The sequence below is a fragment of the Amblyomma maculatum genome, chromosome 6 (genome assembly GCF_055883805.1).
Source record: "Amblyomma maculatum isolate TAMU_Amacu chromosome 6, ASM5588380v1, whole genome shotgun sequence".
Lineage (NCBI taxonomy): Eukaryota > Metazoa > Arthropoda > Arachnida > Ixodida > Ixodidae > Amblyomma > Amblyomma maculatum.
In genome coordinates this window covers 155,822,360-155,966,538 of record NC_139349.1, presented here as the reverse complement: position 1 = coordinate 155,966,538, position 144,179 = coordinate 155,822,360, and the positions used below count along the sequence as shown (strand labels likewise).

General features: G+C 45.7%; 2 protein-coding genes, 1 long non-coding RNA gene, 2 other non-coding genes and 2 pseudogenes across 5 annotated transcripts; 3 read left to right on the top strand and 4 right to left on the bottom strand.

Moving 5' to 3' along the window:
• Positions 1–27,950: 27,950 nt before the first annotated feature.
• Positions 27,951–68,502, bottom strand: LOC146187118 (uncharacterized). The gene is made up of 2 exons (XR_014707907.1): positions 68,442–68,502; positions 27,951–28,202 (listed from the first exon to the last, which is right to left on the bottom strand). It is a non-coding gene; the product is annotated as an uncharacterized LOC146187118 (long non-coding RNA).
• Positions 49,748–53,137, bottom strand: LOC146187120 (uncharacterized). The gene is made up of 4 exons (XM_084605833.1): positions 52,958–53,137; positions 50,515–50,643; positions 49,974–50,015; positions 49,748–49,883 (listed from the first exon to the last, which is right to left on the bottom strand). The coding sequence occupies exons 1-4, from the start codon at positions 53,135–53,137 to the stop codon at positions 49,812–49,814; spliced, it is 423 nt and encodes a 140-aa protein (XP_084461959.1). The 3' UTR covers positions 49,748–49,811.
• TRNAL-CAA (transfer RNA leucine (anticodon CAA)) lies at positions 50,934–51,006 on the bottom strand. The gene has a single exon. It is a non-coding gene; the product is annotated as a tRNA-Leu (tRNA).
• Positions 51,061–51,133, top strand: TRNAS-UGA (transfer RNA serine (anticodon UGA)). Its single transcript has one exon. It is a non-coding gene; the product is annotated as a tRNA-Ser (tRNA).
• On the top strand, positions 56,664–61,735 carry LOC146187119 (uncharacterized). The gene is made up of 4 exons (XM_084607574.1): positions 56,664–57,383; positions 57,965–58,225; positions 58,625–58,885; positions 60,820–61,735. Exons 1-4 carry the CDS (start codon positions 56,846–56,848, stop codon positions 61,614–61,616), a joined length of 1,857 nt encoding a protein of 618 aa, XP_084463700.1. The 5' UTR covers positions 56,664–56,845; the 3' UTR covers positions 61,617–61,735.
• Positions 68,503–96,248: 27,746 nt separating the features above from the next.
• On the bottom strand, positions 96,249–125,416 carry LOC146187117 (protein brain tumor-like; annotated as a pseudogene).
• A 9,750-nt stretch (positions 125,417–135,166) lies between these two features.
• Positions 135,167–135,970, top strand: LOC146187116 (uncharacterized; annotated as a pseudogene).
• Positions 135,971–144,179: the final 8,209 nt, after the last annotated feature.

Below are 144,179 nucleotides of genomic sequence, written 5' to 3'. Positions count from 1 at the left end.
GGGTCACTACCGCTCCTCCTACATCGTTTCTGACCGATTTGCAAAGCCACCTGTCAATATAAGTTCAATAATTGTTGTCCGAGTGTATTATGTTGCTTTTTTTTTTGAAATTTTTTTTCAAAGTTGATTATGCCCAAAGCTTTTTAAGCAGTGCTGTATTTTAAAATATAGCTTTTTTGTGTGTGCGTGTGTGTGTGTGTTTAGGGTATGTTTGCCTTTCTACAATGGTTTTTATTTTTTGTTTGTTTGTTTCTGCTTCCACAGTGCATGGGTTTTCTGTATTTTCTGTGTAGACCGCATCATTTGCCTAATTTATTGTGTAATAGATGTTTGTTCTTATTTATGATGTTTCCCCCCTACAATAATGCCCCTGTGAGGGCGCTGTAGGTACTGTGTATAAATAAATAAATATAAATAAATAACAACCTTTCATGAACAAAACACATAGAGGCGGTTGTAGCTAATTCACTGCGCAAACTTTTTTTCTTGAGGCGCTCACTGAAGTCATCTCCGCCCAGTGTCCGCCTATTAGCTTACAACTCCCTCATCCGTCCACTGTTAGAATATGCTGTAATTATATGGGACCCTTTCACCTTAACTAACATTCATAAACTTGAGCGCATACAGCATAAGGTCGTTAGGTTTGTATTTAATTCATATGGCCGTGCGTCTGTCAGCGAGCTTGTGAAGTGTAGTGGATTACCTTCTGTGACTGAGCGCAATCATATCTGCCGATTAAAGTTTCTTTTCCAGCTCGTAAAAGGTCATTATAATATTAACACTTCCAATTATATTACTTACTCTTCAGGTTATAATACGAGACAAAGGCATGCACTAACAATAACCCCTGTGAACGCGCGAAATAACTGTTTTAAATATTCTTTCTTTCCGAGGACAATTACGGAATGGAATAAACTTAATAGCGAGACTGTAACTCAAAGTTCTTTACTAATGTTTGAAAAGTGCCTGCAAATATTATGAATTTGAGTGCGTTTATATGCTTGTATTTCTTTTTGTTTTTCCCACCCTGCTATGATCTGTACCAGATCGCAGTACCTATAAATAAATAAACTGGAAAGATCATAGCACGAGTTATACGGATCTTGGTTGGCACACTAATGTCTCTGCTCTTTACTAGGTGGTCAAGGCTAACTATTGCTCTCTTTCCCAGAAGCAGGCGTCTCCTAATTTCATGGCTGCAGTCTCCTTCCGAGGTAATCTTGGAGCCCAAGAAGAGAAAATCTGTCACAGCTTCCACTTCTTGTCCATTGACGCTCCAGGACGTGATAGGGCAAGACGCCATGATCTTTGTCTTTTTAATGTTCAGTTTAAGCCCAAACTTCTCACTCTCTTCTTGTACGCGCATCAGAAGTCTCTTGAGTTCCACTTCACTTTCTGCCATTAAAGTGGTATCATCCGCATATCTAAGGTTTTGATACGTTTTCCAGCAATCTTCACTCCAGCTGAAGACTCGTCCAGACCGGCCTTCTTCATGATGCACTCAGCATATAGGTTAAATAGGCAGGGCGACAGTATGCAGCCTTGCCTCACTCCTTTCTCGATCGGAAACCAATCAGTAAGACCATGCCCAGTTCTGACTGTGGCCTCTTGCCCTTCATACAGGTTCCTGAGGAGACAGATCAGGTGAATTGGAACTCCCATCTCTTGGAGAGCCTGCCACAATCTGCTGTGATCTACGCACTCAAACGCTTTTACATAATCAATAAAGCAGAAGTAGATGGGTTTCTGGAACTCTCTTGCTTTTTCCATGATCCAGCGAAGGTTGGCAATTTGGTCTCTAGTTCCTCTGCCCTTGCGAAACCCAGCTTGCACGTCCGGAAGCTCCCGATCCACATACTGCTGCAGCCTACCTTGGAGGATTTTCAACATCACCTTGCTAGCATGCGAAATAAGCGCGATCGTGCGGTCAGACCGCATATAGAAACATACACAGTACAGCAGGCATCAGCGACCTTTCAAATTTGTTTACAGGAAAGAAAAGGCGCAGTATCTGTCACTGCTCTTCGGACAACTTAATCGAGCCGTAAGGAAAAGGAAGCTGGTGGGGGTGAAAAAAGAGAAAAAGAGGTGTCGTAGTGGAGTGCTTCGGACGACTGCAATACAGATGCTTTCGCCTCATTGCACTTAAGTGTTCCAAAGTGCCCCCTAGAATGGTTTCTAAAGTCCATGGCTTTAGATTCATGGAAGAGTACACCTGTCTCCTTATGAGGTCTGCATTTCTCCCCGAAATGGTATGGTTGGCAGACACCGCATTTTCTCACGAATTTTTGATGTCAGCCTATACACTGGCAAAATAAAGTTTGATGAGAACCTTATGAATGGTTTTTCGAATGCTCGGATGGCTGGAGAGGCACTATCATGCGCAAGTGTAAAAACTTGATTCCACAGGCTTTTTGGTACCGCTGCCTGCTGTACGGATTCTCCTAGACACGACGGGAGTAATCGGAAGAGAATTCTATCTTCGACGTAAAAATATTAGGCGATGTTCCGCTTGCCGTGATAAGTCTCACCGACTGTCTCGGCAGGCATCAAGTATTGCGTCGTCCCTTTGCGTCTTTTGAAATGTGGCTGTAGGTAAAGCATTGAGGGTTGTGTTCATGCCCATCGGAAATTTCGTCGTCCCCAACGTGACAACGCGATCCATCTCTTTCGGGCCCGCCGGGACAACTAGATGTATCGATGACATCGCCTGGAACATAGTTTCCGATTATAACGTCGTATACAGTGGCGTCGTCACACGCCTAGCCCGTGAAAAATGGCGACGAAATTACCGCCGCCGCCTCTGGGACTTTCACACTACTGATATCCGCCAGAATCAGAGTGCTCTTTCTCCCGTAAAAGCGCCTTCGGGGACCAAACCCTTTCGAACAACAACACACTTGCTATCGGAATCTCATAGAACAGAAACTGGCTGTCCAAACAGCTATACTTGCTCACAGGCATGCTAATACTGCTCTCGACCAGCCTTTAACCCGTATCTGCCCTGAGGAAATCTGGCCGCACTTGAAAAGATGGGTCCATACAGCACGCTGCCATATCATGGTTTTCGCAGGTTTTGCGCGTGCAAGGCTGCGCGTCATGTCACTGCTTCCGGTATAACGTGCAATAGGGTTGTTTTGGCCGGCTACGGCAGTTTGACGCCTTATGTCCAACCTTGTCCCAAAGAAAACATCGAACTTGAAGTTTTGATTCGGGGGTATTGCTTCCTTTTGGGACATTCTGTTTCTTGTCCATAAAATTTAACAAGTTTGTTTACCGCGGGTCCTCGTGAAAATTATCTGTGGCAACCGCGATCTCCTCGACTGTTTTGCAGTTGCGCTCACGAAAGAATGTTGCTAGCCGTGCATGACAGCGAAGCTCATCGGCGATAAACATGTCGCTAGCCTTTTGGAACGTTTGCCCACGTCCCGTCATTTTAACCCACCGATCAAAGAAACTGAAGAGCGGTCTGCTTTCTGGTCGCGCCGTCATGGGGCTTACTGAGGCGATAGCTTTCCTTGTACCCCTCTGCACTGAATCGCAACCATTGCAGTAGCGTTAGTTCAGCCTTTTAATATTCTAGGCAGTCTTCGGGCTATAAAATTCTGAAACCCGAAGGGCCTCTCCTCAAAATTACAGGATCCACGCCTTGGCTCACTTCTTTGTTGTCCAATTTTGATCAGTGCCCACATGCTTAAATGGCTTACGGCACGCGTCCAAATGATCGCCACCTTGATCGAAAACGGGAATGAGCCCATGAGAGTTTATGAACCGAGACTGCCCGGCCTTGGGAACACCTGGGTTTGCTTCTGCATTGCACCCGTCGCCCTCCATAAGCTTCACTTGTAGCTGTAAATTTACTATTTCTCTAAATTCTCCGCCTGCTTCTTCAAACGTTCACGCTCAGCGGCTCGCTCAGCGGCCCTCTCAACTCGCGCTCTCTAAAGCTCTTCCTCCACCCAATCACGCAACTCTGCATCTTGAAGCCTCATGCGCTCTCCTGCCGCTGTCAGTTCGGACGCCGCCAATCGTGGCTACGGAAACCGGTACCTAAAATACAAATAATAGACAGTTTGACTAAGTTAATCAAGCAATATCGTGCAGCAGCAGGACATTTGAACAGAATTGTGTTTGCTGTGTCTAAATTATTAAACGTTATTTTTCTGTACTAATCAGGTAGCCATGCTTCGATACCACTCACTGCATATGCTTTAGCGAGATGGTCTCCTTAAAGTAATGCTTTTATTGGCGATGGCGTTGGATACGAATCTCGCTTCGTAACCTAGTTTGGCAAACGCATTATCGTGGTCAGTGAAGCAGGCCAACCGGAGGTGGATGCGTTTACGACTTAATAATTGGGTATCTAGAAAGGGAAGGCGCAGTATCTGTCACAATTTTGTGACACCTAAAACCGTCTTCAGACATCGGAAGTTTGGCAGAATCCGTGTAGTAGTGCTGCAGAACTAAAACAGCCAGCCTCATCCATCGTAGCGGACACCAAATTTTTGAGGTGTTAGGGCCTGCAGGTAACATATTCGCACACGAGGCGGTGGCATGTAACTAAAAGCAAAATAACAGCTTGAGGGGCTAGTTGTGCGTGGAGATGTACGTGAGTGTAGAATTGGAGACTGTCAGGCTTGGACGATGTTTATGTTCTGTGGGGAAGAAAGTGCTACTATCTCCTTGGCAAACAAGTGGATGACGAGAGCATGTACTTGGGTGTAGAAGAAGAGGAGTGGTGAAGAGGAAGTGTGTGTTCAGATCCATATTACAGTTGGTAGTGTGCGCGTGTGTTGTGTCTCTTCGAATGTGTTTGTGTTTGTTGCGCCACATTTCTGGGTACTAAAAAACAAGAACTGTAGTTTAACACAGACAGAGTGAAGGAAACCTACAAGCGACGAAAGGGGAAAAAACGTCGAACATACAAATGGTCCACTCAGATTTACTCAGATTGTTTTGTCTTGGATGGTGTGCGTCTGGCGGAGATGTGTGGAAGGGTGTCGGTGGAGTCGGTGGTTCTCGCTGCGTCCCGGATCTAGGTGCTGGGTGTACGGAAGCGTCTGCAGCAGGCATCTGCACTCCAGCCTGGACCCGCCAGTTACGCGACTCGTTCGCGTACCTCAGATAGCCGGTGCAGCATCTGGTAGAGACGCTGGCAGCCTGCATTCAGTCCACAGAGTGAGGGCCACGTCATCACAGCTGCAATCCACAGGAGGCACCAGAGAACAGCGGCGCCTGAGTCTTTTGGCTCAGGCCAATGAGTCTGGATGTTGGTCGATCCGGATCTGGAAGACCGGATGTCTCCGGCAGAGCCCCAAGCCTGGTAACTGGGTCGCCACCAGGCACCCTCCGAAGATATTCTGTCACCGACCGCTCTCTTTCTGTTCTCCCTCTGCAACGCTCTCCACACGCTATATTTTCCACGTGACACGTGAAGAATGTGTCACGTGGAGAACGTGTCTCTCTTCTTTTGTGCTGCTTCTCTTCGTACTCTTCCTGCGTGCTCCTTGTGAGGCACTGGCTCCTCACACGTTGTATCATAGACTGTACCACAGGCGTTGCTGAACATGACCTTCTCTCGTTCTCACCTGTCTTTTCCATTGTGCACCTCTTTTGTAGCGTCGACATTGTCCACCTTCCACCTGAAGCCGCAAATTACGTTTCTTTCTACTTGTATCCCCCATTCTCGATGGGTAATATATCATTACCCCAACCGTTGATGCGCCCCTCATAAGCTGTTTTGCTCTTGCTCATACCGTCGTCACTCTATTCGCGAACCAAGAATGCCCACCTGGTTTGAACCAGCCCCTCACTCAAGACATTTTGCTCGCCACTCTGTGCCCTGTGAATAAATGTGATCTCTCTTCTGTGACCACCTGTTTACCGTCCTCTTCTCACTGCTCTCTTATCTGACGTTTCCAGCTTTCAAAACTATGCCAAAATGATCGCTTCGGATCTTTGGATCGCTTCGAATCACGCCATTTGCCGTCTTTTGGCCTCTTTCATAGACATTGTTTACTTTCACCAGCGCCCTTTGACTCACACCATGCTTGTTCAGCATCACATATGCACCAGTGACGCCGCTCTTATCCGCAGCCATCCTTATCGCTTGTCCGGTGCTGAACTCCAGGTAATCCAAAAGGAGGTTGAAGAGATCCACTCTCAAGATTTCGTCGAACCTTGGATGAGCCCGCGGGCGTCAGTCGTGTTGGTTAAAACGAAAGACGGCAAGTGGCGCATCTGCATCGATTATCGCCACCTCAATAGCCTTACTAAAAAGACGTACACCCACTTCTTACAAGCGATGATAATCTAGATTGTCTTGACGGAGCTAAATTAATTTTCTCCATCGGTCTAAGGTCACGAATTTTATTGGCAGATCGCTGTTGACAAGCAGGACCGTGAGAAGAGTGCCCCACCTGGCAGTTTGTACCAGCTTAAAGCCATGCCGTTCGGTCTGTGCAATGCACAGGGTACCATTAAGCGAGTGATGGGCTCCATTTACTCGTATTTGAATGGACGAAGTGTCTGTGCTACTCCGACGACGCTGCCGTTTTTTGACGACATATTCTTCACTCTCTGAAGCCTCACCCGTATGCTCACTGTGTGGCGTACAGACGGCCACCAGCTTCATGAAATGCTAGTTTTGTCGCCACCAACGGACCATTCTTCGACAGATGGTTGACGCAAAACGCGCCTGCTTTCGCTCGAACATTTTCTTCGCTCCTTGAACGCCTAACCAGTATCCTCACTGAGTTCCGTGCAGCCGGCATCCAGCTTCATTGAAATGCTAGTTTTGTCACTGCCACCTGACCATCCTAATCCGGCAAAAATTGAAGCCGTTAAGCACTTCCCGCGTCCCCAGTCTTGAAGGAAGTGCAAAGCTTTGTTGGCCTCTGCTCTTATGTTCGCGGTTTTATCTAAGATTTCGCCCGTATCGCTCGTGTGCTCACCGACCATGCTTAGGAACCTAACCACTTTCACGTAGACTCCTGCCCAGTAAGGTGAGCTTTCGGCCCTTGTACGCTTACTGACATGTCACCCCCCCCCCCCTCCTCATTTGGCTCATTTTGATCCCTAAGCTTCTACTCAAGCTCGAACAGACGCCTGCGGATATGGGATGGGTGTAGTTGGGTGTAGTGCTGACTCAGCGCTGCCGCGGTTAAGACCGCATTATCGCCTATGATAGCCGCCTTCTCTCAACGCCGAACGCAATTATTGAATTAGTGAGCGTGAGTGTCGTACCATTTTGGGCTGTAGCTAAATGTCGACTTTATTCGGCCGTTCGTTCTGAGGCGTAGCCGACACTCACGCGATTTGTCGATTGTCAGTGCTGAGGGATCCCTCCGGCCGTCTCGGTCACTGGACACTGCGCCTTCAAGAACACTTGTATATCGTAGTACACAAACTTTCAAGACGGCCACTGTTTGGCTCGCTACACAGTAAAGCATTCTGATCGCGGCGACGGAGGGGCCATCTCCTGAGGGTAGCGTAGTCCTCATTCTCGTCATCATACTCGACGCACATCGCAACGACCCATCTTTACGACCTATCATTGAAGGCCTGATATCCAGAAAATCGGATTCTTCTATGCACTCATTTGTTGCATAGGATATTGTCCTCTACCGCCATAAACTTCATAATGACGCCCCCTCTCCCCTTCGGTTGGTAATTGCCAAGCAGCTAGGCTGATTTCTTATTGAAGAACTCCACGACCTGCTGACAGCTCCAGGCCACCTCGGTGTGTCTGGCCCTTACGACTAGGTATGGCGCCATGTCTTTTATTGTCGACTTTACACTAGATGCGACACTACCTCGCCGCTCCGATATATGTTACCATAGGAAGGAGTCGTCGAGGTCGTCCACTGTTCTTCATCCTACTTACATGCCCCTGAAACCATGTTATCGTGTTAGGCTCAACCGTTTTGGTCCGCTCCCAACATCTGAAATAGATTGCTTTGGCAACCGATATATATTTCAATCTATTTCCTCTTATTTTTGCTTTTATGGTTACTTGGTCTAACCTCTACGGGAGACGGAAGATTTTTCAAGGCGCCTGTGGTGAGTTTGGTATTTTTTCTAAGCCATATTACGCAGGACTTGGATAAATTGAATTGAAATGAATATGTAAAGAGCAGGAAATCAGGATCATATATTGCGCAGCAGCATTGAACGTGGCAGTAGCAGCTGCGACGAGTGTGTGACAGAAAATCATCTATATTGACGCATAGAAGACGACGCAAAAGATGACATCTGAGACGACAAGCGCGAGCCTGGAAAAGAAAGACGCTTGAACGCAAGGCTCGTTCTGGTCGACCATTCAAACAATCTACCGCTAGGCCCTCCTTGGCGTTCTACCGAGACGTGACACTGGTGGAGGTGCTGGGTGTGCATAAGACTCCTTCCGGCAGTCCACAATGGATCCCAAACATCGACACGCTTGTCTATCGGGCTAGCCGCCGCCTTCTAGGCCTAGCGCCGGAGTACAGCCATCTGCCGAACAACTCCTCAAACACCCAAGTTCCTCAGACCTCCCAAGCCATGGCACATCCCAGCCCTACGCCGGTGACTCTACAGAACATCAAGGTGCCAGAGTGCTTTCGCGGGGAAGCGATTGAAGATGTGGAGGACTAGCTGGACAAGTTCGAGCGAGTGGCCAAAATCAACCAGTGGAGCGCCGACCAGAAGCTTTGTAATGTTTATTTTGCCCTTCAGGATAATGTTAGAACGTGGTATGAAAACCACGAGGCCAGCTTATCCACATGTAATGACTTCCGCTGCCAGCTGGTCGACACTTTCGCGAGAACTGACCGACGAGACAATGCGCTGCGCCTGCTTGAAGTGCGCATTCAGAAGCCGAATGAGAGCGTGGCTATATTTGCGGAAGACATTGGTCGCCTTTTTCGCCGTGCCGACACTTATATGAGTGAGCCAAGGAAGCTACGGCATCTCATGCATGGTGTCAAAGAACAGGTGTTTGCCGGCTTGGTACGCAACCCACCTAAAACTTTGAGAGAGTTCGTTAAGAACGCTACGGCTATAGAGCGAGCCCTACAAGACCGGTGCGGCCAGTACAACCGACCCGTTACCTGTGCTTCGACGACTGCGGTGGCGCTGAATGCAATCGATAGGACCACTCTTCGAGCCCTCAATAGAGAAGTTGTCCTTGAGGAGCTCCAGCGAATTACTGCTACGAAGGCTCAGTCATCACAGGCCCTCGTGGAAGCCGTCAGGAATGAAATTCTGTGTGCCTTATCACCGTCCGCCCCATGTAACCAGTCTCACCCCGTCGACAACGCGGCAGATATTTCGGAGCCATACCACGCTCCACAACTGGTCAGCTTCACGGCCGAGGTTCCTGCACCTTACCACGAGCCGCAACACGAGAGCTATGCCGCAGTCCTTCGTCGCCCGTCTCCAGACTACACCCCACCGAGCTCACCGAGCAGTGAGGAGACGCGATTCTTCCATAGACCTCAGTGGGCGCCTTCCAGGCGCTTTCAACCACGCCGAACTGGCACGTGGCGCAGTTATGATAGCCGACCACTCTGTTTCTACTGCGGACAACCTGGCCACGTGTATCGGTACTGCCGCTACCGTGAAGAGGGGCAAGCCTTTCCGCCTGCTTCTGCTCGCCAACACTTCAACGCCGACTCTGCCCAAATCGAGGACGACCCTCCGGTCAGCAGGCAAACCAAATCCCCGGGCTTCCGCCGCCGCTCCTCCCGATCACCACAGCGTTATTCTTCGCCGATGCGTCGTAGCATTGCTGACCTTAGCGGACAGCGGTCCCCGAGCCCTTACAGGGAGAACTAGTAGCCGCAACCTCGCGAGGGGAGGTTGCAACCAGTCGAAAAGTGCCAAACCCCTCACCACCGCCGCAACCGCCGACAACCTGTGCTTCTGACGCCGCTGTTAACATTAACATTGACTTTGCCGCACTACCGCCGAAAATGCCGCCCCAGATGAGCAGCCCCGACGACGAAGCTGACAGCGCCGACCTTGCCGCTCTTCCGCCGCAAATGCCGAAAGAGACCAGCAACCCGGATGAAGTCCTTAGTGCTGACCTCGCCGTTTCTATTGACGGGTTGGAGGTACATGCTCTAGTGGGTACCGGAGGGGATTTTTCAATTATTAGCCAGAAACTGGCTGATACGCTCCGTAAAGTAAGAACCGAATGGACTGGGCCAGTAATTAGAAGTGCTGGAGGTCAGCTACTGGCACCGACAGGGAAGTGCACTGCCCGGGTAGGAATAGGAAACGCGGTGTTAGTTGGCAGCTTCGTTATTCTCCCTGACTGTTGCAAAAACCTCATCTTGGGCATGGACTTTCTTCGCCTTCATGGGGCTGTAATCAGCATTCGGGACAGCGTCGTTGCCTTCACCAAGAATCATGGAGACCTTGGTTATGCGGAAGTACCACTGATGCCCTTACGCGTAGCCAAGGAGACGGTGACATTATCTCCGCGATCATGTTCTCTTGTTCAAGTGAAGTGCGACGTGGCGCATACCGGCGATGGAATCGCCGAAAGGGCAGTCACCCTGGTACTAAGCCGAGGTGTTTCTATAGCTCGGGGGCTAGTCAACTTGACCGATGGACAGACCGAAGTGCTGCTGACAAACTTCAGCGACGGGCGTCAGCAAATTCCGAAAGGCACTACTGTGGCCTTTTTCGACAGCCTCCCAAATGCGCAGCACTGCTTCTCACTGCAACAGGAAGGGCCAATGTGCAAGGCGCCCGTAACCATCGTCGTTGTGAGTCTAAATTTGTCTTCTTCAGAACGGGACCGCCTTTTGGATCTCATAGAACAATTTCGAGACTGCTTTGCTTCCGAATCGTGGGTCGGCCAAACGCCCTTGAAAAAACGTCGAATCTTTACGGATGACTCGATTCGCCCGATTCGAGAAAATTCTTACCGTGTGGCTCCGTAAGAACGTGAAGCCATTCAGTGCCAGGTGGCCGAAATGCTTAGAGACGACGTTATCCAGCCGTCACAGAGCCCCCGGGCCTCCCCCGTGGTACTTGTTAAGAAGGACGGCAGCTTACGATTTTGCATAGACTACCGCAAGCTCAACCAAGTGACTAAAAAAGACGCGTACCTTCTTCCTCGCGTCAACGATTACCTTGATCGCCTACGAAATGCACGTTACTTCTCATCAATGGACTTGAAAATTGGATATTGGCAGATAGAAGTAGATGAGAGGGATAGGGAGAAGACAGCATTCGGCACTCCCGGCGGATTGTACGAGTGTAAGGTGCTTCCGTTCGGTTTATGCTCGGCACCAGCAACATTTCAGAGGCTGATGGACACTGTGCTCTCGGAACCTAAGTGGCCAACATGCCTGCTGTATCTTGACGACGTGATTGTGTTTTCGGACACATTTGAAGAGCATCTACGCCGTTTCCTAGGTGTGTTTCAGGCCATACGATCGGCGGGCCTCACCCTAAAACCCGAGAAGTGCCACTTCGGTTACGAGGAGTTTCAGTTCTTAGGCCACGTTGTTAGCCAAGAAGGTGTCCGGCCTGATCCTGAAAAGCTCTTCGCAGTCGCCAAGTTCCCAACACCTACGGACAAAAAGACATTGCGGCGCTTCCTGGGTCTTTGCGCCTATTACCGTCGGTTTATTGCTGGCTTTTCACGAATCGCCTGGCCATTAACTTCATTGACGCGTGACAACGCTGTCTTTAGCTAGGGTGAAGAACAGCAACAAGCTTTTAATGAGCTGCGGAGGCGTTTACAGACACCACCTGTCCTGGCACATTGATGACGACGCCCCTACACAGCTTCATACGGATGCCAGCAACGTGGGCTTAGGTGCTGTGCTGGTGCAGCGACAGGATGGTGTGAGAAAAATAATTGCTTACGCCAGCAGGACCCTATCTAAAGCAGAAGCGAACTACTCCACAAACCAAAAAGAATGTCCTGCAGTGGTATGGGCGGTTATGAAGTTCCGCCCTTATTTGTACGCTCGCCCCTTTGAAGTCGTTAGCGACCATCACTCTCTCTGTTGGCTGACGAACCTAAAGGACCCTTCAGGGAGACTCCCGCGTTGGAGCCTTCTATTACAAGAATTTGACATGGCCATTATTTACAAATCTGGAAGGAAGCACACGGATGCTGACTGCCTTTCCCGAGCGCCGGTCGAACCTTCCACTATGACCTATGAAGGCACTGCGTTTTTAGGTGTCATAGATGACGCAACGCTTTCCCAACAGCAGCGAGAGGACCAGCAATTGCTCCCACTTATTGATTTCTTGGAAAAGCGAGCTACGGTTGTGCCTAAGATTTTCGCCCGAGTAATCTCTTCATTCTTTATTCGCAACAACGTACTTTACAAGAAGAACTTCCGCCCTAGGGGAAGAGTCATTTACTCGTCGTCCCATCAGCTCTCCGCAGTGAAGTTTTGCAAGCGTGTCACGACGAGCCAACCGCCGGTCACCTAGGCTACATCCGCACTTTGGCTAGAGTACAGCATGGATACTACTGGCCAAAACTGCCGGCGACAGTGAAACACTATGTACGTACGTGCATAGACTGCCAGCGCCGTAAATCACCCCCTGTAAAACCAGCTGGCCTACTCCACCCTCTTCAAGTGACAACGACACCTTTTAAACAAATCGGCATGGACCTCCTAGGACCATTTCCGACGTCCACAGACGGAAATAAATGGATAATTGTCGCCACCGATTATCTAACACGCTACGCGGAGACAAAGGCTCTGCCAAGGGGTACTCCCGCTGAAGCAGCTCGGTTCTTCGTTGAGAACATTGTCCTGAGGCATGGCGCTCCGGCACTCATTGTAACTGACCGAGGAACTGCATTTACGGCCGAACTTTTGGAGACCGTTCTCTGCCTTAGTGGCACCAGTCATCGTAAAACTACAGCCTATCACCTACAAACCAATGGGTTGACGGAACGCTTTAATAAGACCATCGCAGACATGCTTTGCATGTACGTTGACGTGAACCACAAGAATTGGGACGAAATTCTACTTCAAGTTCGCCTACAATACGGCACGCCAAGACACCACTCGTATGACACCATTCAGCCTCCTTCACGGGCGACCAGTAACAACTATGCTGGATGCAATGTTGTTCCCGAATGCCGACACCGATGATCTCTATCAGGACGCCGAGGAATTCGCTCAGCCTGCAGAGGAAGCTCGACAACTAGCGCGTGTGCGGATCAAAAATCAGCAAGAGCATGATGCACGACGCTACAATCATAGACACCGACAGGTCATGTTCGAACGTGGCGCCAAAGTGTGGGTCTGGACGCCTATTCGCCGCCGGGGACTGTCCGAAAAACTATTGCGGCAATACTTCGGGCCCTATGTTGATCAGCGACGTTTAACCGACGTCACTTATCAGGTAGTGCCAGACGAGGTGTCGACATCAAAGCGACACCAGCAACAAGCAGACGTCGGCCACGTATGAAGCCGTATAACTCGGACTGACCTCATCGAGACGATGCTTCCTGAGGAGGGTGGCAAATGACGCATAGAAGACGACGCAAAAGACATCTGAGACGACAAGCGCGAGCCTGGAAAAGAAAGAAGCTTGAACGAAAGGCACGTTCTGGCCGACCATTCAAACGATCTATCGCTAGGCCCTTCTTGGCGTTCTACCGAGACGTGACAATATAATATCGGTCAGGTGATGGTGTCCGCTACTTCATCCTTCGAATACGGTTTTGTGCAATCAACAGGCTGGTTAGCCCAGTGGGCAAAACAACCCTGATAACACCATCGACGAATTTTCTTGGGCGTCAACAATGACGTGCAGAGATGTGCGCAAATTTGCTCGACGCTTGCGTTTACGTGTACAAAAAGTAATCTCAGTTCATAGCAAAGAGGCAGCCTCCCAGAGCATGAAAGCTATAAATGATGAACTATCATATCGCAGCATTGCGGAATAAAATGAAATGTATAATTGTTTATATCCAGACTATAAGCGAACAGAGTTAGAAATTTCTTACTTATACGAAGGGAGCCAGCACCATCTGAAACACATCGGGAATAAATATTAGAAGGAGCCTTAGGTCACTTAATAGTTTAAAGAACGTTGCTTTTGAATACTGACTAGTTTGCAGAAACCACTTATATATTTAAAACATTTTAGCCATCAAAACGAACCTTTTTTTTTTTTTTTTCACCTGTTCCGTACCTATTGGCGCGTCCTAGCAATACTGGTCACACGAAGATTCACAAGGCTGGAACCACGTTATGACACATAGTTTAACGTCCGCGACAAGCTTATCAACTCAGGAAGCTACCTTAACATTTTTATGAAGTTGGAAAAAATATACCGCGAGTTTACAGCTGTTTTCAATACATCCAGACAAGCACCTAGACGCATTATAAAATTCAGCAATGCATTGAACTCAGAAATGTATAACCAGCCGAATCATATCAACTATCAATGAAACAGTCTTATTGTGGACGGTATACCTAAGCGCGCCAAACTTTAATCAGTTGAGTTTATTATATAAGCGCGCTTTTAACAAGGTGAATGCAATGATTAAATTTTCAAAATGCCCTTACTTCTGAAAAAAAACTTCAATATTCTAGATCTGACATGAAAACTTGGTCGATTATCAATATCCATAAAGGACGAAACATTTCAGGTCCTAAACAAAGCATATCATCATATTTTTCTGCAGATATCCAAAAAGTGGCAAGACTATAAACCGATCTTTTTCAGGTACTCGTGTATTAAAAATACCACACCCATTTTTGTGTATTTTTGAAATAATTTCTCACATTCACCGCATTTTCCTTTACTCTCGCTTGAGGAATCGAAATTCTGTATTTACAACGTTAACAAGAACAAATCGCCTGGCTTCGATAAAATCTTGTTGAGGGAACTGCAAAGTACCTTTTGGACAATTAAGCATGCTTTGTTAGCTCATGTAAACGGTATTTTAGCTGCCAGTGAGGTTCTGGTCAAAACGAAAATTGCAATCGTAATTCCTCTTCATGAGCAAGCTGCGCGCAATAAAGTTGAAAAGTACAGACTAAATTATTTCGATAATTCCAGTTATAGCGCAAATAATAGAAAAGCACGTGACACTTACGATAACACATTTTATAGATAGTTATAGTGTAATATCTTCAAATTAGTACGGATTTCTACAGAAGAAGGACACAACAAATACTGTTAGAAGATTTTTCTGATCTGTTAAATTCTTGAATACTTCGCAATCGTGTAGCATGTACTCTTTTTATGGATGCCTCTAAAGATCGTGACAGGTTTTGTCATGCCATTCTGTTACAGAAACTGTCTCGACGAGGATTTCGAACCTTTTCTAAATCTAACTTTCTTCATGGCAGGCGACTGGGCGTAAGCGTGGGATAAAGATTAAGTCTTGTCTTCTATTCAATCAAGAGCTCCACCGAGCTAAATATTAATCCCTTTGCTTTTTAACATCTACGTCAAAGATCTAGCCGACGCTATGAGAAGTTATTTACGCCAATATGTCCGTGATACGGCTTATTGTATCTTTTACAAACAGTTATTATGTTGAAATCAGCTGCTTGTAAATCAGGGAAACTAAACCTCTAGAGTGGTTCGCTGTTACCTTAATCCGCATCAACCCTGATAAAAAATGCCTAGTGTGTTACGTGTTTCCATAACCCTATGAAAAAATTCTCCCATTGAAACCATTTTTCCTTTACAGATCAAACTGCGACACATACACTTGTCATCCAATTAAATACGCATAATCAGTGAAATACCTTGGGCATGCTTTTTGATAGTGATCTTCTGTGGAACTCGCATTTGTCTTACGTGTGTAAAACAATGCGCGCAGTTTTTTGTGTGTGGTACAATATGTGATATTTCATGCCAATCTCCGTGCGAACAAAATACTTTCCCCGCTTAAGCTTACAGTGTGCTGTACTATAGGTTCAGTGTTTTGACCATTATACGGTTAAGTAAAATTCTAGAATTTATCCAGTTTTCAATTCCTTATTGTCAGCAACGGCATATGACTTGTTTTGGTGTGTGCGTAATAAGCACTTTTTTTTCTTGCGCTGCCACATTACTGTTGTATTCTGTTCAGCGCTTTCGTTCCTCGATGTTAACCCTTTGTAATGCCTCTGGGGCTTTTAGGGTAAATAAAAAAAATATATAGAGAGAGATATTGTTAAGCTGATAAATTTACCGAAATTCAGCTCCCATATGGTGGAAACTATATATAGTAATCAGGCACTTTTGGAATGACAACTATAATATACGGTATACACAAGCCCGCTGCTATAAACAACCTAAATAATCATACAAGAGCGATGAACCTCCTGCCAAATACAGAGGAAAAACGCGTCAATATTAGTTCTGTCATAGTTAACAAACTACAGGCGTCCTTATTAGCCTGCGAACACAAGATATTAAACTGAATGAGCAACCAGTGGTTAGAAAGTTTAAAGTGCTTTTGTTTTACTATTTTTGTGCACTTTTCTGTACCTTGACTGCCAAGCACTGCCAGTCAAGCCTTATGAGGCTCTGACAGGCCTGTTATCTGTATTTTGTATTGGTTATTGCACAATAAAGATTGTATTGTAATGTATTGCATTATATTGTATTGTAAGCGGTGCGCCCGTGAGCACACAAACGTTCTGTCGTGGCATCGCATGTGAGCCGGGCAGTCGGCACGGGTTCCGACGAGCACAGCCGCAATCAGGAACGTAGTAATAATAATGAATAGGGGTTTATTGGGATATCCGGAGGACTGGAGAAGGTGACCATTGGCGCAAAGCGATCGTGTTTCGAAGCACAATACCGGGTTCTATCAAGGCAGCTCGAGCTTCAAGTGGGCGCGACAGCTGATTGGCGAAGAACCCAGAAGCCTTCATCGCTGTTTGTGTCTGTGCAGTGTCATTTTAGAACTGCCCCGGAGGAAAGAGAGAGCCATCCTAGCTACTTAAGGCGAGGGGAGCACAAAGGGATCGTACTAAGGTTTTAGACGACGTACGTACCCACGGCGACGGTGGTTATAGGCAGCCTGTTTGTAATAGGAACCAGTTGCCGGCACCGCAATGTAGTTGACTGAAGATGTACGCTCTCAGACACGGTACAGGCCATAATACTTTGCCGAACATTTCTTATCAGTCAGAAAATGCGGCCAAACGAGGGTGTTGGTTGGGAATTCAGAATTGGGATTGCCGTGATCGCTCTTATGTCGGCAAACATCTTGAATGTCGGGCATGAAGGAGCGAGACACCTTGCCAAACTGCTCAGCCTTACAGGCAACTTCAGAAAGAGACCTGTACTCTGAGTTGTCTGGATGATAGGCAAGTATGGTGTCAAGCAGATAGGACGGTTCGCTACCGTATAACAGAAATAAAGGGAGAAATCCAGTCTTTGCCTGAGAGCCAGTGTTGTAGGCATAGGGGAAGTACGGAGGCACCTTATCCTAATTAGAGGCGTCAGAGGAAACGTACAGCTTTCATCAAAAGTTTACAGCCCAGAGGTCTACTTCTGAGCGATACAATGTTTCTCGTAATGCATTCCCAGGTTTCAATACTTGCTGAAGGCAAGACGATTTTTCGTCCTAGCCTCTCCAATGGCTAGGACTTCCACGATTATTACAGAAGTCGTATTATATGGCTTAAAAGCAAACCCACTGGGCTGCAAACTTTTGATAAAGGCTGTACATGGCGAGCCTGTCGCCAAGAGGCCGATTAAATATTTTGAGAGGCCGTTGGTTATAGGCTAGTAAGCAGTGGTTGTTCGATTTATTGTGTGGCGAGCATCAAGTACCTCGCGGACCTCTTGAGATAAGAAAGCGAAGCCATGGTAGCTAAGAAGTGCGCGAGGAGACCCATTACGCCGGACGAAGTGATGTAGGATGAAGGAGGCGACGTCAAGAGCACAGGTCGTAGCCAGGGCTGCCGTCTGTACGTAGCGAGCCAGGTGGTCTACGGCGATAATTATCCAGCGATTTCCTGCGTTCGAAGATGGAAGGGGCTCATACAGGTCGATGCCGATACGATCGAAAGGTCGAGCTGGGCAAGGCAATGGCTGTAACGGGCCGAGGAAGGGGCACTGATACGACTTCCGCTGTTGACAGGCAGTGTAGCAGCGTATAGAGCGGCGGACAAATTTGTACATCCTCTGACAGTAGTACCGCTGGCGGAGACGCTTTTATGTCTTCAGCAAGCCAGCATGTGCGCTTTGTGGGTCAGCATGGTTATGGGCACAAACATTTGAGTGAAGAAGGCGAGAAATGACGAAGATCCACCCTAGCGATAGCTTCTGCGATGCACAAGATGAAGGACACATGACAACAAGGACGTATAGGACGTGTTTAGGATGTCGACAACCGAATATATCCAGGGATCACAGCGTTGTTCAAAAGGCAGTTAAAGGGGAATAAGGGCTGCTACTGGTGCTTCTGATATTGGCTCTGAGGGTGCAGGAGAGAGCAGCGGCGAGTGCAACAGGCATCAGCGCCGGAGTCTTTGCGTCACCACCAGTAAATGGCACCCAGGACGAAGTCTAGAAGATGAAAGGCCAAGCGGCCAAGGCGTCCAGAAGGGTTTTTCAAGTAAGCAAAGGGCATGGTGGTCAGTGACGACGTTAGAGCGGGGGCCATATAAGTAGGGGCGAAACTTTGTTGAGGCCAATACGATTGCCAGACACTTCTTTTTCATGACCGTGTAGTTACATTCAGCTGTGGTTAGCACCCGGCTAGTGTAAGCAACTACATATTAGGAAAAACTCGGTTTGCGCTGAGTGAGGACAGCACCGAGGCCAAAGATGCCGGCGTCAGTGCGCATATCAGTAGTGGTGAAGGGGTCGTTATAGCGGAAAATTCGCTGTAAAGTGAGTAGACGTCGCACCGTAGTGAAAGTATCTTCGCACGTTGGGGTCCAGTTAGACAAGTCGGCGGTATCAATCAGTAATTTCATAAGTGGTTCAATGATGGTTGCAAAATGCGACCAGAACTATGAAGATATGAGCACAGGCCTACGAAGCTGCGTAGCTCTTTAAAAGAAGTTGGTTTGGGAAAGTCAGTTACCTCCCTAGCTTGTCCGGAGCGGACAGGACGCGGTCTTTGGACACATGGCCCAGTATCGTCAGCTTGTGGGCGCCAAAGCGACATGTCTTGAGGTTAACTTGGCGACCAGCATCCTTGAGACAGCTCTTTATCTGGTGTAAGCGCTCGAACTGCGTCACGAAATCGGGTAAGTAAACGACGATATTGTCCAAACAACAAAGGCAATGTTATCTTCAAATGTTAAACTGCATAAAATGATTCAATAATTCGCTCAAGCGTAGCAGGAGCATTGCAATTCACTTATACTGTCCACCAGGGATGCCAAAGGCTGTCTTGGGGTGGTCCGATTCAGCCATAGGGACTTGCCACTAGCCGAAAGCAGATCCAGAGACGAAATCTCGGCTCCTTCTAAATAATCGATGGTGTTATGAATGCGAGGTAGTGGGTATACGTACTTATGTTTAATTCTATTAGGGCGATGGTAGTCAGCACTAAATCAGGACGAAGCCATCCTTCTTTTTCACGAGCACCACGAGGGATGACCACGAACTAGAAGAAGGCTGAATTATGCATCATGTCGTCGACCTGCTCAGTCATGATAAGGTGCTCTGAAGGGGACACACGTTAAGGGCGCTGGTGAAGAGGCAAGTAATTACCGGTGTCGATGCAGTGAACTACAGCAGTCGCAAGGCCCAATGAAGACCTCTGAATGTCAAACGAAGAACGGAAGTGGTTGAAGAGAGCGAGAAGCTTCTAGCAGTGCCAGGTAGAGGTCACTGTCCATGGAAGATTGAAAAGGTCTAAACACGCTATTTCGGAAGGAGCCTTAATTGGCGTGAGGCAGGCTACGTGGGCACGTTGTGGGGAATAGGCATCAACTAAAAAGGTAAGAGGACGTTAACATGGCCAAGGCAGTCGCCAAGAAGTAATTGGGCCACAGCGGATGGAACATTTGAAACATGCCGGCGGCACCGCGGTACACGTTGACGACAGCAAAGGGACGAAGAAGGTGACGGCGAGAAGCGAACATTAGATAAGGCGCGAAGAGAACAGCCGCGTCGATAGAAAATGTCGCACCCATAGAAACAATCCCACCATATCTCGGGGTATGTCGATGTCGGTGACGATACGTTTGGCGCAGGTGGTCAGCTCGAAACCCGCCGCCGCACACCCACCGGTAAAAATGGGTACAAGCTTCCCCGGTCCGGCGCCCTGCTCTCTCAGGGGCGTGCGCTTGGAAGAGGCTCTGCTAACCCTGCTGCGCCCCTACGATTGGCTGTAAGTTTCGAACAAACCCTTCGGTCGAACAAACCCTTCGGAGAAGGAAAAAGGAACCTTGAAAATAAAAAGCAGAAAAATCCCCGTAGTCAAGGACAGGTCGGATTTCCTGCTGTTGGGCTGCACAAAAAAAGGGCCACATAATGGACTTTAGCCGCGCGAAACGGACTTCTTTTCTGATGGCGGAACGGATCAGTGTACAATCGGCGAAACTATTGGGACATATGACCCCTTTCCCAAGATTTCACCCTAAAGAGCCGAGCACCAGGCCGGGTGGAAAGGTTCAGCCATTGAAAAGCGGTGGGTAACCGGCGGCACCCACCGATATTGTCGACCATAAACCCTGACTGCTCATTGGAGGGTCAAATTCTAAAGTTAAAGCTCAGCTACTTTGGTCATCTGATGAAAAGAGAGGAGTTGCTGGAGAAAGATTTGATGTTGGGAAAGGTTGAGGGTCACCGGAGAAGGGGTAGGCAGCGAACGCGATGGTTTGATGGCATCCTCGAGGCGCTGCAGGTGAAGTTATGTGATGTTCGGAAGATAGCGAGAGACCAGAAAGCGTGGCGTGGTATGGTCCATAGGGTCACGAAGAGTCGGACACGACTGAACGTCTGAACTGAACAGAACTGAACCGGCGGCACTGGGGATCGAACCTGGTACCTCCCGAATACAAGGCGGATGCTCTACCACAAGGCCACCACATCGTCGAGAACCGCATCATAGACAGCAGTCAAGACGACTTGGCCCGAGTGCAGTGAATACCAGCATGGTGGCGGAAAAGAAAATCCCAGCCAAGAATGAGGTTATGCGAGAATGAGTCAAGAACTAAGAACTCAACAATATATAAGACGTGCGCGATGACGACTAGCTCTGTGCAAGCAGCAGACGAATGAACTGGATCGGGGCTTACGGTACGAAGTGAGAGCCGAGAAGCCACGGTGGTCCATTTATGAAGCGACCGATAGAAATTTTCACTAATGACGGAAAGGGTAGCACCAGTATCCACAAGCGCAAGTGCATGAAAATTGTCAACGAAAACCTCGAGGCAAAGAGAGAACTTGTAGAAGAAATATACTCAGTTCTTGATTCTAGTGTTCCGAGTAGTGGGTCACGCTGCAATGCCGAATTGGCGACAAGGAATGAAGGTGAGGGAATGACAAGCGGTGCAACGGAATTTGCTGGCGGCCTGACCAGTTGTGGAGGGGCCCTGGATATGTCCTCGAAGGTGGGCACAAGGTGTACGGGTAGCAGTAGTCAGGTGTAGTGCATGCAGAAGCAGGGCGCAGAGCACGGTGACACAAACGGGCGACGTGGCCTGGAATATTGCAGGACAGCAGATAGGCCGGTTGCCATTCGTGCGCCAAAAATGGTAGGGAGCTGGCGCTGGCGTTGATAGGAGCTGTGGAGCGTCAGACCGTTGATTCCACAGTCGCCACATATGCAAATGTATTCTGCAGCGATGGTCAATTGGTAACTTTGGCATACGTGAGAGGCATATGCACCGGCACAGGAAGAGGCGGCATGACAGCAGGGGTGCCGTAGCAAAGGTGCAGTAGAGTGGAGAGTTGGGAAAGTTGGTACATATTGGTAAGGATTAAAGCCAGCTGAAAGACGCAGACAAAGAGAGAAGCACACTTCTCTCTTTGTCTGCGTCTTTCCGCTGGTTTTAATCATTATTAAAGGTGCCGCAACAGGTGTGGGCTGCCGAAGAACGGGGTCGACATGAGGTTCCGCAGGCGCTGACTACCCAAAACTAACAAGTGCATCGGCGACCTCCTGCTGGATAAGAAACTAATCTGGATACGATGGGCGTGTGCCAGACAGGAGCCCAGGCTATCGGGCGACCTTGTCCTGTACGAATAATTTGACATGAACCAGAAGATCACTGCGCACAGCCAGGCCAGAGATGGGCGGGGCAGGGGCGGGAGGGCAACAATTTCAGACGCTTTGCTTGCGCAACTCGTCCAAGCTCTGACATATGTAGACTGAGGCTGCTGGGATGGGGCTATTTGCCAACAGCATGTGGAATGTATCATCGTCAATGTCCTTCATGATGTTCTTCATCTCTACAGCCTAATTCATAGACGGGTTGACATGCCTGTACAATTCATCATTTTCAATGTTACTAGCAAAATTCTTGCCTTCATGCTGAGCTCAAACTCGTAAAGAGTGTTTATCACACAGTTCTGCACTATGGGACGATCAAAAACATGCGCAAGCGTTGTCTTCAAGGTAGTCCAAGATGGTATGCCGGCCACATGATTACGAAACCACAGGTTAGCAACATCGCTGAGGTCGAAGATGACGTTATTGATTTTCATGCGGTCATCCCAGTTGTTATTACGAATAGCTCGCTCGAACGAGGCCAATACATTTTCAACGTCCTGGTGGCTCTGCCCGCTGAAAATGGGGGTGGACGGTCTCGCTGCCGAACGGCATTGGAGCATGCGATGGACTGCAACGACTTTGCTACTGGCCGTTAGCCTAACTGATTGGTCGCCATGGGTATCGTATACAGCTGCGGAGCTCCACGGTGATCCTGTACCTGCAGCTCCAACAAATTTTGACGGGTTAGTGTGATGTCCCGAGGACTGGAAAAGGTGACCGATAGCGTAAGGCAATAGTGTTGCGATACCCCAAATTGGGTCCGACCAAGGCAGCTCGAGCTTCACGTGCGCGCGATAGCCGATTGGCGAATAATCCAGAAGCCTTCATTGTCGTTTGTGTCGGCGCAGCGTCATCGTCTTGACAATGTTAATATTAATATTTATTTTCACTTAACAAGATTCAAATTCAGGTCTGTCAAAGCTAAGGAAAGCTTGAAGGGCAGTGGCTGGCAGTTGACGAACGCCAATACTGTTTTAAAAGAAGAATCCAGAAGTTCCAAGAGAGCAAGAAAAAAATTACAACACAAGGAGTGGAGGGGGGAGCCCCGGGGGTACAACTAAACTGCAGGCTATCACCCCAAAATATATTGTTCCATAAGTTCCTGGATTGTTAAAGTAAAAGGCTCGTCAGGCAGCCTATTAAATACTAAAGTTCTCTTACTTGTGTATACTAAGTGCAAAATTCTCAGTTTGAAAACTCCAATAACAAAAAAGGACTTAAAAAGAAGGGATAGCCAAAACTATCCATGTAAAGTGCGCTGGTGTTTCAGCTAGGCAAGCATTCATAGGCAGAGACCACATTAAATGCTACAACGTCACCCTGACCAATATACCCGGCGGTATATTGGTCAGCCGTATATTCGTATATTCCAGGCACAAGCAAAGCCCAGGCACAGGTCGTCAAGAAGCAAAATGTGCTTATTTTTCACATGCCGACTAGTGAATCAGGCATAAATTTTTTAAATGTGAAAAATGCTCGGCTGCCTTCAAAGTTTTCGGCTATAATATTTAATATACCTTCTTATGATTGAAACTCCGTCTACATAGGAGAAACAGGAAATCCGTCAAGGCGGCTGCAGGAGCATCGCAATCCAGGCAAGAAAAGGGCAGCGTCAAACGCTCTGCTAGAACACGTGCAAAACTAAGGGCCTGGAATAGCTATGGATGACGTGTAAACCATTGCTAGCGAAAGAAATCTGTCAGCCTGGCTGCGCCTGCAATTTCTGATAATACAATCAGTACCGATACCTATCAACAGAACAAAGGATAATCTTCACCTGTGTTGAGAGAAATTAATTCGTAGAGTAGTTAGAGCTACGTACACGTCATCTTACACGGCCGGTTTATCAGTGCGAACAAGCAACCGGTAGAGGTTCTGAAAGATTAGCGAACGTGTTTAAATGTTGATTATTGACTCAAGGCTCGTTCCATCGTGCCACTACATGAGCAGGCGGCATTCCATGTAGATCTAGATGACAGGGACAGGAAATATGAATAGGAGACCAACAATATTCTTTAGAGAAACTTTACTAAATATGTAAAAAAATGCATAAAATTTCCGGGTTTCTAGAAACGTATAAACAATGAACCCAGCCAAAATAACAAAACCAAATGATAATAATCCAACTTGGTGGTGTGTGGATATCTGGCCTAATTCTAGCAAATATATAAAATAAATTGCTCTTTACTGTTACTCGAAGTGTTTTCTTGATTCTAGGAGATCAAACCTTTTAATCTAAGAACATTCCAAGTCCCACTTGGGTTAGTTAGATCAGAGAAACTCTGCAATATTTAAGAAATAGTCATAGCTGATAAAGTAGGTCGGAAACATAATGGCATATATGAAAAAACCTGTTTTCCTCCGGCACCTTTGAAGCTGATTTTAAGCAACTATAATATTTATAATAAGTAGAAGAAGAGATAGCCTCTGCTTATTAGTTCAGGTTAGTTTATGTGGTTTAACGTACCAGAACAATAAAACACAGCAGCAGAGCTGATGGAAGCCGAACGGACCGGACAGCTCACGCGCCTTTGACCCACGAGAGGGAGCGGGGCCGTTTTGCACGGACTAGATCACCCGGAGCCGACTACTCCTTTGCAGGAGTGGTACCACGTCGTCTTGCCTAAACTAGCTGCTAATATCAGAGTTGCGCCAGTTCCTGAAATGATGCACACTTAATTACACGCTGGCTGTAGAATAGCCAGAGTCAAGCCACTTGTGCGCCAATATAGCCTTGGCTAAAGCGTCCTATATGTTGACGCGGCGAGGTATCCATCTGGTAGCGGAGCTGGGGTACTGGCTGTTAAGGGACGCCAACGGTTCATTTAGAATTACGGCCTCCTTTTGGGGTTACCAGCTCGAGCACGATGGCTCAGGAGACCACCATAGCGATTGCACTCACTTTCATACACCACATGGACGCACGTAATTAATGCTACACCAGTCCGGCATACACGATAATCATAGATTCGCAAGCTACATGTCGAGACTTCGTGCAGAATGCGTTATGTGCAGGCTGCGTGCATGATCCTACCAATACATGCCGATACACTCCCTCCAAGTAGAATTCTTTTGAGCCCTGGATACGTCCTCCACCCAGCAATGAGAGTGCAAACGCGCTCGCCCGAGCAGCCACCTTCCGGGCGTTATTGCTGCCAGGGGAAGAGGAAGCACACTTAGCGGCCACCTACGCAGCTCTGCAATCTTGCGCGAACAGCACACAATACTACCACACACAGAGAAGAATGGTGCCCCTCCCCCTCCTGCACCTAACAATCACCAAGACCGAAGCCATGGCACGGCATCAGCTTCAGACACACGCGTATAATAACGTGTACCACAAACATCTGTTCCTCCCCCATCGCTACAAGGAAATATGTTCTACTTGCAAACAACGATATATACTTTATCATTCGGTTTGGGCCTGCCAGCCAGCCGATGGCCAAAACCCGCTGAGCTGGAGGGGCCAAAAACCACCCATAACTCTGCCCCCTCCCTCCTCTTGGGAAGACACCTTATCCCGCACAGAGCCGAATGATCAAAGCCGTCTGATCGAGCGGATCGAGCGAATAGCTGTGGGTAATGGGGCTATGACCGAAGTGTTCATAGTTGTTCCCGAGAACGCTCTGACCAGCAACACCCCGCAAGACCAGGCTACTCCGGTAGGTTTGCAGGTGGCGCATAGAACCCACTACTTCCTAGCCTTCCTGAAAGTTTTACTCCTCCTCCTCTTCCTCCCAGGTGTTCAAAAATTTCCTGTGCTCTTCACTACGGTGTCTCATATAGCCTGAGTCTCTTTGGGGCGTTAAAACCTTATAAAACAAAACCTAAATTTAGAAATTGTCAAATGAAAGCCATTAACAAAGATAATAAATACAATAGGCGATAAGATATACCCCTCTGGAAAACTCGCACTTAGCAGCAACTTCGAACAGAAAATGCCCTTTTTATCCATAGCAGCCACTCGAAAACAATTCCTCAAAATGTTCTCGAGAATGCTGCAAAAAAGCCCGGGGAATCCAAAGATATGCTGTTTGCAAGATGTAATGGTTTCTAGTGTCAAGCGATTTTGATACATCCCAGAAAACCGCACACGCGTAAAGATTCTGATAGATGGCTGCCACCCGTTCGCCTGAAAATTCTACAAGTGACACTTCGCGACGCCCAACATGCATCGCTCCCTGCTCGTCATAGTAGCCACTTAACTGCATTCTGCAAGGCGACAAGACATGTCGGCATTTGCTGCAGCGGTTGCTGTAGGATTTGGATAAATGCTTTGGTATTGCTAAGGTGATGGGGCAGTAACTTTTGTGTTTAGCCTATATGGCTAAAACACTTCATAGTCTGGCGCGTGAAGCAACGGCAGATTCGGATTCATTTTGCATCTAGATGGAAGGTTCCGCGCTCGGAGCTGGTACCATCACGATAAAAGCAAACTCTATCGCGCCTTGTACATCCTCCCTTCAAATGTTTTGTCTTCACTAGTGTGCTGCTGCTAACATCAAGGCACAAGCGTAACTACAAGGAAATCAAAGGACACGACAAGAACGCCCTGTTTCATATGCATCTATTTTAACACAACTGTACGCCAGTCACAACTTCACATCCATGCCGGTGTGACACTCTGTGCTGTATCAGCATTGATTATTTGGAGTTTGTCAGCCCGAAATGGCAACGTTTTGGTGAAAAATAGCACTGGCATCCAAACGAGCACACTCGTGAAACACTTCCTTAGAACTGCCGCCGCACAAACGTCCAACCCACGTTGGCGGCGTTTTGAATATCTGCAGCGGATTGCCTTTGCCGGCAATAAACCACTTCAAGGAAAGCCTGTCGCCTTCTCAAATTTGCAACTCGTAAACTGAAAATATCGTTACATATATGCCCTGCGCGTCGCTGGATGTTGAAGAAGAGGACGATAAACAGTAGTGACGCGAAAGGAAGACGAAGCTGAACAAACCGTTGGGACTTGCCTGAACACTTGCTGTGTTCTGCTCTACTGTGCTGTGAACGCTTGCCCATCACCTGCTGTGGGTTCCTGTGCTAGCCTTCTGCCACGTATCATCTTGGTGGAGGTGACCAACGATCCCCGTGCGCACAGATTACCCCTTGCGCTGCCAAAACCTGGATTCGCGCAGTGGCCGTCATCTACCTGGGCTTTCAACGACGTCAACAACTACCACTATGACCTCCGAGGCAGCCCCTACCACCGCGGCAACTTCGGCTCAGCCAGTCGTGCACTCTAAGAACAGGAGTACTAGAACTCCATTTGGAAGAGTTTTCGCTTGTCCCATATCCGACTCCTTTTTCCAGAGTAAAAGAACTCTCTCTAGCCATAGAGTAATCGGACTCCACTGATGGAGTACTGCGCTACTCCTGTGAATAGAGTAAAGGCACTCCTCCGAAAGGAGTAAAACTACACACTGTAGTAGCGTCCTACAACTCTTCCAGGAGGAGTTCAAGGACTCCACTGATAGGAGTGCCTGTACTCCTTGAAGGAGAGTTTTGTTTTACTCCTTCTGATGAAATTTCATGGCCTGTATTACGTATCCTACCATTTTTTAAACCAGCTCCAGCCATGTTTTGTAGGACTCACTTTGGCCGTACCTTCCTCTGCAAAATGGTGCACAGTATTTCCACTACACACTGTTCAATGGTGAATGAACAAATTTTGCTTCACTGTACAAACTTCAATATTTGTGACCAAATTTTTTCCACACTTCTTGCACCATACACACAAGTCTGTGATGTGAAATCGGTGCTTCAATAAATAGGGACGCAAAAGCACGCTGATGACAGCTTTTATTTTCTCACAATTGCTGTGCATGCCAGCAATACATTTGGGATGTGCTCTGTGAGGTCTAGGCCCATCCGTGTTTTCGACACCAGTCTACTTGGCATTAGATGCCCAGAACACTGCTACAAGCCAAGTGATCCTGTGAGCAAAGTTTTAATCAAGTGATCCTGCCGCTCGACCACATCGCAGCTTGCCGAGCCGAGTGAAGCCGCTCAAGATATCCTTGCATTTTCCAGGTGCCTGCATATAGAACAAAAAAAAAATGCAAGGAAGGTTAAAGAAAACTATTATAAGCAACTTAACATACTCCTAATCTCAAGTTTTCATTTTAACCTACAGCTAATGCAACAAAACAAAACTTGGTGTGAAGGCCTGGGGTCGCCACCTAGGTATGCCCTAGCAGTGGCACATCATGATAAAGTGTAGACTTTTCATTCCAAATCATTAAACGAAGCTAGTGATCTAGAAATCCGCATACTTCGTTTATTCTAACTGCCAATTTGCTATACCTCAAGTGGGAATATCACTATGCTAGTCCCTCAGAGGCTAAACACAAGCCTGGCCTGCACAGGACCGTTTGTTGCTCAAGAATTGGCTTTGGATGTAGAACACATGCAGCTGTACTGGTGAACCTCCACTCCCTCTGGAGTTTACTGAGGCCGCTTCTGCAGAGTGGCATCCATCTATAACTAAAAAGAGCGCTGCAGAATCTGAATTGGAGTAATGCAAAAGCACGGAATCTGCTGTTGGTTGCTTCTGGTTGCTTAATTCACTTATTGTTTACCCATTTTATTTGGCACTTTCAAATTGTGCACCAATCCCTTCCTATGCCCTTCTTCAGCTAGACTTCCGGTTGGTTGTGTGACGTCACAGCCTCTAGCTCACATTATCCACTTCTTGTTTATTCATTTTAGTCTTTGGTACTTTCAAATTGCACAATCCCTTCCTATGTCCCTTTTTCAGCTCTATTTCCAGTTGCGTGACGTCACACCTTTTACGCCACTCTAATTGACTGCCTTAACTACTTTAGTCTGTGGTACTTTGAAATTACATGCTAATCCCTTGATATGCCCTTTTTTAGCTCGGCTTCAGGTTGCGTGATGTCACATCCTTGAAGTCACCTTAATTCCCTGGTTTAATTATTTTAGTATTTGATACATTCGAATGTGGCGCCAAGCCATTAGCTAATGAGACCATTTTTGCTTTTACTGTTTCATTTTTTGCCTCTAATTAATTACAAAATTATCTTAATGGTCTAATATTTTTTTCAACACATTACATCACCTTCTATCAATTAACACCACTCATTAACCTCTAAGATTTCTCAATCACTCACAACTGCTACGGATATAATTTTGCATGTTCTGCCTCTAACTAATTACCTAATTACCTTATTGGCCTAATTATTATTTCGGACAACACTACGTCACCCTCTATCAATTGGACCACTCATTAACCTCTACCACTTCTCAATTACTCACAACTGCTGCAGAGAACTTTTACATTTTTTGCCTGTAATTATGTACCTAACTAGCTTATTGGCCTATTTTTCGGCAGCAACATTATGTCAGCCTCTATCGATTGACACCACTCATTAACCTCTCACGTTTCTTAATTACTCGCAACTGCTGCGAACACGATTTTGCGGGTATGGTCTACGGACAGAAATCTGTGAACATAGCGAAGTAACGCTTTCGTGTTAATAACTTGAATGAATCCTTGAATTTAGTTATATTCAGAATCCAGGTGAAGAAGGCTTTTGTGTCAAATATCAGGAATGTCATAAAGGCACGTTCGGTGTGATGACTGCTCCTGAACCAGGCTAGCTTCAGCAATATAGTGAATAAAATCATGAAGCAGATATTGCAGTTTCTTGTTTTTCATGCCTTCCATGACCTATAATGACTTCTGACACAGCCATTGCTATGGCGTTGAAATTGAAACAGATGATGGGAGAGATTGTATTATTTAGCAGCCATAAGCAAATAATATGTGGTAATCCATGTATAGTCATGCACACTGTTACAAAGATAGCAAACAAAAAAATCGGGAGCACTTTAAACTCTTCCTTAAGTGTATGATGGAGCACATTGTGGCTTCCGTGTGGATTCTCATTCATGTACAGACGCTTCACTACAGGGTAAATGAGTAGCCCCACAATTTATTCTATTAGGTTGTGCATACTCATTAACACAGTTGTAAGCCATCACATTATGTTAGATCACATAAAGATATAGAGACCTGCTTTAACCAAGCCATCTGAACCTGCCTGAGTCACCTGGGGATGCCTGGTTGACTGGATCCAAAGAGCCTTGGATCCAGACAGACATGCTACCCCTAGGTCACTCGGGCACATTTAATGGCTTGGTTAAAGCCAGAATTCCTATTTGCCAACTTGCCGTGTCATGTAGACTCGTGACGTGCACAACCACTGAGCAGTGTCCAGCCATGTCACCAGCCAACCACCACCTGATAGAGATATGCCCATAATTTTTGCTCAAAATGCCTATATCAAACTATATCCAGAATAAAGCCATGAATGCTGTGGCATTATTATGGCGTCTATACAATTTTAAGTTAATACTGCCACTAAGGCAAGACCATGAAAACGTAAATTTTGAAGTGACGATGCTTTTGTAGTAATGAAATCTATCAAATGACAAATTACATAAGGGAAGCCAGCAGCCAGCGAAACTAGAGAAAGCATAAAGCACGTTTCCAATTTTTATTCATATTTGTCTTGGTTGTACCTACTGGCAGCCAGACATGCCAGGATTATTTTATGCTGGATGCAGCCCTCCAACTAGCAGACAATGGAGAGGTGATATGGAAGTGAGAAATTTATGCACTATTTTTAAACTGACTAGAAGGACAGGGGAGTATCATGCGACATTTCTTTTATCCGAGGGCATCATAGGTGCTCTTAGCTGATCCATGGTGCCCACCTATGGTATCTTTTTCAGCTGTCGCTGCTTATATACGTATAATATGCATGTGGCACTCTTTCCCACCAGGCAATACGTATAATATGCATGTGGCACTCTTTCCCACCAGGCAACTGAGAATTTCAGATTTCTATTTCATAATGAGCTCACTGAACTCGGATTCCCTGTATATCTTTCATCTGTCAAGTGCATAGCCTCGGCTTATTTTATGGTACCATTTAATGACCTTCTCGAGTGTGACAGCAGATCATCGCCCTTAGTACGTGCTCAGGCATGCGCATTCATGCAAGCATAACGTCAGTGTGTGAAGCCCAATCTGAGTGTATGGTATTTTATTTTTCAATGCAGAGGAAATGAGGACATGCTCTGGTAATAGCTCAGATATATTTGAGATGTACCACATGCATGCACTATCATGTTTCACTTCAGTCATCAAAACGCAATGTTTCTCAAATGGGAGGCACGATTTTAGAGTCCACAAAACATACGTTAAAAAAAATTGAAGGGTCATGCAATAGCTTTGACCCAGCTAGACACAGCTTTAAATGGCTAAAAGGGCACAGGTTTAAAGCTGATTTTAGTTTCTCAAAACAACATAAAAGGAGTGCGGAAACAGGGAGCATGAGAGAGAGAGATCATCAATGGGATTTGTCGATGCCAGCATCGGTGATGCTCGAACTTTGGCTCCATTGCTGGATGGGAATGCAGTGCAGTCTTAGGAATCTATCTGGGGAAAAGAGGACACTATGTGGTAGAATGACACGAAAGTGTGACTGTTGCATGCCGTCATCCATGTATAACGTCGATAAGAATGTTTGTAATATGCAAGCGCCTCTACCATAAATAAAAGTTAAGCTGCACACCGCAGGTTTGAATTCTTTATGCAATTGGGGCTGATAAAAAAGCAGCCAATGGTGTGTGCTGTGCCGTCACTGTGGAGAAACCGCTAGCATGACCAACGTGACAGTCCTTGCATGTTGGTGTCCATGCATGATGGCTCACATGGGGAAGATTGGGAACGAATATGTGATAGATAGGGCATGCATTGCTCATTTTTCAAATATTTGAGTTTTTTCCAAAACACGTCCTTTTTCCACTTTGCAGAAAAATGAAATGAAGATGTGAAAAATGAGTGCACTCATGATACTGATGTACATGTACGAATAATGTGCCTCCTGACTAAGCTCGGGGAGCTGCAATCCGCGCTAATGCTCTAGAAAGCCCTCAAATAGCAAGCTATGTAAAATAAACCGAGTATGGACTTGAGAGATGAAACGCATTTTACAAATCAATCGGCTTAATGCGCATAGTATGACGCAAACATCTGCACTTTTAAATGGTGAGAAGAGATATGTTGCCCCACATACACAAAATAAGTAAACAATGGCAATGGAAAGACACATGATGTCCACCACGAGTGGCAGAAATAAGCACTATCCTTGAGATTGTACGATATGTCGTGTTCAATGAAGTACAGCACATGCTCCCCACTTCCATATCACCTCTGTCCTCTGCTAGCTACCCAAGCGCAGCCCGCACTAAATCGTCCTTGTGAGAGTCTGGCATCCAGCAGCATATCGTCGAGAAAAAATGAACGCATTCTAGCGCAACCAAAAGTAGCCCCCCCCCCCCCCCCTTTACACAGAAAAATGCAAGAGCTGGCTCCACGCTCGGGCGCCCCTTAGGCTAATGAGATAACTTAAGTGCAGTGAAAAGGCAGCACGTATGCGGAAACTAACAATAAAAAAGAAGAGTAAGTGTGACAAATGTCTCTTCAACGTAATTTAAATTCATTATTTTACCTGTTTTTGCTGTGCTTTTGGTCATTTATTTTTAATGTGACAGTATTGAAGGCCCCATTCTCCCTAAAATCTTGCATTATTGTTGACAACGTCTTGAGCAGATAGTCATAAGCAGGTTTCTAGCATTAGGTAATAAGCAGGTGACATTTTTGTGGGTCAGGCATTGATTTTTGGTGTTAGTTTGTGTGGCACCATGAGGCCGCATGAGATGCCGAATTGCTAGGAGCTCCTTACGATTGAAGGGTGAGATGGCAATCAAGCCCCTCCGAGTCGTACTTTTGTACACTGTTGTTAAAGCAAGTATATATATCTATGTCAGGTTGTCTTTCAGATAATGTGGTAGCTTATCACTGTATGCTAATAAATGTTTGAAATAAATGGATCAGTGACGAAGCAACTAGCAGCATACCCTTAAAGGCAGACTTTAGGTATCCCTGCAGGTTTTAAATTAGGTTTAATTTATTTTTCCGAGATTTATTAACACCTGCTTTCCTTCCGGACTTGGTTTCCATTTGTAGCACTGCGTCGATTTAAGGTGGTCTCTGTTCCTGCAAGGGTGGAAGAATGAGCTAGCTGGTAGTTCATCTCGGGGGAAAAAAACAGCACACTCTCGAGACAAGGACAAAGAGCTGTGTTGTCATTTCTTTGTCGATGTCTTAGGAGTGCGGTTTATTTTTTTCCCAAGCTCTCTGTTCTTACTGAGTTTTTTCATTCCACCGCAGATGCATTACCTACAGCAATGAAGAAGATGAATTTGTTTATGCATTATCGCCCACTGTCGTTTTAATTTTTTTTAAACCTAATTTAACAGCTGCCACATGTGTGTGTATTAGATATGTCAGACTAAAGAGAAAATCCTCGACAGCTTGGTACCAGTGAGTACTTATGGAACTTGTTAATACTGGTTTCATTACTTTTTTGTAGCTCTGAAGTAGAGCCCACCTATACTGGCCTCAGCTATAAAAAATGCTTATTGTGAACGAGGGTGGAGCTACTGTCAAAATATGTGTTTATAGCCTTTAGTTTGAGACAAAAAGAACTACTGAGGTCACCCTGCTTTGTAATAACGAACAACAATGCACCATAAAGTCACCCTACTGTCAAAACATGCATGAAGATCAGAGTACATCCTAACTCCCATTGTAATCCTCAAAGAAAGTGTCGAGCATGTAAAAAACAGAGCAAGAAAGAAACTATAAATCAGAAGCACTAGTAAAGTTAACCACTGCCCGAGCACATGCTTACAGGCTACAAGGTCAATCAGTCGGTCCGTCAGTGTGCCGGCTAGGCAAAACTTCTGAAGTGTGAGCAGAATCAGGGTAGCAGCAGCTTCACTCATGCTATTCTACACTGGCAGTGATCAACCACTAACAGGGCTTTGAGAAGTTTGAATACAAGCCACGAAGTATGCTTTGTTAGCCGAACTGGTCATATGACAATGTCTCACCTGCCCAACTGGATCTGCACCTTCTCCATTACTGGAGCGTGCAGATAGCACACAGAGCAAATAATCTGAACCTCTCCTTTGTAGGTAGAGCAGTGCACACTCATCAATTGAAACTAGACAGCAGCCGATAGTGTTATGCTAAAGAGCCACTTTCTACCAGGCTTGTTGGTATGTGCAGATCTACTTGTGCAGAAAGGGGGCTTCAAACGTAGAGCAACAACGACTGGGTATCAGTTTATTTAAAGCTCGATGTGCAGCTAGAATGCTTTAAACAAAAACTGTGCGTACAATTGATGTTCTGCATGCACATGTGCGTGATTAGCCTTTAACTGTTGAGGGTTCATGACAAAAACGCCGACCCACCTTTCCACCAGCTGTCGTGAACACCTCAACTGCTTTATTATTGCATTCCTAAAGCGGCACACCCACAACCAATGACTGCGTCAGGCGCCTGAATGCTTGGATATCTGACTTTAGCCTGTCTGTTTGCGTATTTTCAAATCTTTGCATGTGATGTCCCAAGATGCTGTTGTTGTTCAAAGGTTCAAATATATGTGTAATTGGGTTGCAGAGCCTGTAATTGATTACTTCATGTACCAGGGAGATGAGGAGCCAGGTTTTAGTACTGCAGACAACAATAGCAAGAAACAAGAATAAGAGCTGGGGCGGCCCTTACCCCATCGGTAACATGCCGATGGGAATCTCAAGAAGACATTGGACCCGCCACATGCCCGAAGTTTTCCACACCAGCTGCAGAAGTGGATGTTCGCCACCTGCTGTGCATTTGTGCAGGGACCATCAAGGAAAAATTCTGCAGGAAGTAGGACTAACTGCAACAAGGAAAGAGGACTTCTCCAAATGGCGCACCGACAACGATAAGAGCAAGAGCCTTCTTCGGTTACTTATGGAAAACAATTTAGATGGGTTTTTATAATATGCCTTATGGCGAGCTTGCGGAATAAAAAAAAAACCTAAATGTATGTGCAACCAGCCACATATAGCATCATACTGTATTGCACAGCTGATTCCACCGAATATATTTTCAAAATTGACTGATAATTGCTACTTTCGTGCAAGATCCACACACTGCCAAAATGATGAAAAAAAAGTTATATCTAGCAGAGTGTAAAAGTTTTAGGACTGCCACCACTTCTTTTTTTGCACGGTGCTTGCCATACCAAATTCAGTAAGCATCCTGACCCTGTCAAGCTAACGTCTAAGCTCTCTGGAGTGCTTATGTTCTTTTGACCGAGCCATTGGTTGTGGATAAGCCGCTGTAGCAACGCAATAATATAGTAATCGAGGTGTTCACAACAGCTGGTGATAGGTAGGCTGGCATTCTTGTCATCGATCCTGAATAGTGAAAGATACTGCGGCAATGCTACCAAGCACATGTGCATGCAGAACATACATTATACATGTAATCTTTGTGTAATGCACCCCACCAGCCCAAGGTGATATCGGATCGCGTGTTGCTTGAACCACAAAGCAACCTTTCCGCTCGATTACGTCTGCACAGACTAATAACACACTGCTCTACCTACATAAGAAAGGTGCAGACTATTTGCTATGTACTACCTACACTCTGCAGTAGTGGAGAAGGCAGAGATCCAACTAAGAAGGTGATGCATTGCAATGTGACCAATTGGACCAACACAGCATGATGTGTGACAAGTATTCAAACTAATTAAAACCCTGTCAGTGGTTCATTTCCAGGCAGTGTAGAGAAGCTGCTGCTACCCTAATTCTGCTCACACATCAGCCCTTACACACATACACACTGAGTGGCTGACCTCGTAGCCTGTGGGCATGTGGTCGGGCGGCAGTTAACTTCACTAGCAATGCCTACCGCCTTATTGTTTCTGCATACTAGACACTTTCTTTGAGAGCGATAACGGAAGGTAGGATATGCTCTGATGTCCATGCATGTTTTGACAGCGGGATGAATTTACGGTGCATTGTTGTTCAATATAACAAAGCAGGGCAACCTCGGTCGTTCTTTTTATCTAAAAAACAGGGCTATAGACATAAGAAAAAAAATATAATACCACAACATTAAGTGATAAGGCATAAACAAAGAGGCATGTCCTTCACTACTGTAGGTCTTGCATCTGAGGTGGAATGAAAAAGCTCAGTAAGAACAGAGAGCTTGTTAAAAAATAACAGCGCATTTTTGAGACATGAACAAAAAAATGACAACACAGCACTTTGTCGAGTGTGCCATCATTTTTTCCTTTCCCAATATGAACCAGCAACTAGCCCGTTCTTCCACCCTTGTGAGAAATGAGACTACCTTAAATCCACACGATTATAAATGAAAACCAAATCCGGAAGGAAAACAGGTGCTAAAAACAGCTCTCGGATAAATAAATTAAAATAAAGACCTGGAGGGATACTTAAAGTCTGCTTTTAAGGGTATAATGTGGTAGGCATATATATATATATATATATATATATATACCTGCTTTAGCAACATTGTACAAAAGTGCGACTCGGAAGGGCTTGATTGCCATCTCACCCTTCAATCGTAAGGAGCTCCAGGCAATTCGGCATCTCATGCGGCCTCATGATGCCACACAAACTAACACCAAAAATCAATGCCTGACCCACAAAGATGTCACCTGCTTATTACCAAATGCTAGAACCCTGCTCATGACTATTTGCTCACGACGTTGCCAACAACAATGCAAGATTTTGGGGAAACTGGGCCTTCAATACTGTCACATTAAAAATAAGTGACCAAAAACACAGCAAAAACAGGTAAAATAATGAACATAAGTTACGTTTAAGAGAAATTTATCACGCTTACTCTTTTTTATCGTTAGTTTCCGTATACGCGCCGCCTCGTCACTGGGCTTAAGTTATTAGCCTAAGGGGCGCCCGAGCGTGGAGCCAGCTCTTACATTTTTCTGTGTGTATGGGGGGGAGGGGGATTCATTTTTTCTCTGATGATATGCCGCTGGATGCCACACTCTCACAAGGACGATTTAGTGTGGGTTGCACTTGGGCAGCTAGCAGACGACAGAGGTTATATAGAGGTGGTGAGCATGTGCGGTACTTCAGTGAACACGACATTTCATACAATCTCAAGGATAGTGCTTATTTCTGCCAGTCGTGGTGGACATCTTGTGTGTCTTTCCATTGCCATTGCTTACTTATTTTGTGTATGTGGGGCAACATATCTCTTCTCACCATTTACAAGTGCAGATGTTTGCATCATACTATGCTCTATAAATCGATTTATTTGCAAGATTTGTTTCATCTCTCAAGTCTGTATTCAGCTTATTTTACTTGACCTGCTGTTTGAGGACCTTCTCGAGCATTGCCGTGGGTTGCAGCTCCCAGTACGTACTCGAGAAGGCACATTAATAAGTGCATGTACCGTGTTTGCCAAAAGTAACCAGGCTGCATGTTTTGCTTCTTGCTTGTATTCTGAAGCTAACATGGATCCCCTAAGGATCATAACTCTTTGGTAAGTGAAGACAGGAGCTCTCATTTATTTTGCACCAATTTACAGCATCAGAAGTTTAATGAATTCTCTGCTCACCGACTGAGAAGCGGAACACGCAGCCTGGTTACTTCTGGCAAAGAGAGTACATCAGTATCATGAGTGCATTAATGTTTCACGTCTTCATTTCATTTTTCTGCACAGTGAAAAAAGGGAGTGTTTTAGAGAACACTCAGAAATATTTGAGAAATGCCAAATGCATGCACTATCTATCACCTTATTTTTTCCCAATCTTCCCCGTGTGAGCCATCATGCATGGAAAACAACATGCAAGGAGGAGGAGGAGGAAAAAACTTTATTAAAAAAAATGTAAACACTCCCAGGAGGACCTCTTAGTCCAGGAGCCCTCTGGCTGTTCCTTCTAGCTTAGCCCGCTCGACCAGCCGTAACTGATCTGCAGGTTGCGTGGCTAGAAGGGCAGCCTCCCAGGAGGAGGGGGTGGGGTGTTTAACGGGAGGAACGCGGATTGGATGTGGGCATTCCCATAAGTGATTGTAGAGGGTGGGTGGGGTGGCGTTGCATGTGGTGCAGTACGGTGGGAAGTCCGTGGGGTGAAATATGTGGGCAAATTGAGGAGATGGGAACGAATGTGTTTGGAGTTGTCGCCAGTACGTGCTGTCGATGTGAGAAAGCGTGGGATGTGGTGGCGGGAACGTGGCACGGCAGCGACGATAGTACTGAACAATTGTAGTGTAGTCAAGAGGTTCGATGGTGGTGTATAATGAAGGTTTGGGGAGGACATCCACCGGCGCCCGGAAGCTTAGTTCTCGGGCAAACGCATGAGCGCGCTCATTTCCGAGGATGTCCTCATGCCCAGGAACCCATGTGATGGTGATGGTATCGGGAGGGGTAGGTAGAGTAGATAATATTTTAGCAGATGAGTGTGGGAGGGTTCCTCGCAGTAGATATCTGTATGCTGTTTAGGAGTCTGTGCATATTGTGGTGTGCTGAGTCTGCAACTGACTGATGTGTGCAATTGCAAGTGTAATGGCCAAGCATTCGGCCTCGGCGATGCTAGTGCAGTGGATGGAGGCGGCATTGAATGTTGAGCGGCGAATGTCCGTGAATACAGCAGTGCAGATGTGAGGAATGTCCGGATTGTGTGAAGCATCCGTGTAGATGATGTCTTGGCGTGTGGAGTACTGTTTGGAAAAATATGAGGCACGGGCTGCGCGACGACCTTCGTGGTGTTCGGGATCCATATTTTGTGGGAGGGGTTTGAGCTCGAGGAGGCTCCGCAGATGCGGAGGGATGGGTATATGAATATGAGGTGAGGGATCAGGGGTATTGTAGCCCATTGAGCGTAAGCGATGAGTGCCTGTAGATGTTGTGCGGAGTCGACGTTGCTGGCTGGAGAGGTGCGCCTCTATGATCTCCTCAACATTGTTATGAATGCCTCATTGAAGGAGCCGAATTGTACTGGTATGACGAGGTAAATGGAGGGCTACTTTAACGGCTGAGCGGTGTAGGACGTTAAGTTTATTGAGTTGGGTTTTGGTGATGTGATGGTAGGGGAGGTGGTAAGCTAGTCGACTAACGATAAGGGCATCTACGAGTCTTAAAGTGTCTTTTTCCTTGAGGCCATGATTGCGGCTTGAAATGCGACGAATGAGATGTGTTATCTGGTTGATTTGGCGCTGCAGGAGGTGTATGGTGTAGGTGGCTCTAGTGTCCTGTTGAATGTGGAGACCTAGCAGTCGGAGCCGTGGTACTGCAAGGCCGTACTGCCACGCTGGTCATGCTAGCAGTTGTTCCCCACAGTGAAGGCACAGCACACACCATTGGCTGCTTTTATACCAGCCCCAATTGCATAATGAATTCAAATCAGAGGTGTGCTGCTAAAGTTTTATTAAAGTAGAGGCGCTTTCATATTAAAAACATTCTTATTACTGCGGACAGGAGACTATGCACGGTGGAGCGTCGTCTGAAATGCAGGCTGCAATATCAAATGACACATTTTTTTTTTCTTTGCAGGGAGGGAGTTGACTCAGTGGCCGACCCTCAGACGAAAGTGCTTGATGAAGATGCTACTGCACAAAAGCAATATAGAATAAGGCATGTTTTCTTCAGCATAAGGCACGGTCACAGTCAGCTTATCAGCTTTAGCTTATAGACGCATGATTTTTCGTATTACACTGGCGACGACGGCATCACGACCAGCGGTCACCTATCACCGTAGTGTGAGGTTTTCGGCCCCGCGACACCGACGGAACTGATCAACGGAAGGTTGTCAAGAGGCACCGCTTTGTTCAAAAGTTTTGTCTGCTCCTTTAATGATGCAAGGTATGCTCTCGCCTTTTTGGACCGAAAGAGCAACGGAAATACCTCAGCAATCAGGAACTTAATGCTAACCCCTCCCCACTTTCGTGGCGCGGGTACACAGCGGAAACGGACAAGTACCCTTTTATATGCGTGAACGCATGTTGCTAAAACAAGCTAAATCTAATAGCGTAAGAATAATATGCTTCTGATTGTATGCTGAATTATGCAGCAATGGCCCATCCATTTCAGCCTGCTCGGCAATCTTTATACGAAGCCCAAAACACGTCCGAGGATCACTAAAGTCGCATATTATAGTAAAGGCTTTTCAAAGAAAAGAGAATGTGCGAATAAAATATTTTTGCTGAAAAAAAAAAATCTGTGACCACCATCTAAGCATGAATGCAAAAGTGCAGCCTACATAGCCTACATCGCGAATAGCAGACGACATGGGAATGATATCTCATGACGTCAGCGGCCAATGGTTGCCAGACCAGAAAGCCAATTTCAGTAATAATAAAAATTATGTTTAAAACTATCTGCTGCACCGAATGAGCTCAAATTTCGAGGATTTATAATTTAACGTGTGAGGAGTGAAATGCAATAACTAGTTTATGCTCAGTTGTTAGCTGTCGTGACCACCTTAATGAATCAAGTGAAACGTGATAGTGCATGCATACGTTACATCTTAAAATATTTCTTAGCAATTACCAAAGTATGTCCTTTCCATGCACTAGAAAAGTAAATACCGAACACTCGGACCGTGTGTCGCATGCTGACGATATACTTGCATGAATGCGCATGCCTGAGTGCACAGGGAATTGAGGTCTGCTCTCACGCTCGAGAAGGTCTTCGAACAATGCTGTAAAATAAGTTGATGCTAGAACTTGACAGATCAAATATAATTTGCAAACCCGAACTCATTAAGCTCGATATGTAACGAACATCTGATCTTGTAAATTATGTGATGGGAGACAATGTCACACACATACAAAATATGTATGCGGCGACAGTTAGAGATGTAATAGATGAGCACTGCAGATCAGCTTAAATGAGCACCTGCCTGCACATTATTAAAGACACCCTAAAAGCAAAAGAAAATTTCACCCGAAGCTCTGCGGTCCTAGTCAATAAAAACAGCCGCAGCCATTCCTCACCGCCCCATCACCTCTCCGTTGTTTGCTAGTTGGATGCGAGCAGCCAACATAAAATCATCCTGGCAAGTCTAGCAGCCAGCAGGTAGCCCGGAACTGTCCACCTGGAGAAAGACTAATGCCAGAGCAACCCTAGTAAACAAATGGCTGGGCTGTACTCAGGCGACCTGCGGACAGTGGATAATCTAAGAGGCCCACTGATATACACAATGACAGTCAAGGAAAGAATACATATCATCAAATATAAAGCAAAGTCAACTAGTGTATTACAAAAAAAAAACAGCACTGAAGAACTGTGATTGAGTCCCCTTGAGTACAATTACATGTTTGGGAACAGAACAGATACAGTGACTTGACAGTGACAGTGACAGATACAGCTGGAAGGGCACAAGAATTACTGATTCTCATGTGCTGCCAAGCAGAAACACACCTGCTGGAAGGGTACAAGATCAACCAGTTCACTAATTATTGCCATTACTTAACAACACAAGACAATGACAACAAAATTATTAAACCAAGCATTGGCTGGAAGGAAGTGCTTGAGAACTCTACACTCAATCAGTGTCACATGCTGCATGGCAGCAATAGCAATAAATCAGTTGTCAAAATAAGGTAGTGATCCATTTTATGCAATTACCTACACAGATCATTCTCTCAAGATTAAATAAGGAGTGCAACAATTAACACACACATAGCATGGAAGGTAATAGTAGGCCTGTAGTAACTGCACTTAGCCACAAAGTGATTGGTCAAGAGGTTGTACATGGGTTGAATAGCATGCCCACATCTGCTACACTGTTCCTTAAGGATGTTACTCCACATTAGCACACTTCAGATGAACAGGCAGCATGAGTAGACAAACGGCCTTGCTCATATTTTATGTTCTGAGGACTGTCCTATACAGCAAACAATTGAAGAAATGCATTCAAACACTGGCCAAACACACCCATTTATGGATCGTTCATTTCTTACTTTCTAATATGAATGCTTTTTGAATCTGTAAAATGGACAGTTATCAACATGCATTGCTTAGAGCTTCAGCATGGCTACGGACCTACAAGGCTGCCGCGATACCTCAAGCGACAAGATTCTGAATTAGAGGGACGTCACTGGACAGTGCACTACAGAAAAGCAACTGGAGTGGCTGAGGCTTCAGAGGGCATAATCATACATACTTACCTGGATGAAGACCAAATCAAGGATGCTTCCCGCTATCTCACCAAAAATCAACCAAAAAGAATTTACAAATTGTTGCCTCTGTTAGTGACAGCCTGTTCATAACAGGGGGTTAGATAAGGGCTGTCCTGAGCCTTAATGTGTAATATAAATTTATTAGGCAAAGGCGTGACAAAGCAGGATTCAGATAGGATGGCTACACAAAAGCCCTAACTTTAAGGCAGTACTGGGTGGGCCTAGAAACAAAAAGAGTGCTGCCTAGTTGCTAAAAAGTAAATGATTATACTTTTGTCTTTTGACCTGTGGCTTGCTTTCTTACATACCATGTTTGTTTTGCTGCCAAGGCTCCAACTTTCATTAAGTACTGCTATTTTAAGGTGTGATCCCCTTTATGTCAATGGCGTCAGGCCAAGCACTCAAAAATCCTTAAACATGTGAAGGGGGGGGAGGTTACCACAAAGACAGCCTCTCACCTCTTCCCTGCATTGATGGTCAGCTGAGCTCCCAAGCTTATTTTGTAATCATTGCCACCAGCTCCTTCCTCACCTGCTAGAAGGACCTTGCAAGGATAGAAAACGTTGTCGGGCTAGTGGTGTTGATTCATGATTGACAGTGCTTAATTAACCACACGGACAGAGTAAACACATAAAAGACGAACACAGGCTCTAAACTTTAACCTTATTCTGGAACCACCGATACTCTGCTTATATACCCATAAAGGCACCGACTAGTGGTGATTTTCGACACTTGTGACAAATAAAAACAAAAAGAAGCACCGTAAGAGCAAACCCGAACAAGGGGAGAACAAAATAGGCAAATTATTTTTTAAGCCGCCAACACGTGGAACAATGGAATAATAACAGCAAAAAAAAATGCAATGGTAACAGAAAATGGGTAACAGAGGTAAGCTAACAATTAACACAGGAAAACAGCCCTATTGAAAAAACTCATATGTAGTTGTCATATGAGTCTCATATATATGAAACTATTGGATATGTGTCATATGTGCTCGTATGTAATATGTGTCCCTCATATGGCACATATGTGTCATGTGTGTCTCATATATATGCAATTGGATATGTGTCCCTCATATGGCGCATATGTGTCATGCGTGTCTCATATATATGCAATTGGATATGTGTCCCTCATATCCTCTAGCATGATATGAGGGCACATGCACGTAACCATACGAGGGCCTCATCATGGGGTACTACCTCATTACTCATGTGCACTGTAAAGCAATTCAGGGGCATGTCCAGCTAACAGCTCTTAAGAGGCAGGCAGGCTTTCTGAACAAGCTTCAAACTCTTCAGTGCAGCAAATGCTGCATCCAAGTAACACATGCAGATTCAGCAGCCTGTTCAGTGAAATTCAGCAGCCTGTTCAGGTTTCAGTGAAATACTTTTTCGTTTTGTCTTTATTTACTTCATATCTCGCAGCATCTCTGCAATATAGCGGTTCAGCTTTGATCGCCGCACTTTTGCTTCTTCAGCAGCACCTGGAGTGTTCAATATATAGGCATCAAATGCATCTGAAAGAGTAAAAGAATAAGTTGTGGTTTAGCTCCGGTTAACCCTAGTTGAATTGCGAAAGCAACAGAAGTTTCTTTTGCCTGCAACATTATTCCCCATCATGCCCTATTAGTGTATGGTGCTACATTATTGGGGGCACTTAAAGGGGTTATGAAATGCCTAAAATGAGGTAAAGCAAATCGGACGAGAGATAGGTACTCCCTCAGTTAATTCACCGCAAGAATTTTTCAGCTAGCTTCATTAACACCGGATATATCGGCAATTAAAAATAGCACTCACCCTCTCCCTTCTAAACTCAACACTTGGAGACACACAAAAAAAAAAAACAAAGAAAACAGCTCGGGAACTCCGCCCCGCCTCTGTCGTGGGACTTTCGCAGCTACCGGAAATATGTCAGCCACGTACTGGGCGTCGCGGCTACAGCCAATGGCAGCCTTCGCGAAACGTCACTCTTGGCACTTGTAATGTAGGAACTCACAGCAGAATAGTTCCAAATCTCACCGCCCCGCGAGAACCGAGCAGCCCACGAATTTCAAAAAACGCAGTTCTAAAAAAATAATAATAGATCACTGCCTTTGTTGCAAGTTGTACTTTGGGGGAACACTCGGAAGCATTCGTTTTACACATTCAAAACGTTTATCAGTGACCTTTCAAGCCATTTCCTACCACCTTGAAGCTCATCCTTTAAGGGTATGACATGAGAGCATAAGCTATCAGCCCACATATGAAGTCACGCTTCAACCAACCCCTATGGGCGTGCCTGCGTGTCATAGGGGTAATGAGAATGCAAATGGTTCTGGCAGGCTGATTCTGATATCACCCTCCCATATGGAAGGAGCAACTCGAGTTGGCAGCTCCTGCCCGTGGCATAGGGGTAATGTGAATTCAAATGTCATGGCAGGCTGATTTTTTTATGAGGAGACCGTAGCTGCGCCTCTTCATGGCTTAGCTGCGGCCACCCGAGATCTCGCTTTGGCTGTCGTAGTATTGCTTTCGCAATAATAATCATCACACAATTTGATACAGGTAGGTACTGTAAAATAAAAGCACTTAAATTGTGCACACTGAGCCAAGAGACCAGGGTTCAATTCCAGCCATAGCAGTCACATTTCAATGAAAGCGAAGTACAAAACCTGTGCTGCATTGGCAGTGCACATTAAAAAACCTCCAGGTGGCTGAAATTACCCAGAACCTTCCTTTAAGACATCCCTCATAGCTTGAGTTGCTTTGGTACATTTACACTCCATAAATCAACCATGTAAATAAGAGAAAGACTAAATAAAAAGATGTAAATGTAAAAGATACTTACTGCCCACTGCTGCCAGCTTTTCTGGGCTCAGCCCAGGCTTCTGCACACTGTCTGCAGTTTTCAAAAAACGCCTGCACGCCGCTCCGGTGACGCTCCTTCCACGAAGAGCCGGGACCCCCCACAAAAGTTTTGCTGTATCCTTGCAAAACAAGGAGTCTCGGCCTCGGGAAAGGAGCCAGCGCCACCGTTCTGCACTAACGTAGTGGCCATTCCCGAGGTGGACCTGCAATAAACGGCATATTCTTTGTATAAAGCCATATAACAGGTTTAGGAGAGATATATTATTCTGTACATTAAAATTGCTAGATACCCTTTTTTCAGAATTGCCACATTTTTATTATTAAGATAATGGCAAATTTCCTTGCACACGATAACAATAAACATAGCACGCATCCGCTCTTCTTTGGACTCGGAAGCACATTAGACTAGTTAGACCGCATGGTCGCAACAAAGATGTGCGAAGTGAAACTCTATTAAGCTTCCTTTGGTAGTCATTTTGCCGAAACCTCCACTAATTCAGGCTCGACGGCATGGTGGCAGCACTGCTGTGGTGCCAAGCACGGTGGAAGAAGAAAGGTGCTCCACCGGCGAGGCTGCTCTGCAGCGAGCGAGCGGCCGCTTAGTGCGACTGGAAGAGAGGGCAGCCGCTAAGGGCGGCACATGTTCTGGGGGACATCCTCCGCTGATTCTGCTGACGTGCCTTTGGAGTAGCGACACCCGCAGTGATAATTTTCCCTTCAATCATAATTAAAAGACCATAACATGGACACATTTCTGTTTTCGTTATTTACACGTCCATTTCTGAGCAGGAAGAAGCTTTCTTACCGCTTACTGATTAAATAACTCAATTTTCGAGAGAGGAGAGAGAAGCATCATCTCGAGCAGATGACGCCTAGTGCTCACTGCCTCGGAGCGCGCTTTGAATGCACTTCTAACGGACTGCTACTTTGTGTGGCCAAAAAAGAGCGGCATCATGTCATCATGCTGCCGATAGCAATGTCTTACGGGTGATTGGCAGGTCAGCTAACGTGTGTACAATGATTTGCCAGACCATATCACGCAGTCTCTTAGATTGCGAGTGCATCGATTCACGTGCTCTGACCAGATATCTACCTATCTACCTTTCATGGATTTCTCTACTGGAACGTGATGTTGTACACCTCAAGCAAGAAAGCCAGTTGCTCGCCCGGCGGCTCGCATTTTTCAAATGCTAGAGAGGGTAGAAGCAGTTTTCCGATAATATGCAGTAAACTTAACCGTTACCTCACAATCGACGAATCGCACTGCATTTCCATGCGCTGAGCATAAATTATATACATATGACAGCGCATCCTTTAAATTACTATGTTGCAGCAAGGTTGCGACTGTTCAGTGGACAAAGACGATAGGAAAAAATAGTTGCAGTTTGAGAAAGCTTGCATAAGCCCCTATACGCCATTGTGGTAGTGAAAAAAAAAGCTAGCCGGCTATCGAACAATCGAATGATGGCATATGTACCATGGTTGCTGCAAGCCTTAATATTTACAGCGGTGCTCGGTAACCCAAACAGCCGCGAAGTAACTTTGAGTCCACGGAGTGTGCTCGCTGATATTTGATAGGGCCTAAGCTAGCCGTCGTGTATGCGTGTATCTGACTATCGAGAACAACGACATGCGGTGCTGTTTCTGGTTCTTTGTTTTTTGCACTTTCTCTAAGTTTTGTTTAAGCATTCAAGTAGAATAACGAACCGGATGCCTTAAACGATATCAGCTACCTGCTTATATACCTCGCACGTACACCTTTAAACATTATATATTTATTTAAAGAACCCTTAAAGGCCCTCTTTAAGGGTACTAAAAGTGGAGTTGACAATAAATTCATTGTCTCTCTGACAGCATCAGTCATTATTTGTCTCAAATAACCAAAACAAAAAAAAATCTCAAAATATTTTCGTCCACAAAACGCAGACAGAATATAGACAAGCATGCCGACACCACATGCAAGACAGCAGTACAAATCACCCTGACTGAAGCCACAAAAGGGTAGAATTTTAAACTACATAATTTGCAATAATACGAAATGCCACCTAGCTGTAAAATTGTTCAGAAAGGATAGGAAAGCTCCAAAGGGCCTACTGTGAAAGTTTCAATGAAATAACAAAACCCCCGAAGTTGCCCCGCCGGGGTGGTGCAGTGGTAAGACGCCCGACTACTGTGCCGGAGTACCCGGGTTCGAACCCGACCTCGGTGGCTGCGTTTCGATGGAGGCGAAACGGAGTGGCGTCCGTGTGCTGTGCGATGTCAGTGCACGTTAAAGAACCCCAGGTGGTCGAAATTTCCGGAGTCCTCCACTACGGCATCTCTCATAGCCTTAGTCGCTTTGGGACGTTAAACCCCACAAACCAACCAAGAAGCCAACAGTCGGCGAGGCCAAGGAAAGCGTTGGAGATGGTACTTTAGGTCTTTTTATTTATTTTTTTTTCTTTTTGAATGTTTGCTTAGATAATCACAGAAATTAGTAATGTAATCTGTTTAGGGGAAAGATAATTAAACACAAAATAGAAGAAAAAACAACGTGCCGATGGTGGGAACCGAACCCACGACCTCCGAATATCGCGTCCGGCGCTCTCCAGCTGAGCTACATCGGCCGCTGTCCCCCCTGCTACTTGCTTGGGTATTTATGTTGTCTGTATACGAACCTTGAGAGTGTTCACCAGCGCCACCCTCAGCCATAGCGGCGGACGTAGAACGTCCATTGTTACCGCCAGCGTCACATAGGACGTGATCAAGAGCGTGGGCGAAAGCTGTGCTAGAACCCTCTTACGCTACCTATGGCTTCAAGACTGCCAGAACCGAGACCCCCGTAAGCTACAAGCAGATCAATTAAGGGGAAATGAGGGTGCTCGTTATAATACATGAAGGAAAGAAGCCAACAGTCAGCGAGGCCAAGGAAAGCGTTGGGGATGGTACTTTAGGTCTTTTTATTTTTTTTTTCTTTTTGAATGTTTGCTTAGATAATCACAGAAATTAGAACTTGATGTAGTCAAGTATGGATAATGTATACCAGAGCTTCATAAATGACTACAATCCTTTTTGTTCTTGATTCAATCAACTGTATTGTGTGGCCAGAGTGGAAAAATCACTCTGCATTTGTAGGTATGAAAACTAATGAGTGATTATGATGAGGATAAAGTAAAATGTGTATCACACGAGGCTATAATGCCCTAGAGCAAATAGCACGATACTATGGTTTGGTTTGAGAGGTTTAACGTCCCAAAGCGATTCAGGCTGTGAGAAAAGTCGTAGTGGAGGCCTCCGGAAATTTGGAGCCCCTGGGGTTCTTTACCGTGCACTGACATCGCACAGTACATGGGTGCCTTGCTTTTCGCCTCCATCGAAAGTGGCTCCCGAGGCCGGGATTCGATTCCGCATCCTTGGGCACAGTATTACAGTGCCGTAACGACTGCGCCACCCCGGCGGGCCATAGCGGGAGACTATGGTGATAGCCGAGGGGTCTAAAGCATTGGAAACATAATTGATCTGTATGAGCTGTCAGTGGTTCAAAATACCGAGAGCTGTTGGGTGTTTTTTTTTTATGCTCCATATACCATTTCGATAGAAAATTCCATGTTTCTTAAAGGTTCGCTGCAGACCCATGTTTAGCATATTGTTTGTTATGGTTTCCACATTATTTGCCTGCACTGCCATGAATGGAAGCTAAAAGATTTTCGAGCTTAGAAATTGGTTCTAAATATGAAGGAAAGTTACTCTACCTGGCCAGTGACCTCGGCAAGGGCACCCAGGTTGGGTTGCTGAAGTGTCATGCTGGTGGAAGCCTGCAAAATGTGAAAATTGTTCAACTACTCCATTCCACTACTATGCATTACTATTTTAAGGCAACTAAAATGAACAAATTAACAGCCTACCTGGTAGCAGCTGTCCTCTGGTGGCTGAATGTCCACTGGGTACTACATGTAAGACGCAATATGAAATAAGATTACAGTAACAAAATTATACTGGACTAATAAAACAAATAAAATGAAGCCTCACTACCCTGCTGGTTCCCAATCATTGTTTTTTTTATGCTCCATATACCATTTCGATAGAAAATTCCATGTTTCTTAAAGGTTCGCTGCAGACCCATGTTTAGCATATTGTTTGTTATGGTTTCCACATTATTTGCCTGCACTGCCATGAATGGAAGCTAAAAGATTTTCGAGCTTAGAAATTGGTTCTAAATATGAAGGAAAGTTACTCTACCTGGCCAGTGACCTCGGCAAGGGCACCCAGGTTGGGTTGCTGAGGTGTCATGCTGGTGGAAGCCTGCAAAATGTGAAAATTGTTCAACTACTCCATTCCACTACTATGCATTACTATTTTAAGGCAACTAAAATGAACAAATTAACAGCCTACCTGGTAGCAGCTGTCCTCTGGTGGCTGAATGTCCACTGGGTACTACATGTAAGACGCAATATGAAATAAGATTACAGTAACAAAATTATACTGGACTAATAAAACAAATAAAATGAAGCCTCACTACCCTGCTGGTTCCCAATCATTGTTTTTTTTATGCTCCATATACCATTTCGATAGAAAATTCCATGTTTCTTAAAGGTTCCACTGCAGACCCATGTTTAGCATATTGTTTGTTATGGTTTCCACATTATTTGCCTGCACTGTCATGAATGGAAGCTAAAAGATTTTCGAGCTTAGAAATTGGTTCTAAATATGAAGGAAAGTTACTGTACCTGGCCAGTGACCTCGGCAAGGGCACCCAGGTTTGGTTGCTGAGGTGCCATGCTGGTGGAAGCCTGCAAAATGTGAAAATTGTTCAACTACTCCATTCCACTACTATGCATTATTATTTTAGGGCAACTAAAATGAACAAATTAACAGCTTACCTGGTAGCAGCTGTCCCTTGGTGGCTGAATGCCCACTGGGTTCTACATGTAAGACGCAATATGAAATAAGATTATTACAGTAAAAAAATTATCCTGGACTAATAAAACAAATAAAATGAAGTCTCACTTCCCTGCTGGTTTCCAAATTTCTTTTCTTTACTTCAACTTGCAATAATTTCAATTCTATTGGTGTACCCGTGTAATTCAAATTAATGAGCTTTTAGTGTAAAACTGAGAAAAGCAAAGTGCAGGCAGTGAACTTCTATAGCTTGCGGTGCTCAAGATTATTTAAAAGAAAAAGTTCTGTCATGCTAGTAATCATGCTAACAACAGGCTGGAAGCGAAAATGATTCAGTCCTACACGTGAAATATGTTTCCAACTGCTCAGTGTAGTTGAAGTAGCAACCGTCACTGCATATAAACTGCTTAATGTGGAGAGAAAAAAAAAGCTAGAAGTTTCAGAAAAGCTCGCTAACACAGCATTCTTGTTTTTTTTTGAAGACATGCAATGAACGTCATAAGCTGATGGTTAGTTCTATACCTCAGTGTTTTGAAAGTCCACTTGAGAACGATCAACTTGAGCTGCAGGAACTGTTGCTGTCGATTTCTTCGTCAGCTGGCTGCCATGTGGAGCTCCTGGCATCTCTGTAATGTCGTTGCCACTAGGCTCCTGCACAAAATAGACATTTCTAAAATGCTCAGCACCTATAAAGAGGCATATAATTCCATACAGGAGGAATGATTTTTTTTTTACCGCTGCAATGTGCCACATAGAGGGAATGAGACATGCGGCAACAGCATAAGACAAGATATGAAGCAAAGAAGCCAACAGTCGGCAAGGCCAAGGAAAGCATTGGGGATGGTATTTTTTTTAATACTTACTCGGATAATCACAGAAATTAGTAATGTAATCTGTTTAAGGTAAGGATAATTAAACACAAAGTAGAAGAAAAAACAACGTGCCGATGGTGGGAACCGAACCCACGACCTCCGAATATTGCGTCCGGTGCTCTTCCAACTGAGCTACATCGGCCGCTGTCCCCCCTGCTACTGCCCAATACCCAAAAAAATAGCAGGGGGGACAGCAGCCGATGTAGCTCAGTTGGAAGAGCACCGGACGTGATATTCGGAGGTCGTGGGTTCCGTTCCCACCATCGGCACGTTGTTTTTTCTTCTACTTTGTGTTTAATTATCTTCCCCCTAAACAGATTACATTACTAATTTCTTTGATTATCCGAGTAAACATAAAAAAAAAGTACCATCCCCAACACTTCCCTTGGCTTCGCCGACTGTTGGCTTCTTTCCTTTATGTATTATAACGAGCCCCCTCATTTCCCCTTGATTGATCTGCTAAGACAAGATAGTTACTTCAACAAGTCCATGGTAAGCTGCCATTAGCAGCAACGGCACATTGGGTCTGTTCAATTTGGCTGCACTTTGCTGCACTAGTTCCACAAAGTGCAGCCCTTTAGTATTCCTTTTGCCAGTGCAGTGCATGCCTGCCCTTTTGCATATTCATTTACTGAAATTCCCAACCTATAGGCACCGTGCAGGAACCCAGGGGGCAGCCCTCGTGAACAGGCAACGCCATTAGTGAGCACCAGAGATTTTCCAGGAGAGTTGCGGCTGCCAGGGCAAGTGCTTAATTAAGGTGGCCGTAGGAAAGTCATAATTATAACTCTGAGGAGTAAAATAAGAACTGCGGACCCTGTAGACAGAATTTCAGCACATACCTCATTTACTCACATAATGAACCTACCTCCCACTTTTGTGACAGAGAATATATTTTTTTAAATGTCAATTGTTAATACATCCCTGTTTCACATCATTGTCATTGCAGGCCATAGTGCATACCTTGCAAACATGCCAAATGCTTCTCATTGATATTAACATGGTATATTTTTTTGGTGTTACATCATACAACGGGTGAAGGGGGGGGGGGTGACTTGCACTGCACAGCAAGCTTTGCAGAGTGCCAAGATGCTGCCAAGACCATTTCTCAAGACCCTCTATCCATCTTTGCATGCCAGCAGTACCAGCGAATCACATGAAAATGGAATGAGACAGTTCTCCCATGCCATAGGGCTTCTGCACAAGTTCAAAATGGTCGGCTCCCTCTCATGAGCGCAAAAGAAAAGGTTTTTCTGGTTCAAATTTTGTGTCACATCACTCGACTTCAGAATTCATAAGCCTAGATATGTGAACAATTGCAACATCTAGTTATCTCGCATAAAAAAAAGTTCTTTTTTTACTCAAACAGTTTTCTTTATACATACCTTCGGGCAATTACTACAGCGTGCTGCCATCCAGGGTTCTGCATATAAAACAGACACACCATTAGAACCATACTGAGCCAGATATTTCACATTTCTTGCTCAACAAAAGAGCTTTGATTTGAATTCTTACAGCTTTTCAGGCTACGCATGGTTCTAAGATCTTGCACAGATCATCTTCAGTGCAGGATCTAAGCACTACACTTGTTTCTATAAATTGTCCAAATGATGGTCAGTGGTCCTTTTAAAGTTAAAATTATTACAGTTCTCAAATTCAAAAGTGTTTGTGCATAAGACTCCTTACACTGATGCCTTTCTGTCACCTAACTTTTGAAGCACAACAATTAACTTGCATGGCAGAAATCTGTACATTTATAAAAGCACAAACACAAACAGCAGGTTTGTGCACCTAGAACTATACCAGTAGAACTCTGACTCGAGGGCATAAGTAAGGTGCGATGCTTCCAAGAATTTAGTTTAGGTCCACATTTCGTTTTATTAAAGCCGCATCCTAACATAGCACTGCGATAAAGCATATGTCCACATCAGATGAAGCCGCTCACACCTATGCAAGTGCTTGCATACTGCAATCAGCACAAACAGACCCATCTTGATATTGCAAGTTATTGCTTATCTCTCACCGAATTTGTTCAGGAAAACGTCTTCTAGCCGATCATGGCGAGCTTGCAACTCTGCTTTCTCTTTCCGTACTTGTTTGAGCCTCTGCAGGAGGGTGTTGCTTTTTTTTTGCTCCTCAACGAGCAACCTTTTCGGCACAACATCGTCCTCCGAGCTTGACTCCTCCTCGGACATCATCTCCTGTAGTTTCAGCCTTTTGGCCTTCCCCATCTTTCGTGCCGTCTCTTTTGCTGACACAGCCTGCAGTAACATGTCCCACATCATGTGCTTATATGTTGCAGCATGAAAACAAGGCAAAACATATAGTAGAACAGAGACCAAGCTTGATTGCAAAATTCCCTAATGAAGCTAAACATATATAGTACTAAGCATAGCTGTAAAGGTACACTAAACATGGTTTATTCAGTATGCATTTACTTCTAATAACTTCAGCATATCTATATGAAAGAACCAAACAAGGGTTGAGGGGAAGTCTCAGTTTGCGAACCAAGGCAACATTTTGGCAATTCCCCTTGTCGAAACATTGGCTTCACTTGTGACTGAGACTCCCACTACCCTTGTTCAGTTCTCTTTCTTATTCTGTATCTATATTTTCCCCTTCATTCTATCCTGGATCTTGAACACATCTAGAAACTATAAACCAGGCAAACAGTCACTGAAACTGAAATAAACATATGGTATTTTTTTTATTTGAGGTGTTTATTCTTGGGAAATTAGTAGCGTAAACATTTACCTGAGAATAAACAATTAAAAAGCAGAAGAAATAACTGCTACATGGCATCTATGGGATCCGAACCCATGACCCACTCCAGTGCAGCGCTCTACAACTAAGCTACGGTGGCAGATATTCAATGTCCTAGTTTTTTAGGTATTTATCTCACAAGTAACCTAACTTTCAGTTTTCATCCATGCCCCCCTCAACCATAGCAGTGTACAAAGGACCATTCTGTCGTGCCACTTATGCTCACTTAAATGATGCCCAGGAATGCTATGAGATTCCCTTTCAGGTATTAAAAGAATGCCACGACATTTCAGTTTTCTACACGTGATAAACATGCATGCACACATTTTCTTGTCCCCAGAGCACAAGGCCCACTACTGTTGTGACAACCGCTGATGAAGACAAAGAAGAGTTATATGTACAGTAATGGACAAATTAAGTTAACCTGCAATGTTGGAGCAATAAGCCTGAGGTGATCACGCAGGGTAAAGACATTTGCAAAACTAGAGACAACACGATAAAAACTGATTTTTTGTGCTAGCCAAAAGCATACAGGCACATATTGTGGAAGTACATACTGCAGGACGAAACAAAGAGAATGTCACTTGGCGCACCTCACACCAATAATATCGATCCAGGTGCACCTCTGCGCCCTTCTGTGTCTGTATATTTCTGGTTATCGTCTAAAACCTTTAGCACTTGCATGATGCTAACTGTAGCTTGCATATGCCATCCTCAGTCTGAAAATAGCTTGTCCATGACTGTACAGCAATAAGCATTTGTTGCAGCATGTCATGAAAGAACACACACAATTTGGAGCTTAAATTGCATGAAAACGTTCCCAAGATATGACAAAAAGAATTGCCCTATGCACTTCTCAAATCCTATACAAAATTCACTGTTGCAATAGGCAGCAGCAAGACAAGGCAAAATTTATCTCAGTACATACATTTGTCTTTTCAACTGTTTCCTGCGGTGGCAGAACTTCGTCAAAAATAAATTCCGGAACGGGAATTTTCTTTTTCGCCATTCTCTGAACGAGATCCGTCTGTGTTACTGAAACACAATGAATGAGAGAAGAAATCATGAAATGTCATTATTTAAGTGACAGCAAAGCCAAGACAAGCTACGAAAATGCTAGGCATTATCGCCTCATGCAGTCATGCAGTTACCGATAATTTATGAACATATACCTCACTTATGTCAGCACTACTAATAACGTTTCCGCGCACCTCTCCGCTAAGCAGCTTCGCCACCAAACTTCGTTAAGATCAGAGAAGCTAATTTCATGGGTTGTGAATGCATCACGGCGGTGTATTTGGCACGCTACTGAAATATGACAGACCGCACAGCGAAGTAATCGAAAAACTCACCTCCAAGTTCGATTACTTGGGCCGGATAAAACCCCTCATCTTCTTTTCTTCCGCCGCACCAGTAGGCATCTTTCTTCTTTTTTGGAACCTCGGTTACCGAGGTCGGGGAATAGTCGCGTATCAAAGACACGTGCACGACCGCTCTAGCGCCGTCACTGTATTTTACGTAGGCGTAAGTAGGAATTGACGCGCTCATGACAGATTAGAGTGAGCAAAGCTGGCTATCGCAAAGCACACGACACTGCTAACACTGCTAAGACCAAGAAACAGTCCGTGCAGTATGATCGTACGCATGGATGAAGTATGGTGGCTAGAAACGTCGTACGGTTAGTAATCAACTCGGATTGGCTTGGCGGCGCAAAGACTACTAGCAAGCCGCAAGCACCGCAAGCGCCGCAATCAAAAGGGGAACGGCTCAGCCTGGCTCAGCGATGGAGCGCCACAATATTGAAGATTAACTAGCAGAATACACTGCACCGAACAAATATCTAAATAGGAAGTAAGGGGTCGTCTTACAGCTATTATAATCAGATGCCCATATCAACTGCATTTAATTACCCCACATTTCCTAAATATGTACGATCCGCACTGAGCCTTCTGTGCAGCAGTGACTAACTTATATAATAGAAGGTTTCATACATTTTGGACGATTAATAACCCAAAACCCAAGGGCACTGTCCAGCTCGGAATCTGTAAGCGGCGAAAAAAACAACAAATGATATCCTGTATATTAGAGAACGGCACGTCATCCTTTAGCAGACGACGCGGACTAATTATCTTCAATTTTTCACGTTACCATGCATGACGTAAATGTGATTACTACACAAGTACCAATATTGCTTTCGGGCGAAAATATGTATTTTCAACGTACTACAAGATACAAACGAAACAGCCACTCTTGCTCGATGGTGCCGTGCTAGCCAACCCATGCCAATAGCATTGGTAGCTAATGACGGTGCAGTTTTTTTTTTTTCGTCTGGGAGTGGTGCACACTGGTTGCACATCGAGAAGCCTGCACAAATAGGTCTTCATTTGCACTTTTTGCGTCATACCGCCATGAGCAACAGCCAATCTACGACTCCGAAACGTCGCAAGCTTTATTTGTCTAATGAAAGCAGCGAGTTTGTTGTGCCACGCTCCACACTGTGGTACAAAAAGCAACGACTAAATGCCCCGAGCGTGGCAGCTGCAACGCTGCCTTCAACTTCTGGCATCAAGGACCTGACTGTCTCCGTGCCCGGTAACAGCGCTGCAAGCGAAAGTAACTGTAGCGAAGTTGACAGCTGTGAGCAGCGCTCTCAGTTGGGTGACAGTGGCGAAGGAGACACCAGCGAGACCCACGATGGTGCTCTGCCAGACATTGACCACCTGGAACCACGGATGGGTGCTGCTAGTGAGAGCGGTTGCAGCACTGAGGAGTGCGATGATCCGGACGGCGGAGATGATGGTGTTGATGAGCCGCACGGTGCTGTGCCACAGTTCGATGACACAGAGCTTTTAGCTCGTTGTGTTCAAGATTTCGGGCGCAAAACGCTTCCCGGCTCGACTACAACATTGGCGGAGGCAATTGTGTTGGTAATGGCCTTTGTTGTCGCCCACGGGCTGACTTGGTCAGCCCTTGGTGATCTACTTAAATTGATCGATGCCTTATTTGGATTTCAACAATCAGGCCTACCACATTCGAAATACTTATTCAGAAAATTGTGGTCATCTAAGTGTACAAGTTCCGTTCAACAGCATTTTTACTGTGAAACATGCTTATCGCTACTGCAAAGCAGCAAACACAGCCACAAACTTTACTGCAAGGTGTGTAAAACAGAAGTTGAAGTTAGTGTAGTCACGAAGAGGGGAAGTTTCTTTGCCATAATGAGCCTCAAGGAGCAGCTCCACCATCTTGCAAAAAAAGTTGGAAAAGTGCTTTTTGCAAGTCTGTCCAAATTGGCTGAGGGAGTTGGTGCTGGAAGCAGAACGATGACAGACATAAGCGATGCGGCAGCGTGCCAAGGCCTGCGGCAACGGGAACATTTAAAGTGGAGCGACCTAACCTTAACTGTGAATACCGACGGAAGCCCACTCTTCAAATCCAATAATTCGTCAATCTGGCCGATACAGTTATGTGTAAACGAACTTCCACAACCTCATCGCACTCAAAATTCTTTCTTGGCTGGATTATGGTTTGGGAACAAACATCCGGATATGCCTCTCTTTATGGGAGAATTTGTCAAGGCTGTACAGAGTGTTGGCAAGGTTGTGTGGCAGCATGGTGCTATGGCTGTGGTGTCGAACCTGTACATTGCGTGTGTATGTGTGGATGCTCCAGCCCGGGCATCTGTGGGCAACCACACACAATTTAATGGCCGGTTTGGATGTCCCTGGTGCCTAGCTTGTGGGAAACTGGACAAAGGTAAGGATTTCACTTCACCAATATTAATAGCATTCAAACCATTCTGTTGTGATAAGGCAGTGATTGCATAACAAAACTACTTTTCATATTCCGGAACTAGCAAATGCCACTGCTTACCAATAGAATCTGATTTCTTTATCACTGCTGACAGTGCAGAACTCAAGACTGGTGTGTCCTTAGCTTGTTCAAAGAGTTGCTAGCTCTGCAGATACTGTCTTTAGCTGATGTCACCTTTGGGCACCGACAGGTAGGCTAATAAATGGCATTTCTTTATGCCATCAACAATATTATCTCATTTTGAGGTACTATAGTTAACATTCATGATGGCCCTCCAAAACATTGGACCATGCCACGAGCACTATTTTAGCTAAGAGTAGCAGGCTCATTGCTGAGTTTACCAAAGAAAGCTTTTCACTACAGTAGAGACTGTGTATTTTGCAGCGAAATTTTTTTTGGAAGCTTTCTTGAAAACAAACTTGTCATTCTTTGTTGTGGCCTGTTGACAGATGTTCTTTTTATTTTCAAATTTTGTTTTTGTACAATAGTGACCTTACACTGAAGTCACTATTTTTGCATTTCAGGACGACGTCTGTATACCACAACTGAGCCACCTGCAAGAGAGAGGACGGGAGATAGTGTCCGCAAGGACATGAAACTTGCCTTGGACCTACAGACACCAGTCAATGGTCTAAAAGGACCATCACCTTTCTGGCCTCTGAAGTACCTCGACCTTGTATCTTGTTACACGGTCGAGTACATGCATTGTGTGCTGTTGGGCGTTACCAGGCAGTTCACCGACTACTGGTTCGACTCATCGAGCTGCCGTGAGAAGTTCTACATAGGTGAGCATTTGTTCATGATCTCAATTAAATTTTGTGTTTTTCAGATGACGTAACATTCTGTAGTGAACTATGTTGCTTCCTCCAAAAGTGTACCTAATGTAACAATTTTACACTACTCAGTACATATAGCCGGGCTTCTTAGTGTGTAATGAAGAAAAGTGCAAGAGCAAAAGGTACGAACACTGACAAAGTGAGGGGATTGAACGAGCACTATATACTGATGTAGTTATCATCAATTGCATATCAATGACACGTCAGTGGTGCTAAGTGGGAGTGAATTCTTCTCAGTTAGATTTTGCTTACAAACACTTCATCCTAGGTTATCCCCTACCTCTTCCATGTCCGTACTTGGTGCTACTGTATCTTTCGTAAACTTACATATGTGTACTAACTGTGCAGGGCGACCAAGTACTCTGAATGCACTGAACAAGCGGCTCACTGCTATAAGACCACCACACCATGTCACACGTCTGCCTCGCTCAATCCAAGAGAGGCACTTTTGGAAAGCGCACGAATGGCGAAACTGGCTTCTTTTCTACTGTGTGCCATGTTGCCTACACACCCTCCCTGCTCAGTACCTGAGGCACTTTGGCCTTCTCTGTGAGGCAATTTTCATCCTTCTGCAGGAGCAACTTTCATCTGTTGCCATCAGTTATGCAGGTGAGTTCAAGCATTTTGTGTCTGGAGCATGGTAATTTCATTCTGTATGGTGATGACAAGGCTATGTGTGCAGATCAGATTAAAGTAGCATATGTGCCAAGTATTGGTACCAAGATTCCTTTTTAATGATGCATTTAAAGCATTACATAGGTCACTACATGGTTGGCTAGCTTAAAATAAATAATCACATTTCTTCTCTCATGCTTATTACGTTTCAACATCCGAAAGCTTTTCTGGCTATCACTTCAAAGGTCAGTATAGTTCATGTGAGGCTTGGAAAAACTGCAGTACATATATTCGATGCTGCTTCATTCATTGTAATTGTGGCTCTGGCTTTAATATTGCTGGAAACTAAGATGACACAGTAATTATATAACAATCTTTTCATGCCTCACAACCATTACTTGGTTGTTGAAACAAACAGTATAAAAGAAGTTCAGTTATGAAAATAAATAGCGGTCATTGATGTATACCAAGAGGTGCCGATATATACTAGTGCCTCATGCATCATTGCAAAAAAAAAAAAAAAGATATTTTTTAATAGCATGCCTGGCAATTGTACTTTGTGTTTTCGAAGAAATAATTTTAACAGTGAAAAGCACAGGGTACTAACCATTACCTTCCCTTTAATCACTTAAAGGGAAGGTAATGGTTAGCACCCTGTGCCTTTCACTGTTAAAATTATTTCTTCGCAGGTACTGGTAACATCAAGGGGTCTCTCAGGATTCCTACACTGTCGTTCACCAGACTGTCTGAGGCATCAGTCTTTCGGATGGCCATGGGGGGCTGCCCAAGGCTGAGTAGAATCTTGTGTCCTAGGTTGGCTTTGCCATCTGCAATAGGATGGGCACATGGGTCACCCTATCCCTGTCCACTGTTAACGCCAACACTCAGTCCACTAATGAGTGGCGAAGAGCTAAAGCACATGACCCCCCCCCTCCCCCCCATTTGTTTTCGGTCCTTCCTCACTTTCATACTGCACTTTTGCAATGTACCCCATCTAAAAAGAACAAGATATGATCATTGTGATTAGTGCGAGAGTGAAGTATTAGCTTTGCAGCACGCAGAACGCAAGCGCAGTTATTGACAATCAGAGGAGGAGGTAAGAATTAATTGACTAGTCCGAGACTCTGGCATGTAAAGCCATTTATCTTCTTCTAAATTGGAGAAGAAGCAGTGGAACAATTTGAGAGATGTAGGACGATAGTGATGGTGGTGGTGGGAAGTGATTTTCCTTCTTTTCTCATCTAATTGTTCCAGTTGCAATTTTTCGATGCTGCCACCGCCACAAGATGGAGGAATTGACAGGAAACCAATAAAAACTCTTCTCCAATTCCTAAGCATGTAACTTTCCTGCACTTTTTTTGAACATCATTAACATTGAACATTTGATTAATTGTAGCCAAAAAAAAAAACCTTTGGCCGTCTTGCCCAAAGCTAGCCAGGGAACAAAAAGGACATGCCAGCTGCCTCTATATTTTGTACAGCAAGTACCTCCCCTGCAGGATTTCTCCATCCCATTCTTTGTACCCAACTTCAAACTTGAAGCCTTGGGAGCCCAATTGCATATTGCCAGAGTACAGGGGGTACTTCAAGAAGGTGGATACCATAAAAAGCTTTCTGTATTTTTTACTTGGTCATCATCGCTTTTTTTAAATGAGTTGTGTGCTTGTTTTTTTATTTTGTGTTCTTACAGAAATAAACATAGCAATATATCCACTTAGTATGTTGAGGCTTACCATCGAGAAACCTGAGCAGTACAAGTGAGCTATGATGCTTTCACAATATGCACGTGTCCAGTGGGATATGTGAAAGGAAGACCAAATTGGGCCAGTTTTGAGTGCTTAACATTTTGGCTGAATGGTCATTACCTTTGCGATCATAAGTTCATTTTTGTTAGGTACAAAATAGCACTCTTACTTTTTTTATTTCAGATCGCCTCCTGCAACGGTTTGTAAGCCGGGCTGCATCATTGTATGGGGAGCGTTGCATGAGCTTCAATGTGCACCAGCTCTTGCACTTACCCCAAGCAGCCCGGAACTTCGGACCCCTGTGGGCCCATTCTGCATTTGGCTTTGAGAGTGGGAATGGCCACATAGTTAAGTTAGTTACGGCAGCAAATTGTGTGCCCAACCAAATCTTGGAGCGCATAATAATGTCCCAGGAACTACACCTCCTGCTTTCTTTGGATGTTATTCCACCAAGGAGCATGCAGCTGTGCCGCAGTTTTCTTAGCTATCCCAATGTGGAAAAGGCCCATTATGTGCAAGGTGCCTGCATGCTTGGTGCACCAAAAGATGTGCCAGTGCTCCTTCCAGCTGAGAGAGCTGCTCTGGAGTTGTTTTTGAGCAGCGTACCTCAAGTGCAAGAATATTTTCGCTTTGTATATCAAGGAACTGTGATGCATAGCCGGGAATATAGGAGGGGAATCAAAAGTGACAGCAGTGTTATTGAATGGTATGAGGAAGAATTTTTTGTTATAAAGAGAATTTTCGAGGTGGTCAATGTCGGATGCCCAAGCAGTGGCAAAATTGTATTGCTGTGTGGCAAAATTGTTTGTGAGGAATGCGAGTTAAATTTGCCAGGCCACATAATAAAGTGCTTTTTTTCTCTAGAATGCCCATTGGTGGCACTTGACCTGAGTATGGTAGCTAAGCCCTGCATTCTTGTGACCTTTAGCAACGAGGAAAATTATATCTGCAGAATCCCAAACCTCATTGAACGGGACTAGGCGGGCATTGTTTGGAAGTTGAGTGCGACTTCAAGAACGGAATGCTATGTATCAATGATGCAGTGAAAGCTGTTTTAAGGAGAGTTTGCACAAATAATGCACAGAATTTCTTACAAAAAAAAAAACAAGGTGTTTCAAGAAAATGTTTGTGAGTTACAATTTTATGTATCACATTTATCTATTTGCACGTTTTTCTCCAAAATGGCTTTTTGTACAATGCTGAGATTAAGAGTGCAGAAGGGCTTATTTTTTTTTATAGACTTGGGACTAGAGTAACAAGCCTGGACAAAAATTCACATGTTCTAGATTGTTTTTTCTTTTTTTGCTCAGTCAATTCACAATTCACTACGTTAAAGAGAAAAAATTACATAAAATATAGCTTTTATGTTGGCTTATAAGTCAGAGGAAAACGTTCAAACGGGCAAAGAAGCTCTTTTTGTAACAGTTTCATGTCTACTATATTTCGGCAAACTTTCATATAATATATCTTTCATTATGCCATTGATATAATGGCATATTTTGTTTTTACTAAATCCCACTCAGTGCCCACTGCATGGCAAATGCCACTCCCACGTCTTTCCGGTTTAGGTCCAGTGCCAGCTGCAGCCATCTTACTGACGTCTTAATCTCACCTGTCCCCCTGGTTCTTTAGAAACCCATACTATGCTTGCTTTCTTTTCAAATCCTCTTAAACGGTCATCAGTTGCCTTTGCGTTATGCCTGGCTAAAGCGCATTTATGCTTGATCCCACCTATAATGTCATCTCGTCTGATTTGGTTGATCGAATTTAATGTCCCAATGCGACTCAAACATGCTATAGTGGAGGGCTGAGGGAATCTCAACCACCTCTGGTTCTTTATTGTGCACTGATATTGCATAGCACATGGGCACCTAGCCTTTCACTTCCACCAAAAAGCTGCTGCCATAGTCGGGATTGGACCTCGCATCCTTGGAGACAGCAGTTGAGTGCCTTAACCACTCGACCAATGTGGCAGAGCATCATACACTTGTGTTTTTTTTCCCTGACATGTGCCACTGTGCTGTGTTCCTTTTTTTTACTTTATTTTACATAGGTCTGTGCTGTCCTCACATTAACATCAGCCTTTTTCGATAGCCTGCACATTTCTTTCTGTAGTTTAACCTTGGCAAAATACAGCTGCTGTGTGCTGTCCTTTTGAAGGATACTGCAATCTTCTATTCATGATGTAGGAGTACCTGCCAAATGCATTCCACCCCATTCTTATGCTTCAGTATTGCACACTCATGACCCAGATCTGTTGTTGGTGTCTGTCCTAAGTACATTTGTTTTTTTTTTTGGTTGCAGTGCTTTGCTGCATATCATGAACTGTTGTCCTCTTCCCAGTGCTGTTTACCATTACTGTATATTTCATGTTGTTTTGTAGAACCATCATTCTGCTTTTCCTGTCTGCATATGTGGATATGCTTTGGTATCATGGTATATGTGGTATGTCTTGAAGCTGCACATTGGATATGACAGAGATTGTAGCGGAGAGTTCCATATGAATTGAGAATTGATCACCTGCATTTTATTCTTCAATGCGCACTGACAGCACACAGCTATGGTACAGTCATGTTTACATTTTTCCATATCCAAGCTCCACAGCCACGAAGCAATAGGTATGGTGGCACCTGCTATTCTGTGTGATGTCAGAATTCAAACATTTGTTTCGTATATCCTGCTATTAAGGTACACTGTAATGGCTGATCACTTCGGACATATAATCAAGCATTGGGCTCCCTAGAAGATGCTATATGTTATCTGCAACAGCTTGCTAAATTAGCTTTGCCGACTGACCGCAAAATTGAGCTAACTACACTGCATTTAATCTAGCTCTGCTGCTTTGTGATGAGCCTGTAAAATTTACTACTTGTTTTAGTGTAACAGGCCATTTATGTCACAGCACAGCACATGTCACTGACCTAGGTTTTGTAGTGTTCTTTTGAACTTAATGACTTAAACCAAGTGCTGCCACTTGTAGACTAAAACCCATCCTGATGCCACCCTGTTTCTAAGCTAAGTGTTGGGCCATTTTTGCTGCTTAACACATTGCATACTGCAGAGTTGATAAGAAGGTAGACGTTGGAATCTAAGATGAAACAGGATGGCGGACATACTAGCTACCCTCACGGGATCAGTCAGACAGAGATGCTACAATTGTACTATGTGAAACCCGACGAAAGAAGAGGAGAGAAGGGGTATCAGGCTTGGCGTCTCCTTGCAGTTCCTCCTGCCTGATGGAGGCACTGTATTTATGGCTACCCTGTTGTGTCCAATAGCAATGGAGTGGTCAGGATGGACTTGCCAAGGCTTACCCTGTAGCAGCTGTTAATTCCCAGCAGGGTTTTCAGCCTATTCTTCATGGCATTGTGAATGTGTATCAGCCCATATTTTCAGTTGCCATGTGCAGCAGCTCGTCAGGACTGGGGACGTGGAATCTGGCTTCAAAACATTGCAAAAATTCAACTCTATATAGGCTGCATTCTTTTGTTATTTTCTATTCAGATAGTACCCACAGCACCTGACATCATTACAGGGGGGGGGGGGTTACAGCTTGGAGGGAAATACATTTTTATTAACACAACACATTTGCACCTCTGTTGAACAGTTCCATTCTGACATTGATTTAACAAAGAAGGATCTCGCTCTGTATAAAACTTCAACAATTTTGTCATGTTTATGCAGTGTCGAGTACTTTTAATTGAACATCATTGAGCCATAGTAGTGAATTAATCGACATGCTACTTAAAATATGGTCTCATTTCATGCTGTCATATTTTAATTATATACTTCTAATATTTTACACTGATGTGTTGTAAATAAACTGTTCCGGGAATGTATGTATCCGGTACATAGCTTTGAAAAAACAAATACAGTGCAGCATCAGAGTGGCATATATGCTCATGATATATATCATGCTGTTATAGGGTGAAATGGTGTGATGCATGGAATTGAGTATCCCAAAGGTGCAGTTACTTATCCATGCAGTGGAGGGATCAGTTTTTATCCCCTGAAAACATTTAGTTATGAACTCAAGTGTTACTAATGTCTTTGGGTACGTACGTGTACCACTGTTTTAGTTGCACGTTTTTTTTTTTTATGTTCGCATTTCATTCTTTGCATTTTCTGTTATCGTGTTCGGTTTCATTCTTACCCTGTTTTGGATCAACAATATGCTCCTTTCATGTATTTGATTGTACCGCGTCCAATGTACCGTAGTAGTAGATTATTATTTCTGTATGCTTTTTATATGTTCCCCTCATCCAATGCTCTTCGATGCCTGTGATTGCACAAATAAATTAAATAAAAAATGAGCCATGTGAAAGACACAGGGTGAAATGTAATGCATATGAATCTGTACCAGACATATATGCAAAATATTCATATGAGCTATAATGTGATGCAATATGAGGTCATATGAGCCATATTATCATTCGTATCAGTGGCTTGAGAGACACATATCAGTCCATATGAGGGACATGAGGGACACGTTTCAGCTCATACGAGGTCCATATTACCTTAAACGAGGCACATATCTGCTGAAATGAGACACATAGGTGCTGATACGTGCCTTTTGCACTTATAGAAAAGGCATGATAGGTTTGTTTCTTTTCCCGTTAAAAAAGCTAATGACTACATCTGTATTCTTTGCCAGAAAGAAATCATCGATAGAAAGCAATTTCAGGTTGCCTTGCAAATACATAGTGACGTCTTTCTGCCAGATATACCTCTCGTGCCCTCTGTGCGTTATTGTTTCGGAGGATACCTGGCAGAAAGACGTCGCTATGTATTTGCAAGGCAACCAGAAATTGCTTTCTATCGATGATCCCTTTCTGGTAAAGAATGCAGATGAAATAATTAGGTCTTTGAACTGGAATAGAAAGAAAGCCTACCGTGTTTTTTCTACAGATGTTAAAATTATTTTATTCTATACCTCAAGATGGGGGACCTCATGAAATGTGTTCGTGAAGCTATCGACAAACCTGGAGCCGTATCCTTCCAGAATGAGTGTGGTGTTTCTGTAGATGGTTTCTTGGTTATGCTTTCTGTGTACCTAAAATCAACATTTGTAGAATGGAATGGTTTACACTTTATCCAAAGTCACAGGATCTGCATTGGATCATGTATTGCCCCATTCTCAGTGATCTGTTCTTAGCTATGCATGACAGAAGTCTCAGGAATCACTTCAAACACTAACAAGTTAAAAATATTTTCTGCTTTGTGGATGCTTTCTTAGTTCTTTTCGACTGTGACAAGGAAGCCTTTTTTTTTCATGAAGTACCTGAAATGTTTAGTGTCCTTAAGAGTGCCCTGGCTCCCCTTAAATTTATGCACGAAATGCCGGACAATGATTCCATGCACATCCTAGAACTAAGAATCTTCTTTACACCCAGTTATGTGTGCCGGGCATTTGGACCAAGGGGAAACAATCCCTTCCTAACATGCAACTCCGCTCGTTCCAAAGCTGGTCAAAATAAATATCATCCTGTCTGCCCTTGCCATGCGAGCACAAATTGCAAGAAAGCTTCTTGAAAAAGGTATGCAGGCTCAAGCAATCAAGGTACCCGTTACAAGTCCTCTCCACTGTCGCAGAAAAAGTGCTGAAAAACACCAAGTGCAAAAACACAACCACTGGCTGAAGCACATAGGCAACGCAAAAAGGTTGCAGTGATTCGTTGCATGCACCAGATTTCCCACAACCTTACGATGAGTGAAAAGAAAGCAGGAGTTGACGTTCTTTTCTGTCCCTGAGCAACTATTGCAGCTTTCGTGGATCATTAATGAAAAAGAAAAGATGCCGCACCAAGAAGCACAGAAAACCCTTAGCAGCACGTGCGGAAGGCGCTCACTCTAAGCCTTTCACTTGCCGTAAGTAATACATGGACAAACAAGCCGATGCATCAATGAAAGGCTAATGGAGCATTAAAATGACTTATCAGGTATATCCCCCAGGAATCTGCCCGTCCACTGCAGGAACTCACTCAAAGAAGCCATGCCGCCCAATTTTTGAAAAAAGAAACAGTGTTAAAAACACATTGGTAAAGCTGACACATGAAATAGTCAAAGCTGCCAAGATTTTGAGGTTCAAGGAGGATTGCGTTAGCACCCGCCTCCATTTCACTCTTGGAAAAAGAGATTACCTTTCTTTATGGACTTCTCTATCTAGCCTGGTTTTAGCTTTGTTACATTTGTTGAATTCATTTCTTGACATTTTATCTTTCTTGCTTGGTTTTGTGCACCTCATCTTCATCCTTTCGCTATGCTAATTGTTGACTTCACCCTTGTTGATCATGCGCGTTTCGTTCATTTGCTTTGGTTTAGCTATTTAGTACTGCTTGTGTTCTGCATTTGGCAATGTCAATTGTTGGCTTCATTTTTGTTGTTCATGACGCTTTTTTTTCAGTTTTAGTGAACTTCATCTTATGCGTTTTGCTGTGCTAATTGTTAGCTTTACCTCTGCTGCCCATTTTCTGCTCCCCTTCCACATTTGTATTTTATTTTGTTCTTATTAGTCCACTTTCCATGTGTTGGCGGCTTAAAAGATAACGTGCCTATTTCGTTCTCTCCTCATTCGGGTTTGCCCTTTCGGTACTTCGTTTGGTTTTTATTCGTCACATTAGTATTTGTTGCCACCAGTGTCAAAAATCGCTACTTGTCTGTGCGTTTAGGGGTATATAAGCAGAGTATTAGTGGTTACAGAATAAAATTGAAGTTCAGCACCTGTGTTCGTCATTTATGTGTTCTTTACCCTGGCCGTGTGGTTAAGCGCTGTCAATCATGGCTTACAAGAATGGGCATTTTCTGCCGCAGCATTCTTTCCCTATCCTCACAGCGCACATTGTGAAAGTGCACCTTGTAAAGCTTTGTAGCCCATTACCCTAGCTTGGCTTCCTAAGGTCGCTGATATGAAAGCCACTGAAAACATTGCATGCATTAAAAGCCAATTTGCAAAAAAATGGTCCTGCACATTGCAAATTCTGATTAGTTATGGAAGGCCATCAAAATTGCGTGGAAAGAGATGAAGCAGATGCAACACTGTCGTGCCAGTGCTCTATGACTCCTTGCCATGCCAAGTCTGCTGTCATAGAGCTCGGCGATGACTTCCTCAGCTACTCAACTTCCTGTGTGCACTCAGCATTGGTCCCCACCCTGATTTTCTTTTTTTGTGTGTGTGTGTGTTTCAGCAAGCACGCAGCAGGTCACTGAAATGTTTCCCGATTTTTTTTTTGAGATGTAGGACATTTTGCATTATTTTGCACAGCAACAAAGAACATTCTTTATGACTCGACAATTAATTCGTGAGCCATTCTTAGCAGCTTCTCTTTCTTATGAGCATGACCTAAATAGCAACTTTACTTTTTTGAGGTTTCAAAGTGGCTTTATAACAGCATGTCCATGCTGCAGCTATAAAAAAAGTATGCGCCTGTTTATAAGTGACTTTTCTGCAGAAGAAAAAAGTATGCCAGGAAGTGAAAAATGAACAATTCATTTCCTTCGGATTAACTCACGATTACTTCCTTGATTGGCTGCTACACACGACACTAATCTTCAGAACATAAAGTGCAAGCAAACACATTCGCATACTCAAGCTGCTTGCCCATCTGAAGTGCCCTAATATGCAATGATGTCATTAGAGAGAACAGCCTAGGAGAGCATGGCAACAGCTGACCGCACTTTGTGGGCATGTGCTTAGCCTAAGGCCGCGGCTCCTCCACTTGTACAGCATAGGTAGGCAAATAAAGCTTTTATCACCATTAATCGTGGTAGTGCCTTTTGAGAATCATGCGACGGAAGAACACACTTACGAGCTTAATGCTGTTCACGGGACGCCTTTACCAACCAAGCAAGCATCCACCCTGAGCAAGCAGCTGTCTTCCGGGAGAGCATTTTCAAAAACGTCTATGTCAGTGTACACCTGGAAGTGCAATGAACAAAACTGTAATGCCTCACTCAACCGGACGTAAACGTGACTGCCGATGCATATTTGTGATGATAAAAAATGAAAGTTATTAAAGTATGTATGCACAAGAACACATACTTTTGTGTCTACGGAAGAAAATTAGCGGTTACAGCACTGCCAAAACAAATAGCGCCTACGCGCCTCCCATGTTAGAACAAGAGACAATGCCACTGCTCCCAGTACAAGAAAATAGCGCTTGGTAAAACTGAGGCTTCAAAATATGTGCTAATGAACAGAAGTCTGCACGCTTTTGCGCGTATTCTAAACTTGCAGCTGCGGAAAAAAAAAGAAGCGAACCTTACCTGAATGACTCCATTATTGTCCGGAGACCGTCGATGCCGTTGGCGAGCGAGCATTGAAAGCAAGTTGCAGGTCATATCCTGTGTGCGCGCTGCAAATGCTGAACACTGCGAAGGCTTGAGGCTTGCGATGCATTTCATAATGATATAACAGGGCAGTTTAAAAGGTCAAGCCGGCGGTAATAAAGGATTGCTAAGCGAAATACAATGTAACTGACAGGCCGCAAGAACAAACAACGCACAGCTAACGCAGCGCTTGAACTGAACAAGTAGAGCAACAGTTGCGCAACGCAAAAAAACAAACAGAAGAGGGAGCGTGAGTTTGATAACTATCAAGTATTTGTAAATGCATAAATTATTTTCAAATAATAAAGTTCATTTGTGAAGTTAGATGGTTGTAGGTTATTCATTTCTTCAGGTAACTTTGCTTTGAGCAGTTGACAGTTTCGTAGTTGAAAACAGGAGCAGGCGACACGCCTGGAAGCCTTTACCTTTGATAGCTGATTACTACTATTTAATGCGGTATCACGCAGACAGGAGGAAAAAATGAAAAAGAAGCCTGCTTCAATGTCCAATACGGACACTTGTGCTGCCCGAGCAACAATCGAAACATGTGTGGTACGGAAAGTTGTAATTTCTTTATCGCAGGAGGAAAACAACCTTTAATGCTATCTAAATCTGCAGGAGTAGAATGTTCACTTTACTCATTTTTCCTTGGAAGATTGAAACGCCATTTCAATCTTCCTCGCATATGGCAGGAGTGAAGTGAGATCTTCAGGAGTAATTAGGCTGTTTGACTCTTGAAATAAGAATTCCAGTTCTTAGAGTGTGCTCACAAAAATTCGCCACCGTCCCATATTTAATGGCGAAGACAAGACAGACATGGAAGATTGGCCGGATGAGTACGAGCGTTGCAGCAAGAACAACCACTGGGATGCTACCATTATGCTGGCCAACATCATTTTCTATTTGGCGGGAACCGCTCGCACGTGGTTCCAAAATCACGAACAAGAGCTGGTGACGTGGACAATCTGTAAGCAAAAGCTTCAGGACCTGTTCGGGAAGCCCATTGGTCGAGCTGTCGCAGCAAAAACAGAACTTTCATCTCGCATCCAATCCTCAACGGAGTCCTACCTTGCGTATATTCAAGACGTGCTTGCGCTGTGTCGCAAGGTCAACTGCTCAATGACGGAAAATGACAAGGTAGGTCATATCCTCAAGGGCATTGCGGATGATGCGTTCAACATCCTGTTCTGCATGAATTGCTCCACCGTCGACTCAGTGCTTCAAGTTTGTCGAAAATTCGAGCAGGCTAAACAACGACGCCTCGTAAATCACTTTGAGACGCCTTCCAAACACCGCAGCTACATCATCCTGCGACGATCTGGCCGCTTTGCAACAGCCTTCTCATCCCACGAACATGACTCGTATCGTCCGTAGAGAACTCGAGGCCTTAGCTCCAACACCACTCATGTCTCCGCTACCCGACACCGTGGCCATGATACAGGCCGTAGTTCGCTAAGAACTTGCAAACGTCAGCCTCTCCTCCAGCCCCGTGTCGCCCACGCCACCATCCCACTCTGATCCTGTAGTGGCTGCTGCTACTGCCAGCACACCATCCCCACGTCGCTACCTTAGTCGCAATCCTGCAGAGTGGCGCACCTCAGACGACAGGCCAATTTGCTTCATTTGCTGTCGCGCCGGTCACACATCGCGTTATTGCCGTAGCCGTACCTTCTTCGCTCCTCGATCCCATTACAACGCCGACCACCGATACTACCAAGGACCTCGACGCTTCCCTGTCCAACCAGAGCAGCTCCGTTCCGTCTACGATGGACCAGGACATTATCTTTCTCAACAAGATGAGACTCGAAACGTAACCGTTCCCCCTGCCCGTCGCACCAGCCGACCTCCATCCCCACTGGCTCGTCGATCCTGTTCACCGGTATCTCACCGCAACTCCTCCCCATCACACGCCGGTGCCTACTCGGGAAACTAGCGAGTGCAGCGCCCTGGAGTGACGCTGCATTCCCGACCCGGACTGTCAACTCGGAACTGACCCCCTCACCTAGACGTAACCTCATTGATATTCTTGTGGACGGAGTCTCCGTTTCTGCCCTTATTGACACTGGAGCCCACATTACTGTTCTCAGTTCCTCGCTCCGTCGACGCCTCAACAAAGTCCTCACACCTGCTTCCTCGACTACCGTTCGTGTTGCTGATGGCAACACAACTACTGTCATTGGTATGTGTACTGCGAGAGTTACAATTGCCGACCGCCACATCCCTGTGCTATTTACAGTCCTCACCAGTTGCCCTCATGAAGTTATATTAGAACTCGACTTTGTAACAGAAACTCCGCTTTCATTGACTGTTCTTCTGGCCTGATTCATCTAGACATGCCGCTCTGCCCTGACAACAAAACTCCTGAAACTTCAATGCTCCATCTCCGCTCCGCTACATTTAGTCGCCTATCACCAGAAGCCGCAGTGTATGTGCTGATGTCGCCTTTTCCCTCCGTTCCGGATGGCGACTACGTTATTTGCCCCATAACTAACGTGACACTTGAGTGTAGCATCGCTCTACCTCACAATATAGTGCATGTAGCGAATAACAGCACTTGTATTCCAGTTCTTAACTTCAGCTCTTTTGTGCAAGTTCTTCCTGAGGGCATTTCTCTCGCCGAATTGACCCCATTGTCGGAGTTTATTGTGGCTGCTCTTTTACGTGACCCTATTGCCGCAGTGCCGACACGACCTGCCCCGTTCCCGCCTCAGGAAGTCCGTATATCCGGCATGGTTGCTCCTGACTTGCGCCCTGATCGTGCTAAAGCACTTACGACCCTACTGACATCGTACAGTGATATTTTTGATTTTGGTGACCGACCCTTGGGTCAAACGTCCCTCGTTACACATCGCATCGATACCGGAGACGCCAGCCCAATTCACAGACGACCTTACCGAGTCGCCATTTCTGAACGTCGCCTCATACAAGATGAAGTCGACAAGATGTTGGCAAGGAACATTATAGAGCCTTCCAGAAGTCCCTGGGGATCACCTGTCGTGCTTGTTAAAAAGAAGGACAATACCTGGAGGTTCTGCGTTGATTACCAACATCTCAACAAAATTACAAGGAAGGACGTTTGCCCGCTCCCCAGGATAGATGATGCCCTTGACTGCTTGCACGGTGCCAGCTATTTTTCTTCGATTGATCTCCGTTCTGGGTATTGACAGATCGCTGTTGACGAACAGGATCGAGAGAAGACCGCTTTCGTCACGCCTGATGGCCTGTACCAATTCAAGGTGATGCCATTTAGTCTGTGTAATGCGCCCGCAACATTCGAGCGCATGATGGATTCTTTTTTGCGCGGTTTCAAATGGACGACGTATTTATGTTATCTCGGTGACGCTATTGTCTTTTCCTCGACCTTCGAGAGCCATCTCCATCGCCTTGAAGCCATTCTTGGAGTCTTCCGAAGAGCTGGCCTTCAGCTCAACTCGAAGATGTGTAGCTTTGGCCGACGTGAACTCAAGGTGCTCGGTCACGTGGTCGCCGCACGTGGCTTTCGACCCGACCTAGACAAAATACGTGCTGTAAGTGCATTTCCTACACCCCGCTGTACCAGTGACGTGCGTAGTTTTCTAGGCCCTTGCTCCTATTTTGGGCTGTTTGTCCCCAACTTTGCGGAGACGGCTCGTCCACTCACCAATCTTCTGAAGAACGACGCTCCATTTTGCTGGGACCAATAACAATCTCAAGCATTTTCTGCGCTCATTGCGGCCCTCACCAACCCACCCATCCTGGCACACTTCAATCCCTCAGCACCAACGGAGGTACGCACCGACGCCAGTGGTCACGGTATTGGTGCCATTCTTGCCCAACAGCAGATGGGTCGCACCCGCGTCATTGCTTATGCCAGTCGCCTCCTTTCTGTGGCTGAGAGGAATTACTTGATCACAGAACGTGAGTGCTTAGCCCTCGTGTGGGCCATTACAAAGTTTCGCCCTTACTTGTTTGGCCGCCCGTTCTCCGTCATCACCGACCACCACGCCTTATGTTGGCTTTCTACGCTGAAGTACCCTACTGGTCGCCTGGGGCGTTGGGCCCTCCGCCTTCAGGAATACACTTTTGCTGTCGTCCACAAGTCCGGCCGATTGTACGTTGACGCCGACTGCCTCTCCCGCCACCCGGTAGATCTACCACCCACCAGCGAGTGTGACGATGACAAATGTGTGTTGGCCATCTCTGACCTTTTAAACATTCGCCATGAACAGCGCTTAGATCCCAAGCTTTGCAGTATTATCAATCGCCTCAGCACTAATCACCTTGATGCAACCCTTGCTTTGTTCGTGCTCCACAACGGCACCTTATACCGGCGGAATATGCGACCAGATGGCGCCGAGCTTCTGCTCGTAGTCCCCGAACACCTGCGCGCCACCGTTCTACAGCAACTGCACTATGTGCCCACTGCGGGTCATCTTGGTCTATCTCGCATGTACGACAGCGTCCGCCGAAGTTTCTTTTGGCCGGGCCTCTATCGCTCTGTTCGTCGTTACGTGGCTTCTTGTGACCGGTGTCAGCGACGGAAGAAGCCATCGGTGGTGCCTGCTGGATACCTGCAGCCGATCGACATTCCAGTAGACCCGTTTTCCCGAGTTGGCCTTGATCTCCTCGGGCCTTTCCCACTCTCTTCGTCGGGGAATAAATGGATTGCGGTGGCCACGGATTATACTACGCGCTACGCTGTCACCCGAGCGATACCTACCAGCTGTGCAACTGACGTGGCTGCGTTTCTTCTCCACGACGTCATCCTGCTCCATGGTGCTCCACGCCAGTTGCTCACTGACCGTGGCCGTTGCTTTCTTGCTCGAGTAGTCGACGAAATTCTTCGGTTCTGCTCCATTAAGCACTATTTCCCCACCGCTTACCATCCACAAACGAACGGCCTCACTGAACGCCTCAACCGCACGCTCACGGACATGTTGTCAATGTATGTATCGGATGATCACCGTGACTGAGATGTTACTTTGCCGTTTGTAACGTTCGCATATAATTCCTCCCGTCACGACACAATGGGCTACTCCGCCTTCTATCTTCTATACGGCCGCGACCCTCCCCTTCCGTTTGACAGCATACTGCCTCCCACCGTTAATGCCAGCTCCTATGTTCGTAACGCCATATCCCGAGCTAACGCCGCCCGGGTTATTTCGCCGCCGACTAGCTTCCTCCCAAAATTCCCAGCAAAGCCACCATGATTCTCGCCACCGCGACCTCCACTACTCTCCCGGCTCTCTCGCCTTGCTCTGGACTCCCGCTCGTAGAGTTGGGCTGTGTGAGAAGCTCTTGCCACGCTACGCAGGACCCTACCGTGTCTTACGGCCAGTCACTCCGGTGACATACGAGATCACCCCTGTGCATCCGCCGCAACATTCCGCTATGCCACGTACCGAGATCGTTCATGTCGCCCGAATGAAGCCATACTACACCTGAAGTAGTTCGACATAATGCGCACCGAGACTGTGCTTTCCGTGGGGGGGTAATGTTACATATATGCCCTGCGCGTCGCTGGATGTTGAAGAAGAGGACGATAAACAGTAGTGACGCGAAAGGAAGACGAAGCTAACAAACCGTTGGGACGTGCCTGAACACTTGCTGTGTTCTGCTCTACTGTGCTGTGAACGCTTGCCCATCACCTGCTGTGGTTTCCTGTGCTAGCCTTCTGCCCCGTATCAATATCCCCAGGTGGCACTGACAGGCTGACCACAGTGGCCGACTATCGGGAGGTGGGCGGCAGCCGACCTGGCCAGCCAAGAATGCTTGGCCAAATTACAGCCCATGGTTGGCCACGTACCAGGTTGGGTGGAAATCGGCCATCGACCAAGGCTCAAGCTCAGGCACCCGACTGAACGCCGACCAATCAGCTACGGTTGCTCAGTCTTTGGGTGCCCGATCCCGGCCACGTACTAGGTTTGGCAGAAGTTGGCCAGCACTCATGGTCCGAGCTCGCAACCGCGACTAAACGCCGCCCTGTTTGGCAGTGGTTGCTCGGGCATTTGGGGGCCCACGGTCAGCCACGTACCAGGTTGGCCAGCAGCCAGCCAGCATCCACGGCTCAAATGTGAGCCAATAGGGGATGCTGAATAAAACATAAAGCAGCGCTGGAATGATGTAAGCACGATTTAACCCGACTGTTAGGGCAACTTTAAAAAAAAACTAACTAAATTGAGATGCTCATTACGTCATTACCATTCACTGTTAAGGTTAACCCATTTACATGTACGCGCACATTTTGTTACTTGCACAAACCTGCGCGAAGAGGAATATGTTTGTAGTATTTGGTAATATTTGTCTAAGCAATCCAAAACATATAATATGGAACAATCACACTCGGCGGGGAACAAAATTTGACAGATGCGGTAATGAATATCTATTCCCCCTATATCACCCTATATCAGCAGAATTAAGTCGCACCAGCGGTTATTTCGCGACTCCGGGAACGTTCCTGTGGTTATTTTCGACGTTTATCTAGCGGCATTTTTGAAAACTGCGATAACCAAAAAGGACTTTAAAAGAACGGATAGTCAAAAATACCTATTAAAAGTGCACTCGTGTTTCAGCTAGGCAAGCATTCATAGGCAGGGTTACATTAAATGTTACAACGTCATCTTGACCAATACACCCGGCGGCGACTCGTATATCCCAGGCGCAAGCAAAGCCCAGGCACAGGTCGTCAAGAAGCAAAATGTGCTTATTTTCCACATGCCGACTAGCGAATCAAGCGGAAATATTTAAAATGTAAAAAATGCTTGGCCTGCAGATAATGAAAAGCGCCTTCGGTTGACAGCTCTCAACGAGCGCTCGGAAAATGATACCATCGCCGTATTTTTTCTAACAGTAACACTCATACCAGGTCAATAGCAACAAAAACAAGTACTTCTCCGGCGGGCACAAAGGACCTGAGCTGCGAACAAAATTTTAAACGTGAGCACACACAAAACACGCAAGGGAAGGATGACACACAAGTCAGCGATTAATAAACGCCCGCCGCAACAACCGTCGAAGGTAATGGCAACCCACTCCAGTATTTCCTGCCAAGGAAACCCTATGGCCAGTCACAACGTCGTGCAGGCGGAGCGTATTCGGCCTGTTCATAGCAGCTACCCAGCGTCATGCTTATGAGGTACACTCTAAACGGACCAATTCAAATAGGAGCCATGTCTTTCAGTCCAGCGTCATGCGCTGGCGACGGTGTTGGCGCCTGCTGTGCAGTTTCCTGAAATGGACGTCTTTGGTGAGGTAGAAGCCCGTCATGAACCAACATTTGAAATCACCGAAATGAAGGAATTGCCCGTATGTTAAAAACATTTGAAGGTCGACTAAGCTTCACCTCAGCAATGAAATGCGATATCACGTTTTTAATATTTTCCTCGTTTTCTGTTTTATTATACGATATAGCGCAGTACCCATATACATGCTGCTGAGTTGCACACACCAAAACATAGCCTCTAGGCGATCCTCTACCAAGCTTGGACCAATGAGAATTCCTAGTATGTGCAGTGTGCGCATTCGCCATGCTGTAGGCCTGGGCACAAGTACGAATACCGGAGAATGCTCCAAATTATAGTATATAATAACGTGCAACGATTTCGTGAATATGCTCAGCTACTTGCACCCTCCGTATTTCTTTTTCATAAGAATCCCAAATCATTGTTTCCAACGGACGCTGAACATCCCTAGATTTTCTTCGTCACGAGCTCCTTAACTCTTTGGCGTCATTAAATAAAACATGTTGAGGTACATAAGAGAAACAAACCGCGCCTAAATGATAACACTTGGAAGGTCACTCTTAATAATGCTGCATCACTGATGACATTTTTAAAGCGACGGCTGTTATGCACCGGGCAGCGTCGCTCGCACACACTCAAACAACGTGTCTTCTAGATATCTCTAGGACACGCACGTTACACATAGGTTTCGCCGAACCTAATGGTCCCTGACATAGATTTGTTATATACATTGTGTAATATATCTTCTTTGGTATGTGTTGTAGTATGGATATGCAGAGGTCCGATAAAGTTTAGGCGAAAATAAATACAGCCGAGAGGCGATACATCAGGCGAAAGAGGGATCGGACAAGCACCGGGTATTCTGTGTGGCGTGGTTGACGGCGTAAAAACGTGAAGACGAGTGTATATATGCAGGGCCGAATTACGGACTCCGTTCACAATTTTGTGAGTGTGACGTCTAAATGATGAACCTTTGACGCAGCCTTGAGAGTACATCATGACAAAGCACGAAATCGTTCAATTACCAGTGACTTGTAACATGGCTCCGGACCGGTAGTTATGAATCCACGGCAAACGCTGATAACACAACGTGGTACAAACCGACAAGGGACCGTCTCCTAACTTTTTCGTAACACGACGCAATAAATAAAGTAAACAAAGGTTTGTTTTGGCAAGATACTATTTTTAATATCGAATAATATTATTACGTGGTGGCACGACGAAGTGATGGAACACGGCCACACAACAAAAACAGAACGACGCGATAACATGACGATGAAATATGCTTTAATGGCCAGCGGGCCTGGCGCGAGCGCTCCGCCCCGCGCCACTGCCCGCTTCCGTCATCTTCGTAGCATTACCCGGGGCCACCAGGCGATCGTCCCGATCGATTGCTAGAAATCCAATGCATGACGTGACGATGAACACCGACACAGGATTGGGACATGAAACGCTGGACACCACAATGATTGCGAAGATGGGAAGAATGCTTGCACCGGAGCATCAAGTACAATCTTCACCGTTTGCCGAAGGCCAAGGCTCATGGACACGCCGAACGGCTTGGGCGGGGGTGCTGTCTTCCCTCGAGTGGTTGTGAGGTCGCTTCGTCGTGGGGTCGGTAGGGTCGGCCGGGTCGGCTTTGGGCTCTTGCTGGTCGTCGTGTGTTGTGGTCATGGCTGGGGACGAGGCTGGGGACAGCGGCTGGTCGGGTCTGAGCAAAAAAGGGCTGGGGCAGAGCTGAGCGGCCATCTCCACGGGCTTTCGGCAGATGGACCCGGCGTACGGTTGGCTTCGACGGTGCAAGGCGAGGAAGGGGATCAACCGCACCTCCAACCAAATTTTACGTGGTGGCATGACGAAGTGATGGAACACGGCCACACAACAAAAACAGAACGACGCGATAACATGATGATGAAATATACTTAAATGGCCAGCGGGCCTGGCGCGAGCCCTCCGCCCCGCGCCACTGCCCGCTTCGTCATCTTCGTAGCATTTCGTAGCAATATTAAGCCTAAGCCGAAGCGTTATTAGTTGTGTTATTATACTTGCTGTTAGGTAACATTAGTTCCCGTGAGGGTGCGCCGTAGGCGTCAAGGGCTCAGAGTAAAATATTATAGGAGGAACGCCTGAGGAAATTAGACAGTAACAGGTGGGCAGCTAAAGTATTTAAATTCTTATACCTAAAAATCGTTAACTCCCAATGGAGGAAACGAACTAGGAAACTAGCCAGTACGTATGCTGGTCACAAAGACAAAGAAAAAAAGAGCGTTAAGCAACAGACGAAAAACACAGAAAATTGAATAAATTGTGTGGAAAAGAAACAGTGTGGACCTATACCGAAAGTGGAAAAGGCAGATCAGAAAGGAAGCTTTCTTTGATAACTCAAGAGGCAGTGCCATACGTTTTGAAGCTAAATCAGGGAGCCTTAGAATAAGCAGCGTAGCACATGTGCAGTATGTGGTAGATCCACAAAAACAATTAACCATCTTATACTCGAATGTGATGGTATCCATCCGGAAGTTGATGCAGGCGCAGTCACTCATCTTGAGGCCTTGGAGTTTAAAGATACCAGTGGCCGTGTGAATAAACCTGCGGTGGAAGCTAGCAAAAAACGATTGGAAGATTGGTGGCTTAAAAGCAGAAAAGTAATATAATGTTAGCAATGCAGAACAAATTCAGTAAATAGATTGATGGCATAGTAAACTGATCTAAAATAGTAAATATGATATAGCGGGAAAAAAAAGCATGATAGCAACTGCTACTACCCCGTTTCAAAGGGAAAGCTCCAATATATGATTCTGTTTCAGAGTAAGGCTGAAATGCTGGCGACGTTCGATTCGCATCATTTAATGTCATTTGAGGCTCATGAAGGGGTAACTTATATCGAGCACGTTGCACTTTGCAATTATGATAAAGGCTGGAAAACTCTAATGATATAACTGTGAGGAGTATTATTTGTCAATCGTAATAAAAACAAGCAAATTGAGTCGCTCCGAATGATTTGGCTGGCGCGGACTTTTTTAGATCTACCGCGGCGCTGAGCCGTAGAGTCAAGCCCTCAATTTAATTATCTGGCCAGGTTATTTTGGGGGATTTTCTTCTTTATCTGGAAAAACACAAGAGGTATTTTTATGAAAACTAATGAGGGGAGGGGTTTGTGGATGTGCTCCACAGCGTAGCAATGTCACGTATTGTCGAAGGTCAATATTAAGGATTTTAGGTAAATAATATCAGTTAAATATTGCGAACAAGAAGATTTCTGTGGCGCTTGAGATAGTTGCATGAAATATATAACTTGCCTCCATCGCCTAGCTCTCAAATTTTATTTTTTTAGCCATTGGAACAGATTAGTTGGGACACGCAGTATATGTGTAAAATACACATCCCAAGTTTCAGTCGACTTCACATATTATGCGATGACTACACCATCGAATCTTAGCACTAATAACGCTGACAATTCTCATGATAATCGCCTAAGTGACAGCGTTTATTCCTTTTCACGGACTGTGAATACAGAATGAAAGCTATTTTTTCTGTCGTATATTTTCTAGGATGCGTAAGAAGGCGCAACATGCCCCTGATTGAAGTTCTGTTCACGAGGGTCGTTATGACAGAAGTCCAACGATGGCTGTTTACAGCCAAGGACTAGGACGGCGGGTGCGGTCACTACAACATCGAATCTTAGCACTAATAACGATGAAAATTCTCATTATAATGGCGTAAGTGACAGCGTTTATTCCTTTTAACGGACTGGAAAATCGCTGTTCCTGTGAATACAGAATGAAAGCTGATTTTTTCTTTCGTATATTTTCTAGGATGCGTAAGGCGGTGCAACATGCCCCTGATTGAAGTCCTGTTCATGAGGGTCGTGATGACAGCAGTCCAGCGATGGCTACTAACAGCCAAGGAGTAGGACGGCGGGTCAACGACCAAGTAATAATTTGTACGAAAAATGCTACTCTTTCACTAAAGAAGTTTCAGCCTCCGAAGAAGCCCAAATTTGGCTATGGAGTAGGGGCCCTTGCTGGGCTCGTGGGGGCAGCCCATACGGACCCCATGCGAGATTTATAACACGTGCCAAGATGAGTCCTGTGTGGACTGAGCAATTTTGTCACGATTGGTCCCAATTGGTACCCGACCGGACAGCCCAAATACGGCTGCCCGCTTCGGCCCAGATAGCCGAATGCGGGCAGCATACCAAAATCATTAATGGGCACTGCATTTGTACAGGCGGGTGCCAGCCCATTGCTTAATGTTATAATGTTCAGTCGGTCAGTCCCTCCAATACATGTATAGTACCGGCGCGAGCTTTACCGAGGCCAGCCCGATTTAGGCGGGACCACGTGTTTCCATCATGGGTTGAAATTGTCATTTTCGGGGCTGCCCAAGTCCCACTACCATCAAATGGGAAAGTTTAAGCAGTATTCATTACCTGGTATTCGATACTTTGCAACTTAAAGGGACAGAACACTGGCCAAAATATGTCATGAGATTTTGATGGAGATGAAAAGATCTTGCCTAATATAGTACAGATCGATCACTACAATATCAAAGAAAAGAGGCTTTACAATTTTAATTCGCCATTGAAAATCGCATAGATGGATGGATGGAATATAGGAGTGTCCCCTTTGAAACGGGGTGGTAGCAGTAGCTATCATGCTCATTTTTCTCCCTATATCTTAATTAGTGATTTAGAATGGTTAACTAAACCATCATTCTATTTATTAAATTTTGTTCCTACATTACTAACATTATGTCACTTCTCTGCTTTTAAGCCACCAATCTTCCAGTCGTTTTTTGCTAGTTTCCACCGCCGGTTTATTCACCCTGCCACTGTTATCTCTAAACCCCAGAGCTTCAGGAACAGTGATTGCGCCTGCACCAACTTCCGGATGGATACCATTACATTCGAATATAATATGGGCAATTGTTTCAATGGAGTTTCCACATACAGCACATGCGTCATCTCCATTGTTAAATTTCTTTTTGTAGCTGCGTGTTCCAAGGCACCCTGATCTAGCTTCAAAAAGTAGGGCACTGCCTCTTGACTTAGCAAAGAAAGCTTCCTTCCTGATCTGCATTTTCCACTTTCCGTATAATTCCATACTCTGTTTCTTTTCTATCGAATTTATTCAATTTTTACCTTCTGTGTTTTTCAACTGTTGCTTAATGCTCTTTATTTCTCCGTCCTTGTTACTAGCATAGTTACTAGTTAGTTTCCTAGTTATTTTCCTCCATTGTGAGTCAACTCTTTTTAGGTACAGATATTTAAATACTTTAGCTGCCCATCTGTTCCTGTCCAATTTCCTCAGGCGTTCCTCATATAATATTTTACTCTGAGCTGCCCAGCCCATATCTCCCTGTACCGCCTCATTTGTAGTTTTGCCGTGGGCACCTAGTGCTAATCGTCCAACGGATCTCTGATTTGTTTCTAATGTCAACTGTACCTCTGATTTTAGGCGCAAAACCGCATTTCCGAAAGTAAGTCCGGGCACCATAATTCCTTTAAAAACGCATAAAAACCAGCGAGGCGCTATCTAGCGGAGAAACCTTAGTACTTTCAGTGTACATACCCCCCACGTGACTACCTGTCAGCAAAATATCGCTAATTTTCATAACTGCACACTGTTTCTGTTTTCTTCTAGGAGCGCTTGCCATAATTTATTATATTTTGCGCTCTCTCCAGTGCGTCCTTAACTGAAAACCACCCCTGCTTTCGCACTGCAAGAAGTACGCTTTCAGGTTTCGCCACTAGATGGCACCACAGCGTTTGCAATTTCGTGAATGAAGCGATGACAGTGCCCGCTAAAACTTTCGTCGACGAGGGCGTGCGTTATTGTGCCGTAACAGCATTGAATGTGAAACTGAAAACGACGTTACTCTACGCAAAAAATGTCTGATTACTGTCTGGCGAGTGAAAGTCATATTTGTTTTCGGTACGTCTTTATTGTCGCCCACCAGTGGTCATCGTGGTCACTGCTCATGCTTTCCAACATGGGACTACATAAAAACGGGCGCACGCATTGATCGAAAAATTCCCGGTAAAAAGTTTCTACAGAGTTTCGAACAAAACAGTTATGGAAGTGCAAATTTTAGACATCAATCTTTCCACTGCGGCGAAAAAAATCGCGACCTAAATTCCAGTGTTCTGTCCCTTTAAGAGAAGTTTATTTAAAACGCTTTATGCTGATCCACTTCACCCCCTAAATTATTGCCTGTAAGTTTATTGCGGTATTTTGTGTCAAATAATAACGATGGTTGGTTGGTTGGTTGGTTGGTCGGTCGGTCGGTCGGTCGGTCGGCCGGTCGGTCGGTCGGTCGGTCGGTCGGTCGGTCGGTCGGTCGGTCGGTCGGTCGGTCGGTCGGTCGGTCGGTCGGTCGGTCGGTCGGTCGGTTGGTTGGTTGGTTGGTTGATTGGTTGATTGGGTGGGTGAGTGGATGGATGGATCGATGGATGAATGAATTAATGGGTGGATGGATGGATGGATGGTTGATTGGTTGATTGGTTGGTTGGTTGGAAGGTTGATTGGCTGGTCGGTTGGTTAGTTGGTCGGAAGGTTAATTGGTTGTTTGGTTAAAACTGTAGGAAGATTGAAAAGAAAATGCACGGGCCTGCTGCTGGGCTCTGTTGAGCCACCTCCGCTTCCTCGTGCGGACAGAAGAGAAAATGAAGAAGAAAGATAGAGTGAGAAAGATGGGCATCGCGATGGCAGTCGTCCACCATCGAAACGGTGGGGGTGCAATGACGGCCTTGACCAGATCAAAATTAGGTGGCACTCTAGAGGATGGTTGGGTGAGGTGGCGAAAGGTGACTTTTCCTGGCCCTATGGTGCTGAGACTGGTAGGTCAACGCCGTTTGCGGCGAGAGCTAGCCAGCCACCGAATGTTTCTGTTGTAGGCCGTCATTACACCTGCCACCGCTTAGGTGGTGGACGAGGGTTGTTGCGGCTCGTGTTTTTCTCTCCCTCTCATTTTTTTCTTCTCTACTTTCTCTCTTCTGTCCGCACGAGGCAGCGGAGGTGGCTGAGCTATAGAGCCGGTAGCAGGCCCGTGCATTTTCTTTTACCTTTTCCTGCAGCCACAAAAACAACAACCACCCCTGTCGCAAGAGGCGTTGACCTATCCGAGTCACCCTTCACTACCTCTCGGTAGCGGTTGTTGTTGTTGTTGTGGCTGTAGGAAGAAAGAAAAGAAAATGCACGGGCCTGCTACTGTCTCTGTAGCTGAGCCACCTCCGCTACCTCGTGCGGACAGAAGAGAAAATAGACAAGAAAAAGAAGGAGAGAAGACGCGCGCCGCAACAGCAGCCGTCGTCCGCCACCACCGAAGCGGTGGCGGGTGCAATGACGGCCTACAACAGATAAAAATCAGTGGCTGGCTAGCCTCCACCGCAAGCGGTGCGACCTACGTCCCAGCCCCGTAGGGCCAGCAACTGCCGCCCTTCACCACCTCTCCTCCCTCGGTAGCGGGCAGGGAAGATTCTGAGGTGGTCTAGTACATACTCACAAGGCGGAGTAGTTGCTTCTGCATGTGCTCTAATAGTGCATAATTAACATAGTCGGCCGAGTAAAAAGGATATACCCTTCCGCAACCGCATAAATATGCTTGGAATAGTTATGTGAAACCACCAGAAAAAGCTATTACCGGGGCGAAAATTATAAATTGTATAAATGAAATGGTACCTTTAAATAGCATCGAGAAGTTTCGGAGTGTTAGGCACCGCTACGATCAGTTTGGGACAAACTGTGGCTTTCCATGTGCAGCCCCAATTAGGCTTCTTATGTTTACCACATAGAATCCGTATATACGTTGCATTTGCCCGCAAGCACCCCAAAAAAGGTCAGCGTCCCAAGTAGCACAAAGAGGGCTATGACGTAAGGGCCCGTGTTGGGCCAGTGGGGGCAGCCTATACGGGCCCCATGCGGGATTTGCAATGCGTACCCTTAGGGGCCCCGGGCGGGCTGCCCATTTTTGCCACGATCGGTCCCGATTTATATCCCTGTGGGCGGCGCCAATTGGTCTGCCCACATTTAACCCAGATAGTCGAATGTGGGCAGCATACCAGAATCACTAATGGTCCTACGTTTGTACAGGCACTGCTGCCCCATTGATCATGGTTTTAATTTTTATGTCGATTAATCCCTCCAATACCTCAATCATACCGGCTCGGGCTTTGCGGCGGCCTATCCGATTCAGGCTAGCTCACGTCCTGCCCTCATGGGTTGAATCTGGCATTTTCGGGGCTGCCCAAGTTTCATTAATCATCATGTGTCAAACACAGCACGATTTCTTTACCTTGTATTCGATACTCAGTAACATAAAAGAAATCTATTCCCAACACTATAAAAATGTGGGCTAACCCACATCACCCCCAGAATGATAAATATTTATTTCAGTGGTGTGTGTAAAATAATAATGGCACAGGAACAATTTGGAGGCAGTACATATATTCTAAACCGGAGTAGTTACTGCTGCATATTTTCAGTCAATACTGCATGATTAACATAGTTTCAGAGCAAAAATAGATAGCCTTTATTATTGGCATGGATATGCTTAGGGCAGTTATCAGAAACCTCCAGAAGGGGGCAATTAGTGGCCGGTATAACCTGAATTACAAAACTAAAACGGTTCCTTAAATATAGGGCGGAGACGTTTCAGAGCGATAAGCCCGCCTACGGCCGATTTGGGCCTCAATGCGGCCTTTCATGATCATCCCGAATGGGCTGGTCTTATTTTTACCGCAAGGAATACGAATATATATTGCATTTCCCCACAAATACCCCAATAAATACTCGTGTGGGCAGCGTGGGCCCATGCCCGCTTTTCAGCCCGGCCGCAAATCATGCGGGACCTATTAGGCTTTTAAGTGGGCAGCCCCATTCGGGCTAGGCCGTCTTCTATTTGCTATAGCTACACATTTGCATCGGATCAGGCAATACGGAAATTATCTAGGTTTTTGGTGGGCAGCCCTATTTGGGGCAGCCCAGGAATTTTCTGCATGAAGCCCACATTTAGGTTTGACCTTCCCTCGAGTACCCCTCATGGGTCCCATGTAGGCAATGTGCGGGCATACCCGTATTTAGCCCCGCCGCGGCCCCTGCGGGATCTATTGGGCTTTTGAGTGGGCAGCCCCACTTAGATTAGTCCAGGCGTTTTCTACAAAAAGCCAAAATTTGCTTTGCATCGGTCCTAAAATTCTCTAAGTGGGACCCTTGAGGGTTATATGTGCGAATATGTACTCAGTTAGCCCTTTCCACGCCTATATGATGTCCAGATGGAAAAAGTAGGGGCAAGTCCAATTTAAGCTTGCCCGCTTGATTCCTAAAGGGGGCCCTCATGGGCGTTATTGTAGTTGCCCCGGCCCAACTTGCCCGTACGGGCCCCAGGTGGGCCGCGTATTATGTGCTACTTGGGGTGGGGGCATGTCCGCTTTTCAGTCCGGCCGCGACGCATGCGGGACCTATTCGACTTTTGAGTGGGCAGCCCCGATTAGGCCCGCCCACCTTTCGTCTGCTTTAGGCCTACCGCCGCGTCGTAAATGCCCTAAAGCATCCGCAAGTAACCGATGTAGGAAGAAGCGGGTATGGTCACTTTGCAGCCCCGCCACAGCCCATACGGAAACTATCCAGGTTATTGGTGTGCAGCCCCATTTGGGGCAGCCCAGGAGTTTTCTGCATGAAGCCTGCAGTTCCCTCGCACTTTGCCTCTAATACCCCTCAAATGACCAGCATAGACAACTTGCGGGCGGGCCCGTATTTAGCCTCGCCGTGGCTTATGAGGTTTATGAGGCTTATGGGTGGGAAGCAACATTTAGGTAAGCCCGGGCTTTTTCTATACAAAGCCCAAATTTGCTTTGCATCTGGAATAAAATTTTCCATGAATGGTCTTTAGGTGTCAGATGTGGGAGCATGTGCTCAGTTAGCCCTGTAATGCCATCATTATGCCGCAATCATTGCGGCATAAACAAGTGTAATCTGAATTTGGTCTTGCCCGCTTGACCTTATAGAGGGGTCGTCACGGGCATTATTGTGCTTGCCCTAGACCGGCTTGCCCATATGGGCACCATGGGTGCTCCATTTTGTGTGCTACTTAGGCTCGTTTCAGTATTTGAGAATAGCCACTCAAAAGTGTTTTTTAAATCTATCTGTGTTGGTGTGTCGCCTATTTTAAGCTATTATAGGGTACTTTTCATCTGCCCGAAGATTTTTTCGAATAGGTATATATTGTCGATGCTACAAAGATAGAGCCCACTTCAAGCAAACGCTCCGCATCTAAACTGCTGCTGCAGCAGCAATTTGCTTGCACAGTCTAACTGCAGACGTTGCATGGGTAAACCACGGGACATGAACGAGTTGACCGCTGACCAGGAATGGATAACCCACGAGGCAGCGAGTAACACGAAATGGCCACTGCGGCCTGGTTGGGCCATGCTTGGGTAAGCCATGGCGTATGCATGGCCTGACCATGGCAGTAGGCTGGCCATGTCGGCCATACTCGTTTGCCGGATCTCGGTGGCAGACAATCGTCTGTTCTAAGTCATTCTCAATCTCCGACCTCAGGCCGAGGGGGATGGCCGGCATCAGCCGGTTCGGTTTTAGTGGCCCATATCAGCAAGGCCCGTGCGCGGACCAACCACAGGCTTGCCGCTTAGGATCAGCATCTTCGAGCTCCAGGAAGCTTCTCGGAACTACTACATGTACTCGTATGCTGCGCTCCACTGCTTAGCGTCCGACGCGTCGTCTGCCAGGCTATCACCCCCGTGGACGCAAATGCGGCTGCGTGGGCACGCTTCACGGTGTCCGATATTGGTGGCGCCTGGCTGAGGCAGGGTGCCTATATACGTGGGCGCAAGTTATTTGGTAGGCTTCAACTTTCTTTCGGGTGAGGTGGTTGCCGGTTTTCTAGACAATAATTCACGAGAATTTAGAGAATGGCAGATTCCCAATGATCACTATCTCCACGCTTCACGGGTAGTCGCGCACACAACCTGAGGCGAGTAATGTGTGGCGTAGGAGGAATGAGAGGGGTGAATACAATGGAAGAGGTTAGGGGAAAAAAGAGAAACCTCTAAGTAGGAAAAGGGGAACTGATGGACTCTAGCAGGAAAGTATGTGGAAGAAACAAGAGAAGTAAGCGAAGGAAAAAAGAAGCGAAAGAAGGGACTGAAAAAGAAGACTCAACATAAGTTATTGAACTATGCTATGCATGAAAGAAAGAAATGTAAATACGTGGTAAAAACGCTAGATGGCCGATTATAAGTGTGTCTGCACTGCACTGACGCTCACGTATGCTATTGTAGACGCTGGCCTTTTTAACCAATAGATAAAAAATCAATACGAAACGACAAGCTAAATAAGATTTTTGCAATAACTAACAGCGTCGGTATGCAAGCCAATGGATGCGATCTGTGTCCCTGATACAGGTGCATTCCGTCCTCAGGGCATGCTAATGAGACTAAACAATAGAGGCGATTCATTGGCCAGTACCTCGATTTATTTCATGTCTCGAGAAAAATTAAGAGTGTTGAGGACAGTAGCGTGCAATATTGCTCTTTTGTTTGGAAATGTCTTGCGAGGAATCAGGACATGATTGCCTGTTCCCTGCTCGTCTGGGAGACAGCAATCTGGCTTTCGCGTTCCCTTTTTCGGTAGAGCTTTTGCGGGGCGTATAAACACTTTACCTGGCAAATTCAAATGTATGGTACTGCAGATTGCAACCTTGCGGGTCATGTGCGACAAAGCAGCGAATACAAATAACGAAGGAGGAATACGACCCATAACCAACTACTTCCCAGCGTGAATGCCAGGCAAGCATGTGTGCGTCTCCAGGCCGACTTGCGCTTTCTGCCGCAAGGAGCCCACGCGTCATGACCACAGTTTCTCCCAGACAGAGACTATACAAAAACATTTTCTCAGAGGCATGATCATCCACACCACTAGCTTCGACGGGGCAGCCTCGGCTCTATGTTTTCCTCAATGTTAGCAAACCACTGATTTCTCTTCTTCCTCATGTGCGTTACAACATGACAACATGAACGCAGCCTCATTCACTTCTCCTTGGCTCAAACTTTAATTCCTGGACATAGCCATCGCAGAATCGCTGACTTCGCGTTTGAACAATATGATCGAAGCAATCTGGCGTAGCAAGCTCCTTCAAAACACAAATAAATTCCCCACATGCTCTTTCGTATCACTGGTAAAAATTTAGTTAGGAAACATCAACCCAACAGAGTTATTACCGTGTCCGTTATTCCAGAATTCCCTATCTTCTTTAGCTCTAAACAAAGTAAAAGCCTTCCTCAACCTTTCCGGTATTTTGGTAGCACAAGTATCCCTGCTTCTCTCATCTCTTTCTCTTTGAAAACATTCTACGTCCATAATTGTAGAAACTATCCTAAGAGATGTGTCACCAACAATAATTCCTGGACGTCCAACAGCACAGCTAGCAAGGCAGAGGATTGGGCCAGTTAATGAGAGATGTTTTGCAGTAAACCAAAAGAGGACTTCAAATGAGACGTAAAACCAAGATGTGGACATGTTGAGGGACAACTATAGCAACTGAGGTTTATGAGAAAAGCGCTGGCTACAGAAAAGCAGCCATATGCGCATTACATAGAAAAAAATTAGTTGATATCTCATGAAATCCGGATGAGAGGACGATGGTAAAACCACAAAAAGCGGTTTAAAACATGTGCAATGGTTAAGCAAAAGCAGGTTCCCTCCAACTAGAAGAGCTACAGTAAGCGCACTTACACACATGTCAAGCCCACTCTTGCGCCGGTATGTCATTTTCAAAACGTCACTTTCGAGTTAAGGTTTCACCTTTCCAAAACATCCCTGCAGTGCCATGGGAGAGTAGCGCCATTGTGAGATTTCGGAGATTGCTAAAGCTGTCGGTGCATAAATTTCTTGATACAGTCGTCCATGTGGCCGACGTCAACTCTGCCGCTTTTCAACGGGAACTTGTACACCACATTGGCGGCGCATTAAACGTACTGGTGTTCACGCTTGACTCCACACGCGACCATGCACTCACCATCCTTCCCGCGTCGACAGAGCTGAGGTAATTTTCAGGGACTCAAAAGCTAACCCATGCTTTCTATTTCACTGAAAAAAAAACAAAAAAAAACACGAAAACAAATCGAATGCATTGCTTATATGCCACCCTCTTCAGGTTCTAGGCGGTCTTGTGCCCAAACCTCACAACTTCAAGCAGATCTGCGTTTAGAGGGACTAACGCCTCCTGCCCGCGCGCCTTGTACCTCAGCTGCCGCATCGATGATTCCGCTGCTGCATCGAAAATGTGTGGTGGAAAGCCAGGCTACAGGAACGTGTTCGTTTGGTGCTTAATACTCCCAAGTGCCTCGAAAGGGCTCCCATCACACATGTCATGGCTATGCTTCTTTTAATCAATTTATAGTGTTAGGAAAACAAATCTAAAATAGTCTTCTTAGAACGCGGCATATACACTTATCAAATGCCTTCATTCACTCTAAAATAATGTTACATGCTTAAAAACAATGCGCTGTCTTACATCTTTTCGAGGGTGAAGTGTAATGTTTGGGGAAAGTAGAAAAATTGTTTTAAGAGCACTTCGACTGTCTCACGACAGGTTTCGCTGTCAACCTTTAAAATGAGTAAAACGTTCACCGTATCACCTCTTATGAACGAGGTTTCGGGAATTAAGCTCGAGTTGGTGGTCCAACCTAGACAGGAATGTTTTGCACAGGGCAGGTGCCTCACCTGATCCAACGAATGCCCCTTTTCTGTGTATACAGGTTCCCTTGAAGCTTATAAAGGTTTGCACAGAGGCCGCACCACGATGCTCTAAAAACATGCTTTCCTTGGAAGGCCACCATGAGCAGCGCGGCAGCAAATAGAGCGATAAGATCACAGATCCGGTAGACAAGTTGATTATGCTGAACCAAGTAGAAGAGGTTTTGAATGCCTACCCATAACTCACATTCGAGCCAATGACGCATTGCTGCAGCCCAGGCGTCCACGCTAGTCGAACGCCGGCCCTTTTATCGATATTGAGGAAAAGCGAACGAGTACAACTGCGCGAAAAACGGGACTGAAGAAACACACAAGCACAAACAAGGCGCAAGGCACAAACTGCGCCTTATTTGTGCCTGTGTGTTTCTTCTTGTCTCGTTTTTCGCGCAGGTTTACTCGTTCGCCAAATATGAGCCAACCAGCTCATCAGAGTGTCTTACTACAGGAAAAGACTGTACAGGTGCTTCACGAGGCACTCTGTCGGTTACTGTGAATCGCAGAGGGCACGCTATCTTATGCGCCTTTTCTAAGAAAAACACGGTTGGTAGCCTGCCTTAAATATCTTGCCTTTCATTGTGCACGATTTGAAGATGTATATCTTCGATCAGCATCAGAACAATCTGCTTGGGCCTATTTAGTTTTACTCTTGTTGTTTTGAAATTGCTGTTTACGACTTCCGCCTTTCAAGAAACACATTGCTTGGTAGGAAGGGGAGCCTATTTTTTCTGGCACGAAGGAGCAATGTGAGTTCTTCCCTGCGGAAATAATTAAAAGCTCAGCACAAGCCAGTCTGGCTATTGAATTGTTGAGACACATCTCATTAATACATCTACATCCTCTAAGAGGTCGCGCTGTTGCTCCCTTTAGGTGCCTTTTCTGCTATATGCTGCAATAGCGCCAGAATGCGATGCTTATTGACAGAAGCAACCAAAACAAAAGTGCTACCCTTGTTCGAGCAACCCTTCCCCCTCATTCCTGTGGGAAGTTCCAGACAATCAGAATGAGATACGTTTCTGGCTGAACCTAGTTAGATTTTATTAGGAAGTTCAAGCACTGGTAATCCCAAAGGGAGTACACAGACGAGCCAGCCGCTTTGTTATGATTCAATAAAGTTCTCGGTCGCTTCGAGCAGAGCAACTTCAACCACTCGCACCCAGGTCGCACCTGACGCCAGTGTTTCAGTAAAATATTCTAATTATTCTTCTCCTGTGCACAGCGGAAGGGGCAAACGCTTAGAAGGGCGCGTCCAGGTGGCATATAAAAACACGAAACGAATAGCAACAGTTCCTTCAGCAATTAGTAAGATATATGAGTTAGCCGCAAAAATCACATTTGCTGCTGGACGGGACAGGAAAGAACCCAGTGAAAGAGAAATAAAGTTGAACAAAATAGAGTTCTGGCCCACTTCGTCCGACAAGTTGTAGAGGAGAATGAACCTCGTGTTATGAAAGCACGTAAGACCAAGATCTGGACAGGACGCGTGGTAACTAGCAACAGAGGTTTACAAGAAAAAACAGCCAACATTTGTAGGGTTGATCGCTTCAGCTTCTTGTATAAAATCTGCAGATGCCTCTTTTGCTGCTGTATGCTTTTTTTAATTCAGCCTCAGGTCATAATTTCCGCTCGTCATGTCGTAATCGTGGTTTTACGTCCTGTCTCAAGTTACGGTACTTTTCCTCTGCAGAACTGACGAACCATATCTAAGTTCCTAAGGACTAGTTAGAATGTAATGGCCAAGTCTACGAAACAGTCCCCTTCATGGATCACTGCCTTGTCGGGGCGGAGGGGCTTGCGAAACTCGATGAAGTCGTGAGCTCTGCTGTGTAGGGCCACCAAAGATAGACAGGTCACGGCAGAGAGTTTTGAAAAAATGTGATTCACTGGAGAAGGTAATGGCAACCCACTCCAGTATTTCCTGCCAAGAAACCCCTATGGCCAGTCACAATAGCATTAATGATATGGATCCGGAAGATGAGCCCCCCAGGTTGGACGGCGTCCCGCATGTTACTGGGGATGAACAAAGGGCGATTCCTAGTAGCTCCAGGACGAATGAAGCGGCTGGGCTAAAGCCAAAAGGACGCTCAGTTGCGGATGTGTCGAGAAGCGACCGAAAAGTCCGATGTTGCAAGGAGATATATCACATAGCAACGTGGAATGTAAGACCTATGACGCAAGGTAAACTGGATGTCGTCAAACGAGGAATGGACAGATTGAACATTGATATCTTGAGTATCAGCGAGCTCAAGTGGACCGGAATAGGAGAATTTAATTCCGGCGACCATTATGTCTTTTATTGTGGGCACGAATCCAGGAGAAGGAATGGGGTCGCTTTCATAGTAAACAGAAGAATGGGCAAAGCAGAGCTAGCGTACAACCCCAAAAACGACCGAATGATTTCACTTCGGATTCAAGGTCACCCTTTCAACATAACAGTTGGCCAAGTCTATGCACCAACTACTGCTGAAGAAACTGACGTTGAGAGATTTTATGCTGACCTGCAATGCCTTTTAGACCGCACTCCATCATCAGACGTCCTTTTTCTCATAGGAGACTGGAATGCTAAGGTGGGGAGTGAAGAAATATCCGGAATTACAGGCAAGTTCGGTCTTTGTTAATCAAATGAAGCTGACCAGAGGCCAGTAGATATTTGTCAAGGAAACAACCTGACCATAGCGAATACTCATTTTCAACAGCACGAGAGGCGCATGTACACATGGACTTCACCGGACGGTCTGTACAGGAATCAGATTGATTATATTCTTTGCCGGCAGAGATGGAGAAGCGCTATACAAGCAGTAAAAACAAGGCCTGGGGCCGATTGTGGCACCGATCATCAGCTTCTTGTTGCCAAATTTAAGCTTCGATTGAAGAAAACGCAGCAAACTAGAAGTCCTTTCAGATATGACCTGGATCAAATTCCATCAGAATATGCTGTGGAAGAAAGGAATCGATTTCAAGAATTAGATCTAGACGACAGAAAGCCTGAAGAGACGTGGACTGATGTTCGTGATATAATACAAGAAGTTGCTACTAAAGTAGTTCCAAAGCAAAAGAAACGCAAGAAAGCAAATTGGTTATCTGAAGAGGCTTTGCAAATAGCTGAGAAAAGGAGGATAGCAAAACTTATCGGGGAAAGAGAAAGATACAAGGTTCTCAATGAGGATTTTCAGAAAATAGCAAGGAGAGATAAAAATGCCTTCCTGAACATACAGTGCCAAGCAGTTGAGGATAACAGCATATTGAGGAACACAAGAGCTGTGTATAAGACAAAGATATCAAAGGAAGCTTCGGTGCTAAGCTGGGCGTGATAGAGGACAAACGAGGCAGGAACCTCACTGAAGCCTCAGAGATAAAGAAGAGGTGGCAGGAATAGACATAAAAACTGTACAATGACCCGGATGTGCAAACCCAACATAAGACGGTTGTGATTACTGACCTCGAGCCGGGCATCCTGAGGAGTGAAGTTGAATGGGCCTTAGCCAGCCTTGCTAAGAACAAAGCTAGCGGAATTGATGGCATTCCAGCTGAGTTGCTTCAAAACCTCAACCATGACAACGCTGTTAACGTTCTGTATACATTATGTCAGCATATTTGGACAACCCTGCAGTGGCCACATGATTGGAGGAGGTCAGTTTACATCCCCATTCCAAAGAAAGGCAGTGCCAAATATTGTTCCAACTACCGCACGATCGCGCTTATTTCGCATGCTAGCAAGGTGATGTTGAAAATCCTGCAAGGTAGGCTGCAGCAGTATTTGGATCACGAGTTTCCGGACGTGCAAGCTGGGTTTCGCAAGGGCAGAGGAACTAGAGACCAGACTGCCAGCCTTCGCTGGATCACGGAAAAAGCAAGAGTTTCAGAAACCCATCTACTTCTGCTTTATTGATTATGCGAAAGCGTTTGACTGCAGAAATCACAGCAGATTGTGGCAAGCTCTCCAAGAGATGGGAGTTCCAATTCCCCTCATCTGTTTCCTCAGGAACCTGTATGAAGGGCAAGAGGCCACAGTCAGAACTGGGCATGGTCTTACTGATTGGTTTCCGATTTAGGAAGGAGTGAGACAAGGCTGCATACTGTCGCCCTGCCTATTTAACCTATATGCTGAGTGCATCATGAGGAAGGCCGGTCTGGACGAGTCTTCAGCTGGAGTGAAGATTGCTGGAAAACGTATCAACAACCTCAGATATGCGGATGATACCACTTTAATGGCAGAAAGTGAAGTGGAACTCAATAGATTTCTGAAGCGCGTACAAGAAGAGAGTGAGAAGGTTGGGCTTAAACTGAACATTAAAAAGACAACGATCATGGCGGCTCGCCCTATCAAGTCCTGGAGCATCAAGGGACAAGAAGTGGAAGCCGTGACAGATTTTCTTTTCTTGAGCTCCAAGATTACCCCGGAGGAAGACTGCAGCCATGAAAGTAGGAGGCGCCTGCTTCTGGGAAAGAGAGCCATGGCTAGCCTTGACCGCCTAGTAAAACGCAGAGACATTAGTCTTCCAACCAAGATCCGTATAACTCGTGCTATGGTCTTTCCAGTTGTGATGTATGGTTGCGAGAGTTGGACTGTGAAGAAGGCTGACCGCGGAAGAAATGACGCGTTTGAATTGTGGTGCTAGCGGAGACTCTTGAGAGTTCCTTGGACTGCCAGAAGATCAAATCAGACGATAATGTTGATCATAAACCCTGACTGCTCATTGGAGGGTCCAATTCTAAAGTTAAAGCTCAGCTACTTTGTTCATCTGATGAGAAGTGAGGAGTCGCTGGATAAAAATTTGATGTTGAGAAAGGTTGAGGGTCACCGGAGAAGGGGTAAGCAGCGAACGCGATGGTTAGATGGCATCCTCGAGGCGCTGCAGATGAAGTTGTGTGGTGTTAGCAAGATAGTGAGAGACCTGAAAGCGTGGCGTGATATGGTCCATAGGGTCTCGAAGAGTCGGACACGACTGAATGACTGAACTGAACTGAACGAAACAGTATTTGCTTTGCAGCTATCAACATGACACGTGTTCTTATATAGCTGATGGCGTGCTCGCCGATTTAAAAGATTGGTTCATACTTCAAAAAATTTAAAAACTGCTACAGCCACCTACAATTCATGCAGGACAGCGTCAGTATAATGCCGAAATAAAACAGTTCAACATTTAAAATATGAAACAATATATTATTTCAGATTTTTGTTATTCAAGAAAAGGATACTACCAAGTATGAAAACCTTTAGGAAAGTTTACTGGAATAGCTTGAAAGAGAACAAACCACTGCTGATTACCTGCCAGTAGATATTGCAAATCAGATTAGTTAATTTTTCCGAATCTACGGTCAAAATAACATATAACGTCATTAGCTCTAGTGACATAGAACTTTGCGAGCTACTAACCCTGAGTTATTCTTTTATTATCGATAATACAAGCACGAAGGAATGATTGCAAGTGATTATTATTCTTGTTCGAAACTTGGATCTTGAATCTCGTTCTTGAATCAATATCAAGAACGATATTGATTTGCTTAATGTGCTCAATAGCGCGTTACTTTTTGGACCCTGATATTTGAAGAACTGATATTGAAGAACAAGACCGAAAATAAACGTATAATGTGCGCAAGAGGCTATCTATAGAAACGCGAGGTTCGTTTATTCGTGTGACAAGAACAATTACGCCAAGTTAGAACTGCATTCACTATATTTTAAAGCCATGCTGTACGTTCCTTCGTTTCGCCTCTTGGTACAAGAAAAAGGAAAAGAACAATGCAACAAAAGAAAGCGCTTCACATGGCACAACAACAAGCAATTTGAATCGGGCCCGTTTGCATCGAACTTCTCGGGCTTCTAATGTGCTCTTTTTGGTATTGGGCGAAAAAAACAAACACCGAATTTGCTCGCGCTTCAGAACTTTATAAGTTATTTTCCCTTGTTTCAAAAACTGATACACCTACGCATTATCCCGGGCTTCAAACTTTCCGATAGAAATAAACATGCAAATTCGCCAAGTTTTTCAAGTAGTGATTAATTCGAGCATTTTTTGCCGTAAAGTATTTCATTTCACAGCTGAGTGCTCCTGAAATATTTTGTTTGAGGTCAAATTCTCTGTTAGAAGTTTATAAAGCGTTCGATGAAAACCTCGTATATGTTTGCTGCAGCTGTCCAATTTAAAGAATGTTATCAATATGTCCAATGGAATCACTCATCAGTTTTCGTTAATCATATTTTAATAGCGATATGGGCGTCTGGGTTCATGTTTGGGGCCTTAGCATTATTGACCATTGTTCTATTCCTGTTGCGATCAAGTCTAAATCCAATCTACTTCAGGAACACGCCGTTGTAATTGAACATCTTGACGCAGGGCCCCCTTTTGCCGTGTTGAAGATCTCCCGTCAGTCATTCACCTTCATGCCGCTGGGGAACTGCAGATGCTTGAAGCAGTCAAACGCCTGCAGTATGTTGCCGCTCTGGTCGAAGATGATTACCCGCATCACCTTGCACTCGACGATCACCACATGGCCTTGGGGTCAACGGCCACACCTAGGGGGCGCTGATGGATTACTGCGTCGAGCTTGCGCACGAAGTGCCAGTGCGATTGCGTAACTGCGTTTGCTGTGCCAGCGAGCGCTCTGTCACCACACGGTCGCCTATACGGCGCACCGCAGCCACCCGGTTGAAGTAAAGTAGCAGCCCATTACGCTTCCCGTACTCAACACACTGGAACTTGAACTGCCTCTCCTGGTCGAAGATATGGATGCGGTGGGTATTGGTAGAACCGTCTATGTTGTTCTGCATATTCCCTGCTACGCTAGAAGGCTCTGTCAACTGTCCGTCCATGCCACCGAACTTGCAATTGTAAATCATATTTGGCCGCTTTACTTGCGCCTTGAGTGGGTACAACTCTACGCCAGTGCCAGCTAGGTACTCGGACAGGAAATCAAGCAGACCTCTCGGCGGAACAGGCGCCGGACAGTCTTGGAGAGCCCCAATGTCCGAGCTATGGTGAAAGATTTCAGCAACTCCTCTCGACCGTTTATCGTAATGACTAACGTCTGCGAGGCTGGTTGATAACAGCCCTACTCTGTTCGCAGAGCTCAAGCACTTCGACAGAAGTTTCGACTCAAGAGGTGATGTCGGAGGTGAAGCTGAATGGCGGCCATTCTGGTGCAGTGTGGACCCGCGGTCAACTGGACCCAGAACAACACCAATGGGCTGAGCAAGTAGTGGTTGTCGCGAAGCACCTTCAGATTCTCCGTCTTGCTTGATGTAGCCAAACGTGTTGTGTACTCCTACCTGGATTGGTTTATAGTTGGACACAAACTCCAGGTCTGTGCCATGAAGCCCAAACTCGGGTCGAAACGACAGTAATCGCTGGGCGTTGTTCTCTAGCAGAAGCTTGAAAACGAAGACCCCAGTGCTCGTAGAAAACCGAGTCAACCTTTCCGCAGAGGCACATACGTAGTGGATCCTTTTGCTCGTCCTTGAGCCTTTTGCCCGAGCCAGCCAAGAGACACCATCTTGGCACTGTCGACGTTCTCGAACTCGTCCAGCTTTTCGTTCCACCGATCCTAAAGCATGGAACTTTAGAAGTGAAATGTGTCAGCCACCTACCGATGGGCTCGCTGATACAGAGCTTGCAAGCGGCTGGATACCTGTGCAGAAGTCATGAGTGCTGCCCGTAGGTCGTGTGATCTGGCTCTTCCGCTCCGCACCACGTGCGACACGGCCCTGTAGCGCCGCTCGCGCCACGCTCTGTTCGAAAGCCACAGCACGGCGCCCGACAAGGACGAAGTAGGATAAATGTGCCGCAGCGCGATGAGTGCAATAAAAATGACTACGGCTTAGCTCGACCAGGCCCGACTATGCAAGCGAGATATTTGCTATGCTTGGTTATGTTCAGAGCGGTATATTACCTTCGGGAGATTTCGGCGCTTTCTTGATATCGCCGCCATTCTGGATACCACTGTAGTGGCGTCTGGCAACATAGCACCTCCGCCGCCATTTTGTGCCGAGGCTCTTCTGTGGTGCCTAACTCCTCGCAGTGCAGTGCGTGCAGTGCGTGCAGAGTTGCAGTCGGCCGTTGTGCTCTCTCATTTTGTATTTGACCTCATTTTGTATTTCACTCTGATTATGTGTCATAGTTCTTGCTCTTTTTAGTATTTTGTGAATAAACTACCTTCAGATGACGCTTACGCATATGTGATAATAAAATATTTTTATGCAACTGTTTTATTACTTCTGCAGTCTGTTTTATTAGAAAATTTCCCATGCAGCATAAGATGGGGTTGTGTGTAGGCTATTTTCTTCAAGAAACGGGAGCAAGCTCCGGCTCTTAACGTTGTCTGTTAGCTACAAGTTTAGTTCTTCCTTGGTTGTTTCCTCGTGAGTGCAACCTCTTGTAGTTGTTTGGTTCTGGAGGTCAGCAGCATCCTAGTGCACGTCAATAAAAGGTGGCGAAGGTCCGCCAACGGCGGCTGGTTCTGTTGTACATTCAGCAGTTATAAATCATTTGGTACAGATAATGCTTAGCATGCTTATGTTTATAAAGGTATTAAAATGAAAGCAGACTTCCTCGAGTTCACCTTAACTTGCTTGACAGCGGAAGTTCAAAACTACAAGCCTATCCAGAAGGGATCCCAGTTTTGCTTGAGCGCATTTGTGAGAATGGCCTTCTCACTTGTGCTGTCCTCCATTCGAGTTTATTTTACGCAGCCATCATTCTGCAATTAGCCATCATTCTGCAGCCATCATTCTGCAATTCTGGAATTGTATATTCTGCAATTAGCCCACTGCATTTGGCCATCTATTGAGAGTCCCTTTAGATTTACTACATAAATGAATAAGGCAATAAATATGTCAATCTAGTTTATGCATAAGCTGTGAATGCGACAAAAATAGCCAGGTGATAGATTGCAAAATGTAGCACAGTACCTGTTACAAAGGAGGAGGGATAGCTTTATTTGGTGACCGGCAGGGTTTAATGTGACCGGGCCTTTAACGCCTTTTAATTGTGCTTTGCACTCCCACAGTAAGTGCTTAAGTGTTGCTATGTTTGTCTGGCAGACTTTACATGTGTTGGTGTCATATATTTCGGGGTACATATTTTTGTACTGCAGCGCGCTCGGGTAAGTATTTGTTTGTAATAGCCTCCACATGACTGCCTGAGCTCTACATAGTTTGCTGCTAGGCGGAGGGAAGGTCCGGCGGGCCAGGTAGGAAGAAAAACATTGCAACAGAGTTGAAACTTGGTCAGTTGGTACATGTTCTTCAAACCAATGTCGATGTGTGTGCCTCCTCTTCCTCTTTGTCCTTCGTCTTTTGACTGGTTGCTTTAAAGAACAGGTAGAAAGCTTTGGTTAAGTCATTAAAGCTCGTAAGCCTCTCTCCTCACTTCTACGCCATGACTCTCTCCGGCACGGTATACGCGAGACCTCGTGCTAGGAGTGAGCGACTTCGTTGAGGATGGTGATAAGAGGAGAGACGTTTCCCATATGTGCCGGGTGCCAACCTAGCTCGATCTTGTTGTCCGGTGAGAGTTTCAAGTCCTTGATTATCGGCAGGCTTTCACGGATATTCTTCTCTGGGCGCAATTTTTTATAGCCGTACGCGAGTCGCTGACAACGATCCCGCATTCGGGATACGATACGGCGAGTGCGACGGCTAATTCTTCGGCCCCTTGAACGTGTCAGGACTTTATGCCGGCGGAGTGCACAAGTGCTCCAGCAGTGTCGATGACCGCGACAGCGTATCGTTGATAGTCTTGATACTCGGCAGCGTCCACGAAGCATACTTCCCTTGCTTTTCCGTAGTTGCGCAGCAGGGTTGCGGCTATGGCCTGAATTTGCCTTGATTATACGCCGGGTGTACTTTTCTCGGAACTTATGCGCCCCGGATGCCGTCCCTGACGTTCCGCCGGATTACTTTTTTCTCCCTGTGTTGACGGTGGTAGCCAATGCCAAGCCGCTCGAGTCTGTGTCGTCCAGCTGCGGAGGTCATCAGCCTTTCTAGCTGCGATATCTGCTGCGCTTTTGCGAGTACTTCCAACGTGTTGTTGATTTCTAATTGTAGCAGGAGCTCGGTGCTAGTCGAATCTGGGAGTTTAAACGCCAGCTTGTATACCCTGCGTATAATTACGTCTATTTTGGTCTTCTCCGCCTTGTACCAGTGTTTGGCTTGGTTTGGTTTGTGGGGCTTAGCGTCCCAAAGCGACTTAGGCTAAGAGAGACGCCGTAGTGGAGAGCTACGGAGATTTCGACCACCTGGTGTTCTTTAACGTGCACTGAGATCGCACAGCACACGGGCGCCTTGCTTTCCGCCTCCATCGAAAAGCTGCCGTCGAGACCGGGATTCGATCCCGCGTCCTTGGGAACAGTAGTTGAGTGTTGTAACAACTGCGCCACCCCGGCGGGGTCCTTGTACCAATGTGAAAGGCTGCCACGTAGGTTATGTGGCATATGACAAAGGACTGGACGAGTCCTATCAGGTATTTTTAATCAAACTATAGACGATTGAATCACGCAGATCTCAGTGAGGCAAGCGACAATCATCTTTATTTGCCAGCACTGAAATTATAGGTAACACAATTTCGCTGATTTGCGTTTTTTGTTCATGCTACGCTTTGTACGTTTTTTACACGACGACCCCATTTGCCATTACTGAGCCTGTGGCAAGTTGAAATAAACCATTGAAGTGCATACTCATCAGGTCTGTTTACGAAAGGAAATCGAGTGATAAATTTTCTATCACTGCACACCCTTAAAAATTCGGGTGCTGGCATGCGCTAAAATACATCATGTCATATTTTGGTCAGTGAGCAAAGCTACTTCCCTTTCTCACTGGCCAGCAGTGAAAGCGTTGAAAAGACCTAAAAAAAAACGATATCCTACTTGGCAGCGTACTCAAATGAAACACGCGAAAATTGAAAAGACATGCAGTTAAGTGAACGAATAAATAGTTTCGCCAAAACCTTTAACGCCAACAGTTATATAAAGGTCCGACATAAGTAAACGATGTAGTTCTGGCATATCTGGCCTCAGGTACGGTTTAGGTTTCAGTTCCTTCTTTGCTTGAAATATTGCCTTCCAAGCCTCCAACGTCACAGAAATGTCTTTCTTTAGACTACTTGAGATCTAGGCAAACGTATATTTGCAGTTGATGAATATCACGAGCTGCATACGTTGGCGAAACAAGCGCATTACGAAAGCGCACTGAAACCGACGGGTAGACCCAGCAGCAGCAGCCGACGCACTCTTCGGGAGATCCTCGGCCGATGGCGCGGCCATCCCGTTTGCACGGTGTGGTGTCATCATCATCATCATCATCATCATCATCATCATCATCATCATCATCAGCCTGACTACACCCACTGCAGGGCGAAGGCCTCTCCCATATCTCTGTAATTAACCCTGTTCTGTGCTAGCTGCATCCACTTGACCCTTGCGAACTTCTTAACCGCATCCACCCCTCTAACTTTCTGCCGTCCCCTGCTACGCTTTCCTTCCCTTCGAATCCAGTTTGTTACCCTCAGCGACCATCGGTTATCCTCTCTTCGCACTACATGTCCTGCCCATGTCCATTTCTTCTTCTTAATTTCCACTAGAGTGTCAGCAACGAGTTATTTCTCTGACTCACTCTGCACGCTTCCTATCTCTTAATGTTACCCCTACCATTTTTCGTTCCATAGCCCTGTGAGTTGTCCTCAACTGTGTGGTGTACATATCTTAAAATGCACTACACTAAAGTTGTAATGACCTATCATATAGTACAATCGTGGTGTAATGGCAACATAGGCCTTTCCGTAATGATATAATATTACGGAGAACGATTAGCATAATTTTTCAGGGGACTATATCCTGCTGCGCACTGAGCTGATGCATTTGGCTCGGTAGCTTTGGGTGCGTAGCCACAAAAACTTGTCTTGGAGTATATCTCGATTGTAATGGCCAAGTGTAGTCGGAAGTATTCACCCTGCACCTATTCGCGTGTCGCGTGTCCTCATATTACTGATGGCATGCTCGCAGGTTAAAAACAAAAAGTATCCACACTTAAAGAAATTCACAAAGAGCAATAAACACCTACTATTCAAGACAGCTTCGGTACAAATGCAATGAAACATAACTGTTTAAAATATCAACGAGTTTATCATTCACTCTTTTAATAATCAAAAAAGGATACTACCAAATGTGGAAAAGTTCAGGAAAGGTTACTGGAATAGCTGAAAGAAAAGAAACTATGCCTGATTACCTGTCAACAGATATTGTCAGCAATATTAATCAATTTTCGCAATCTATGGTCAGAACAGCAATAATCTTACTTTGTCAGCACCAGTGACATTGAAAGTTATCGAGCTGCTAACCCTGAATTACTTTTTTTTAAGTTCTAAGCACAAATAAATTAATACAAGTGAAGAATACTGTTGTTCTAAACATGGAGACTAGGAGTAAAGATATTGTGCCAGGTCGTATAAGAGCTAAGAAAATCAAGGACAATATTGATTTGCCTAAAGGGGTAGGGACATTCAATTTTTATGCTGTGATTTCGCGTTGTTAATAGTGCGTAGTGATTCTGTAAACATATAGCACGGTGTTCGAAGCCCAAAATCGTGTTAAATAATTTATTATCGTATTATTAGTATACAGCAGTTTCGGTTTCGGTTCGTAGTTGCCAGGTTTTTACTCGATGTCAAGAAACAGAAGACATAACATTGAAGTGTCACCTGGGCCAAAAACTCTTGGCGTCAAGGAGCAGGTGCGTCGTCTGCTCTGTTTGCAGTGCGACTCCGCCATATACTCTCATGGCGCAGTCGTACTGCGGAGGAGGAGGAGGAGGAGGAAAAACTTTATTTAGTCCTATATTATTTGGCGGTTTTTGGACGTCTTCAGAGATGTCTGCTTGTTGTATCCACAAGAGTCTTCTCCGTCGACTTCGTCCACTTTTTTACAATGGTCGGTTGCCCTCAGTCCAGGGCTCCGCTGGCTGCTGCCGCCCGTTGGGCTCGCTGTACCAGACCTTGCTGGTCTTCGCAGCGGTCGCTGGACAGCAGAGTCTCCCATTGCTCCGCACTCGGGTTTCGAATTTTGGGGACCACATCTATGTTTTGACATGCCCATGTGATGTGATATAGTGTTGGTTTTTCATAGCACCACGGACATCTGTCAGCGTATATGGTAGGGTGCATTTTGTTTAGTATGTGTAGGTTTCGGTATGAACCCGGAAAGAGTTGGCCAACTGTATCTAGTTCGCTATAGTCTACTGCATCCGTGAACATGTTTGCGTCGTTTTGGCGATCCTGTCACGCCGCGCCAACGCGAAATATTCGGAAACCTGCCGTTGTCGCCTGCGAACAGCTGTCGCCAACTCACTCTCTGACAACTTGTTTCTTGTAGCAGTGCCGAGGTTGGCCGCTCACTTCGCAACAATATTGTCCAAATTCCTATACTATGCTAGCAGCTGCGGAAAATTAAAAAGCGGGAGAGGCTTTGAATATGACGCAGCACGCGTAAACGCTCGCGAGTAGATAGTTTGAATAGCACTGATCGCGGCACCCCTTTAATAATAATAATTGGTTCACAGAAAGGGAAAGGCGCAGTATCTGTCACACTTGCTCTGTGGACACCTGAACTGCGCTATAAGGGAAGGGAGGAACGGGGAGTGAAAGGGGAAGAGAGAAAGGGGAACCGTAGTGGAGGGCTACGGCTCGTTAATGGCTGCGTTAATGGTCGGTGGTTGAACATGCTTTTTAAAATCAGCATTGATGAAAGTCTAAATGTTGACGTGACTCTAGTAAAAAGGTCGGACTGATATTTAAAATGCTTTCGAATGACTTAGCTAGACAGCTCGTATCTGCTATTGGTCGCTAACTGGTAAGACTTGCTAATGATTTGCCGAGTTTAAGGAGGGGTATTATAAAGGTTTCTTTCCCCGTTTCAGGTAACTATCCAGTTATCCTATTAAAGAGCTTCAACACTGCCTCACCAGCCGCTTCAGAGAGGTGCACTAGCATGTCGTAATGAATGTGCATGTTCTGGACCTGGTGCTGTCTTTTTTTCCTAATGATAATAATCTATTTAGTCCGTGTAGTGTAATAAGTTGATTATAGTCCTGGTTCATGCCTGTTCCAAGAGGAAGCTTTTATTGTTCAGCTGTTGTTTTATATTTATGGAATGTAATTAGACGAGCTAAATAATATGAAAAAGTGTTAGCTCAGTATGTTAGTCTATTCTTCAAGTGTTGTGTGTGCACAAGGTGGTGTCGACATTGGAAGTGCAAGAGTGGTGTTATGTTTAGTGAATTTATTAACTTCTTCCATATCATCGATATCAATATACTATTTATGGATTAAACATATTTCTGCCAGGATGTTTTTCGGCATTTCTTCGTACGTGCCGTGTCATAGCCCTAGACCTAATAAATTATCTGCTGTGGGGTATCTACGAAGAGCACTCCATGTTTTATTCTGCAGTTTTTTTTTCTATTTTGCATCCGCTTGTCCACCATATTTTTTGCTCCCTTTGTGCTAGTCCTAATATTTTCGGAATCGATAGTGCAACTGCTGATAGAATGCATTGAGTAAATGTATGATTTATTTCATCTGTCAAGTTCTTCATTGTATTCTTTTTTTTAATGTGGTATTTATTTTAAAAAGCGACCAATCAGCGGGGTGTGCTTTCCATCGCCGTGGTCTTGTCAATATAATTGGTATAGAGGATGAGAGCTTTAAAACAGTGGGAAGGTGATCCCTTCGTGGAGGGTCATCTAAGACCTCCCAATAATTATTGCAAAAAGTGATGCCGTAAAAGCTTAACCTATGCAACTCATCTTCCCTGTGCTAGGGCAAGAGTACATGGGCATTCCAATATTTATGAGGCATATATGATTAGAAAGTATGAAATTTTCTAAAATTTGCCCTAAGTCATCTGTGCGTTCACTCCCCCAAAAGGAGGCGTGAGCGTTAAAATCCCCCACTATCACATATGACTCTGTTATTTGTCGGATAAGATCTTCAAAATCGTGGACTGTAACTGCGAGGTGTGGAGGTAGGTATCCAGAACAGACTGGTATTGTTTTATGGCTCATCATGTGCACAGCTACTGCTTCAAAGTTTGTTTTTAATTGTAGCCCTGTGGCAGGGACGCCACACTGTATTATTATGGCGACACCTCCTGGTAGTCTGCTCGCTTGAACTCTTATCTTTTCGGAAAGTTGTATTTTTAAAGATGTTTGTGTGTTGTGGCTTAAGGTTTGTTCCTTGAAGGCACAGAGCCGTGGGTGACATTATTTTAGTAGATCTGTAATTTCAGTCTAATTTCTATGTAAGCGTCCTCTGCAGTTACATTGATTACAGTTAATTACAAGCAATTGTAATTAGCTGAGGAATGACAGAAGCTATGTATTCTCGGGTGAAGTTATTCGTGGCTTCCCCTTCTTTTCAAGTTTGTCTCGCCACCGCTGTGGGAGCGACAAACTAGGAAATTAGCCTATTGCCACTCTGGTGGCGCTGGACTTTCGAGAAGATTCCTCGGGTGTGTTAGTTTTGGATGCCGGCAGAATCTTGCTGACATGATGCTGCTCGTTCGCGATGGCTTGTGGCCTTCGCATGCACTTTTCTCGGTGGCGCGGCTCCACCAGGCTCCGCTACAATGGCGGAGTCTACTGGCTCAGTAGCTGCTTTATTTGCAGGTTGAGGGACAGGTCCAGTTCAGTAGGGCCATTTTGGTTGCCTGCCGCAGGAGAGGTCGACCCCAAAGGCGGCAATTGCAGGCCTCCGGCATTGATGACGTGCTCAGCTTGCAAATGTTCTGAGCCTTTGAGCTGTACCGCGGGCCTCAGTGAAGATTGTAGAGACTTGGATGTCGACATCAGGTCCAGCAGTCGACCTGTATGCCGACAAAAACTGAAAGTGGTGGCCTCCTCCGCGTCACCACTTCAAAATATGTACCCTTCTGTTGCAAGGCGAGTTGTTTTCGTGCCTCGGTGTGTAATACGTTCTCGATGGTTTTCAAGGTGATTATGTCTTTCTCGATTTCTCAGAGGGGGAGAGGGGGATGACATGGAGTACGTGCCAGATGGACCACTGCAGTTGACAAATTTTGCTGTGCGCTCAGGTATTTCTTCGGTGTGTTTGTTCTTACCGCACGTGACAAACGTGGGTTTGCCCCGGCGAGCCAAAGAGCTGTGTCCGAAGCGCTGCCACTTGAAACACCTCCTGGGGTTTGGAATGTAAGGGCGGACTTTAAGATTTAGGTGAGCAGCATGAATCGATTCCAGTAGAGCAGTGCTGTTAACGGTTATAAATATATGCTTTGACTTTACCTCTATATTATTTCTCCTGATGGGGATTCGGCGTCCTGCAATTATACCCTGTTCAGCAAGTTCTTCTAGCTCTGCACCAGTGCTCTGTAGTAGCTGCACCTTAGAGATGACGCCTTTGTTGTAGTTTAAGGCGCGGTGAGGAGTCACTTGCACGCCCATTTCTCCAAGCGTTTGCAGAGATTGACGTTTACTGGTCTGTTCTTTTGTCGTTATTTCTACGAAAAGGTCATCATTTCTCTGTTCATTCGCTTCGTAGCTTTGGCTGACACAGTTTTTAATGCCTGTGGCGATGGTGAAAGCGGACAGGTTTGCTACTGGTTGGTCTGTCGAAGAATTAACAATGAAAAAGTTTGCAAATGCTACAGATTTTGTGACATGAACTGCTTAGCATCGGTGCGGCCCCTTTTCAGAGGCCGATCATGTTTTTAGACGGTTTGTTCATACGGCATGTAACGGCTCAGGGTTCCTAATCAGTCGCCTCTGTTTCACACTCATATGCAGAGGAAGGTCCCGGAGTCCCTCGCCTGGTAGATAGACGAGGAGCCCGTCGGCCGAGGCTTGACCACGACCTCGACCGCCGCCGTTTATCGTTTTTTTCCTACACCTTTGAACCTTTCGCCACGGTACGGATGACAGCTTCGATAGGGGGGCTCAGGCTTCATGGCGGCGCCAGGCACCAACGCCATGTAGTTTCATGCATAGTGATCAAAAAGCGTAACGTGCGGCTTCGAAGTTCCAGGGTGAGAACCTTTACGAGAAATAGGATGCGGATCGAAACCCTTCCACTACGTGTAAGGTGTTTATTTAATCTTCAGGGTGATAGGCGATGATTGAATACCATTAATCGGACTAGCTCTCACTGTCAACGAGCTTAGGGTGGCTAGTATGGAGAGGAGGGAAGACCGCGGTGCTTTCTTTCCACCGGGGGTGACCCCTTCGGGCACCGATACCGCGATGAGAAATCTGGCGCTGAGGCTTGCGGGAACGACGATAGAAAACTGGGCGAGTTGTAAAGGACATTAATTGGAAGAAGCAAGAGACGGCACGAGAGCTGTATAACAACTGATTTTTTTTTATTTCCAGTAACTTTAAATAAATAATCAAAAATTCAACAACCAAATAACAGACCCTACCAAAAAAACAGCGAAAGCCTAAAATCCACACGCTTGCAAAGGGAGGTTAAACGCGTGATCTTAACAAAGCAAACCGGCTAACCAATTACATGGACAGCGCCTGCTTGTCCTGTAAGGAAGGAGAGTGAAAAGGCGTTGTTCGATTCGCTCTCGCCTTAGCTCTGTTTCTTTACCGCGTTTTATTTATATTCTTCTAAGACGGCCACATCTTCAAAGTGGTACTGTTCCTATGTGAAGGGTACTACTGCTCTGGCCCGGGTAGTTTGGACGGGACCGCAGCAACCGAGGGAAGCAAGTGTGGAAGAGGCGGTCATGGCTTCACAGGCCGTGGAACGTCCAGAACAAGGAGACGTGCGGACACCTATCCAGGAATTCATCATCACTCAGTGGAGATAATTCAACGATTTTGGATTTGTACGAGTTAGTGGCTGGCATGGCCGACGTGGGCAGCGAAGGCTTGAAACCAGTGAGTCATCGAAAACAAAGAACGGTCGGGATACCAGTGATAGTTATGCCAACAAAGAAAGGGATAGACTTAAGAGATCGAAGCCCTGTTATGCTCTTTGCGGCCATTCTATCACTGCTCGAATCACCTCCCATTTGCAGTTGATTCAAAATGCAAGGAGCTCTTAATCTGGATATTTCAATAAAAGAGCAGGTGGACAGCCTTCTCGAGTGCTCGCAGATTTGTGCTATCAAGGTTCAGGCAACATTGCCACACTCCTACACGAAGAACACATGCGTTATATTTTAAGGGCGTACCAAAGTGGTATTCAGAAAGAGGCCTACTTGATTACTTGAAGCTGCAAGGGGTTTTTCTCATGAGTCGACTGGTGAATCGGGTGTAGAGTGAAGAAAACGAGCGGAAGGTGAAACCTACGAACTCCGTTGTGCTGGTATTCACTCCCAACATAGAACGCCCAAAATTATTGACCTAGGGTTCACTAAACATGCAGTCGCCGAGTTCACCTAAACTCCTCCCCGGGGCTTTAGATGGCAACGGTTCGGGCACGCAGCCAAAGTTTGCACCAAGGATCAACACCGCAAGCGGTGCGGTGGCGCCCATGATTTTAAACCTGCAAAGCTGACTTTGCCTGTGCCAACTGAGGTCGTGACCATCCAGAGAATTTCTCTGGCTGCCTTTTCCGTGTGAGTGCCCTTCACCGCCAAATGTCCTTCATTTCTGGGCCCAAAACTACCGATATAGAAGCCTAAGCCTGGAAGTGAAGAGTTCCCTGCGTTGGAGTCGGATGATTGCACTCTGCCCGTAAGCAGTGTGCATAAAAGACCTGAATCTAGCAAGACTCCAAGGTCACCTGCGTTCTCGTCGTTTGGTCAAGCGACGTCAGTAAAATCTGTCCATATTCCTGAACGACCAAATCAAAACCAGATTCGACCGCAAGGAGGACCCACTCATACTTCACAAGAGACGAGAAAATCAGATACGGTGGCCACGAGTCTCTCCCAGTCTGAACCGATTATCGACGTGGTGTGTCAGTGCTTTACAGAAAACAAGGAGCTCAAAAATTAATGTATTTAGGACCTGCACGTTCTCTTTCAAGTTGAGCATTCACATATTTCAGCGATTCCGCGCGGCATCCTGAAGAATTTCCAGCAGCTGAAGCTTTCATTTGAGCCCATCATTACCGCATTCCCCGTGCATTTTCGTTCCCCGTAATATGGTTGGTTTGTTTTCAACCTCAGAAAACTAAAACAACCAAAAAGTGCCATTTATAATGCGATGGGACTGCGATAGGCTGTTGGGCCTACCATCTTAACTGAAATTATTCCTGAAAGAAACTGGCTTTCCAGTAGTTGTTCTCTCTGAAGCTGGCCTGCCTAGCGTGATATCTTTACTGGATTTGTCGCTCGTAAAAACTGCTGCATTAAGTCTTTTCTGCAGAACGTGGCGCACTTCATATCCCCCGGGAAATTCCATATGTTTCTCGATATGTCAGCGATCTGTTCACGGATGACATCGAGGTAGCAGATGTGAGGATACAGCTCGGCTTTAGAACTATTTCTGTGGCATCAGTGTACGTGCGTCCGAGGGAAACGGTGGCATTGCATTTGCTTCTACTTTAACCTTGTGACCGCTTACCGGCCCGTATGATATTCTGTAGTGATTTCAGCGCCAATCGTTCTGTTTGGGGCTAGAGGAACACTGATTCTCGCGAACTCAAACATGTAAACATCATTGACAATTTGGACCTGTGTATTGCCAATTACATGTGTATTGTATTGTATATTGTAATGGACATGGGCAGGACATGTAGTGCGAAGAGAGGATAACCGATGGTCGTTGAGGGTAACAAACTGGATTCCAAGGGAAGGAAAGCGTAGCAGGGGGCGGCAGAAAGTTAGGTGGGCGGATGAGATTAAGAAGTTCGCAGGGGTCAAGTGGATGCAGCTAGCACAGAACCGGGTTAAGTGGAGAAATATGGGAGAGGCCTTCGCCCTGCAGTGGGTATAATCAGGCTGACGATGATGATGATTGCCAATGATGCACGCCCCACATTCTTTGACCTCTAGCCTAAGCTACAGCTATCAATGTGATTCCACATTCACCTGACGTCGGGGTGAAGCGGTCGACAGACCCGACCACATGGGAAGTGACCGCTATCCAATCTTTATGCTTGTTGCTGACTTCCGTAAGCGTGGCTCTAAAATGACCCATGTTGTCAATTAAGACACCTAGAGCGAGCACCTGGGATGTGTTTGTGGTGTTGTTATTGACAAAATGATTTCTAGTAAGATAGCTGAAATTATGGCGGTTAATTTACCTGACCATTATCCAGCCCCCGATTTAGAGCTCAAGAACATTTGCCAGCGCGCAGAAAGGTGGAGCGACCACTCATGCGCAAGAAGGATGAGACACCCTTGAAGACGACCTTCAATAGGCTGTATTCCTCCAATCGACGGCACACAATCAAGCTCAGCAGATCGCAGTGGGCGACATCCTGTACAAGCTTGGCTGTATTCTCACCGATGACTAGAATATGGCCATTAATTGGCAGTCTAACTGTAGAATCTCGTTCTTGCAAGCCTTTAGAAGCAATTTCAATCCGCCAGGAGAGTTGCGTTCTGCCCGCCAGAAGAGCTGGTGCGCTTGTGTGGAACTTCTGAAATATACCAATGTTCACCAGCAGCTGCCTCCTCGTCCATCACGGACGTTGCGTTCACGCCCAGAAGCTTCAGACAGCACCCAGCAGCCTGGTGGTGGTGGTGGTGAAAACATTTATTATAATACATATAGGTATATACAGTAGGTGGGATGCCTAGACAGGCACTCCATTGGCGTTTGCCGCAGCCCGGGCGCGCTGCGTGAAGACCTTTTGGGCCTCTAGGGTGCAGCAGTCGGACAGGGTCGCCTCCCAGTTCTCTCGGGTGGAGTTGGGGTAGGGGGCAAAGATGGGTTTTTCTGGCAGGCCCACACCATGTGGTAGGTGTCAGATACTCCCCACAGTGCGAGCACAGCCCGTCGAATTGCGGATCAAAATGTTTTAGAATAGCCGGGCACAACATTGTATTGGTGAACAGGCGCAGGAGCACCCGCTCGTTAGCCTTCCCCAGCCCTTTGCACGGGGTGGGAAGAGTTTTTTGTTTTTAGTCGATATTTATTGCCTCAGGGCATCAGTAGGTTATGAGATGAAGGATGATGAAATGATTAAATGAATGGAAAAAGGTTGGCTGATTTTATGAAGTCCAGAAGTGAGCGATGATGAGGTCTCTGCGTCTAAGTGACGTATGAGGCAGGATTGGTTGCTGAAAGGCCAGCTATGCTCAGGTGCCGGATTCGTGTTGGCTTGAGTGCTGGGCAGTCCCACAGCAAGTGGTGGATGTCGGCCTCGACATCTTCGTTGTTACAGATCGGGCATCCTGGGCGAGGATATAAGTGTTGGAAGTATGACCACGTCCTAGTTACAGCTGGTGTAAGGGCAACACCGACCCGGATCCTCCTAAGCGCAACCTCCTCTGCACGGGTGAGACCGCGGGGAAGGGATATCGCACACGGAGGGATAAGTGCACGTGTGCGGCGCCGGAGGTGCTCCTTTCTTGACAAAAGGAGGGCAGCGTCGTCGACTTCGAGAAGCCGTGGGATTGATGCGTCTTGGTTCACTAGCGGGTTGCAAAATCAGCTTGACTTTGGGAAGGCAGCAGATCCCGTGGGACCCACTCAATGCGTATTGATTGTGGGATGCGCGCCGCAAGCTGGTGGATGTCCTGGCAAATTTTAGGGCAGCGGCTGACACGTCGGAGCAGACGTACTGCTTGAAGTGCGTCAGTGCGGATGACAACGTGGGCTGTAGGGAGCATGGTTATAGAAGTCACGGAGCAGAGTGCCTCCTGAACTGCCACAAGCTCAGCGCAGAAAGATGTAAATGGTTCCGAAAGCTGAAACGTAGTTGTCTGATTCAGGCTAGGTCTCCGTGGACAGTAGATTGCCGTTTTGGCTTCACAGCCTTGCAGGCTTCCATCTACGTACACTACTATGGAATCTTGAGGCAGGTTAGTATCTTGCTCTTCAAATCTCTGGCGTAGCAACGATGCAGAGTTGGCAGACGTCGGTCTGCGGATGTCAGTTGGCTTGTTGTCTCCTAACTGTATAAATTTCCAGGGAGGGAGAACTTGCGCAGGTGGCTGAAGAATAATGTGTGACGTTGCATACGCCCTCTGCTTGCGTGGAATGTGAAAAAGTGGCCTTGAGTCTGCGAGCATCACGACGCTGCTGCACCAGTTCATCGATGGTGTTGAGCTGCGCATTTTCCTGTAACGCTACGACCGGTGTGATTCGTGGGAGGCATGTTATGGTCCTCATAGCTTCTCGATTTACGGTTTCAAGGCGATCCCATTGTGCCCTTGTAAGATGCTGGAACTGGGCCTGATAAACAATACGGGGCTGCAGAACCGCCCTCACTAACTGGCGTGCAACAGACAAGCCAGCGCCACCCGTTTTAGGTGCAATTCTTCTTATTAAACTTATAGTTTGAAGTGCTTGCTTTTTTGCCTGAGAGAGCCAAGCAGTCACTGATCCTGATTGGTGAATTGTTAAGCCCAGAATTTTCAGGCTCGAACTTTCTTTTATTGGGGTGCCTGATAGAGAGAGACGAATTGGATTTGAGGCAAGTTTACGGCGTCCCCAGCGGTTGGCGACTGACGTGTATGAAGTTTTACACACAGAAAGTTGAAGGCCAATGGAGGATGCGTAATCAGAGGTTACGTCTAATGCTGACTGAAGGGCGGCCTCTTGAGTGAGAAGATCATGGTGAGTGCTCCCTACCGTGATATCATCTGCGTACTGCAAAAACTTGATTTCAGGGATATCATGTAAGTGCCACGCCAATGGGATGAAAGTAATATTGAACAACGTCGGAGACAATACTGATCCCTGGGGCACGCCACGTAGTGAAACGAATGAACCAACAGTGTCACCGCTGAGGCGTACTGCAAATTTTCTTCCGTCCAAAAATGATGCGACAAATTGCGTACTCTCGGAGGGAGATGAAGCATGTCAATGGCATTCAGGATTGCAGCATGACTGATGTTGTCATATGCCTTTTCAACATCCATTGCTAATATGGTACGTACATTGAGGCTGCGGGTAGATGATAGAACTGCTGATGCCAAGACAGCCAACCAGTCCTCTGTACCTATGTATGGACGAAATCCAATTTGAGCAGGGTGATAAAAACCGTGGTGTTCAAGCCACCAAGAAAGTCGTGTGGCTAGCATTTTCTCTGCGAGCTTGCAAAGCGTTCATGTTAAGGAGATTGGTCGTAAGGTGGCGAGGTCCATTGGAGGCTTCCCAGGTTTGGGAATAGGGATCACGACAGCGGTTTTCCAGCTCTCGGGTACGACACCATCAAGCCATCAGCGCCATGAGACGGCTGGTAGAGGTGGAGACCGGGAGGTCCAGTGCAGCCTGCGGCGCCGGTGTGCACCAGGTCCCGGCGGCATAACCAATCAAATTGTGCAGAACATGCCTCTGGAACACAGGAAGGCGCTCCTAAACTACCTTAATTGAGTTTTGGAGACTGGCGATCTTCTGCCATCCTGAAAGGTGGCATATACTGTACCTGCAGGGCCGAACCTTTGCAAAGCCATGACGGACTTCGCCTCGTATTGTCCTATTTCACGGACATCCTGTGTGGCTAAGCTGACGGAGAAGCTGACAAATGCATGTTTGTCGTAGTGGCTCGACAACAGCGAGACATGGCTGCATTATGACTGGATTCCGCCGAAGTTTAAGTGCTCAAGATAGCGCCTTGGAGTTGTGAAGCCACATTGAACATCAGAGAGCTTTCGGCCTTTCCACTTTAGCCGTTTTCATCGACGTCGCAAGAGCCTATGATAGCATTATTCAGAGCACAATCCTAAATATTCTAAAATGAATATGTGTAAAGGGTCATCTGCTAAGATTCATTCCCTCTTTCCTTAGCGATCGTGCAATTAGAGCGAGATTAGTGAGTACCATAAGCACCGAAAGGGCTGTGTCGCGAGGTCTGCCTCAAGGAAGCGTTCGGTCCCCTACACTTTCCAATGTCGTGGTGGCTGGCCTTCCGGCTTCGCTTTATAATTGGAAGCAGTTGCGCATGTCGATTTATGCAGATGACATTTATACTTTGTTTACCGGCTAACCACAAAACCACTTAGGTAGCTTTGATAGCTCGAGAGGCCTTATTTTGGAAGAATTATTTCCCTGAAGGCCGAGGGGGCTCGAAAATAAGTAGAAAACTTTATACTTGATGGAATTCGAGCCCCCTTTCACAACTGCACAAAGCGAGCATATACAGAAACAGTAAATCCGTGAAACGGAAAACACCAGTTACACAATATTTATACGAACTTCCCTATCGCGTTACTAAAATTCCTTTAAAGTTTTCCTGCTCCCGTTTATACTAGAAATATTATATTAATTAAGACAGTTAAGTAAATTCGGAAGGCAGGGCAGAAGCATTTGAACGCATTTGAAGAAGAGCGAGAGGAGGGTACATATCAAATTTCAGACGAACGTGTAGAGGAAGTGCGAATCGCCGCCGTCAGATTTTCCGTTCTGTTCAGAAGGTGCTCAGAATTTCTGAGATCACATCTATATCTTTTGGCAAAATTAAATAAGATTGCGAACAGAAACAAAGCCTAAATTTTGGAAAGTATACTTGAGTGTGCGCTTGCTTCTTGACTGGTATTTTCTCGTATGGATTTTTCTGCAATGCATGCATCTGGTTCAGCTTGATTTCTGTGGTGTTGCCCCATGCAAGAAAACAATAGTTTATGTTATAAAGGAATAGAGCATTGCATATATCTAACTTGACTGCAAGAAGTAGAAAAAAAAACTAAATTTAGCCAGTATACTAACAGTTCTCGACAGAATAGGAGTTATATAATTATATGCTTATTCCATGTCATATCTTTATGCAAATATCCGCCAAGTGTTTTTATCAAATCCACTACCTTTATAATCTTACTATCAAAATGATATCCGCACATGACGTTGAACCTGAGTTTCTTGGTGTGAAGAAAATTGCTTTTGTCTCGTTAACATTTATTTCTAAGGAATTTTTTACACTCCAAGCATGCAAAGCAATCAGTGTTTGGTTTATATCTGGTACAATATTCCGACAATTAGAAGTACGAAATAAGAGCGTAGAGTAATCTGCACATATTATGTAATCTGGAAGAAGACTGATCGTATGTCATTAATGTAGAAATTGAGACGAGGATCCAAAATACTTTCTTGCGGTACACCTGCTTTATCGATTGAAATATTGACAGATTGTTTATTGTGCACAGCTTGCACGCGGTTTTCTAGGCATGAAGTTTTTAAATCTAGCGCAGTGTTGCATATGCCATATAATTCCAGTTTTCTTACGAAATTAAAGTGGACCTATTGGCATCTCTTTCAGGCTTAGAACTGTCCCAGAGCAACTTGCGTTTCCTTAACGTGTCTGAGCAATAATCTTGCTGGATTGAGGTTTTTGTTCCTTTCAATTTTTTTTCACAAAGCCATGTCTTGAAAATGGGAAAGCCTCGATGACGATGTAGTTTAGTCCTTGATCCACATCAGTTCTTGTAGCCGTGAAAACTTGTGCCGACGAAACCGAAGCAGAAGCAGGCAGCAGCGCATCGCCGATTGACAGCAGCAACGCCTGAAGGGTGAAAGCAAAACTCATGGAGCGACCTGCACTCGGCACTTTCGCCGCGCCCACTCAAGGAAATGGATAAGAAATGGATAGAACCCAAGGAAATGGATAGAACCCTATTATGGTAATTCAAACGTGCAACCTAGACGATGGCCCCTCTGTGTGAATATGCTAATCACACCGGTAACACTCCTGGGGAGCTCTTGGTTAAGAAACATTAAAAAACATTCGACACAGCGAAACACATTCATAGCTGCTTATTTAAGATTATCATCTAGCCTGGTTTAAATTTTGTTGAGAAAAATCTCACTCACCTCCGAGGCAACCCAAGATGGAATACATCAGACCTTTGAACATACAATTTCGGACACCATCCAACGCATATCGAACATAAGTAAAATAAAAGTAAAGGAAACGCTCCATGGAAATACCATTATTAGCAGCGGAGAAGCGTTTGCCGTTATCTTTAGTGATGTAGTTCTTGACTTTCGTCAACACCAAAGTAGCGGGTAACGAGTAAAGTATGGATTAATGGCTCTTGTTCTTCACCTTTAGCAGGTAATTAACGAACTTAGTAGAGTTATTCACCAAAACATAGTCCAACAGCTTAAAGAAACCTAAACGTCGCTGCAAATAGCCCGACCCAGTATTCTACCTGGTGCCACGCTCTGATACGAGTGCTCGAAAAGAGCATCACGTTTGTGGGGCTTAACTATGCGAACCAGGTCCAAATTCGTACCTTTGTTACTGTAGACGGCAGCATACATGCAATCCCCGCGGGCTAATCCTTTGCAGCATATTTATGGCTTGTTTCGTGATGGCAGAATTCCTCAAAAACACCTGTGTAAAATTCCTCCTTCGCGCGGTAAGTTTTACCCCAACCGCGTCGCAGCCTCCCTCGCGCCGTAGTGTTCATCTGATACAGTTCGTTTCATTGCCCGCGTTGGAATGTGTGTCCTAGCGTTATTTTACGCAAGAGGCGCAATCGAGAGTGAAAGGAGATGGATCGTTAGTGCTTGTTCGTGCAAGGGTGTTACACGGGACACGGAAAAGGAAAAGGAGCAGTCTTCTGTGCTCCTGCCTGCAACGAAAATTCGCAGGCTTTACTTATTCTGAAGCGTGCAAAGCAACATGTCTTTATAATGAAATCAAAATTCTGAAAGACCTTCCAGCAGAAGCATCTAAGACGTAGGCGCTCATTTTATATCAAACGGAATTATTCTGCAACCTGGTCGATGTTCCTAAAAAAAGTCGCACTTACAGGCATGCCGGAGCTGTGGTAAGGGTCTGCGATGCGGTCATTTGGTAACGTTACACAAATTGGTTATCCTGGGCATTCTGCTACGTTTAGAGCATCAGTTAAACGTTTTCATTATCTTACAAGCGTTCACTTTTTGCTTAAAGGTATCAACAAGTAGGATAACGAGAATAAATGAAAAACTGTCACTGAAACATGGACGATGTGTTTTTTCTCAGTTGTAGAGAATTATCCAAGGAAGAACGCAGATTAAAAACTGGGTAAGACGCCTTAAACCAGTGTTTATCATTGTTGTGCTTAGTTGTTCAGCATTTAGAAAATTATTTTTCAAACTCTACGAGAAGTGAGACATAACAGTACTGGGCTTTTATATTCCTGAAAACCCGACAGCCGGCGGCTGCCCTTCAATGGAGGTACACCAGAGTGGTGTCCGCGCACTGTGCGATTTCAGTGCACGTTAACCAAACCCCAAGGGGTAGAAATGCTCGAAGTCATCCACTACGGCGTCTCTCATAGTCCGAGTTGCTTTGGAACGTCAAACACTACAAGCCATACCATGCCTTCCCCGTAATTAAGATTGGTTGGTTTTGAAGAAAAGAATGGCGCATTAATTTTCGGTCTCATTCTCGACGTTGCAATTGGTGGCATAAAATTGGAGTGTACGCGCATTATGTCGTCGGTTCGAATCCCTATCGCAAAGTAGCCTCCACGCAGCCTAACTAGCCAATGGAGGCAAAATGGGAAGATAAATGACATGCCTCCCCCATCAGTGCTGCAGTGCTGCATAAAGAGTGATTGCTTCGCAATTTTGATACAAATTCATGTGATATTGTAACGAGTACAAGGCAGAGACCACTGAACGAACCCGTTCCATACACTACCACTACGTTTCGTTCTCTACTTTCTCGGTTCCGAGAGGCACGCGCCATTACCCCCCCCCCCCCTTTTCGAAAGCGGCGACTCGGCGCTGGGAGTGTCCTCAAGCTATATGCACACAGGAGAAGCAGGGAAACCAAGCTGCACACGCGCAAAAGGTCACTGCCTCTGATAATATGGTTTCATCCGCACTACATGAACAGTTTAAGCACTTGAGCGCCACCGTATTGAGGGTCGTTCACCCCGAGGCACAAGTTCGTAGGTCACGTTACTAAGACGTCAAATGACCTCGTATGGCCCAAAGTAACGGCGAAGTAGCTTCTCTGAGAGTCCTCGACGGCACACTGGTGCCCACACCCATACAAGATCGCCAGGCTGGTAGTGAACGTCTCGGTGTCGGAGGTTGTACCGACTGGCATCGCGGTGTTGTTGATGTTGAATACGGCACCGTGCGAGCTGGCGCGCTTCTTCGGCCCGCTGCAGAAATATGTCGACGTCCTCACAGGCGTTGGTGGCATCGTCGCCGTGACTTATGGGTAGCATAGCGTCCAACAATGCGGTGACGGGACGACCGTAGACTCGCTGGAATGGCGCAAGACGGGTCTTCTCCTGTTTAGCCGTATTGTATGCAAACGTTGCCTACGGAAGAACTTCATCCCACATGCGATGTTCAATGCCGACGTACATGGAAGTCATGTCTGCAAGTGCTCTATTGAGGTGTTCAGTCAGTCCGTTTGTTTACGGGTGGTAAGCAGTAGTCCTACGATGACTTGTGTGGGTAAGACTGAAGAGAGCCTGCATTAGTTCGGCCGTAAAGGCTTTACCGCGGTCAGGACCATGGCGCAGTACGATGGTCTTGATAAAAAACTGGGCTACTTCAGCAGCAATTGCATGGGAAAGTGCCTGTGTCTAGGCATATCGCATTATGTAGTCCGTCGCCACTACTCTCCATCTGTACCCTGATGCGGACACTGGGAAAGTGCCCAGAAAATCCATACCCACTTGCTGGAAAGGAGCGGTTGGCGGAGGTATCGGCTGAAGGAGCCCTGCAGGCTTCAGCGGAGGTGTCTTTCGCCGCTTGCGATCTTGGCATGTTCTCAAGTAGTGCTAAGGCAGCAACGTAGGCCAATAGTACTTTTGTCGAATGCGTGCTAATGTTCGCGTGACTACTAATGACCAGCCAAAGGCTCATTGTTGCATGCGAGCAAGATTTCTGGTCGGAGGTCGGACGGCACAACGAGATGAAAGGTTTCCTTGTTTATTTATTAATATTTATTTATTTATACACAATACCTACAGCGCCCTCACAGGGGCAATATTGTAGGGGGGAAACATCATAAATAAGAACAAACATCTAGTACACAATAAATTAGGCAAATGATGCGGTCTACACAGAAAACACAGAAAACCCATGCATTATGGGAGCAGAAACAAACAAACAAAAAATAAAAATCATTGTAGAAAGGCAAACATACCCTAAACACACACACGCACACACAAAAAAAGATATATTTTAAAATACAGCACTGCTTAAAGAATAAAGCTTTAGGAATAATCAACTTTGGAAAAATTTAAAAAAAAAAGAAAAAGCAACATAATACACTCGGACAAGAATTATTGCACTTATATTGACAGGTGGCTTTGCAAATCGGTCAGAAACGATGTAGGAGGAGCGGTTGCGACCCGCGAAGGGAGACAGTTCCAGTCATGCACTGTTCGTGGGAAAAAACTATATTTGAATACGTTTACAGGGCAGTTGTACTCGCGCACCTTAAGTGGGTGGTCAGTGCGAGCGGAAATGTAGCTGGGTTCATTAATTCCAGATTTGTTATTAAGCACATTATAAAAGAAAGAGAGTCTCAAATATTTGCGCCTGTTTTCAAGTAACGGCCATCCCAACTTCTCGCGCGAACCAGAAGAACTTTTTTGGAAATTATAATCGGCAGACACAAACCTAGCAGCTCGTTTGTGAACGCGCTCCAGCTCCTCAATATTCACTTTTGTATGCGGGTCCGAAACCGCGCAAGCATACTCAAGTACCGGACGTACAGTAGACATGTATAATGTCTCCTTCAGCGTAAGGGGAGCGTCCTTAAAGTTACGTCTGAGAAAGTTTAATGTGCGGCTGGCTTTAGCAGATATGAAATTTACGTGTGTATTCCATGATAGGTCAGTAGAAAAAAGACTACCAAGTACTTATAAGTTGAAACTGTGGATAATTCAGTGCTACCAAGGAAATAGTCTGTTTGGAGGAATTGTTTCCTTTTTGTAAACCGGACCAGATTACATTTGGAAATATTTAGCGCCATATTCCAGTTGTTGCACCAAGAGAATACAGGGTTGAGGTAATGCTGTAGTGAAATTGCATCTGCTTCAGAAGAAATGTTGCGGTAGATACAACAGTCATCAGCATAAAGTCTCATTATACTTGAAATGTTACTGCTGAGGTCATTTATAAAAATGAGAAAAAGAAGAGGGCCCAAAACCGACCCCTGCGGTACACCTGAAGTTACACCCACACTTTCCGAGCTGACACCGTCGATAACCACGCACTGTTTCCTTTCCGCAATGTACGCTTCAATCCAGGATAATAGTGAGGTAGGAATATTTAATTCTGAAAGCTTCTCTTATATAGGACGAGATTGTGAATGCTGTAGTAGGATAAACCCCGTGCGAAAGCACATGGGACCGCTACATTAAGGCCTTCGAGATGCTCAATAAGCGGACGTAAATCGGGGTCAGCCCGCTGACGCTGGGCCATGTCGCTGGTCGTGACTACAGCAAGAAACGGGAAGTCGTCGTCTTCGCTGTCGGGATGGGCAGCATCAACTGGTGCTCGCGACAAGCAATCGGCTTCGTCGTGCTTACGGCCGCACGTGTATGCAACCGTAATGTCGTACTCTTGGAGCTGGAGGCTCCATCTTGCAAGCCGTCCAGAGGGGTCTTTGAGGTTGACTAGCCAGCGTGACGAATGGTGGTCGCTCACAGCCCTAAAAGGTCGGCCGCAACGATAGGGTCGTAACTTAGTTATCGCCCAAACTACTGCGAGAAATTCCTTTTCCGTGGTTGAGTAGTTTGCCTCTGCTTTTGAAAGAGAGCGACTCCCGAGACCAAAATTACTGGCATCGGTATGAATATCCATAGCAGCGTTTTCGTCAAAATGGGCAAGTATCGGGGCGGCCTGCAGTCGCCAGCGCAACTCGTTGAAGGCATCATCTTGATCATCTTGCCACGCGAAAGAAACATTGTCTCGGGTAAGACGCGTAAAGGGCTCGGCAATCATTGAAAAATTCTCGACGAAACGCCTGCAATAGGCACAAAGCCCCAAAAACCTTTTGACGGACTTTTTGTCGGTTGGGCGCGGGAAATTTTTCACAGCAGCAGTCTTGTCAGGATCTGGCTTCACGCTCTCAGCACTAATAACATGGCCAAGAAAGCGGAGTTCCTGGAATCCGAAATGGCATTTCTGTAGTTTTATCATCAGTTGGGCTGAACGCAGCGCAGCGCCTGTAGTACCATTCGCAGCCGGTTGAGGTGCTCCTCAAAACTTGCAGCCAAAATGACAACATCGTCGAGATATACTAGGAACGCTTACCACTTCAGTCCAGAGAGAACGGTGTCTATCATTCGATGCAAGGTTGCTGGCGCAGAACAGAGACCGAAAGAAAGCTCTTTAAATTCATGAAGGCCGTCGGGGGTGACGAACGCTGTTTTCTCTTTGTCCCTTTCGTCCACTTCTATCTGGCAGTCAAGCGACGAGAAATGTTTGGCATTGCGTAACCGTTCCAATGCGTCATCGATACGTGGGAACAGGTATACGTCCCGTTTCGTTACCTGATTCAACTTACGATAATTGACGCAGAAACGCAAGGTGTTGTCTTTTTTCGTCACCAACACTACACGCGAAGCCCAGGGGCTGGTAGACGGCTGCACCAAGCAGAGTCATTGAAGTTCCTCAGGCGGCAGCGAACAATGCAGTGCTTCATAAGTCACTATCGAAACCTCTTAGCATTGTCGCTTCAGAGAGACTATACTAATGCAACTTGGCCGCCTCATAGAGACGCTAGCTGGGCAATGCCTTCTTCAGCGTATCCGCAAGAGATCTGAGTCGAGAGCCTACTTGGCACTTAATACACTTACTCCTCTAGGCATTAATGTTCGAAGGCAAATGGTGGAAACAACCCTGATCATTTCCGACCCACGACTGTGAGGTCACGATTCCTCATGCGAGCGCAAAGCGCAGTTCTTTCGCGGCAACACTTTCGCTCGTAATTGAACATTTGGAAGGAGAGTATGCCCGCCATCTTCACATTTCCATTGATGGCTCTGTTGACAAAGTCTGAAAATCTAGCTTAGCGGCTTTTTAGATTCGTTCTATGGACTATGCATGGTCTGCACGCTTTACTGAAGTCGTATCCTCCACAACTGCCAAAAGTGTTGCTATTGAGGTGGCTTTACGGAAGCTACAGTCTTGTCTGGCTCAACCTGTTGCCATCCTAACAGATTCAAAATATGCTATTTAAAGATTAGAGCGTGGATTCAGTGCTGGTGCCTTGTCTATAAGCTCTCTGCGCTTGGTGCAGAATCTGCACAGCAGACGCTTTGCTTTAAATTTTCAATGGGTGCCCGCACACATAGGTCGCCGATGCAACGAGGTGGCAGACAGTCTTGCCCATAAAGCACTGTCAGGTACCTCCTCAAAAAAAGTACCTCAAAATAAAAAACTCTTCAGAGAAGCACTGAACCATTTAGTACCCTGTGGATCGCGCCCCGCAAACCATGTGTGAACAAGGGACTGAAAAGACATAAGGCCTCTCTACTACATGGAATTCGCACGGGCTTTGCTCGTGACTCCTGCCTGTATGCATAAGGCTGGCATGGCATCGTCTCAGTTACGTTCTATATGCGGTGTTTGCGGATATATAAAAATTAAAATATGTGCGGTCCAGAGTACAAGGCTGAAAGGTGTGTGATGCTCGCTTCCTTCAAGAACACAGGAGCCCTTCATGATGCACTTCAAGACATTATCTACCGGAGTGGAAACTAAACATACAGAAGGGAGGCTTCACGTCGTTTTTTATAATTTCTGAAGGACACTGATCTTGACTCTAGAGGGTGAGAGCTGGAATGGACAACGTTCGACTGTGAGTGAATGTGTGCATAGATTGACTTCTGAAGTAGACTATGTTATACTGTGAGTGAATGTGTGCTTAGATGGTGTCTGCTGGAGTGGAATATGAACTGTTATAAGTAACTGTGCGTATAGTGGGGCAGATGTTAGGATTTAAAGACATAAAGGACGCTATGGTGCAGCAACAGCCGGCAGAATAAGCAATACTAATCCCACCTGTAGCGTAAAAAAAGTAAACTCAACTGACCTCATTCTTTCCCTAGAGAAAGGAGCAAATTCAATTAAAGGTTTCGTTCCCCGCGTTGATATTGGAGAGGTTTTGGAGAATGGCTTCGTCAGAGACATTGTAGAAAGCTTTTTTCAAGTCCAACGCAAGAAAACTTAGGCTCCGTTTTTGTCAGGTTGATATATTTATTCTGCATGCGTCTGAAGCATTAATTACGTCCTATGTAGAGAGTTGGCGTCTGAAGCCGATGGTTCAGCTTGTCAATAGGACATTCTCTTCTGCGTAGTTCTGAAGCCTATTTAGAATAACATGTTCCATAAGTTTACCTAGGCAGGACGTAAGAGAGATGGGTTTTAAGTTCTCTATACTTAGTTTCTTTTTTTTTGTTTAGGAATAAAGACAACCTTTGCGTGTATCCACGTAGGTGGAAGTTCACCTTTCTTTAAATATTCATTAATTAAGTCCATAATTGCTGAGAGTGACTTTAGCTCTGTTTCTTAGCGTTTTATTCGTTACGCCGTCTAGCTCTGGCACCGAGGTGGTACGTAAATAGTCCATCGCGGCCCAATATTCTGCTTCCGCGATCTCTTTGTCGAACTCTTCATTAGGAACTCCTTTGTACTCGTAGGTGGCATTGGGGCTGCTGTCGGTATTGATATATCTGTTTCCGGAGCTCGCTTAGCAGATCTGCATCTGTACCAGGTATTCGTGTATGAATTTGTTCATGTGAAATCTACTTGCTGTTTTAGTGAGCGTGGTATCTAAGAGGTGTCAGGCAAGGCTCTTTTGATCCCAAGTTGTCCGTTTAGTCCATCGCAGATCTGTCCTAGTTGTCGTTTCCCTCGTTTCTGTGCGGGGCCTCGATCTGTCGTTCAGTTAATGATAGCTTGGATCTTAGTTCCTTATTACATCCTTGTTTCCTATATCTGTTTAGGGTGCTTTTTGGGCCCCCGACAGGTGTGAAAGTTAGGATCAACGAGGGACTGTTCCTCCGATGTTTTTATATCCTGAGTGGCGACAGTAGCGTCTTCCTTGAGATGTGTAACCCATGCTTCTAGATCCTCGATATTACTAGTAACTGTGTTCTCTCTTAGTTTTCGAAAGCTGTCCGAGTCATAAAAAAAAAACGAGTCTGCAATTCAACAGTGCCAGCTATCCTGCCCAACTTTCTTGCGCAGCCACCATTGAGTCTCCATGCTTTCATAATTACTAGTTGCGTTAATCGTTTGGGAGCTGACTAGCAGATATATTCTCGATAATTTGCGAAATGTGAGGGTCGGCGATCTGTCCACGCCTATACATTTCGAAATTTGTGTTGATGTTTTTATTTTCTTATTTACGTTTCCGTATATAACCGTTATGTTCATATGCATCGGCGCTCCTCAGAGTGCGTATTTTAGCACTGACGCAGCCTTCAATGCTGGCTTTGTTCATTTTAACTTTTATGTATCGGCCTATGCTCTGCAACGGCAAGTCCTTACTCCATCAATTCTAGAAAGCAGGGAGCACGGTCAACTGCGTTCGAGCTGGGCACTATTCCGCACAAAAGACTCCATGCAAATGAAAGCGGCAGGCTCGTTCTCAAAATGAACCATCACGAAAGGCTTGGGTTTGAGCGATTTCGGACATCAGTGTCTGTAGAATGCATGCAGAGTGAGCGTCCGCTTTTTGTGGTAATTATCTAGTATTTGAATACGCGGACCAGAAAAAAGTATGCCTCGAAACGGTCTGTATGTCCATATGGGCGCTTGTGCTCGCGCCTACGCACCGTTACATTTCCCAGACACGGAATCATCGAACGCGTACACCTGTTCCTCGCGCACGGCTTGCTTGGGCCGCACGACGCAGCGAATGTTTGCATCGCTGATGGCTCTATTAAAAGCGGCTTTGCCGCTGTGTGCCTGGGATGCTCTCAGTCGCCTAGCACAGTACCTCCGCAGTCAAAGTGTTTTCTAATGGCGGTCATTGTGAGCTAATCCCCTGCGTTGTAGCGAGCTCCCACCACTTTCGCTTGCTCCGTTAGCAAAGCATGCATGATGTCCTTTTCCGTGGAAAGTTATTGCAGGCACAAACGATCCAGCGAAGCATGGCATGGTCAGTGCGCTGGCTCCTATTATACTTATAGACATCCTCTACGCAACGTTCCGTTCTGCGTGCCTTGCTCTTGCTTAAATCAATGTACCAGCTGACCACTGTTGGGTGTTGCCAGCGAAGACGCATCGCCGATTTCGAACGATGGCTGCTTTTGCTAGCTTGAAAACTATTATGTTCTACATTTGGCGCTCGCAGTGCCTATCTTTAAAAGTGAACGTGACAGATAGGCTGAGAGTGTCAGTGTAATGCGCTAATTTGCAACATTATATTAACAATGCCTCAGAACTCACGGAGCGGCAGCAGCATGGGTGGACATTTGGACTATAATTATTAGTTCGTAATGTAATGACTGCTCAAAGTATTGTTGATTAGTTAGTCGACTTTCTGTTCATTGTAAAATATATTTAGTTATATGATGTTTTGTGACGCTAAAGCAACTATGGTTATAGTGCGCCAAACAGAAGCTTAGACAATCTGTTGTATTACATGACTATAGTGTGGATGCCTACAGTTGTTTGAGAGTATTGACTTTCTTGAGAAACATCAAAAGATCAGGAAAATCAAAAAGCACCTGTTCACTTAAAATCTAAGCTAGATTAAATGGGGTGGATTCAATGTAAAGTATCATAAAATATATTTTGCTAAGTTCTTCACATTATGAGCATGCATGAGATTAAAATGTGACTAACTTTCAGCTGATTTCATATATTTCGCACACAGACTCTTGCGTTTGTTTTGTCAGTAAAACAAGTTGTGTAGTGTACATGTGTCCTATGCCTAGTAGACTTAAAATTACTCCACTAAAATGTTATTGACGTCGGAATGGTTTTCATAATGCTAAGCCAGGTCTTACGGAATGCAGCGTTTTGTCTATTTCATCCCTCCATATCGCCTGCCACTAAGCTCTCAGTTTGTTGCGAACTAACTTCGAGCAGTCTCTGTGCAGCATGTTTACTTGATTTATTTGAGACTTTCTCGCTTGTACAGCACGTACTTCTGCTCTTTCGTTAGTCCTAATCCAAAAAAAAAACTGGGGGCCAGCAGAAATTTATACTTTTATGTTCATGTGTCGTGACCTTTACTACGTCCTGTGCTATGCTTAATATTAAAGGTTCAACAACATTGTTTGGACTTAATTCCACTGAGAACACTAAATAACCTTGCACAAACGATGCCATTTTCGATTTTATCCTCCATTTATTTCTCTAATGCAATATGCGCCGCTTACCATTCAGTGTTAAAAATTAAAGGGTATTAAAGGAGTTTTATTGCTTCCCTGTATTTTTCTGAACAATTGCACTTACAACATGTTTTTACTTTTGAACCATCTGAATAAAAAGCAGTACGATTCCTTTATTTTTATTTTAGGGCCACGTACAAAATGCACTCCTGTCGAGTGTGAGTTTTCTTATATTTTGTTTGATTGAAGTCGAAATGGATGGATGGATGGAATACAGGAGCGTACCCTTTGAAACTGGGTGGTAGCAGTAGCTATCATGCTCATTTTTCTCCCTATACCTTAACTATTTATTTCGATTGGTTCACTAAACCATCATTCTATTTATTGAATTTTTGTTTCTACATTACTAACATTATGTCACTTCTCTGTTTTTATGCCACCAATCTTTCAGTCGTTTTTTGCTAGTTTCCACCGCCGGTTTATTCACCCAGCCACTGGTATCTCTAAACCCCAGAGCTTCAGGAACAGTGACTGCGCCTGCATCAACTTCCGGATGAATACCATTACATTCGAGTATAATATGGGCAATTGTTTCAATGGAGTTTCCACATACAGCACATGCGTCATCTCCATTGTTAAATTTCTTTTTGTAGCTGCGTGTTCTAAGGCACCCTGATCTAGCTTGAGTTATCCTCTTGAGTTATCAAAGAAAGCTTCCGTCCTGATCTGTCTTTCCCACTTTCGGTATAATTCCACACTCTGTTTCTTTTCCATCGAATTTATCCAATTTTTACCTTCTGTGTTTTTCATCTGTTGCTTAATGCTCTTTATTTTCCGTCCTTGCGACTAGCATACTTACTAGGATGCTATAGTATACTAGAAAAATGTGGGAAGGGAACGCCACGTGCGGCATGTGTGGTTCATGTCTCGTGGCAACACTCAGCATTTTACATATCACGTCCAAGCTCTGGCATTCTTCAAAGCGCTACAGCAGTGGCTTTATTGCCCGGGGCTAGATGCCGATGAGCATTCTGGATGAGCCTTTCGTGACTAGAGAATAACAAGAATAAATGAAAATGGCAATAATTTAAGGAACACTTAAACTTCGCCTTTAAGTATATGCTGCGACAGAGTTCATACTCCAGTCTGCAGCTCTCATCGCGGAGCTTTGTTCGTATACATACAGGTTTTGCTACTCGTTTAATCACAAATTCTTATGTTCCTGCCTCTACATCTCACGCACGATCTTTACATACAGTAGAGTCACCAGCGACCGCATTATGCACAAGACTAACCAACATGGACATCATGCCCAGCTTGAATCAAGCCGGATTAACATACCTGCGTGCCCTAATGGTAAGCGCGTCTGACTCGCAATCCAACGATTCTTTGGTTGGATTCCTATTTGATCCACTGCAGAAACCTCCTGCCAAATCGAACATTTAATGTGGTTTGTAACGTCGTACTGTTTGTAGACCAATCATGCTTAACCACTGTCATCATTTTAAGGCGGAACATCCCCACCGCCGAGCAAAGGTATCTCCTATATTCATCCCTTTAACCCAGTCCTGTGCTAACTGCATCGACTTGACCTCTGCAAACTTTCTACCCTCAAACTCAGACCTAATTTTCTGCCGCCCCCTGCTACGCTTTCCTTCCCTTAAATCTAGTTTGCTACTCCTAGCGATCATCGGTTATGCCCTCTTCACAATACGTGACCTACCCATGCTTGTTTCGCTTTATTTTGATTACTGTGTTAGCACTCAAGTTTATTTCTCTAACCAACTATGGCCGCTCCGTATCTTTACGTTACAGTGACCATTTTCCGTTACACAGCTCTCTGCGTTGCCCTTAACTTGAGTAGAACTATTCTCGTTAGACTCCATGTCTCAGCCCCATTGACGAGTAGCAATAACATGCAATTGTTACCCACTGGACTCGTGAGCGATACCGGTATTCTGCTATTACTGATCAATGAGTATTTCCAAATTAGCTCCACTGCAATTTTGTTCTCCTATTTGTCTCTTATTCGTGGTCCGGATCTGCGATTTACAGATACTACGTGGTGGTATTTGTCTACCACTTCTAGGATATGTTTTTGTTTTGAAAACATGCCAAAGAAGGTAATCAAGCTCTGAGCGTAGAATCCTTATTTCAGGGTCACCATGACCACCGCTGTAGCTCTGGCAGCATATGCCGTTCTTCTCTGTGTTTACAAATCTCATCTCAGCAGGGTGGTCACCAACTGTTCTTTGGAATATTATATGTCTAGTCCTGGGATCGGTCGCCGCAACACCGCCCAGTTACTTTCTATACGGGAGGGGCGGTCTTGACGCACCAAGGACAGACAGTGTCATGTTGATCCGGAGGATAATATTTAGCTTTTACGCAGGTTAGGAAGAGTTGGTCTGAAGTTAGCGCCAATATCTGGTCTCTACCCCAATTTTACTACCTGCAGCGCCAATTCGGCATTATGGTAGGGACGTTAATTACAATCACAAAAGATCAGGAAGAGCCAAATGCCGGCAGCAAGTTAGTTACATATCTAGAACACAATACATTCTAATCCTAATTAAGGCAGATGACAACACATTTGGTAGAAAGGATGAAACGCCTCCTTAAAAAATATTTTGCACATGCATATAACAGTCCACCGAAAGTATCGTGTAAAAACGTTATTGTGAAATTTTCTATAGAGGTTGGAAATGGATGCACACACTATTTCATCCGTGAGCAGATTCTATTCGGCAATACTTCCCGGAAAGAACAAAAATTTAAACACATTATTACAACTTAGGTATGACATAACCTTTTAGTAATTTTCGCATCGCTTGAAGCAATAATATGGCTCTGTTTTGTATATGGGCCCTTGTCGATTCCTATGTTAATATTGTTGATGCTGTGTAAACGCTTTAACCTTGATATTTTTCCGCGTGCGGACAGCAACTTCTATAATATATATTTTTTTGTGATTTCTCAACTTTCTATCATGTAGTCGTACAGTCCCGTGACGAACCTCTCAGCCCTTTTCTGAACATGCCCCAGCTTATATTGAAGAACATGTGTAAAAGGGGTCCCTCGCTGCACTTCCATATTCCGCATGTTAGTAATATATTAAGTTTCCTTCAAAGCTTTCAATGCGCACTAGAAGTTTGTTTGAAATAGGAGAAAAGGCGGCAGTCTTTAGAGCTTGTTATATCAGTGTGTGTTCCCAGGTATTTTACTTCGTATACGCATTGCAGTCGATCATTTTTTCGGAATCACGTATTAAATATCTTACTTTTTTGTTAGAACACCGCCCATGATAGCATTTTTCTATGTTCAAATTCATCTTCCAATTCCCTCACCAAAAAGTAAGTTTTCCAAGGTCATACTGTAACACGTCTACATCAGCCGTACGTTACACAGGATGGTATACAACACAGTCATCCGTACACTATGTCACATTCGAAGCAAAGTCTTGAGGTTAATCAATGACAAAACGAAAATCAGGACAGGTTCTAGGATTGACCGTTGGGGCACTCTTGACAAGACATTAACCGCTCGCGACGTAGTACAGTTTAAATCTCCATTTTTTGCCGTTCATGCACATAACCTGTGAACCAATCGTACAATGAATCAGGAAGGCCACGATATGACATTTTACACCATGCTGGGTAACGTCAAACGCCTTCCGAAAATAAAAAATAACAGCATCTATATGATTACTATTGTTAAACCCATATGCAATATAGTGAATGAATTCATCAGTATGTTGAGTAGTACAGGATACCTTCACGCTAAATCTGCCTCACCGGGCTTGCGCAGATGTTAGGGCGCTCAACTACTGTGCCCAAGCATGCGGAACCAAATACTGGCTCCTGTGGCGGCTTTTCGATGGAGGCGAAAAGCAAAGCGCCCATGTGGTGTGCGAGGTCAGTGCCCGTTAAAAAATTAGTTTTGGTTTAGCTCCGGTTCACCCTAGTTGAATTGCGAAACCAACTTTGGAAGCTTCTTTTGCCTGCTACGTTCAACCCCTATGACGCCTTATCAGTGTAAGGTGCTACATTATTGGGCACACTTAAGCTCATCCTTTAAGGGAAAGACGTGATAGTGTAAGCTACCAGCCCACATATAAAAAGTCCTGCTTCAACCAAGCCGTATGGACGTGCCTGTGTGTCGTAGGGATAACGAGAATGCAGACGGTTCTGGCAGGCTGATTCTGATATCAGCCTCCCATATGAAGGAAGCGACCCGAGTTGGCGGCTCCTGCCCGTCGCATAGGGGTAACGTGAATTCAAATTTCGTGGCAGGCTGATTTTTGTATGAGGAGACCGTAGCTACGCCTCTTCACGGTGTAGCTGCGGCCACCCGAAGTCTCGCTTTGGCTGTGGTAGTATTGCTTTCGCAATAAAACACAAAGTGGTCGAAATTTTCGTAGCCCTCCACTTCGGCGTCTGTCATAGTCTGAGTGGCTTTGGGAAGTTACACCCCATAAACCTAAACTAAACCTCGAGCTTAATCCGGGCTGTGCCGAGATCAACAATTCTTTGGAGGCACTTCATGCCTCCAAATAACTGTACTAATAAGGTGAAAGCCCTTATGCGACTCTTTGTACTCATATGCCGCGCTCGTGCTCATTTGTCGCGTGAAAACATTTGCCGCGTTGAACCCCATTTCTTTCTTTTGCACTCATTTGCTTCCTTCTTGTCTCCATTCTTTTCATTTTGGCTCATTTTCACGTCTTTTGGTGGATGTGAGGTCACCACTCATGTTTCTTCGTTCTTGAATCAAATTGACCCTAATAATAGTTCCTGCGGCAATATTAAGTGTTACTTATGCTGAATTAGACATATTTACTAATTGGAGAGAAATCTGGCGTTTTTACTCCTTGTGATAGATGTTGCACTGCCTCCACGACTTTCCGACAGATGAACGCTATCATGAAAGTTACATTCAGTAATAATTACTCTTAATTAAAAGTTGTTAATTTAATTCTACACAAATATGGCGTTCTAAGCAACTGTTGATATTTTGTAGTATTTCTATGTCCAAGCTTAATTCACTTCCCCTGATTATACCGACGTCCGATCCTATTTTGACGCAACTTTGGCATTCGTGCCCCTAATTACTTAACTAATTATTCTACAGTCATAAAATTTTGCTTCTAGGTTCCTGTTTTCCTCCTGTATTTTATAAAATTATTCTTCCCCTTTATTTATTCATTCAGGTGCTAGCAGGCGTGGACACCTCGGGCGAGCACTTAATGTCCAATAGCCTAGAAAGGCTTTCTCTTTAAAAGTCATATTAATAAGATGCTTAATTAGTAAATAATAAACTATGTATTCCAGCCTGTTTCAACAGGCAGATGTTAGAGACCAGTCTGTAATTATTACTAAATCTTCAGAGTCGCTTATAAAAATATGAGTTACATTACCCTTTTTCCAGTCACTAGATTATTTTTAGGTGCTTTTAATACTTGGTAAATAAATAGCCCAAAATGTTTGAGGCATTGCTTTCTTTGTATTCGGCGAGAAACTAATATTTGCTACAAGTAATAATAAGGATGTGGGGTCGTAGAGACTGCTTGCTCGGTTTGTATATCATCGAGCTAGGCCATCCGCAGCCTCGTTATACCCTCAAACCCCTCGATAGCGGGAGTGCAAATGATTTGGTGCCTGTTGATAGAATTTTTAGTGTACTCAGTGTCCAGTATAAGCAATATGGGGTTTCGGGATGCCTCTTGATAGAAGCATTTTCTGTCTTGGCTGTGCTTAAGGCCCTTATTGGGAAGCAGGAGCTGCTTATTTCACTGAAGTTGATGTCTGGAAAACTCGCCACGGTTCGAGATGAATTTATTTGTGTTTCAGCGTCAACGTGAACTGCATTGCATGACTTTCAGCAAGGCAGTCTGCTCGAGCCCTTCCCCTACCTGCTGTTATGCGTGTTTTTTTTTTTTTTGCATGTTCTAGTGCTTCGCTACCGACTGCAAACTGCTTTTCTTTTCTGAGGCTGTTGAACACCTAGCATGCCATCGTGGTCCGGCCGCAGAAAAGACAGCCTCAGCACGCCTGCCAAGCACGCGCAGTTTCTTTTTCGTGGCTGCAGGACTGAATGCCGGTGGTTCGCTGTCCCGTTCCCACCTGCTCAGTGCATCTTCACAAATTTCGTGACTCCGGACTTTGTGTCTTTGCTCTCTACTCCTGCCCTGCGCTTGCATCAGCCGCTTCGCTAGGCCTATCAGCGCCCGGAGCTCGAGACCCCGCCTACCTTCTAACCTTTCAGCCATTACCACGGATCCCCCCACTCATGTACCATCTCCGTCGTATTACATGGTGCCACCACATGAGTCCGCGATCTCTGCATTCAAGCTCCCTGAGTTCTGGTCATCGGACTCGGAAATTCGGTTCCACACCATTCAACATTATTTGCCAACCTATCTCGACTCCTCGGCCTCATCACATTAAGATGACGTCTTACCACCACATTTCCAACGGCACCCTCGATCGTTTTCACCGGAAGTTGAAAGCTTCACTTATGGCGTCCTCTTTCCCTGCACCATCAATTTAGCGCCTACACTTCGTTCTGTTTGCTCTCCGCACCGCACTTCACAGTGGCTCTTCTACCTGTGCAGCAGAGCTGACGTTTGGCATTACCTTCGTGTCCCTGGCAAATTATTTGGGCCTTCGCCACCCACACCTGCTGACGTCACATAATACGCCTGCCTTCTCCGTACCGCTATGAGCATTGTCGTTCCACCACGGTAGCGCCAGTATTCTCGTCGTATCCATGCCCGTCGTGCGGTGTCTCACGCCGCTGCCGCCGCGACGGAGAAGAGCACCGGCTGTGAGAATGAGGCCTTAAGCGCGGTTCACATGCAAGCGATTGAGCGAACTGAGCGAACAGCGGCGCGGCGCTGCGAAGGTTTTCGCGAGGCTACGTTTTTACACGCCTCGCGTCAGCGCGATTTTCATCGCTGCGAAAACCAACGTTGCTAGTAAACAACGCATGCTTGCAGTCGGTTTCGGTGGCTTGCAAGGACTAACCAGCTCAGTTTTAAATATGATTTCGTCACTGCTTCTAAACATTTGTATAAATAAATGCGAACCTTGCGTTCTGAGAATTAAATCATGATTACTTTTCATTGCTTATGTGCTTTTTCTTTTGAGAATGAAAGTTCGGTGCGGCTGTGTCAGCACACGTTTTTCGCAAAGATGGAGGCTGGAGAGTCGAGTGCGACGGAGTTATGTGACGTTCATGACGACTATCTCATGCATCTACTTTTGTTGGAGGAGTACTGCCTTCTAAAAAATAAGAAGGCTTTAGCCAGCCTTTCAATTCCGCGGCGTTGGTGGGTGCGACCCATTTGGGAAAATCGGAAAAAAGAATCTGAATTCTACACCGCGGTGAGTTCAGTTTCCACGTAGTACATAAGATGCTTTTTTTTTTCGTGGTGCTGATGTTTTGTCATAATATTTTTTACAGATGCTGCTGCTCATGAGCGGGGACTCTGATTACTTCCATAAGTATTACAGGATGTCGCCAGAAAAGTTTGAGGATCTTCACGCGCTCGTTGAAGCCCCGCTCACAAAACTCTTCGTTGTGCGGGAACCTATACCGTCACGAGCAAGACTTGTCATGACGATAAGGTACGACTAAGAAATGTACACACTTTCACAGACTAATCGCTGACTCGATCATGCCAAGCTGAAATTGCTTTTATACTTCCAACCAGGTACATGGCATCGGGAATGCAAATTCAAGGTATTGCTATTGCCTTGCGAGTGGAAGTGTCTACAGCCGACACAATTATCCGTGAAACCTGCCAGGTGCTGTGGGAGATTCTTCAGCCCATTGTTCTGAAAGTGCGTTCCTGGTAGGAATAGGGAATAGGTGTTCTTTTATATTTCGTTGTTTTGAAACACATTCCTTTTCTGCAAATGCACCAGTGATGGAGGCTGGCGCACTCGCGCCAGACCAACGAGCTTCAGACAGGATTATTATGCAATTCGTTTTCTGTTTTTAATTTCTTCAGGGAATTCGACATGGAGTGTACTAAAGGGAATGCAGAAACTGTTCTAATGCATAATATGCGATTCCTTTTAATAATCATGTGATTCGAAGAGTTTTTCAAATAGTTCAGCAATGAGCGCCCTGCCACTCAGGTACTGTCCGATCTGTATGCACTCTGTTGGTCTGTAGATGAGATAAAGAAAAGGAAGCCCTAAAGTGAGAAAGGGAAGAAGTATATGTCAGAAAAGTCCATGCAACCACAAGTTATAAAAGGCACTGCATATACAACAAAACTATTTGCAAACTTGTGCAGTGTTTCCATCCACATAATGTGCATGCTGGGATTTCGGCTACTATAATTGTTATTGTGTGTGTGTGTCATACCCTCCCTAAAATGAATGTTTTAATAAATATAGAACAGCGTTTGTGCATCCTCTATCTCCCAAAGAGGAAGTAATGCTTGATCAGGGCCATGAAACACTCAATGTACTGTACAATGCTGCTAATCTCTACAGTTTGTACCTCCAGAAAGTAGGTAAATCTAAAACGAGGTTGAGTGAATTATTTACGAACGAATGTTTCATTTAAAGGCAGGGATTTTAAGAAACTGCCGGGCGAGTTCTCTCTACATGCCCGTCTTCGGTTTGCACCGCTACTCTACTCTGAAAATACTCTCATGCATCTGATTTAATGCCTCTGCAGGTGCCAGTTACTACTGACTGGGAGGAGGTGGCCGAAGGGTTTTTTGAGAAGTGGAACTTCCCCGATTGTCTTGGTGCCATGGGTGGAAAACGTTAAAGTTCAGGCCTCGCCAAATTCAGGCAGCCTGTACTTCAACTATAAGGTACTGAGCACGTTACCCAATCTTTTTTTTCCACAATATTGTTTTGCATATATGAACTGTTGATCTTTACAGGGTACATACCCTATAGTTTTGATGGCTGTCGCCGACAGCAACCCAAAATTTACACTAGTAGACTTTGGCGCCTATGGAAGACAGAGTGATGGAGGAACACTTGGGGCCTCGAGGCTGGGAAAACTCTTGACCCGTGGCTTTCAACTAAAGCTGTTGCCAGAAACGTAAACAGTGGCACCGCATGTGTTTGTTGGAGACGAGGCGTTTCAGCTTCGGACAGACTTTCTTCGGCCTTACCCGGGGAGAGGCCTGGATGAAGCGAAACGCATATTCAACTACAGACTCAGCCGTGCAAGGTTTGTTGAAAACTAGAGTATTTTCTGCACCACAGGTTGGTGAAACAAGATGCTAGCATATTTAATGTGCCTCTTCAGCTGACTCATGCTATGTATGTTATAAATTTCTTTTCAGGAGGTGTGTCAAAAATGCGTTCGGATTCATGGCTTCAAGATTCTAAATTTTTCGAAGAGTCATAATTTTGCTACCAGAGAACGCAGACTACGTTTTAATGGCTGCTTGTGTGCTGCACAATTTTCTTAAAGAAGACGAAGCATACATGCTACCAAATTATGCCGACACGGAGGACTGTTACGGCAACGTGCACGACACAAGGCCAGTGGCAAGATGTTGAAGAGGCAACAGCTATGCTGGACCTCGAGCCACCAGTGGGCCATAACTACAGCCGCTCTGCAACTGCCACAAGAGAGCTCGTTAAGGAATACTTCATAAGCCGCCAGGGAGCCGTACCATGGCAACGGGCATCGGCTGGGCTGCGGCACTGAAGTGCATTCTCTAACATGTTGATGTGTGAGCACACGTGGCGCTGGAGTACGACTAGATAAATAAGGTTTTATTCATCACAAGGGCCACGCACAGCCAGGCCAGTTGGATACTGCCCATTACTGTACATTTCAGCAATGCTTAGCATTTCCATCTTAAAATGCATTAGCTTATGTGGTGGGGTGGCGTTCATTTGCGGCCTCAGCGACAGAAGAAAGTAGCTGTGCGAGTCCATTGGCTTGTGTGCCGCAATTGCATTTCGCACCGATTGCAGGTCTGTTTCTGTGGCCTCGAGCTCTTGCCGCCTTTTCTGTTCCTTGGGCCTCGGTGGAACGTGGCTCGAAGCCACCCTAGAAGGCCCTGGATCACATTGTTCAGGACAGCTGGGGGACTTGAATATCGCTACTAGTTCTTCACAACAGTCCTCTTGTTCTTTTGAACCACTGGATGCAGGGCTGATACTGTTTTCAGTTCGGCCAGCTGACAGGTTTGTTGGTTCAAGGTTGCTGTGGCTTTTGGTTAGAATGAGTGCAAACTGTTAGCTGCTGTTCACATCTACTTCAATATTGCTCATTGCTTACCGTCTAGGTTCCACTGAATCCGTGATGAACTCTAGTTGTTGCATGTACGACCATGATGTCTTGGGAGATGCTGCTGACCCACTTTTCGTTATTTCTATTTCATCTTTAATCGTCTTTCGGAATGTATTTTTAAGATTTTTCCATCTTTTTTGAACTTCTGTCGTCACTGAAAAGTGTAGCAGTGTGCATAGTGTCAAACAAAAATAAAGAATTTTGAGTACGCACATAGGTCAAAATCATGCATATGCATGTTAAGATAAGCCATCAGCCACCACACTGCTGAAATGACTTTCACCCATACGCGGACATGAAAGGCAGGCTCTCGCGTTAAGAAGCACGGCGTAGGTTAGTAATTCTGACACGTGGGCGAGTTCACATTAATGATGAAAAAATAGCTCAAAGAGAACATGGGGTCGGCCAGTGAAGGAGCCAACAGTCCCTTATTTCTTCCCAAAGGGAATCCTTTGATGTCTTGTTTCGAATTGTTGTCCTTTGCGTCCCACAACAGTGGCCGCTTCTCGACTTCGGCGATAAGGAGTTCGTTAAAGACTGCACGTTACATTTTTTCCAGAATCCCCAGCAGCACGCGAGGAAATAAACACAGCCTCATGGCCAGGGTTTTCCGCACACGTTTCGCACTGGTCACGGGGCAACGCGCGGCCGTCTCATTGGTTGACAAGCGGTGCTGCCGCTCGTTCGCAGCGATGGGATTCCAACTTTCCCGAACCACGCCGCTCGCGCCGCAGACGCTGCCACCGCCGCTCCAAGCAGGTTTTTGCGCCGCCGCGGCAGAAATCGCTAGCGTTTTCGCTTGCATGTGAAACAGGCTTTAAGCTCGACCAATCCAAAAGACCAGATCGAATTGGCCGAGATATCAAAGCTAATCAATAAACGCGAGGTGGCCGATATAAGGAAGTAGAAAATCGAGCATGCTGTAAAGAACGGGGGAAGCCTTAAAGCGGTAAAGAAGAAATTGGGCATAGGCAAAAACCAGATGTATGCGATAAGGGACAAGGCGGGCAACGTCATCACTAATATGGACAAGATAGTCAAAGTAGCCGAGGAGTTCTATACAGACCTCTACAGTAGCCGAAGTAGTCAGGACCGTAATGAGATTGGCGGTAGGGAAAAACAGTCAGACGTTCCACCAGTGACGAAGGACGAGGTCAAGAAAGCACTAGAAACTATGAAAAGGGGGAAATCAGCTGGAGAGGATCAGATAACTACAGATTTGCTGAAGGACGGGGGGGATATCGTGCTAGAAAAATTGGCCACTCTGTATACGCAGTGCCTGGTGCCATCGACGGTACCGGAACCATAGAGGAATGCGAACATTATCCTCATTCATAAGAAAGGGGACTCTAAGGACCTTAAAAGTTACAGACCAACCAGCTTACTGTCTGTTACGTATAAGGTATTTACTAAGGTAATCGCTAATAGAATCAGGACAACCTTAGACTGCAATCAAGCAAAGGATCAAGCAGGTTTTCGGAAACGGTACTCTACTATCGATCATATCTATATATCATCAACCAGGTGATAGAAAAATGCTCGGAATATAACCAGCCCTTATACATAGCATTCATTGATTACAAAAATGCATTTGACTCAGTTGAAACCTCGGCGGTGATGCAGGCATTGCGAAATCAGGGGGTAGACGAGCCGTACGTGAAAGTGCTGGAAGATATATATAGTGGCTGCACAGCAACCATAGTTCTGCATAAAGAAAGTAACAAAATTCCCATAAAGAAAGGTGTTAGGCAAGGAGACACAATCTCCCCAGTACTATTCAGAGCTTGCTTAAAGGAAGTATTCAGAGACTTGGAATGGGAGCAGTTAGATACAAGGGAAGATGGAGAATACCTCAGTAATCTGCAATTCGCTGATGACATTGCCTTGCTAAGCAACTCGGGGGATGAACTGCAAATAGTGTTTGATGACCTAGACAGGAAAAGTAGAAAAGTGGGCTTGAAAATCAATATGCAGAAGACTAAGATAATGTTCAACAGCCTCGGGAGGGAACAGCAGTTTACATTAGGTAGCGAAGTACTGGAAGTAGAAGGCGAATATGTCTACTTAGGGCAGGTAGTAACCGCAGATCCGGACCATGAAAAGGAAATAACAAGAAGAATAAGATTGGGATGGAGCGCACTTGGCAAGCACTCGCAGATTATGACTAGCAGCTTACCGGTATCGCTCAAGAGGAAAGTATATGTGAGGTTCTTTTCTTTAGATCTTCTGGCCACCTTATTCTGTGGCTTATTCCGAGACAGTAATCTAAATAGACGACCAAACTGACCAAGCTAACAACGAATACTTTTATGTACAGACATGGACGGGGCGAGCGTAGAACGAGCAAGTGGGACGATGACAAAACACAAATTGTCAAAAAGTCACCAAGATGTTGGATGGAGAAGCCGGTGCAGACGCTCCGGGTAGTCAGAGTTTTGAAGGGTCGGTGCAGTAGGGCCTCGGTAAGCCCAGCGGAAGGCTAGGCCACCGGATGGGGCCCAGTAGGGTCAGGAGGCCTCGGGTTGCCTTTCCGCGGCCGATGCTTCAGGCTTCCCCGACGTGCCAGGCGCCCAGCACGACGCCGAACGTCCGTGTCAGTGATGAGCCGCAGTTACAGCAGCGGCAATGAGCTGCAGCTGCAGCACTCCCAGGTCTGATCACCCGGGACAGGAGGCGGGCCAGGAGAGGATGCAGTAGGCGGCCCCAGGTCTGCATACCCAGGTCAGGCCTGACGGAACACGAACCGCCCGAGCTCCGTGGACGACCGAACAAAAGCCCGGCTGTCGCCTGTTCTCCCCTGCTCCTGCCTCGCGCTCCTCGAGCCAACCTCCACGTTTTCCTCTTCTTCTTTCTCCTCTTTCTTCAAATTATCATATGTTCTTCACAGTGTACAACAGTTGCATCTTGCCTGTACTCACCTATGGGGCTGAAACGTGGAGGCTAACCAAGAGAGTTCTACTTAAGTTGAGGACAACCCAGAGGGCTATGGAACGAAAAATGGTAGTGGTAACATTAAGAGAGGAAGCGTGCACAGTGGGTCAGAGAAATAACTCAAGTTACCGACTTTCTAGTGGAAATTAAGAAGAAGAAATGGACACGGGCCGGACATGTAGTGCGAAAAGAGGATAACCGATGGTCGCTGAGGGTAACAAACTGGATTCCAAGGGAAGGAAAGCGTAGCAGGGGACGGCAGAAAGTTAGGTGGGCGGATGAGATTAAGAAGTTCGCAGTGGTCAAGTGGATGCAACTAGCACAGAACCGGGTTAAGTGGAGAAATATGGGAGAGGCCTTCGCCCTGCAGTGGGTATAATCAGGCTGATGATGATGACGATGTCACCTGCCAACTGCTACCTGCCTGAGGAACGCTCGAAAATTTTTTACTCACAGTGGCAACAATTGTAAAGGCAAGAACTGAGTTCCTGCAGGACCGGGATTTTAAAGCTGTTGCTTTAAAATCGAATGGAACCATCATCCTAAATCATTAGTCGATGGGGCGAGCACTTCGTCTTTGCCTCAATCTTATACTTGCCGTATAGTTATGAAAGTAGCACTTTTTGCATCAGTATAAGGCCCGTTTCTGAATACGACGGTAAGACGACTTCTTCACGCTCGCGCTCCACTCATTGTCCCGCAACTGTGCATGCCAGTAGAATTGAGAAGCTATGACGCTACCGTGACATTGCGACTTTGGAAAAAAGAAAACAAAATCTGGAAGTGGAGACTATGAGAAAAAAAATTCGCGTGTCACTTGGTAGCGGTATGGCTGACCTGGACTGTTATGGAAGCCTTTTTCAAAGAAGGCCTCTGTGAAATCAACTGACTCAATGCAGAACGGACGCTTTGGCGCCTTGTCTTAGCTTGTGCTGTAGCTTGGAGGCAAACACTCTGCTCGAAGAAGATCTCGTACCCTAACACAGCAAAACGTGTTTCGTCGATAGGTGACAGGAGTGGCCTCTGTGCATAGTTTTTATTGATGTCAAAGGCTAACAAATCAGTCTCAAACCGAACGTAAGTTTTTGTACTGGATGCGTACGTGGCTAGTGCGGTCAAGGCCAATCGATCCTTTCAGCGTTCTCGAGGTGGTGCACCGCCGTATTTTTCCCCATGGTGTTTTGTGCTGCATTCAGATTTAATAATCTGTCGCAGACAAAGCCGCAGAAACTTGAAATATGCCAGAAACTCGCTTTTTGCAATCCCGAAGGTGCGCTTGAACAAGTGGGAAAAAAAATTCTAGAGGGCACTTTGAACCACTAAAGTGCGATGAGGCGAAAGCCTATATAGCGCGCTGGATTGCAGCCCTCCACTAAGGCACCTCTATCTCCCTCTCTTCTTTCACTCCGACCTTCCCCACTTCCTTTACGGCGTGTTACAACGGAGAATGGGTGGTGCAGTGGGCCCCGCCAGGGTGGTGCAGTGGTAACACGCCCGACTACTGTGCCGGAGTACCCGGGTTCGAACCCGACCTCGGCGGCTGCGTTTCGATGGAGGCGAAACGAAGAGGCGTCGTTTGCTGTGCGATGTCAGCGCACGTTAAAAATCCCCAGGTGGTCGAAATTACTCCGAAGCCCTCCACTACGGCTCCTCTTTCTCTCTTTCCACTTTCGCTCGCATCTTCCTTCCCTTACGGCGCAGTTGCGGTGTCCACAGAAAACAAGTGAGACAGTTACCGCGCCTTTCCCTTCCAATAAATAAATCAGGTCGAGATCCCCAGGTGGTCGAAAATACTCCGTAGCCCTCCACTATGGTTCCTCTTTCTCTCTTTCCACTCTCACTCCCACCTTCCTCCCTTCCCTTAGCGCGGTTGCGGTGTCCACAGAAAACAAGTGAGACAGTTACCGCGCCTTTCCCTTCCAATAAATAAATCAGGTCGAGATCCCCAGGTGGTCGAAAATACTCCGTAGCCCTCCACTATGGTTCCTCTTTCTCTCTTTCCACTCTTCCTCCCACCTTCCTCCCTTCCCTTAGCGCGGTTGCGGTGTCCACAGAAAACAAGTGAGACAGTTACCGCGCCTTTCCCTTCCTATAAATAAATCAGTTTTAAATCAGTGACAGATGCTGTGCCTTTTCTACCCTGTAAATCAATTTCAAACGCCGCTAATGCCTGCTGTACTACCGCCTCCTAGACATCTGGGTCTGCTTCTGTTTGCTTTGGGGTGCGGCGTTCAAGGAAGCGCCAAATGAAAGGTGCCGCATGGAAGCTTGGATCGGACGCCCGACGGCGTCAGCTTCGTATATACATGAATCACCTAGTGACGTCATGACCTTTTATAGCGGTACATCGCGCGACCGCCACCAGCATTTCATTGAACTCATCACAGTTCTTCGGCGCTGGATAATACAACAAGAATAATTGGGTTACAGGCAGCGAAAGGCGCAGTATCTGTCGCAGGAGGAGGAGGAAAAAACTTTATTAAACGAGCGAGTTTGGACCCTTCAAAGGCCCAGGGCCACTGCACGGCCCTCACATTACGTGCATGTGTCCAGGTCACGTAGGGCCATTAGACAGCGTTTCTTACACCTCCCCGGACTATCCTGGCCAGTCATACTAGGCCGTAACTTCATAGTGAAGGCAGGAATCGTGATGGATCTCGGTAAGGGCACCTACCGGTACCGCACCAGTACAGAAGCATTTCAGTTCAAGACCAAGGCCGCTGAGCCACAGTCACAGTTGCTTTCCACGAACGGCCGTTCGGCCAATATCACAGGAAGTGGTATTCTAACTGTTTTGAATTCCTTCACGGGGCCACCAGCGGAAAAATGCAGAATCGAGACAGTGCTCAGGTCCTTTGCAGCAATGTTCACGGAGGCTCCGGGGAAGGCCAACGTACTCACCCACAGGATCGACACCGGCGATGCTCGTCCTATCCGATTCAATCCAAGGCCCTTGAGTGTCCACAAACGGGCGCTGCTGGATGGGGCCCTCGACGAAATGGTAGCTACCAGTTAGTTGAGACCATCAAAAAGCCCCTGGGCGTTCCCTGTTGTTCTCGCGCCTAAGAAAGATGGCACAGCACAGTTGTGTGTCGATTATCGACGTCTGAACGCTGTGACAGTACGAGACTCTTACCCCTTCCCGCCAGTTGGCTCTGTCATGTACTCACTTGGGTCAGCAAATTTTTTTACAACTCTTGACTGCAGTAGGGGTTTTCTGCAAATCCCGATTGACCGCTGCGACATTGAGAAAACGGCTTTCACTTGCCACCGGGGACTGTTCGAATTTGTGCGATTGCCTTTCGGGTTGTGCAATTCACCTTCTACTTTTCAACGGGTAATGGATATTGTGCTCGGAGACGCTAAATTGAACTACGCTATGGCCTACATGGATGACATAGTAGTGTTCTCAGAAAGCTTTGAAGAGCACCTCCTTCATCTAACGAATGTCCTTCAACGAATGCAGAATGCGGGCATCACTATTAACCCCGGTAAGGTTCAGTTGGTGACAAGCACAATCAACCTTCCTTTTTTTTCATTGTGGAACAGGGCACAGTTCGCCCGGATGAATAGAAGCTTCAGGCCATTCTGCAGCTCCCACCACCAACCAACAAAAAGAGTCCCCAGCGTTTCTTGGGCATGGCGGGATTCTAACGCCACTTCATCCCGAACTGCGCTGACCTGGCGCGACCCCTCCATCACCTCATCCGGAAAGGTGCCCGCTGGTCATGGACAGAAGCTGAGCAGGGATCATTCCGTTCACTGTCTGCAGCCATCACGGATATTGCACGCCTGCGGATTCCAGACCAATTAAGCGGCCATTCACAGTACAAACGGATGCAAGTGAGTACGGAATTGGTGCGGTATTGCTTGAAGAACATCAAGGAAAGCTTTGCCCATTGGCGTTTGCTAGTCATACACTTACGGCACCGGAAAGGAACTAAACTGTGACAGAGAAAGAGTGTCTCGCGATTGTGTTTGCCCTCAAGAAATTTAACATGTAGTTGGTTGGTTGGTTGGTTTGTGGGGTTTAACGTCCCAAAGCAACTCAGGCTATGAGAGACGCCGTAGTGGAGGACTCCGGAAATTTCGACCACCTGGGGTTCTTTAACGTGCACTGACATCGCACAGCACACGGACGCCTTGCTTTTCGCCTCCACCGAAAAGCTGCCGCCGAGGCACATGTATTTGGATGGCGCAGAATTCACTATTCAGACCGACCACCAGGCCTTATCATGGCTTTCAAGGTTGCAAAATCCAGCTGGCCGTCTAGCCCGCTGGTCTCTCGCTCTCCAAAAGTATAATTACAGGGTAGAATACAGAAGAGGCACTTTCAACAAAGTGGTCGATGCCCTGTCACGAGCTCCACTTCCTGGTGAGGGAGAGCGAGCACCCGCGGTCCATGCTGCGACAGTTCCTGCAGACACCTTTGGCACACTGGTGTCCCGTCAACAGCTCCTCGACGCTCAGCATTCAGACGACCAGTGCAACCAGATACGCCAAAGCCTGAACAGCGCCAACCCGGCAGGGAGCCGGGCCCTTAAAGGAAGCTACGACTGCTACGTGGAAGCAGAAGATGGCTTGATCCTGCGGTATATACCTGCTGCGGACACGGAGAGTGGTGAGTCCGCATTTCGTGTGGTCGTTCCTAAGAGCCTATGTAAGCATTTTCTAGAGTACTTCCACG

Coding starts and splice junctions, on each gene's coding strand:
- LOC146187120 (XM_084605833.1), bottom strand. CDS start 53,137: ATGTTACTGCAGGCTGTGTCAGCAAAAGAGACGGCACGAAAGATGGGG. Junction 50,644..52,957: donor TCCTGCAGAGGCTCAAACAA/GTACGGAAAGAG, acceptor TATTTTGTGCAG/GAGCCTAGTGGCAACGACAT. Junction 50,016..50,514: donor TGGACTTTCAAAACACTGAG/GTATAGAACTAA, acceptor TCTTACATGTAG/AACCCAGTGGGCATTCAGCC.
- LOC146187119 (XM_084607574.1), top strand. CDS start 56,846: ATGAGCCTCAAGGAGCAGCTCCACCATCTTGCAAAAAAAGTTGGAAAA. Junction 57,384..57,964: donor TTGTGGGAAACTGGACAAAG/GTAAGGATTTCA, acceptor TTTGCATTTCAG/GACGACGTCTGTATACCACA. Junction 58,226..58,624: donor CCGTGAGAAGTTCTACATAG/GTGAGCATTTGT, acceptor CTAACTGTGCAG/GGCGACCAAGTACTCTGAAT.